Below are 140815 nucleotides of genomic sequence, written 5' to 3' on the forward strand. Positions count from 1 at the left end.
TAGCCAAAAATTGTTTGAAGCACATAAAAACTTCGGACTTCGCTTTAAGCGGAAATACCCATGCATGCCTGGAGTAATCATCAATGAAAGTCACAAAGTACAGGTAATTGCCCAAGGACAGAGTTTGCATGGGCCCACAAACATCACTATGCACAAGCTGCAACCTGCATGTGGCCCTAACTGAACCATCCTTTGGAAACTTAGAACGCTGCATTTTACCCAGAATACAGCCTTCACAAACATGTTTGACAGGTGCTTCAAGAGGCGGCAAAGAAGCAACCATATCAGATTTCTGCAAACGCAGCAAACTGGCAAAATTCAGATGACCAAAACGTGCATGCCAAAGTTTTGCATTTGAAATAGCCCTTGAATCTGCAACAGCATTTGCAAAATTTATTCCACACTTGTCATACAAAGTGAGCTTATACAGCCCACGGCACAAAAGCCCATATGCAACAATTTCATCACCAAAACTGAGATCATGAACTGTACATCTGTCATCCACAAATTTGACTACAAGTCCAAGTCTAGCAAGTGCGGATACAGACAAGAGATTCTTCTTGATCCCAGGTACATAAAGTGCATCAACAAGTGTGAAGGAACTGCCATTAGCAGCAGTGAGCACAATCTTTCCAACTCCCTGAACTGGATAAGAGGCGTTGTTGGCACAAAAGACTGAATTCCCATGAGGGACAGACTCGAGAGAGGTAAACAATTCACGATGTGAGGTAATGTGCTTTGTAGCACCACTGTCGAAATACCACACATGTGATTCTGCAGCAACTAACAAGCATGCATCATGGACAGCAGGATTGTAAGTGCACTCTGCACTAAAAGCCCATTCTGCATCAACATCAGCATCACAATCTCCTTTCACAGAAGACTCAACAATGGTTGCATTTGTAGTGGAACCAGCATTTGCAGTGGAACCACCCTCTTTCTTCTTAGCCTCTTTGGCCTTCAACTTAGGACACGACATGATCAAGTGATCATTGGCTTTGCAATAATGGCAACGCATCTTCTTTTTGCCCTTATCACCAGAATTGCCAGACGAAGTGCTGCCACCAGAAGCATTAGGAACAGAATTTTTGCCACTCGCAGCAGAACCATAAGAAGTGGCTGCATTATTGTTACCACCCTTTCTTTGAGAAGCAGAATCTGGTAAGGCATCAAGAACAGTCTGCACAAGGGAACTGTCCGAAATGACTTCACCTGCAGAAATGAGTTGCTCATTGATATCCTTGACACTAGCAAGGAAAGTGTCCATATCATCTTCCTCATGCATAATCTTCGACTCTAGTTCTTTACGCAGCAAAGCAATTTTAGCCTCATTGCGGCTTGCATAAAGACCTGCTAGAATATCCCAAGCCTGTTTTGCAGATTTTGCTGAACAGATGTGAGGAATAATGGTGCGCTTCACAGACAACGCAATCAATGCATGAGCCTGCGCATCCTTAACATCCCAACGAGGTTGTTCTGCCGTAGGCAAAACAACTCTAACAGCTGCAATCCTTGCAGCAAGAACTGCAACATCCTCAACATTGCCTACATCTTCAGAACCAGGACGTACATCAATGCCCTGCACAATGTTCCAGACACCTTTTGACACAAGAACATGTTGCATCATATAAGCCCACATAGGGTAGTTGTCCCCATCCAACCTGTCCTCAGCAGCAAACATCTTGAACACATCTGTGTTGTTGTTGTCAGCCATGGTAAATGCTGCACCTAATGTGAAAACTGCCCGAAAATAGAAGAAATGGAGCGGGAACAACTTGTGCTATATAGCACAAACCGTAGAAGACTATAAGGCACTTGTTATGCAGAAAACGGCACTGATAGAAAATCTGCACAAAATGACGAAATAGCCTGTACAGTACTGCCCGTAGTGGAAACGGTGGCTGAAATGAGCCCAAATCAAAATTCTGAGCAGGTCAAGCTCTTCGAGCTTACCCAAAATATTTGTCAACCTGTGAACGCTCGCCAAAGCTCACTGAAATCGGAGAAAGTGAGCAGGCGTGTGCTGGAGCAGCTGGCGACGAAGCCCGGGAGGACGTGACCTGCTCTGATACCAATTGTTGGAATTAGGGTTGCAGAGAAACACACACAGCTTGGAGAAGACGAAGGAAGCTCAAGGCACACAATAGAGAGTCTTTCACTTAGTGTGCAATGGAAAGATGGATAGCCCTAGAGTGATGGGCGTATATACAATGCACGGGGGAAAAAACCTCCTAAAGAGGGAAAAAATGCCCCGGCCGTCCTAGTCTGTTCACACACATCACTACCACATGTATATGGTAACATGTCTCTTGATTATAATCACATTCTTGGTTAATTTAAGACATCGTAGGCTTCTCGTGCTAAGGTCGACTTATGTATGAACAATGTAAAAGCTAAAATTTGACTTATCAAAATAGGAGCATGTGCGGCAACATCTTGCAGTTGAGGATGGCCACCAACAACCTCCTTCTTCAACACCACATGTTGAGGGTTCATTGGAGGTTCAGGCATGGCATTGGAGCTTTGCTCTCTCTTCCTTGGTGGGGCCATCTCTCACGCAGTACACAGAAAAGCTAAAAGGGAATAATATTAAAATCAATCAGAACCACATGGATGTTGGTCACAGAAAGGAGATACACTTATAAACCATTTGTAAATTACATAAGAATATAACTTTAGTGTGAGGTTTATGCATCCATTTATCTAGAAACACCTCCTACTGTCTACACAACCTTATGTAGGAAGGAAACCATGCTTCACACTCCATGTTCAAGTGATTGAAAAAAGAGTAGTCAGGGAGGAGTAATAACAATATGGAGGGTTATTGACATTAAAAAAATCACACAAAAACAATGGATTCTACTCCCTAATTATTAGTGCATGCGTCCATAGTACACCCACATACATGGATGTTTATCTAATCTTACATGTTCCTTTATATGCTTATTATTCACATGGTTTAGCTTAGGTATACACAAAACTCTAGCTTCACCCCATATTCTTGTAAGAACATAGACAATAAAGAGGTTTAACTCAATGGTTAGTTACCTTACAGTTAAGCACTCTCTTGCCAAAATAGTATGGGATGTGTGACCTCCCAAGAAGTTTTGAATTCTGGTAAATGATTGTCCCTTGCACATAGCCAAGGGTGCCAATGAAGCCTTTTGTAGCCTTGTCTTGTCAAGTACACAAAGGACTATGCCTTGGTCGCCACCTTGGGAGGGGGGGGGGGGGGGGGGGGGGGGGGGATAGTGCAGAGATGGCGTACTCTCACCATCGCACAAAATTTTGGATGCAGAGTTCTCTTGCTCTTCCTCTCTATCCCTTATGTACTTGCCCTCTTCCTCTTTTTATAGGCTTTTGTTGTGTTTTTCGATCCTTGCCTCACGTATCACTAATTTTGGCTACATGTCTCTCACGTCATTGGCTTTTATGTAGTCCAACCTCTACTTTTAGCTATGAGTTCACATCGGATTCTCTTTTTGGAGTCCTTTTTTCTTGGTTACCTAGGAGCCATAGAATATTCAATACCCACTTTCCTGAAAGTAAAGCCTCTAGAACCTTCTTCTTATTCTCTAAGATATAAAACATAGAATTAACATGATTTGCGCATAGAATGCGTGGTTTCAAAAGATATTTTCTTGAGCAAATCCCTAATTACTAATACATTTAAGAATGCTCCTAAATTTAGAATAAGGGCCTTGAGTGGAAGCAAAATCATTGATAAAACCTCACTCACATTACATTAATCAAGGGTGACTATTAAAGCCGTTGGGCAACCATCCATTAAGAGTTGAAAAATCTCAATTTTTTGAAGAGGGGCTTATCCAAAAGTTAAAAGAAAGCACCAATTGACTATATTGCCAGTTTAACAACCATGTTGCCGACTACATTGTTGATTGTTGTTTGGATTTGAGAAAGGAAGTTCGCAAGAAAAAATTCAGGCTTCTTGCATGCAGATCTATTTAGCCAATCACCAAACTCAAGCTTGCTTCTATACCATATACGTTGATTGACAACCACTTTCACTCCCTGCATAATTTTCTAAACTTTTTCTATAAGCGCGCGCGTGTGTGTGTGTGTGTGTATCAATAAAGGTTAATGTTAGCACTCTCTGTGGGTGTGGGTGTGGGTGTGGGTGTGGGTGTGTGTGCGCACGCATGTGTGTGGAGTGAGTGTGAACCCTTTGCCCTGCGCATTCTGCCCTATGGGAGGTGACCTGTGCGAACTATCTAGCGAGTAACCTGCAACCATGCAATTTGTTGTCTTTGATGTTTCGCGCATGGTCACGCAGGGCTGAAAAGGCGCAACAGCATGGCGCAGAAACCAGAGAAGGCTAGCGGCAGAGACCCTGCTTCTGCATGTGTGTGAGCCCTCCCTGCTGCTGCAGCCCCGTCATCCACGTTCTCTCTGTACCTGCTCTGCGCGCACAGTTTCACCACCTTCGCCCTAGGGTTTCGTAGTTGGACATCAACACGTCAGGGTTTTCATGCCCCAAAGATTTTCAGGGCAAGTTTATTGTTTTCAGTTGGCAGGTGATCAGAGGTTTGGTACTGCGTAAAGCTCAAAATTGTATGGGCAGTGGTCAGTTGATGTATTCGTGCTGTGGATTTGGATGCTTCACTCTGTGAAGAGTGTATAGAGCTTTGGTTCCTTAGTTGTTTGCAAAGTTTTTTTCAATAGTAGTTTGCATAGTTTTTTCGCCAATTGGTTTTGTTTGGAGAGGGTTTCTTTAATTTATGTTTGACTCACTCTGCGTCTTTAAGCGTCGGAAAGCAATGGAACCCACGCAGAGGCAGCTTCTGAGATCAAATCATGCTTGTCTAAGGACTTTGAGGAGGCTCAACAGGCATGGAATGGTCAGGCGCCTGCTCTTGAGGTGCGCATTCCGATACAAGACCTCATGGACCCAGTTGCGCAGTACGCTATGAATGCAGCTCCTATTTTTCTGAGGAAAATGCCTACTGCGCAAGATGTCGGGTAATGGGTAGATTTTCCCCTCAAGCGACAAGCTGTCCGTGGGGTCTACTTTGGGGGGCGTGGATTTTATGAAGTTCTGCTCATAGATATGGAAGCAAGAAATCTTTTTCTTGAGATGTCTCCCCTCTTTTTTAATACGCAGATGACACATGTTCTCCCGTGGGCAGTCACTACAGACTACCAAAGTCTTATTCATCACAAATGCCCAATGTGGGTGGAAATTGTTGATTTCCCCCGCATGTGGAGACATTTCCTACCGTTGTTGGTTGCGCAACTTGGAAAGGACATTTGTCCCCCAAAATTGGATGCAAATACCAATAGGTTTTGCATTCTCTGGGACACTAACAAGATTACCCCTAATGGTGTTATGGTTGACTCAGGAGATCCATGGGTGGGCAAGTACCCCTTTAAACTTAAATGGAGAAAATTTGTGAATTCATGTTTTCGATGTGGCAAATTAGGTCATATGAAATCCGAAAGTCCAGAGCCGGTCTTGCAACCCCCTCCCTCTGCTGTTCCTTCGTCCACCTCTATCCCTACTGGAAAACCCACAAGTGAAGTCAAGCAAAGTGGAGCCTCTACTGCTAAGGTGGCTTTGAATCTGGAAAAAGGGAAAGGCAAGGTGCAGCAATCCAATGATCCTGGGAATGGGATTGCTGCTAAAAGCAAAAATGTTGACCTGCTGATGTCAATACATGGGTGGTGCCAAAAAAAAGCATTGAAGATTCGCACACCAATTTCTTCTCGTAATTACGGTCCTTCTGTTAATGCCAACAAGAATGCATCATTTAAGCAACTTCCATGTAATAACAATCGCACGTTGATTGATGCATGGGACAAAGCGATGCACTCTTACAAAGATGTACTCCTTGGTGAGACTTCCACATCACCTGTGAACATTGTGGACACGTTTCCTGCTTTGACTCAGAGGTTGGGTCCTTGTACGAATGTAGTGGATGGAGACGTGTCTATGGGCACCTCCACTTGATTATTATGTTTGTTGCTTTTTGTACATATGTTTCCAATGCAAAGTCATATTAAATGCATCTCATACAATGTGCATGGGTTATGCAACCTTGAAAAATGGCGTATGACCTGGCACTATGTACATACATGTAGGGCAGACATAGTTGTATTGCAAGAGCATAATCAGCACGAGTTTGCTGGTCAATGTTCCTATTTTGCCAGATATTGGATTGCGTACGCTGGCTTGCAAGATTTCTCGGGTTTATTGATGTTGGTTCACCATGAGCTTCAACCTGTTTTGCTACACAATGATCCGCATGGCCGGTGGATGGTTGCACAGTGTTTGCTGAATGGTCGAGTTAATGAATTTGGAGGATCCTATGCATACACGGCCTCTGGGCAAAGAGCTGCTTTATGGCACAAAATCTCGTCTCACCCTTGGACCTCGAATGCATTTCTTTGTGGAGATTTCAATAATACCCTTGATTTGCTTGATAGCACCACGGGAAATTCGCATTTGTTGCTTGCGGAGAAACACAAATGGGATCTTCTTGTTGCCTCTACTCAAATGATTGATATATGGAGTTGTTTCCATCCTAATGCTTCTGGTTTTACCTTTCAGCATGTTGCTCATTCTTCTTATAGAGCACGATTGGATCGTTGGTATTTGCTTAATGGGCAACAATATGAAGAATTTGTATGTGACATGAGGATAGATTATGCTCTGCAGCTATCGGATCATTATCCTCTTTTGTTGTCTTTGTATTTTGGATAGTCTCTTTGTGGTCGGCCTCTTCACAGGAAACGTTTGTTGCATGTTAATAATGCCTATCTTACTCATGAAGTTTTTCGTCACATGATTGCTGATATTATTCCCCCGCTGCTCGCTCAAATGCACATTGATTTGGACGCTGCCTGGTTTCACTTTGTCATGAGAGTACAAAGTGTGATTTCTGACTATGGTATGCAGTACATGCAGTTTATTCGGGGGAATGTCGTTGATGCAGTTGGATGATTTCCGACCCTTGTCTGACTTTGAAATGCTGGAGTTATGTGAAGCTAAAGTTTGTATTCAGCAAAATGATAACAGGAAAATTGCTAAATGGTAGACGCATGCACGTCAAAAAACAGGCTTTTATGGATAAAGGTTGTGCTTCAAAGAAATTTTTTAACCATCTGCATCATTCAAGGGTCTCACATTCAATTAAGCGGGTTATGCTTCCCTCGGGTGCTTGGACTTCTTCGAAGCGGGAACTTGTTGAGGTTATGGTTTCACATTATCGTAAGGTGTTTGCTGCTCCATCTCAGCCTTCTTCAACAGTTTGTCGAGCGCGTGAGTTGTTGCTTTCTTATGTTTGTCCAATCATGTCTTCGCAGGAGGCACAATGCCTTGAGGATCCTTTCTCTGTTTCCGAATTGCATGGTGCCTTGCTTGCATTGGACCGGTGGAGATCTTCCGGTTGGGACGGACTTACTGTGGAATTTTTCCTCTCCTTTTGGGATGCTCTTAAACAACCCCTGCTTTTCATGTTAAATGTGGCACAAGAGAAACATGATCTACCAATTTCATGGAAAGAGGGCTTACTTAAATTGTTGCCCAAGCAAGCGCTTTGCAAGCAGTTCTCTCATTGGAGGCCCATAACTTTGATGCCGGTGGTTTACAAGATTTTTGCTAAAATGTTGGTCCACCGCATCAAGGACTATTTGTTTACAGGACTTCATCATGCTCAGTATGGTTTCATTCCTCATGTCAAATCATGGACAATTTGGCCAATGTTATGATTGGCATGGAGTATGCTAAGTATACGCAACAAGATGTGTTGGTCATGCAAGTTGATATTGAAAAGGCCTTTGACACTGTGCAATGGGACTTCATTGGGGCCACAATGAGATTTCTAGGATTTGGTCCTAAGTTGGCCAATGTGGTTTATTTCTTGTATGATTGTAGTACGTCTTCGGGGATCCTAGAAGGGGAATTGACAGAATCATGGCCGCTTGGTTGTTCGATTAGGCAAGGTTGCCCCATTAGTGCTTTGTTGTATGCAATTGCCTCTCATCCTTTGTTGATGTATCTTGATTACTTGACCTCTGCGCAGCGTCTTCATGGTTTGCAGCTACCATCGGGTCATACCTTTAGTGGGCAGGCTTATGCGGATGACTCATCATTTATGCCCCGCAATCAGCAAAGCGATGTTCAAGTGATTATGGAAGCTTTGGAATTGTTTGCAAGTGTGGCTGGTCTTAAAAGTCAATTTTCGTAAATCAAAGCTTTTGCCAGTTCGTTCTTGTGATTGGCATGCTCTGTTGTGGCCAGGAGAGATTGTTCTTCCGAATGTAATCACCAGGCATTTGGGTTATCCAATTGGATGGAATGTTACTCACATGCAGAAAGTGGATTGGGTTATGAATCGCTTGAATGGTAAATTGCATTACTGGAAGCTTTCTACTGGGCCACTGCATGTTCGCCTAGGGATTGTTCAGAGTATCCTCATGGCATACGTTCAGTTCTTTTTTCCATTTGGACTTGCCATTGTCTTGATTCTCTCATGTCGGCCATTTTGTCTCATTTGTGGCGAACACATGCTCATAAAAAAGGTCTACGTCTGATGTCAATGGCAAAACTTTGTACACCAAAGCGCTTTGGTGGTCTGAATATTTTGGACCTGCGTAGGCATGTCCTTGCTAGGAAGGCTATGCTTTTGCCTACGCTTACACAACAATCTCAGCCTTGGACTCTTATGTTTGCACACTTGCAGCATGTCATTACATCACCATTTGGTCGCTGGCAATCATCCATTTGGGAAGCAGTATTTGGTAAGATGGATGGTCATATTCCTGAATGCCCACTTTCTTCCACCTTGCTTTCTGCATGGAAACATGTTACGATTCATCTATCGTGGAATGCTTGGAAGGAAGGAAATTCACTTCGCGCAGAGAGCCTTCATTGGAGCCGGACCTTTTCTCTTACTTTGGTCGACCCTCGCCTCGCCAGGCGTATTTCCTCTCCTGCCGTGGCATTGAGTGGTTGAGGATGTGGTGGATGCAGCTGGTTTCACTTTCGAGTTTCCATTTGCTGCTCGCCGCTTTGGATTGGGCATGCACTATCACCAGTTTTGGAGGGAATTACCGCAAATGTTGATAGGTCTTTTGCCCATTTCACCTTTGGCTGATGGTAATCACATGTCTGACTGGAAGCTTGGGGAAATGCCTTTTCAAGATATTTCTGTCGGTCGAGCATATGCTCTTCTTCTGCCTCATCCATGGCTTGTTGATCATTGCAACGCTATTTGGCACATGCATAAATGAGATATTTGGTGGCCAAGGCTTATATCTGCATTATGGAAAAGCCATTTGCCGTTGAAGGAGCGTTTGTTTCTTTGGTGATGTTTACTTGGTGTGCTCCCTGTGGGTACCTTTCTTAGGATGCGTTGTATCTGCCCTTCATTATGTCTTCGTTGCCTATATGCCGAGGAGAATGTTTGTCACCTCTTGTGGGATTGCTGTGTTACTCGAGATTTCCTTCGTCGGGTATCTGCGTGTATGCGACTACGTTTTCCCATGACGGTCTTCCAGAAGCGGTTTTGGGTTTTTGGTATCTTCTCACCGGCGTTGCAGTGCTTTGCAGTCTTCTTCATGTGGGTCAAGTTTTGGGCGTACTGGAGCCTATGGTGACAACGTAATGGCAATATGTTCCATCGCATTCATATAGATCCCCTGCCTTTCTTCAAGCTTTCCCTTAGGCAGTCTTTGCGGTTCGCCTTGGAGGTTGGTGATATAACGGCAGAGGTACATCAGCTTTCTTATGAATGCTTTTAGCTATTTTGTACAGCCGAACACTTTTGTGTTCCTTTTCTTGTACATTTTTTTGGTGGGTTTTCCTCTCTTTGAGGTTTCCCACAGATAGATAAATCAAATTGATTTACAAAAAAAAAAGTGTGTATATCAATTATAAAAAGAAAAAAGAAGCATGCCATCATGGCTCACCTCCCACAACAACCAACAATCATTGAACAACTCACTAATCTGCAACAATGACTTGCATATGAGTGTATGACAAAATATAAACTAAAGGAGAGGGTATTTCACGCTACATGTGTTGAATTTGTACATGTTTCAAAGCAAAACAAAATTAGCGAAAAGACTTTTACTTTCAAAAAAGTTGATGGCACTAATGATGTTAGCATCGTTTTAACCCGAGTTAGTCAATTAGACGATTATTTTCATGACAAAGGCTTCGCTGAACATGAAATCATTAAAAGAGAATCAAATCACCTCACCAATAGCGTTGCACTATGGTGGATGATACCACCAAGCAGCATTGTAGACGTCCACACACTTGGCATGCATTTCAAAAGTTATTTCTACCTCAATTTTTACCCACATAATACAAAGCTAAAGCCAACGTCAATGGGATTTAATTTGTCAAGATAGAAATGAAGACATGCAAGCCTATATTGATTGTTTTTGGAACTATCTCTTTTAATTGTAAGCCATTGAACATGTTATCCATGAAAAATTAAAGTGTAAATACGTATCAAGGTTAGCACTTCAAATTGGAATTGAAGTGGACATGTTTGAGCCAAATTAATTGTCTAAAGCTACAATTTGAGGACTATTTCATGCATGATTTGCATCTTGGAATTCCACCTTCACGTCCTAAAGACCATAAAATTGACATTATCTCAAAGTAGTGAACCTCTTTGTAGAGCACCTTAACGAGTAAACCCTATTACACACAAAGAGATACAAAACCAAATCACATATTTACTAGACAGAGGACTTTTAAAATCTAGTAGTCCACGATATGGGGCTTTAGCACTTCTTGTCAAGAAAAAAAATGGAACCTTTTGTACGTGTATAGACTATAGGACATCGAACAAGATCACCATTAATAATAGGTTTCCTATTCCTATAGTAGATAATATGCTAAACAAATTGAAAGGGATAAACATTTTAGTAAATTTGATCTTAATTCTAAAGATCATTAAGTCAAAATGTTCAAAGAAGATGTTTATAAAACTGTATTTATGACACATATTGAACATTACAAGTTTTTTGTTATACTATTTGGACTTACCAATGCACCGGCCACTTTTACATGCATGCGATGAATGTGATTTTTATTGATCATCATTGTCTTTTTTAAAGATATTTTGGTGTTTAGTTAGTTTAAACAAGAGCATAAAGAACATTTAACAAGTGTATTTGACTTGCTTAAACAAAACCATTTGTGTTAGAATCTTGAAAAAAGTTCATTCTTTCAATTAGAAATTGAATATTTGGGATATATTATTTTAGGAAAGGAAATATATTAACCCAGAGAAAATCGAAGCGATCCAATCATGGTTTAGACCTAATATATATTTGGGATATATTAATTTAGGAAACAAAATTTATGTTGACCCAAAGAAAATTGAAGCGATCCAATCAGGTACGTTCTTTCATTGATCTTTGCAATTATTATAGAACCTTTATTCATAATTTTGCTAATAACTCTCATTATTTGACTCCTCTATTGAAAAAAAACACTCCTTATGCATGAACTAATTTACAAGAAATCTCATTCAATGCACTAAAGAATGCTTTAACTAATACATTTATTTTACAATTGCCTAATTTTGTTAGACTACTTTTTGTTGTCGTTATTGACGCTTGTGAAAATATATTGGTGCAATTCTTATGCAACATAACCATCCACTCGCATTTGAAAGCCGTATGAAGTGTGTAAAAGAAAAGAGAAAGTCAAAATTTACCAATTATAACGAGAAATGTGAGTATGCATGTTCCTCTAGACATGTGGGTGAATTGGTATTCATTTAGAGAGTTTGAAAGCCTCCTAGAACAAATTAAACAATGATTATTAGTTGCTTTTAGATATTCGTGGAGGTTGTCGCCTTCATCTTGTTAAATTTATTGATGTGATGGGCGACCCTTTTGTTGTTAATTAATTCATGGAAATGTCCTCCCAAGGTTTTTCAAGAATTGGGAGAGCATGTAAGAGACCCAAATTTTTACCTATTGCTGATTTAATCTTTTGGCAGATTAAACAAAATGAAACATACTGCTTAACGTCATTCTTCATGGTTGGCCAATAAAAATCACGACATAAACTTTGAAATGTAGCAACAAATTCTCTATGTCTAGCATAAGGTGGTTTGTTGCAACTCTTCAATGATCAAATGACAGAAAGGTTACGCTACACACAATTTGTGCTTGAAATAAAGAAATTTTTCTTGAATTGTGTCCTTCAAAATGTGTGAGCAAAAATTCCAAGAATATTCAACCATATGGTCTTGAAATCAACATCTTGTACATAAGTGTTAGGCAGAGATTCAATGAGGGTACTCGTAGCGGTTGATATATTATTAAGAAAGGTTCTTCCACTCAAAGCATTAGCTACAACATTTTCCTTACCAAGTTGGTATTGAATGCTAGGTTGAAAACTTTGAATGAAGGTAGCACACTTAATATGTCTATCATCTATTAAGGGTTGAGACAATAAATATTTGTTGATAAATTTTGATTATCGGATTAGTACCCTTAAATAATGCTTTTAAATTTTTAAAGCATGCACTACATCAATTGATTCTTTGTCATACGTACTTAATTTGATTCAGAAGGTTTAAAAAAATTTCCTTTGCTACTCCTAATACTACTAATTAAATAGATCCTTAGCGAGACTCCGCTCTAAACACAAAAGTAAAAGGAAGCATCAGTAGGATTACTATCTTTTTGGAAAATATTTCCCAAATACCATGTGTGACTATTGATGGGAGGACCGAGAGAATGGGTGCCAAAACCTTCAAGCTTTCCACACACACATACGCCCTTCATACCTCTCACCTCTCTCCCTTTCCAAGTAGATACACATAGGTAAACAAAAACAACACAATCTACACACATGCAAACATAGTCAATATGTTGAAAGTTTGTAAGAGAGAATGATGTAAACAAGATTACAACACATAACATAGCATAAGAGAAAGAGAAAGAGAATCTTGCAAATGAATGGCTTAAAGTGATATCCCCCAAACTCCAATAAACCTCTTTTGGAGTTGGGTATTTAATTTCTTGATTGAACTAAATATTAGAGGCCCCCTCTTTACACTTGAGTTCATGGGTGGTTTCTATCACTTATTTTATGAACCTTCATAAGGTAGGTTCTCATTGGGCTTTGCATAACTGAGCCACATACGCTTATTGGAAAAATAACTACAACACTTATGCTAAAGTGAATGGCCGAGAAACGTCATTGGCCTTATTTCCGACTCCTTCTTCTCAGTTTCTAGAGTTCCAACCTACACAATATCAACTCACTTATCAGTGGAAATAAGTATAACAAAGTAAATAACCATTACATACTCAACTATCCCAATTATAATACTAATCACATACAACCAAAGGGTGCCCAATATAGTAACATCTCTCCCACCAAGGATAACGAGTATCCTCGGTTGCTCAATAGAGAATAAATTGGACCTTGAGTGATGGAGAGTGTGGAGAAGATGTGAAAAGTTTTTTTTTAAATATATAAATAGGCATCCATTTGGCATTTTCTTTAGGATGTCCCTTAAAAGTCAAAAGATATATGTGTCTCATGATCAGCTATTTGTGCAAGAATTAGCTGTTCTTCTACAAGTGAAGGTAGATCTTCATAAATATGGTGTGTAGGTAGGGGTTCTTGAAGGTCGTAAGGCAATGTGAATGTGCTAGTGTGATGGCAACTCTAAATGAAATGAAACATAATTAATGACATCTAAAATCTTAAAAGGACCATAAAAACATGAAACAAGCTTTACAAAAACATTAGTGTTAATACTTTTAATCCTTTGTTTTTTTAATTCGAAGCATGACATAATCAACTTTCTTAAACTCATGTGCCTAGTGATGTTTATTAGCGTGCTTAGTGTAAAGTTTGTGTGAATGCTTGATAGTAGCAGAATGAACACTTGTATAAATATGATGAAAATTTACAATGAAAGTATTAATAGCAGACACAACATTAGAAAGACACGAAGCAGAGTGAGTGGTATTGTTATAAGAAAATTACAAACTATGTAGGTAATCATCCCATTTCTTTGGTCGAGAAGAAACATAAGCTTTAAGTAAACCAATGATGTTATGATTAGCTACTTTTGTTTGACCATTATCCTTAGGATGAAATACATAAGTAAAATCAAGCATAATACTACGATTCTCAACAACTATAGTCCAAAAAGCACTACAAAATTTGGAAACTCGATTAGATATTATCACTTTATGTAATCCATGATGCAAAAAAAACAGCTTTAAGAAAGAGACGTGCAGTTTGATGTGCTATGAGATTTTTCTTATAAAGTATGAAAGATGCTTGTTTAGAGAAACAATCAATGATAGTCCAAATCACATCATGCTTGTGAATAGTGAATGGAAATCACTAATTCCACTAGAGCATAGTGAGACCCAGCTTTAAGAGTCTCTTGGAAAGTCTAACCATTGAGAATTATTCCCATGTTTGAAGGAGAGCTACATGTTCCAAGTTTTCCTTGTTTTAGAAAGCTCCTTTTACAATTACCTTTTGGTGTGACATTCAAAATCACATAATACCACTAAAGCTTAAGCTTATAGAGGGACTCGGCTCTTTGAAAGTCTAACAAATGAGAATTCTTTCCATGTTTGGAGGAGAGCTCACGTTCCAATTTTTCCTGTTACCATATACATGTGGTAGTGATGTGTGTGAACACACTAGGACCGCCGGGGCATTTTTTTCCTCTTTAGGAGGTTTTTTCCCCCGTGCCTTGAGCTTGAGCTTCCTTCGTCTTCTCCAAGCTGTGTGTGTTTCTCTGCAACCCTAATTCCAACAATTGGTATCAGAGCAGGTCACGTCCTCCCGGGCTTAGTCGCCAGCTGCTCCAGCACAGGCCTGCTCACTTTCTCCGATTTCAGTGAGCTTTGGCGAGCGTTCGCAGGTCGACAAATATTTTGGGAGAGCTCAAAGTGCTCGATATGCTCAGAATTTTGATTTGGGCTCATTTCGGCCTCCGTTTCCACTACGGGCAGTACTGCACAGGCTATTTCGTCACTTTGTGCAGATTTTCTGTCAGTGCCGTTTTCTGCATAACAGGTGCCTTATAGTCTTCTACGGTTTGTGCTATATAGCACAAGTTGTTTCCGCTCCATTTCTCCTATTTTCGGGCAGTTTTCATATCAGGTGCAGCATTTACCATGGCTGACAACAACAACACAGATGTGTTCAAGATGTTTGCTGCTGAGGACAGGTTGGATGGGGACAACTACCCTATGTGGGCTTATATGATGCAACATGTTCTTGTGTCAAAAGGTGTCTGGAACATTGTGCAGGGCATTGATGTACGTCCTGTTTCTGAAGATGTAGGCGATGTTCAGGATGTTGCAGGTCTTGCTGCAAGGATTGCAGCTGTTAGAGTTGTTTTGCCTACGGCAGAACAAGCTCGTTGGGATGTTAAGGATGCGCAGGCTCATGCATTGATTGCGTTTTCTGTGAAGCGCACCATTATTCCTCACATCCGTTCAGCAAAATCTGCAAAACAAGCTTCGGATATTCTAGCAGGTCTTTATGCAAGCCGCAATGAGGCTAAAATTGCTTTGCTGCGTAAAGAGCTAGAGTCGAAGATTATGCATGAGGAAGATGATATGGACACTTTCCTTGCTAGTGTCAAGGATATCAATGAGCAACTCATTTCTGCAGGTGAAGTCATTTCGAACAGTTCCCTTGTGCAGACTCTTCTTGATGCCTTACCAGATTCCTACCAGACTTTTGCTAGTACTTGGAGACTGATGACCCAAGGAAATCCTGAAGTTGTCAAGTTTGATGCATTATGCACATTGCTGTTGCAAGAGTCACTTTCTAGAAAAAACAGGACTAGGCAGCGTGCAGTTGAACAGGCTTTTATTGCTTCTCAAAGAAAGGGTGGTAACAGTAATGCAGCCACTTCTTATGGTTCTGCTGCGAGTGGCAAAAATTCTGTTCCTAATGCTTCTGCTGGCAGCACTTCGTCTGGCAATTCTGGTGATAAGGGCAAAAAGAAGATGCGTTGCCATTATTGTAAAGCCAATGATCACTTGATCAAGTCGTGTCCTAAGTTGAAGGCCAAAGAGGCTAAGAAGAAAGACGGTGGTTCCACTGCAAATGCTGGTTCCACTACAAATGCAGCCATTGTTGAGTCTTCTGTGAAAGGAGATTGTGATGCTGATGTTGATGCAGAATGGGCTTTTAGCGCAGAGTGCACTTACAATCCTGCTGTCCATGATGCATGTTTGTCAGTTGCTGCAGATTCACATGTGTGGTATTTCGACAGTGGTGCTACAAAGCACATTACCTCACATCGTGAATTGTTTACCTCTCTCGAGTCTGTCCCTCATGGGAATTCAGTCACTTGTGCCAACAACGCCTCTTATCCAGTTCAGGGAGTTGGAAAGATAGTGCTCACTGCTGCTAATGGCAGTTCCTTCACACTTGTTGATGCACTTTATGTACCTGGGATCAAGAAGAATCTCTTGTCTGTATCCGCACTTGCTAGACTTGGACTTGTAGTCAAATTTGTGGATGACAGATATACAGTTCATGATCTCAGTTTTGGTGATGAAATTGTTGCATCTGGGCTTTTGTGCTGTGGGCTGTATAAGCTCACTTTGTATGACAAGTGTGGAAAAAATTTTGCAAATGCTGTTGTAGATTCAAGGGCTATTTCAGATGCAAAACTTTGGCATGCACGTTTTGGTCATCTGAATTTTGCCAGTTTGGTGCGTTTGCAGAAATCTGATATGGTTGCTTCTTTGCCGCCTCTTGAAGCACCTGTCAAACATGTTTGTGAAGGCTGTATTCTGGGTAAAATGCAGCGTTCTAAGTTTCCAAAGGATGGTTCAGTTAGGGCCACATGCAGGTTGCAGCTTGTGCATAGTGATGTTTGTGGGCCCATGCAAACTCTGTCCTTGGGCAATTACCTGTACTTTGTGACTTTCATTGATGATTACTCCAGGCATGCATGGGTATTTCCGCTTAAAGCGAAGTCCGAAGTTTTTATGTGCTTCAAACAATTTTTGGCTATGGCTGAAAATGTCTCAAAATGTACTATGGGCACCCTCCGTTCCGATCGAGGGGGGGGAGTATATGTCTCATGAATTTAATGCATTTCTGGCTAGTCGTGGGATAAAACACCAATGTACAGTGCCTTATACACCTCAGCAAAATGGTGTTGCTGAGAGGAAAAACAGGTCACTAATGGAAATGGCACGATGTATGGTCAAAAGTCAAGCTTTGCCGCATTCTTTTTGGCTTGAGGCCATCATGTGTGCCACTTATGTACTTAACAGGTGTCCTATGAAAGCTTTGCAGTCTATTACTCCATATGAAGCATGGCATGATAGAAAGCCTTCTATTGAGCACATGCGTGTTTTTGGCTGTTTGGCATATGCTTTGGTGCCACAAGTGCAGCGCAGAAAATTGGATGATAAGGCTGTCAAATGTATTTTTGTTGGTTATAGTGCTGAAAGCAAAGGTTACAGGTTGTATCATCCGAAACAAAACGTATTCTGGTTTCACGGGATGTAGTGTTTGTGGAAGATTCTGTTCAACCCTTGCTGTCATGTACTAGAGACAGTAATGTAAGCTCACAGGACATTTATGACACTTTGTTGCCTCTTTTCAGTGGTGGAAATACGAATGTAAGTTCCAATGAGGCAAATGTATAGCCTATGGGGGTTTCTGAAAATGTTTTAGAACAGCCTATTACTGATGCAGATGTACATGATGTACTTGATGAGGAAAGGGCTGAAAATGAGCAGGCTAGAGGTATGCCAAAATGGCTGGTGCACACATTGCGTGACAATAAATTGGATGCACCTTTATCTAGTCCTACTCGTTCAGGCTCTCGCCATGCATCTTATGCATCAGATTGTTATGCTTTGGCTGTGTCTAGTTTACATGATGTTGAGGAGCCTCTGTCTTTTGATGAAGCACAGAATTCAGAAAATTGGATTGCTGCCATGAAATCAGAATATGATGCACTTATAGAGAATGACACATGGACTTTATGTGATTTTCCTCCTGGCAAAAAGGCCATTGGTACGAAGTGGGTTTACAAGTTGAAACGCAAGCCGGATGGTGAGATCGATCGCCATAAGGCTCGACTTGTTGCAAAGGGTTATGCACAACAAAAAGGCATAGATTATGAAGAGACTTTTGCTCCCACTTGTCGTATGACTACTGTGCATTTTCTATGTGCATTGGCAGCTCATTTTGGTTGGGATGTACATCAATCAGACATTGTTACTGCTTTCTTGAATGGTGACATATTTGAGGAAGTTTATGTAACGCAGCCTCGCGGTTTTGTCATAAAAGGACAAGAGGACAAAGTGTGCAAATGTAAGAAGGCTTTGTATGGGTTAAAGCAATCTCCTTGTGCTTGGTATGAGAAAGCTGACACTCATTTGGTGAAACGAGGCTTTCGTAACAGTCCAACAGAAAGCACATTGTATGTAAAGCATGAGGATGATGTATTTCTCATTGTGGTTCTTTATGTTGATGATTTGCTCATCACTGGACCAAATGAGAGACATATTGCTGAATTTAAGGCTGATTTGAATGCTACTTTCAAGATGAAAGATTTGGGGCTGTTGCATCATTACTTGGGTATACAGTTTAAGCAGTGTGATGGTGGTATTGCCTTGTGTCAGAAAAGTTACATAGAGACATTGCTATGTAAGTTTGGACTTGAGGATTGCAAACCTGTTGCCACTCCCATGGAAACAGGTTTGAAGTTGAGTCTACATGATGCTGGTGATCCTGCTGATGTCACTCTTTACCAAACTGCTGTTGGCTGCCTCATTTATGTATGCAACACGAGGCCAGATATTCAGTTTGCAGTCTCGCAGGTCAGCAGATTTATGCATAGCCCAGGGTCTAAGCATTGGCAGGCTGTCAAGAGGATTTTCCGCTACCTTAGTGGCACTTTACATCTTGGCTTGTTTTATCCCAAGGGGGGATCATTGCCGCCAGACTTACATGCTTTTTCGGACTCAGATTGGGCTGGTTGTTTTGACACGCGAGTGTCCACAAGTGGTTTTTGTTTCATGCTTGGCAGTTCATGTATATCATGGTTGAGCAAGAAGCAACCTACTGTGGCCACTTCGAGTTGTGAGGCTGAGTACAGGGCAGTCTTCACAGCTACGATTGAGTGTGTATGGCTCAGACGCCTTATGGCTGACTTGGGTGTTGGACAGGACACTGCCAACACTATCTACACTGACAGTCAGAGCGCATTGGCAGTTGCGAGGAACCCAGTTTTTCATGCTCGCACAAAGCACATTGAGGTGCATTACCACTATGTCAGGGAGAGGCTCTCAGCAGGAGAGATCAGCTTGGCTTATGTGCCAACAAAGGACAACCTTGCAGATCTTTTCACAAAGGGATTGTCTTGTGAGAAGCTTGAAGCTTTCCACAAAGCTTTGGGCTTACTCCCCTTTGTGGACTGATCCTGTCCTCTGGGCATGGCACTTCCCTTTACTCATGTGCCAGCTCTTGTTCACCGCATCACTCCAGGGGGGATTTGTTACCATATACATGTGGTAGTGATGTGTGTGAACACACTAGGACCGTCGGGGCATTTTTTCCCTCTTTAGGAGGTTTTTTCCCCCGTGCATTGTATATACGCCCATCACTCTAGGGCTATCCATCTTTCCATTGCACACTAAGTAAAACACTCTCTATTGTGTGCCTTGAGCTTCCTTCGTCTTCTCCAAGCTGTGTGTGTTTCTCGGCAACCCTAATTCCAACATTTCCTTGTTTGAGAAAGCTCCTTTTATAATTGCCTTTTGGTGTGACAACATTCAAAATCGCATAATCTTTAAGAAGGAGAAGTATGCCACTTGGAATCACTTCATTGGATGGGTGAAATTGAAATAGGATTTTTATTGACCATCAAGATTTCATCATTGTCTTTTTTTATGATATTATGGTATTTGGTAAATCTGGACAAGAATATTTAATACGTGTGTGTGTGTGTGTGTGTGTGTGTGTGTGTGTGTGTGTGAGAGAGAGAGAGAGAGAGAGAGAGAGAGAGAGAGAGAGAGAGAGAGAGAGAGAGAGAGAGAGGACTGTCATCAAGAATGTTACCATATACATGGGCAGTGATGTGTGTGAACACACTAGGACCGTTGGGGCATTTTTCCCTCTTTAGGAGGTTTTTTCCCCCGTGGATTGTATATACGCCCATCACTCTAGGGCTATCTATCTTTCCATTGCACACTAAGTAATACACTCTCTATTGTGTGCCTTTAGCTTCCTTCGTCTTCTCCAAGCTATGTGCGTTTCTCTGCAACCCTAATTCCAACAATTGGTATCAGAGCAGGTTGCGTCCTCCCGGGCTTAGTCGCCAGCTGCTCCAGTATACGCCTGCTCACTTTCTCCGATTTCAGTGAGCTTTGGCGACCGCTCGCAGGTCGACAAATATTTCAAGATAGCTCGTAGAGCATGGTCTGCTCAGATTTTTGATTTGGGCTCATTTCGGCCTCCGTTTCCACTACATGCAGTACTGCACACGCTATTTCGTCATTTTGTGCAAAATTTATGTCAGTGTTGTTTTTTGCATAATAGGTGCCTTATAGTCTTCTACGGTTTATGCTATATAGCACGTGTTGTTCCCGCTCCGTTTCTCCTATTTTCGGGCAGTTTTCACATCAGGTGGTGCAGCATTTACCATGGCTGACAACAACAACACAAATGTGTTCAAGATGTCTGCTTGCTGAGGACAGGTTGGATGGGGACAACTACCCTATGTGGGCTTATATGATGCAACATGTTCTTGTGTCAAAGGGCGTCTGGAACATTGTGCAGGGCATTGATGTACGTCTTGGTTCTAAGGATGTAGGCAATGTTGAGGATGTTGCAGGTCTTACTGCAAGGATTGCTGCTGTTAGAGTTGTTTTGCCTACGATAGAACAAGCTCGTTGGGATGTAAAGGATACGCAGACTCATGCATTGATTGTGTTGTTTGTGAAGCGCACCATTGTTTCTCACATCCATTCAGCAAAATCTGCAAAACATGCTTGGGATATTCTAGCAGGTCTTTATGCAAGCTGCAATGAGGCTAAAATTGCTTTGCTACGTAAAGAGCTGGAGTCGAAGATTATGCATGAGGAAGATGATATGGACACTTTCCTTGCTAGTGTCAAGGATATCAATGAGCAACTTATTTCTGCAGGTGAAGTCATTTCAGATAGTTCCCTTGTGCAGACTGTTCTTGATGCCTTACCAGATTCCTACCAGACTTTTGCTAGTACTTGGAGACCTATGACCCAAGGAAATCCTGAAGTTGTCAAGTTTGATGCATTATGCACATTGCTGTTGGCAAGAGTCACTTTCTAGAAAAAACAGGACTAGGCAGCGTGCAGTTGAAAATGCTTTTATTGCTTCTCAAAGAAAGGGTGGTAACAGTAATGCAGCCACTTCTTATGGTTCTACTGCGAGTGGAAAAAATTATGTTCCTAATGCTTCTGGTGGCAGAAATTCGTCTGGAAATTCTAGTGATAAGGGCAAAAAGAAGATGCGTTGCCATTATTGTAAAGCTAATGATCACTTGATCAAATCGTGTCCTAAGTTGAAGGCCAAAGAGGCTAAGAAGAAAGAGGGCGGTTCCACTACAAATGCAGCCATTGTTGAGTCTTCTGTGAAAGGAGACTGTAATGCTGATGTTGATGCAGAATGGGCTTTTAGCGCAGAGTGCACTTACAATCCTGCTGTCCATGATGCATGCTTGTCAGTTGCTGCAGATTCACATGTGTGGTATTTCGACAGTGGTGCTACAAAGCACATTACCTCACATCGTGAATTGTTTACCTCTCTCGAGTCTGTGCCCCATTGGAATTCAGTCACTTGTGCCAATAATGCCTCTTATCCAGTTCAGGGAGTTGGAAAGATTGTGTTTACTACTGCTAATGGCAGTTCTTTCACACTTGTTGATGCACTTTATGTACTTGGGATCAAGAAGAATCTCTTGTCTGTATCTGCACTTGCTAGACTTGGACTTGTAGTCAAATTTGTGGATGACAGATATACAGTTCATGATCTCAGTTTTGGTGATGAAATTGTTGCATCTGGCCTTTTGTGCCCCGTGGGCTGTATAAGCTCACTTTGTATGACAAGTGTGGACAAAATTTTGCAAATGCTGTTTGCAGATTCAAGGGCTATTTGAGATGCAAAACTTTGGCATGCACGTTTTGGTCCTCTAAATTTTGCCAGTTTGCTGCGTTTGCAAAAATGTGATATGGTTGCTTCTTTGCCGCCTCTTGAAACACCTGTCAAACATGTTTGTGAAGGCCGTAGTTTGGGCAAGATGCAGCGTTCTAAGTTTCCAAAGGATCGTTCAGTTCAGGCCACATGCAGGTTGCAACTTGCGCATAGTGATGTTTGTGGGCCCATGCAAACTCCGTCCTTGGGAAATTACCTGTAATTCGTGACTTTCATTGATGATTACTCCAGGCATGCATGGGTATTTCCGCTTAAAGCGAAGTCCGAAGTTTTTATGTGCTTCAAACAATTTATGGCTATGGCTGAAAATGTCTCGAAATGTACTATGGGCACCCTCCGTTCCGATTGAGGGGGGGAGTATATGTCTCATGAATTCAATGTATTTCTTGCTAGTCGTGGGATAAAACACCAATGTACAATGCCTTATACACCTCAACAAAATGGTGTTGCTGAGAGGAAAAACAGGTCACTTACGAAAATGGCACGATGTATGGTTAAAAGTCAAGCTTTGCCGCATTATTTTTGGCTTGAGGCCATCATGTGTGCCACTTATGTACTTAACAGGTGTCTTACGAAAGCTTTGCAATCTATTACTCCGTATGAAGCATGGCATGATAGAAAGCCTTCTATTGAGCACATGCGTGTTTTTGGTTGTTTGGCATATGCTTTGGTGCCACAAGTGCAGCGCAAAAAATTGGATGATAAGGCTGTGAAATGTATTTTTGTTGGTTATAGTGCTGAAAGCAAAGGTTACAGGTTGTATCATCCGCAAACAAAACGTATCTGGTTTCACGAGATGTAGTGTTTGTTGAAGATTCTGTTCAGCCCTTGCTGTCATGTACTAGAGACAGTAATGTAAGCTCACAGGACATTTATGACACTTTGTTGCCTCTTTTCAGTGGTGGAAATACGAATGTAAGTTCCAATGAGGCACATGTACAGCCGATGGGGGTTTTTGAAAATGTTACAGATCAACCTATTACTGATGCAGATGTACATGATGTACTTGATGAGGAAAGGGCTGAAAATGAGCAGGCTAGAGGTATGCCAAAATGGCTAGTGCACACATTGCGTGACAGTAAATTGGATGCACCTTTGTCTAGTCGTACACGTTCAGGCTCTCGCCATGCATCTTATGCATCAGATTGTTATGCTTTGGCTGTGTCTAGTTTACATGATGTTGAGGAGCGTCTGTCTTTTGATGAAGCACAGAATTTAGAAAATTGGATGGCTTCCATGCAATCAGAATATGATGCACTTATAGGAAATGACACATGGACTTTATGTGATTTGCCTCCTCGCAAAAAGGCCATCGGTACGAAGTGGGTTTACAAGTTGAAACGCAAGCCGGATGGTGAGATCGATCGCCGTAAGGCTCAACTTGTTGCAAAGGGTTATGCACAACAAAAAGGCATAGATTATGAAGAGACTTTTTCTCCCACTTGTCGTATGACTACTGTGCGTTTTCTATGTGCATTGGCAGCTCATTTTGGTTGGGATGTACATCAATCAGACATTGTTACTGCTTTCTTGAATGGTGACATATTTGAGGAAGTTTATGTAATGCAGCCTCGTGATTTTGTCATAAAAGGACAAGAGGACAAAGTGTGCAAATGTAAGAAGGCTTTGTATGGGTTGAAGAAATCTCCTCGTGCTTGGTATGAGAAAGATGACACTCATTTGGTTAAACGAGGCTTTCGTAACAGTCCAACAGAAAGCACATTGTATGTAAAGCGTGAGGGTGATGTACTTCTCATTGTGATTCTTTATGTGGATGATTTGCTGATCACTCGACCAAATGAGAGACATATTGTTGAATTTAAGGCTGATTTGAATGCTACTTTCAAGATGAAATATTTGGGGTTGTTGCATCATTACTTGGGTATACAGTTTAAGCAATGTGATGGTGGTATTGCCTTGTGTCAGAAAAGTTACATAGAGACATTGCTATGTAAGTTTGGATTTGAGGATTGCAGACCTATTGCCACTCCCATGGAAACAGGTTTGAAGTTGAGTCTACATGATGCCGACGATTCTGCTGATGTCACTCTTTACCAAACTGCTGTTGGCTGCCTCATTTATGTATGCAACACGAGGCTAGATATTCAGTTTGCAGTCTCACAGTCAACAGATTCATGCATAGCCCGGGGTCTAAGCATTGGCAGGCTGTCAAGAGAATTTTCCGCTAACTTAGTGGCAGTTTACACCTTGGCTTGTTTTATCCCAAGGGGGAATCATTGCCGCCAGACTTACATGCTTTTTCGAACTCAGATTGGGCTGGTTGTTTTGACACGCGAGTGTCCACAAGTGGTTTTTGTTTCATGCTTGGCAGTTCATGTATATCATGGTTGAGCAAGAAGCAACCTACTGTGGCCACTTCGAGTTGTGAGGCTGAGTACAGGGTAGTCTTCCACAGCTATGGTTGGGTGTGTATGGCTCAGACGCCTTATGTGGCTGATTTGGGTGTTGGACAGGACACTGCCAACACTATCTACACTGACGGTCAAAGCGCATTGGCAGTTGCGAGGAACCCAGTTTTTCATGCTCGCACAAAGCACATTGAGGTGCATTACCACTATGTCAGGGAGAGGCTCTCAGCAGGAGAGATCAGCTTGGCTTATGTGCTAACACAGGACAATCTTGCAGATCTTTTCACAAAGGCATTGTCTCGTGAGAAGCTTGAAGCTTTCCGCAAAGCTTTGGGCTTACTCCCCTTTGTGGATTGATCATGCTGAGGGCATGGCACTTCCCTTTACTCATGTGCCAGCTCTCGTTCACCGCATCACTCCAGGGGGGATTTGTTACCATATACATGTGATAGTGATGTGTGTGAATACACTAGGACCGCCGGGGCATTTTTTCCCTCTTTAGGAGGTTTTTCTCCCCGTGCATTGTATATACGCCCATCACTCTAGGGCTATCTATCTTTCCATTGCACACTTAGTAATACACTCTCTATTGTGTGCCTTGAGCTTCCTTCGTCTTCTCCAAGCTGTGTGCGTTGCTCTGCAACCCTAATTCCAACAAAGAACCTCGCCTAAGACCTCTTGAAGTTGCACCTTGTGACCTTGCTGCTGCCATCCGACTCTGACAATTGTGCTCTCATGTTGCTTTTGCCTACCAGATGTAGTTATCCAACCTTGACAACTTCTCTCTCATGTTCCTATTGTCTGCTGGTTGTGTTGTTCATTCAAATTGCTATCTTGTATCGATGGTGCAGGTTGCAGACCATTCACGTTGCTAACAAAGGCAGTGTGCAGGCTGCCCTTTTGCCATGATTATCACATATTGCAGTCTGCGTGCTGGTATACCCTCAACCAATGACGGTGCCAATCCTTGTCATCAACAAATATGTCATCTTCCTTCAGCTGCGTATTTTTTCTTCCACGTGCCCTCAACCTAAGAAAAGAAGTTGAAGAAGTGCCTGCCAAAGCCAATTCTGTTCTTGCCCTTTGATAGCCTAGTCCAAAAGATAACTCATTAAAGGACCCAAATCTCCCCCTCAAAGGCATCAATGAGGGGATACTTTCTGGACACGATCACCCACAACAACATGATAGATGGGATCGTTAAATCTGAAGGAAGTCCATAAGGCTCTTCCCATACTATGTAGGTGCAGAAGAAGGGAAGCAACTAGACTAAAACAACTTACTAAACGGGATTTTTTTCTTTTGGTGAAATTCTAATTTTTCAAAATAAAATAAAATGGAGAAAGCAAGTTGTAGATCAAGATGAAGCCTTGAGGAGCGAGTGGATGGTTGCCTCAATGCATGTGATATTTAGGCATTTGGAGGGTAAGCCACAACATGGTGTCCATATAAATGCAAATCTCACAAGTCCAAGAAATTAAAGGTAACTCCACATTTGCAACTTTTTCAATAAGAAAGCCCCTTCAACAATGAAGAACAAGCATAAGTCCCTCTCCAACACCGGAGGGGCTAAAAGCGACGGGAGAAGGACACAATCTCTACGTTATTATTAGAGATGTGGAGAATGGCACCAACTCCACACCATACATACACCACACATATGTATGGTCTTTTTTATTTCCAATGGACACAAGCATCTCAATGCATGAAATGCATCTCCCTCCATCTTTCAAAACTAAAATGTGAAGATTTTCTCCTCCACACATTCGTTAATGCCAAGTTTCATTTGTATTGTGAGTTCATAAAGCTTTCAACAAAAGCTTTGTGGAGAGATGCTACAAAACCTTGTGAAGAAGCATTGAGCAATGATATGAAGTGAAAGGTAGAACACTATTTCGCTTTTTTTACTTTTTGGCTTTCTAAAAGAAGCCTTAAAGGAGTGTTGAGTTAGGCATACTTTCAATGTTTTCAGTGATGATTGAAACTTACCTTGAATGTTATTTCGATTTTTAAAATATTAATGGATCTTTTTATTTCACCTTTCATTTCACATCGTGACATGTCTTAACTTTTTATTGCATTCTATTGTTTTAGAAGCTAAAGTGAAGCTTCACCTTGCATATTTCTAGTAATTTTATACATACATATATATACACACACACACACATACATATATATTAGTGAGTTCTTTTTATTTCACCTTTCATTTTCTAGCCTCACATGGCTTGACTTTCTTTCATTCTATAGATTAATTCCATTTGATGTTTAAGAAAGTCTCTTTTATTAAGCAGTCGTCAGTCGAGTTGCCTCTTAGCAAAGAAGCAAATAAAAAATACTAGCAACAATTTTGAAATTTGTAGAATTTTTGAACTATTTTCTCACATATTTCACCAATTTTTCTTCCCTTTACCATGGTTTACAATCGACTAGTCTCGAGTTTCAATTGCCTCAAGACTAAGTTGAGGCAGTCCTTTCCTAAACATTGATTTGTGTTAAACTCAACCCAATGATTTTATCACTTTTTTATTATTTTGGAAAGCTACCGTGACCCTTTCACTTGTTTTAATTTACACCATTTCCAAAGTGAAGCAATCACTATAGCGGACTGGCTCTCGAACTAAAACCCGCATTAAAACCTTCATCGCGGGGCTTAGCAGAGTACGGAATATGGGGAAAACGGTGAAGAGTGCGAAGAAGTTTGCTAAGAAGCATCTCAAATCCGCCATTGCCCACAGGCGCAAGCTCAAACCCATCAAAAAATCCTTCAAGCGGAAGCTCGCGTCATTCTCTTCAGGTGATCGACTTCCTTGTCTACTCCTTTTGCTCAATTTCACGATTGCTTCTGGCTTGTTGTAGTAATCATTTTTGTTTCACCAGCATCAGTACGCAGAATGCATACATCAAGTTTGGATGCTTGTGTTCGTCATAGCTCATGTTTTCCAGTGTCCTTCTTCTGTACCTATTGATAGTCACGCTTTGGTTGAGTGAATGGACTTTGCTATTAACCTTGCTATTTGTAACATGTGAAGCTGGAAGGCAAGAAGTTGGGAAAAGTGAGGCACCTGTGGAGAAGCTTGCAACAAAGTAATTGTCTCTATCTGATACCCACGAATATTTTGTGCATGTGTAGCATGTATATACATTGTTTTTGACTCTAAAACATCACATGACATAAGAACAAGTAACCTTCCTGTGCAGGAAAATCAAAGATATGAATGCTGATGAGTTTTTGGATGGAAAGTTCATGAGTAGTGATGATAATGCTTCAATCTCATCTGATGATGATAATGATGATTTTGACGAAGGTGCCCTTGCAGAGGTACAAAATCATCAGTCATGTCCATTCTTAAGTTTGATACAAGTATTTAAAGTGTTTTTACAGGATCCAGATGGGGATTTCATTGACATTACACCTACCGATCTTCAAGAAGATGATTCAGAAGGTAAATATCTAGTAATGTACCATTTCAATGATTGACCATATTTAATGTTTTTATTGCTTTAAAGCAAGGGTTTTAAGTGTGGAATTATGCAGATGACGAAGAAGAAGAAGATTCCAGTTTGCGCTCTCAAAACAAATCGCTTTCGTCTGAAGTAGAAAAGCACAAGAGGCAATTGGAAAAACTTAAAGAGAAGGTTGAGCTCTTTCAATGTTTAGAACTGGCTTTGTATGCATGTATGTGCTACTACCTACCCTAGAGTGGTGTTTGCTTAAGTGACTATGCTGTACAGGGTGCTGGTGAACCTTGGATACGTTACTTAATTTTCAGAGAGATTGTTCTGCAATCCATTTATTGAAGTGAAGGTCCTTACATTACAGTCTAGTTTTGCAGGCCGTAATTTGAATAAGTTTATGGCGTTTTCATATGTTATTTTTTGTTCCTCGTTTTCCTTCTGCGTCCACACCTTATTCTTTGTGTAATTTTGCTTGTCAGTGGCTGATGTAGACCCTCTCTTCTCTTCAGTATGTTGTTAGGGCACTTTTTACTATCTTTTTAGGAGAGGTTTTTTTTCTCCTCGCCATTTTTCCAGTTTTACAGTCTTTCAGCCTTTGTGGTTTTAATGTATCAGCTATTGCAGTTTATCAAATTTTGATCTGTTAGGGCTAAGTGTGAAAATTTTCATTTTGATCCTATGGGCTTTCTCATTGTATTATGCTTTCATACTTTACCCTTGGGACAAGCTCATCTTTGGGCATCAACAAATATTTTCAGCATTCGAAGTACACATTCTTTGTCGTTGCTCGGAAACCCACTGTCCTCTCCTTTCAAAAAGGCAAGACTAGTGTTCGCAACTTCCATAAGCTGAGTGAGGGTAGCCACTCTGTTCTTTGTACAGTAATCGCGAAGCCCTTTAGGCAACCCACAACAGTACTTCTCTATCTGCTCTACTTCTCTATCTGCTCTGTCAATGGCACAAATCTGTAGGTCATTGAGAGTAACACTTTACAAAACCTCCTATTGTACTCCAGCAAGCTCTTGCACGAAGCCGAAGTAAGCTGGTGCCAATCTGTCATGACGTCGGCTTCAAATTCATTTGACAGCAGATGCAATTGTTTGCTTGAAGTAAACCCAAGTGGCGGGTGCCTGCCCTTGCATTAACAATGTCGTCCACCATGTAAGCGCATTGTCCTTTAAGAAAATGGCAGCTTTCCTGACTTTCGAGGCCTCTGTAAAATTCCCTCCTGCATAAGCTGTATCAAATTGCTGGAGGAAAGTGAGAGCCTTTGTCTTATCCTCAAAGCCACTGAAAGTATTGAACTTTACAGCTGCACCACCTTCTTTGTAAGCTTTCGGCTTCTCCAGTACCCCCAAGTTGTCATAAGGAATAGTCTGCAACATGGGCACTGTAGTAGGCATGATCGGCACATCCTGGCCATTCACATTTTGTGTCAGAGGTGCGATATCTGGCTGTTGTCCAGAAAAACAAGCCATGCCAAAATGACCCTGTGGCACCTCAAACTGCCCTGGTTGCTCAGAAAACCTTGCTGCATGCCGATACTACCATACATGGGGTTTGGCCATGGGGTTTGGCATGATGCCTTGCATACCCCCAAACACTGTTCCTGGCATGTACAGCTGACTTCCAGGCGCATAACGAGCCATACTTTGGAACATTGATCAACCCCCGAATTACCCAGATCTACCGTGGGTGGTGGGAAAACTGGGTGCATAGCTTGGTATCCAGTTCCCTGTCCATTCAAGACAGCATGCTGGCTCTGAAAGGTGGCGGGCTGAATTGGCATAACCTATAGAATAGGCGTTCTAGCCACCTGTTCAAGCACAGGAGAACCTATTTTAGAGCCCCTGACTCCGTAACATGCGAGTGTTCCCTTTCCTGCTCAGTCGCATTAAGTACTTGGGCTTGAGCCTCAACAAGCTCCGTACGCGGTGTAGGTTGCCTATTTTGCTGTTGCACTGGTGGCGCTTGCAAGAACTCTATAAACCTTGGATTCTGCACTAGCTGCGGAAAAGACATTCACTGTGGCAACTAATTGAGTCTTGAACGCATCATCCTCAAGTTGCCCAGTCATAAAGCCCTGTATTACTGGAGGGACATTCACATTAACAGTAGGTACAGACTGATGTGGCCGTGAGCTCTCGCCAATCTTGAAAATCATAGGGATTTCCTGTTTGTCCTTCGAAGAGGAACCCTCTTCCATAATGCCCTTCCCTTTGTCGGCCATAGTGTAATCCCGCATTCCTGTACTCTGTGTCTTTACCCAAAACAACCGAGGCTCACTCTTTGAGGAAAAAGTGATTGATTTTCCGGCAACGAAACCTTGAAACCGGCCCGTAGGGCGGTAGGCGTTGGCTTTCACCCGAAGTTCTTTACTTTAGACACACACAGAGAGAACGTGCAAAGGAAACCTGTGACGGGAATTAACACTTGAATACACACATGGCTCGGAAACTAGAATGCCCCGAGCATACACCGACAACTTGGAGGCCCCAAAATTGGCGCCCCTTTCGGTCTTTGAGAGGGTAAATTACAAAGTAGAGTCTTGGGAATCCTTTACCTGTATCCCTCTAGATACTACATGGTTTGGCCAAATTTTGGCAGCATAACAGCTCCAAAACTTGCGCGAAACCAATTCCCCTGCTAGAACTCACTTCTATTGGCGTATACCCTCTGATTCCAGCCCAAAAAAAGTAAATTCAGCTCTCTGTATTTACTGGTTTTTGCTCTGTTTTCAGCCCCAAACAGTCCCCTAGCTGTCCTCTGCCAGTGGGGCACGATTCCCAAAGGTTCTGGCGTTTGTATGGCTGAAAAACAATCAATTTTCTGCGCATACACAACGCTGAATTTGCTCCTGTACGGTGAGGTTATGACCCTCACCAGTGCCTGCTTTGGAGTAGCAATGTCACGATTGTGACTATGTTAATAACAATACATCTACTCCTAGTTGCAGATACGCGAAGTGCCATGCCAAGGAGGACCCCTGCGCTTGGATGGTCACACCCTTTCGCCCAAAGGATGTGTCTCTTCGCCAAAAGCCACACTCCTTTGACGACTGGTCACACCCCTTCGGTCTACGGGTGCAACTCTTCGCCCAATGGTTGCAGCTCTTCGCCGAAAGGATGTGTCTTTACGTCCAAAGTCGTGTCTCTTCACAAAGAGACGTGTCTTTTCATTTATGTCTCTTCGTCTCCTATATAAGGAGCCCTTGTATCACACATTCAATCAATCAAACACAGAGTCTTATAAGTCTCGTTTCGAGTACAATTCAAGTTTCTTAGTCTTAATCATGAGTTTAAGTACTTAATTAAGGATTAGTACCTAGAATCCTTACAGTGGTATCAGAGCAAATTTTTTTCCCGGGCCTTTGGACTTGGCGTCTACCTAGCCTCGCCGTTGTCGACCCTACCCGCAACCCTCACCTAGTGTGTTGTATGGAAGCAGAGGAAAGATGGCATAATAGCTACCAGCTTATTGTGAGGTATTCCTAAACTCTACCATTTACATACTTAATACAGATTCATGTACGGAGGGATGGCATACCCAATGTGCGTGCGAAAATTTCCTGATGGAAGCCTCGTGATACACCTCTTCATTAGCACCCCTTCATCAAGCTGTGCCTTTTGGTAGCCATCCGTACCTCCTCAAAGTGCCTCTTTGCCGGTTGCTTATTACGTGCCCCTTCAATTTGAAGGATTCGCGCCCCTTCCCAAGGATCGCACCCCTTCACGCGAACAGTTATCAAATCCATCCGGCAACACCCCTTCACTTGGGCGGTACCCCTTGGCGCCAAAGACTCCCAGATGGCTGTGCCTTCCTTCGCTGGCTGAGAATGCCTTTCCCAAGGGCTACCATGCAGAATCGCTGGGCTGAAATCATTCACACGCTGCTGGGCTGCCCCTTCGCTGGCTGCTTTGCTTTTGCGTTGAAATTCCCAAAACGCTGAATCGCTGGCTTAAGCGCTGCCTGTTGAAATCTTTTACGCTGGCCAATATTCTACGCTGGTAGTACCCTTATAAGATTGAGAATTTAACTTATTAAAATACCCCAAAATTTCAGCCCCAAAGTGGCTGGCCAACATTGACTGACATGCCCTAAAATTTTAAAGCCCATGTGAACACACTTAATCACTTAAAAGGCCCAAAATTATTAGGTGCTCCTCTTCGTGCTCACAGTTGCATGGATGCCGACGCCAACGAGTTCCGCGTGCCAATGCCATACTTGAGCTACCTTGACGTACTCCCAGAAGAGCCTTTTCCGAGAACTTGTTCTCGAACCCGAAATTATCATTATTTCCGACTCACTGGCACCAAAACCAATTCCAGAGGTTGTCCCAGAACCACGTGTTCCAGTTCCTTTTGAGGCGTAACCATGCCGAATTCTCAGGACGGAGGTGGTCAATCTGATGATGCCCTTACTTTTATCAAGAAGCAGATGGCCACACTTTCCATAAGCCTCGCATCACTTCACACTCGCGTGGATGAGATGCACACGGAAAACACTTCTCGAAGTCGACCTGTTGTTTCTCAAATTACAAATGCAACATCTTCAACACCTACCGAAGCTTTAGTGGACGAACCAAATGAACCAGATCCAACTGAAGAGGTAGACAATCGCGAACTTCAATTACTTTATAAATTTTTTAATGCTGCACAGAAGAAGAAGCTTGATGTTAAACTGTCGGAACCATACACTGGTCGCCACGACAAGCGCGTGCTGGACCAATGGCTGTTCAAAATGGAGATTTACTTATTGAACACAGACTTGGTTGAGAGTAAAAAAGTTACACTTGCTAGTTCTTTGCTCAAGGACACATCATTTCTTTGGTGGCAACGACGGGTTGCTGATGGTAAACACACACCTTCTTGGGATAAATTCCGGCGTGCTATTTGCAAGGCGTTCGAACTTGCCAATGCGGATTTTTATGCCCGGTCCCCTCTTCGCCGCCTAAGCCAGACAGGTTCCTTGGCCGCGTACATCACAGAGTTCCTAACTCTGGAGATAGAGACACTTAGTCCCTCCGATAAACTTCATAGTTTTATTGACGGACTTGAACCCAATCTGAAGGATGATGTGCACAAATACAACCCTACCACGTTGGATGCTGCAATTGCCTATGTGCAGCGTCTTGGCGATAATCGACGCCCTACACGGAATTTTCTTCCTGGTAACAGATCTTCAAATAGCGCTCACTTTTCACAGCGCGATCGCAGAGACAACTATAGCCAAAGTCAACAACATCAATCTCAATTCAGACAGCAACACAGCCTTATTCAACTTCAAGGTTCTATTCTCAAGATCGACATCTGAAAGCAGATCTTCTTCACATGTTCCTCCACTTGATCGTGGTAAAGGAAGTGATTTTTCTCAAGATCGGCATTCCAATACTCAGCAAGGCTCTTCGTCAAATGCATTTTCTACTTCAAAGAAGGAAGGATTATGTGCAATTTGCAGTGGTGATCATAGATGGTATCAATGTCCAAAGCGACCAAATCCGTCTAACTTGAAAAGAAATTCCAACGCGGAAACATCATCGAATTCTGAACAACCAGATTCTGTTGAGGATAAAGGAAAATCTGTGGTCAATACGATTCGTGTCTCAGAGGATACGAGTATTCTTATGAAGAATGCTTAGTGCAATTCTTCAGTTTTGGAGCCTCTCTCAAAGCAAGTTTTGAGCCTTCTTGGACTACTCAATGGTCGCTCCATCAATATTTTGGTGGACAGCGGATGCTCGAATAATTTCCTCAACACTCAGATAGTTCAACAGCTTGGCTTACCAACTCAGAAGACATCTCACTTATATGATGTGGAATTAGCAGATGGATCAATTTTGACTTGTGATCAGACAGTTCGACAGTTACAGTTTGAGATTCAAACTTATGTAGATCAATTGAATTTCGAAGTCATGCCTTTATCTTATTACGACATGATTCTTTGTCAACATTGGTTATTCCAATATGATCCAGCAATTAGCTTTCGAGGACATACTATCAATTTGTTCAAAGATGGACGTGAATTGACTTTACACGGGCTTTCTCATGCGGAAAGAGTGATTCAAGTCTCAGGTGTACAAGTCAAACAGCAAGATACAGTGGATTATGAAGAGAATATGATTTCCGATGCAGATCCAGATATTATTATTGATGAATTTTTGAATTCATTAACTTCTCTTGAATCAATCGATGAAGACAAAGATAAAGATATAGTTGCAGATTCCGAGTCTGAAGACGATTATGCTTTCTTTGATTCTTTACTGGATGATGATATACCAATTACAAGTCATGAAGTTACAGTACCTGAAGATGATTTTGAAGAATTTTGGGATTCGTTATTGGAAGATTTTGAACCAAAAGGCTTACATCACACGCAGGATTTTGAAGATCAACCTTTTGTTGGAGTTAACCTAATTAAGCCAGATTGCTCTAAAATGTCTTTGAACAATGCAATGATATGAGACTTAGCAATCAAAGCAAAAAGGTTTCGCAAGAGGCAAAAGTTCAAGACAAAGGTTTCCGATAACTCAATGATTGAAGATTTTTGAAGATTCAATGCTTTTCCAGAGTTCTATCAACATCAAAAGTCATTTCTTTGACACGGGCTCTCATTTTAAATGTGAGGGAATGTCACGGTTGTGACTATGTTAACAACAATACATCTACTCCTAGTTGCAGATACGTGAATTGCCATGCCAAGGAGGACCCCTGCGCTTGGATGGTAACACCCCTTCGCCCAATGGACGTCTCTTTGCCAAAGGCCACACTCCTTCGACGAGTGGTCACACCCCTTCGCTCTACGGGTGCGACTCTTCGCCCAATGGTTGCAGCTCTTCGCCGAAAGGATGTGTCTTTACGTCTAAAGTCGTGTCTCTTCACCAAGAGACGTGTCTTTTTATTTATGTCTCTTTGTCTCCTTTATAAGGAGCCCTTGTATCACACATTCACTCAATCAAACATAGAGTCTTATAAGTCTTGTTTCGAGTACAATTCAAGTTTCTTAGTCTTAATCATGAGTTTAAGTACTTAATTAAGGATTAGTACCTAGAATCCTTGCAAGCATCTAGCTACCTTTGTTCCTGCTCAAGGAGGCTCTTGCCTTAGCACAAAAGCATGAACCCACACAGCTGTACATCAGTCAAATGAAGAGCCCTCTTGTGGGGCATCACATAATTGCACGTAGGGGAGAGAAAGAGCAGTGTGTAGCGTGCAGGGCATCACTCCTAGCACCACACTGTACATGGGAGGGAAAGAAAGCACTCCATAGCTTTTAACCTGTAACAAAATGCACAAGGAAGCCTCCCTTCTCTTAAATTTCAGTGCCACTTCTTCTGCATGGAGCAAGTTCATGAAATTCTGCCACTTGGCGCATTTACAAGCATTTTCCCGTTTCAGGTTTGCCGCTTAAAAATCTCTCGACTAGTTGCTCAGTTGACTTTGGGGTAGAGTTGTAAAATGTTCCCCTAGTCATACCGGAGGTAATGACGCGAACACATTTCACGGTCCAAAATAGCAGCTCTCTAAATTTTAGGAAATGATTCCGTTGGGCTCCCAGTGGTCATTTGACCATCTATCCTCATTGGGACCGCATCCAAAAGTGCAATGTGGCCCAACTGTCGAATACTTTCTGTTGATAGTCCCACCTTGACTTTATGCCTTTATTGAGTTCACTTCCTAGTATCCACCAACTTGCTAAGTGCGACGGGGGGACCTATATGATCTTGCTCTGAGCCTAGACGTCCTGTTACTACGAATTCCAGTGCCGACCACTTCCCGTCTGCGGGTGAAACTACCGTTCACATTGGCCATACAATTGATGAGTGCGCGGCGGTGTATGCAAGTGATAGAGCACGCGAAGATGTGCAGGCCTTGAGGCTTGAAGCGGAGGCACTGTGCTGCAGAAGGGAAGCGCTAGCAGAACGAAGAGGGAGAGAGAGAGAGCTCACGTTTTTTGAGAAAACTCAATAAGTGGGGGAAAACTCAATAAGTGAGTTTTGGGTTTTCCCACTTTTATTATAAGCGACCTTTAAAAAATGTGTCGAGGTTCAATATGAACCTGGACAAAGTATAAAAATGTACAAAAAGGGGTTATTTAGGCCTTTAACCCAACAACCTCCCACTTAAAGGCATAAACGACGCCTTTAAGTTAACCAACTCCCACCAGTTGTATGCAATGCTCATGTTGAGCCTTAGCAAGACTCTTGGTGAGAACATCCTGCAGGGTTATCCTGTGTGTGAATTTTAGTCAAGGTGACTAGACCATCCTCCAATACCTGTCGTATGAAGTGGTATCGCACATCAATGTGCTTTGTCCGTGCATGAAACATGGCATTCTTGGCCAAATAGACAGCACTTTGGCTATCACATCCCAAGACAAGAGTACTAGCAGGCATACCAAGCTCTTTAACAAGTCTGCCCAACCATATGGCCTCTTTAGAAGCCTCAATGGTTGAAATATATTCATCCTCAGTAGTACTCAATGCCACAATTTTCTGCAGTCGTGAACACCAAGAGACAGCACCACCAGCAATAGCAAACACATAGCCACTAGTGGACTTCCTGGTATCCAAGTCACCTGCCATATTTGCATCACAATAGCCCTGCAACTTCAGGTCACTTTTGCCATAGCATATACACCTAGATTCTGTACCTGACAAGTATCTCAGAATGCATTTCACAGCTTCCCAATGTGCTTTGCCGGGATTGGACATGTATCTGCTAACAACTCCCACCGCATGGGCAATGTCAGGACGAGTGGCAACCATAGCATACATAAGAGAACCACAAGCTGATGCATAAGGGATTCCCTTCATAGCATTCACTGCCACGTCATCCTTTGGGCAATCGGCTTTGCTAAGTTTTGTGTGTGGAGGTAAAGGTACTCCAAGTGACTTAGCTTCAGCCATGTTAAACCTGTCAAGTACTTTAGCAATGTACTTTTCTTGAGATGAGAAGAGCAATTTCAGCTTTCTATCTCTCTCGATTCTCATGCCCAAGATGTGCTCAGCATCACCTAAATCCTTCATTGCAAAAGTTGAATTCAGCTGACGTTTAAGAGCATCAATGGTAGACTTATGCTTCCCAGCAATCAACATATCATCTACATATAGCACAAGGATTATAGGACTTCCATCATTATCCTTCTTTGTATACAAACAATGGTCTGAATGGCTGCGTTTAAAGCTTTGAGACAGCATAAAAGTATCAAACTTTTTGTACCACTGACGTGATGACTGCCTCAAACCATACAGTGCCCTTCTTAGTTTGCATACAAGTTCCTTTCTATCAGGAACTACAAAACCCTCAGGTTGCTTCATGTAGATATCTTCATCAATGTCACCATGAAGTAAAGCTGTTTTTACATCCATTTGATTCAATTCTAAGTCAAGCACTTAAGTCAAGCACTGTAGCGAGAGGAAAAAGGACACGCAATGTCGTAAGCTTTACAACAGGAGAAAAGATCTCTTGAAAGTCAATCCCCTCTTTCTGTGCATACCCTTTGGCAACTAACCTTGCTTTATACTTGGGCTTTCCATCAACACATTTGACCTTGTAAACCCATTTGTTAGGAAGAGCCTTTCTTCCTTTAGGCAATGGCACAAGATCCCAAGTATTGTTTGCATGCAAAGATTTGATTTCCTCTTGCATCGCAAGCTCCCACTTACTGCTTAACTCACATGATTTTGCCTCTTTATATGTAAGAGGCTCACCCTCATCTGTCAACATAAATTGATGCAAAGAGGGGTCAAAGCGCTGTATCAACCTTCTGACACGAGTAGACCTGCGTACCCAATGATCTACATTCTCAGGCACAGGTTCTACATTAGGAGGCAACTCATTTTCAGCATGCTCATGCTGCTGAAAATCATTTTCAACCATGACAGGTGGCTGTCCATCCTCATTTGGAGCATCTAAATCATGTCCTACCTCTTCTGGCTCAAGGTTAACCGGCTGATTATCAATTTCAGCTTGAGGTAATGTATCATGAGGCTCTTTTTCAACATCAATAGGTGGCAAGAGAGGCTGAAATTTGATCGATTTCTTGTCAATTTTATAAGATGTAGCATTTTTCAGCAATTTAGCCTCATTGAACACTACATCTCGGCTGCGTACAACCCTCTTAAACTGAGGCAACCATATCCTGTAGCCCATTTCACCCTCTTCCCCATAACCTAGGAAGAGTCCTTGGATGGACTTGGCATCTAGCTTTGTCCTCAAGTCATTACGAACATGGACAAAAGCCTCGCAGCCAAACACTCTCAAATGATCATAAGAGGCAGGTTTGCCAGACCAAACCTCCTCTGGAATGTCATTTTTCAACGTACTGTTAGGAGAGCGATTGCATACATGAACTGCAGTTTTCAAAGCCTCTCCCCAAAACCCATGAGGGAGATTAGCCGTGGACAACATGCAACACACTCTCTCACATAAAGTACGGTTATACCTCTCAGCCACACCATTAGAAGATGGATTATAAGGGGCTGTCAACTCCCTTTTAATCCCATATTCTTCGCAATAACGTTGAAATTCAGCAGACGTGTACTCCCCCCCATTGTCAGATCTCAGACATTTAAGTTTACTACCCTTTTGCGTGGTCACAAAAGCATGAAACCTCTTAAATGCATTAAATGTCTCACTCTTATTCTTTAACAAATATGCCCAGCCTTTCCTAGTGCAATCATCAATGAATGTAACAAAGTATGATGCACCACCAAAAGACTTAACAGGCATTGAACATACATCGGAGTGAATTAAATCAAGAGCCTTAGCTTTGTACGAGACACTAAAATAATAAGAAGACTTCTTTTGTTTACCATACAAACAGTCATTACAAAAATCTAACTTGGTGCCCTTTACATCAACCCTCTTCAAAGAGGAGAGCACATCAAGTCCCTTCTGGCTCATATGGCTAAGTCTTTTGTGCCACAACTCCAAATGAGAAGCAACTTCGGCCACTGCAAGAAACTTGCTAAGCAAAGCTTTGCCATGTAAATAGTACAATGTACCACTCTTGCATCCCTTGACAATGAGCATTGATCCCTTAAGCAACTTCCATGAACCCCCAGCAAAAATGGTTGTATAACCCTGTGCATCCATTTGGCCAACAGACAATAGACTTTTCTTGATGCCTAGTACATACCTTACATCTTTAAGCATAAACTCTTGCCAAGCGCACAGTGCCCATTCCTTCAATGTCACAAGCATGGTTATCCATAGTTACCCGGAACGAGAACGGGGAACGGGAACGGTAGGGTGCGGAACGGGACGGGAACGGGAGGGAGGAGAGGGGCCGGAACGGGAACGGGGCCGGAACGGTAGACCAAAGAAACTATATATATTATATGTATTATAGGCTCATATGTTAGTGAAAAACTATAAGCTAAGCTTTTGAATTCGACCATCCTAATTAGAGCCATATTTACACATGTTTTACGATGACGGAGCTTGAGACAAGGATGGAGTTTGACTCTTGAGAGAGAGAGAGAGAGAGAGAGAGAGAGAGAGAGAGAGAGAGAGAGAGAGAGAGGAATGGAGCTTGAGACACGAGAGGGAGGGATGGAGCTTGAGAAAGAGAGGTAGAAGCCACATTTGTTCTTTGAGGGTGTTGTGCTTTCCGCCAAAAAGGAACAGGAAGAAGCCAGAGCTCCATGTCCAAGCTTAAAGCTTTAGCAAGGAGAGTAGCTCAGTAGAGATGCTGAGAGCTTGAGGAGGAGGTGAGACGAGCCTCTAGAGTCCAAACAGCCCCAAATCAACCCTCTAAATAGCCCCCAAACAGCCCCAAATCAGCCCTCCAAATAGCCCCAAATCTGACCCCAAATAGCCCCCAAATAGCTCCAAACATGCCCCCAAATAGCTAGTGAAAAAAGTTGACTTTTTGGTTTGACCGTTCCGGATTCCCGTTCCGTCGTTCCGGGTGCCGTTCCGCCCCGTTCCCCCCCGTTACGGGTCGCCGTTCCGGTTACACCCCGTTCCGGAACGATGTTCCGTTCACGACTCCGTTTCGAGAGCCAGACCCGTTTGGAACGTCGTTTCGGAACATTTAGGGTCCGTTCTGTCCGTTCCATGTTACTATGTGGTTATCCCCAAGGTAAACCTTGCTATACTTGCCTGCATGATAAGAAGCAAAACACTCCATAGATGGAGTCACATGAAATGAGGCACCCGAGTCTACTATCCAAGACTGTGTAAGGCCATCATTTGCACTTAGCAATGCATCAATGACATCTCTATGTGAGATAAGCATGTCTTCTGCATTTGCTACAACAAAATCTGAGGGGCATGAAGCTGCAACCAAGATCTCCTCACTGTCGGATAACTCTGTGATAACCACACTAGAGGATACATTGACAGTCTCCGAATCCTTGGAGGAGGTACTTGCTGATTTTTCCCCTTTCTTATCCTCTGTCTTCTTCTTCTCCTGTGATTCCTTCTTTCTTTCCTGCTCTTTCTTGAAATACCTGCAATCTGGCTTCTTATGGCCGTTTCTGCCACACTGGTAACAAGTCATATCCTTATCCCTAGACTTGCTTTTGCTCCTGTTTTGAGTCTTGGTACCTGTATTTTGCTTCTGACTTCTGCCTCTCGCATTGTAAGCAGAACTGCCACCTTCCCCACCACTAGACTTGCGTCTAATTTCCTCATTTAAGATGGAGCCTCGCACTCCATCATATGTGAGGTTGGGACTATTACTCAAAGAAACCACAAGCGTTTCCCAAGAGTCTAGCAAAGTCATCAACAAAAATATGGCTTTCAACTTGTCATCAAAAGGTTGAAGCCCAGTATCCTGTAGCTGACTCATAACACTGGTGAAAGCACTTAAGTGCTCAGAAGCCGACTTGGCTTCGTCAAGCATCATGTTTACCAGTTTGCGCATCAAATGCACTTGATTCACAGGGGTGGCATTCTCATAAGTGGCCTTCAACTTATGCCAAATTGCATGTGCAGTGTCCAAGCCCTTTATGTCCACCAGAATGTCATCGGTCACACAACCATTTTGATATAGGCCTTTGCCCTCTTGTTGAGCTTGGCCCAATCCTCATCCGGCATATCCTCAGGCTTTACAGCCAAAAGGGCGTCCTCACAATCCTTGAGGAACAAAATCCCCTGCATCCTGTCCTGCCATAGGTCGAAACCTGTACCGTCAAATTGCTTGATTTCCATCAAGCTCTTGGCATCAGACGACGAGGAAGTAGAGGCCATTTGCACGGATAAAAATGCAGCAGAAAGTGTCTACACAAAATCTGAAAATTTTCAGTGATCACAATGTACCGCACATTGCATACAATGTGCTGAAAATTTCAGCAATTAACAAGTATCCCCAATGCGTACTTGCATAAACCGACAAAAGGCGTACATAAACCTCAATTTGTGTACATAAAAACAGTCCAATTCTGAATTTTCTGCAAATTTACTGTTTTCCCGCATCAATTTGCATCAAATGGACCTATTTTGAGTCGGAAAAGCAAGGGGCATTCACGGGAATTGATTTAGATTACCTGCGTTTTGCTGTTTTGACTTGTAATTTTCTGGTTTTTACCTGTTTTGACCTAATTTCAGCCTGTTTTAGGTTGTTTTGGAAACCCTAATCACCCTAGGTGACACCGGAAGCAAGGGGCTTCGCGATGAAAGCAGAAATTTGACACGAGAGAAGCCTTTCGCCTGCTGTCCAGCCACCTGTGCAAAGCTTCTGAAACCCTAATCTGGCTTTGATACCAGTTGATGAGCGCGCGGCGATGTGTGCAAGTGATAGAGCACGCGAAGATGTGCAGGCCTTGAGGCTTGAAGCGGAGGCACTGTGCTGCAGAAGGGAAGCGCTAGCAGAATGAAGAGGGCGAGAGAGAGAGCTCACGTTTTTGGGGAAAACTCAATAAGTGAGTTTTGGGTTTTCCCACTTTTATTATAAGTGACCTTTAAAAAATGTGTCCAGGTTCATATTGAACCTGGACAAAGTATAAAAATGTAAAAAAAGGGGTTATTTAGGCCTTAAACCCAACAACAATGTCCGACCGTTTGCTACTTCAAAAAGAGGGTCTCAAAAATAAAACAAAACCCATTGGAAAGAAACCAACAACTAAAGTTAGCAGTTGCCACGTCCTCATGACATAGTTAACAGCTGCCACGTCCTCGTGACAACGACCCTCTCTTCTATTCCTTGCAATTAATGGTTTCGAGCCATGGGTACAGTGCTTGAGTGCTTTTTCTAAAGGGGTAAAGAGGAGTAGCAACTAGGGCTTGAAGTGCCAAAGTACACTAAAAAGTCTACACCTAAAAGTTGTTAGAATGGCTGACAATAGTAAAGAGAGTGAAATTAATGTTGATAACTTTGATTTGCTAATGAGCAGGCTACTAATGATGTCCCTATGCTTGTTAACTATCTTGTTTCTAGGCTTCAACAAGCCATGGGCAATCCATCCCTCCAAAGTGAAGTGCAACGGCAGCTTCATGCTCATGGGATTCTCCAACCTCCCACCATGACGAGAGAGCACCTAGGAAGCCTCCTTGTGAGACTTTCAAAAGAGACCTCTCCAATTCGAGAAGAAGAAGAGGATCCATACGAAGGGCTTATAAATGTGCTTCTTGAAGTCGCATCTCCTTCTCAAAGGAGAATTCAAGAGCCTCCACCGAACGAACGAGAAAGAAGCGAGTCTCTTGCCACCTCGGCGGAGATGGCTCTACGAAGATGGCGGGCTAAATGCTCTCCATCACCTCCAAAACGGAGAAGACCATCACACACTTCTCCACACCATACTTCAAAGAGGGATGACAAAAAGCAAGAGAAGAAAAAGAAGAGAAAGAGGACACCCTCTTCTCCATCTTCTTCATCCTCTTCCTCTTATGAAAGTGATGGTGATAAAGAAGATCAAGGCAAGAAAAAGGCGAGAAAGAGGTCACCCTCTTCTCCATCTTCCTCAAATTCTTCATCTTCTGAAGAAAGTGATGGTGCAACTTTGAACCATCAAAAAGCTTTGAACCATCAAAAAGAAGAGGCTATAGGAAATCCTATGCCGTGTGGAAGAGGTCGTCCAAGCTCAACAAGTTCAAAGAGGGAGGAAAGAGCACGTCTTTCCTTACCTACAATGGCACCTTTGGTGCTACGGACAAAGTCTTGGCCTTTATACAACAATTTGATGCGGTGTTTGGAGATGAGGGCTTCACGGAGTCCTCTAAGCTACGCCATGTAGCTATGCACTTTCAAAAGTCTGCCAGACAATGGTGGTCTAGCCTACGGGCCAACGGTGAAGCTCCACGAACATGGAAAGCTTTAAGAGCTTCCATTAAGAAGCAGTTTTTGGCCACCGATGCCAAAGACAAAGTACTCACCGAATGGCGAAGCTTGAAGCTCTCTCCCTATGAATCAATTCACAAATATGTAGACAAGTTTTGGGACCTACAACTCAAGCCATTGTCTTCAAAAAGTTGGGTTTTGGAGAGTAAAAGCAACAATTTTGTGCGGGCTTAACTAAAGAAATGGCGGAGTATGTCGACTCCAAAAGGCCATGCACCATATCGGCGGTTATACACCATACTATGGTGGCTTCTCGAATCAATTTCCAAACAGGGGCTAAAAGAAATTCTAAGCCTACGGAAAACAAGGATTCCAATGAGCCTAAGGGGAAGGACAATGTCCAAAAGTCTCCTAAGGGCAATTCCAACAAGGCTAAGGAGAAGGGAGTTTACAAAGGCAAAAACAAACTCTCTCCTGAAGAGCTTGAGCGTTATTGCAAGGATAACCGCTGTTTCAAGTGCGGCGAGCAAGGACATGCGTACCGCGCTTGTCCCCAAAAGAACACCCGCCATGAGCCTCCTAGAGTTACCTTGGTTGAAATCCAAGAGGAAGAAACTCACCACAAAGGATCTCCTCTATGCCATGCTTGGGGAAAGGTAAGAGAACATGATGCTTTTGTTCTCTTTGTCCTTGGTTCTACTCACAATTTCATATCCACAAAGTTGGCCACCAAGCTAGGCATGCAAGCTTACGAGATGGGAGATGTCCTACGTGCAGATGGTGCTTTCAAGGGGCAAGAAGCTTCAGTCACTCCCTTAATCGGGAAATTGAGGCTCCATGTCAAAAGCTATGTGGACAAAGAGGACTTCTTTATCTCTTCTCTCAAGCATGAGGATGTAATCCTAGGGGCACCATGGTTTGATCGCATGGCTGCCAATGTTAAATTCCCTGAAAGGGAAATCTACTTTAGGTTCAGGGAAAAAGATATGTACATAGTGTCATAGATGCTAAGGAAATGGGTAACACCATATCCATTGTACATACACAAGCTTTCAATAAGTCAATAAAGATCTCTATTTCCGTGTACATGATTTTTGTTAAAGATTCTCAAAATGAACCTAATGTTTTAGCAAAAGAAAATATACACACACACAAGGAATTAGAGTTATCCAACTTTCTCAAGGGGTTTCAAGATGTCTTTATTGACGACATCCCTTGTGAGCTACCTCCTAAATGAGGCAATAATGACCATGCAATTGAACTTCTTCTGGGAAGTTCACCGCCTAATAAACCTCCTTATAGAGTTTCTCAAGCTCAACAAGAGGAGATTATGTGGCAAGTGCATGAGTTAGTTGAGAAGGGCATGGTTAGGCCTAGCTCATCTCCATTTTGCTCACCCGTGTTACTAGTGTAAATGAAAGACGGCACATATTGAATATGTGTCGACTATAGAGCACTAAATAGGATCACTATCAAGAATAGGTTTCCCGTTCCACGGGTAGAAGACCTATTTGATAAGCTACAAGGATCAACCTACTTCAGTAGGATTGACCTAAAAAGTGGCTACCATCAAATAAGGATAGTTGATCAAGACACTGTAAAGATCGCATTTCGCACTACGTTTGGTCTTTACGAATATATTGTCATGCCTTTTGGCTTTACCAGTGCACCAACCACATTCAACCGCTTGATGGAGAAGCTATTCAGGCCTCACCGAACCTTTACTGGAGTGTTCTTTGATGATATCATCATCTACTCTAATTCTTTAGACGAACACAAGCAACACCTCCAGGTAATATTTCAAGTTCTAAGAGAGAATAAACTTTATGTTAATCGAAAGAAAAGTGAATTTTTCTTGCAAGAGATTCAATATGTAGGTCATATTCTCTCTCAAGATGGCATCCAAATAGGTCCATCGAAGTTAGAGGTAATAAAAGGATGGCCTAAACCAAGGAATCTTCATGAACTAAGAAGCTTTATAGGTATGTGTGCATACTATAAACGCTTCATAGAAAAGTTCTCACAAATTGCAGGACCATTACATGACCTAACAAAGAAAAACGTTAGGTATACATGGTCTGCCAAGGAGAACAATGCGTTCGAAAAGCTTAAAGAAACGCTCATCTCTCAGCCTGTGCTTACACTACCGGATTCTCAAAGCCATTTGAGGTCCAATGTGACGCTTGTGGTGATTGCCTTGGAGCTGTTTTGCTCCAAGAAGGGCACGCCATAGCTTATGAAAGTCGAAGGCTCGACCCTGTTGAGCAATCTCTAGGCATATATGAAAAGGAACTCCTTGCAGTTCTACATGCCTTAGATTCATGGAAGCACTATTTATTGGGGACTCCTTTCATTCTGCGAATGGATCACCAAAGTCTTAAGTACTTCATGACGCAGATAAAGCTCTCCGACAAACAAATGAGGTGGGCAAATTTCCTTTCACAATTTCATTTTCATATTGCTCACATTGCTGGCAAGCATAATCAAGTAGTTGATACACTCTTAAGACGGTGGAGAGTGAATTTGGGTTTCCATAGCAACTCACAATGATCTGCCTTCCATGATAGATGAGTATGCTATTGATCCCGATTTTAGAGATGTGATTTCAGTCCTTGCATTAGGGAAGAAAGAGGAACCATTTACCTTACAAGATGGTTATCTTCTCTATGGCAATAGACTATGTGTTACTAGCTCACTACGTGAGAAAGTAATGTATGAATCTCATGCTCCTCCTTATGCGGGGTGTAACCGGCCTGTTAACTTCAAAAAGGGCTGTAGACTTTACTTCAAACCTTGATTTAGCTTTCACCCATTATTAGTCGTCTATTCCATCTGTGCTATTATGACACAAGAGAGGGGAATGGGATACAGATGCTAGATGCAATACAGATGCTAGAATGCATCTGTATGCGAGTCAGAGACCAGATTGGCCCCTAAATAGGCGCCCCTTTCGGTATTTCTTTATTCTTTAAAAGAGGGAATAAAAGCTGTGGTTCCCTACAAGCTGCCCCGCACAATCTGGGCTGAATTTCTTCTGTTCTGCCCCGATTTCGGCAGCATAACTGTACTAGGACCCTTCACAGGCAGTATCCCCACGCATTAGATGACTTTCCCGATGCATACGAACACTTTGCAAAACCTGGCGAGAATCTGCAGCACGCTGAATTCTCTGTTTTCTGCCCTGAAAATGCGCCAGATCACCTGTACAACGGTCCCCTTGCATCCCCGAACTTCCTGGGGTAATTAGGGTCCGTTTAGGGCCAAAACCCTAAACCTGCAAAAATACACAGCAGGCTGTAATTCCCTGTTTTGGGCTCCGTTTCGCGTGCCGGTTGCATCTGTAGCAAGACCTCGAGCTCCCGCACCTGTAGGGCTACTCGCCCTTTGAATCGGACAAGATTTCGGGCGTGAAACCTCTCCGAATTCACCTATACCTGCGGGGGATTAGCCGCTAGCTAATCCAGTACGTGTGCAAGAGGCTCTTGCCTCGGCAATCGCGCATGAACCCACACAACTGTACATTGGTCAATCTGATGGGCATAACCATAAAGAATAGGGGAGAGAGAGAGTAGTGAGAGGTGTGCAGGTCATGACATCCTGCACCTCACTGTACATAGAGGGTAAGCCAACACTCCATTGAAGCTCTCCCACCTGTGTGACAGCACTAAAAAACGAGCTCACAACTGAAAATCACGTTTTTGCCTTCTCTTTAAGTAGTAAACTGGCCTGAGAGTGCCAAGTGTCACTCATTTGTGCATTTTCCCGCTTTAGACTCTCGGGTCTAAAAATATCTCACCTGCAGCCTCTGTTGACTTGGCCACAGAGTAACAAAATGATCCCCATGTCAAACTGCATGTAATGACGCGAAGACATTTTGCCGTCCAAAAATAGCAGTCCCTAAAATTTAGGAGTTTCTGCCATTACATTCTTCTAGGTCATCTGACCCTCTTTGTACACTGCAGCCACGCCCAGTACTGAAATGTAGCCTATGTAGCAAAGGATTCCGCTTTGGCTGGCCAATGACCCCACTTTGGCTAACCATAGTCCTTGTCCAACCTTAGTGCTCTTTAGTCCTCAGGCCTGGACTCTCTCTGAACAGTTCCACACTGGCTATGCAATGCAGGGCAATTAGATTTCTAGAGGGGTGTTTCCAAAAGGTAAAACAAATGAAATTCCCCGAAGAAAGAGAAAATAAACAAAAATGGAATTGCCACTGGTTGGTTACATACCCCCCTCTTGAAATCTCAAACGTCCTCGTTTGCACCTATGTCGTACATGCTTACAATCAACACTCGGGTGTATTCAACCCCTGTCGACACATGCACGACACATACATGCTCATTGTCAACCTTGGTGTATTCAACACCTCGTCGACACATGTATTGCCTGCGTGTGAACCCTGTCCCAATGACATAGTGGAAGCGTCACACTGTGCCATTGCTTTGAGTCCATAACTTTCCAATGACAAAATGGAAGCGTCACATTTTGTCACTGTATTTTAGTACACGTTGGATCCAGTAACCTTTCAAGCATACCCAAACCGACAGTTTAAGAATGCAGTTACACATGTACTCTTCAATAGAAATAATTGTTGTACCCTTGACAAACTGACAAGAAATACTCACTTCTATAGCACTAAACAAACTTTTGGACATTCCATAAGAGCAATTGCCAAATTGACAATCTGTACAGCTCTAACATTCATGTAAGATGCACTTCATTTGAGCTCACTGTAAGTAACATGTACATCATTTCTTTCAGAAGCCATTGTCACACTGACAATCCATGTAGCTCTGAATCTCAAGGGGTCAAGGTAGGTTGCAAACCAAGTTCTAAGTTCCCATACTTTTAATGACTCTGTAAGTTCACTTTTTTCCATCCACTTGACATCCAGAGGTGAATAGCTTTTGAACTTTACCAAACAACACCTTGCAACCTTGCCTTTTCTTTTCTTTCTTTATGTGCCAAAATCTGTTCCGGGACCAAGATCTCGTCAAGTTCCTCGACTTCCGGCTGATCTTTAGCTTGCATATCTTCTGGCATATCACCCACATAGGGTCTGAGAAGACTCACGTGAAACGCATTGTGAATCTTCCAAATCTCAGGCAATTTCAGCCTTTATGCAATATAACTGATTTGCATACTGAGCATCGAAAACAATCTTTCTGTGCTCTTCATCTTGATCTTTGGAGATTAACCTGTGATCTACCCTTATGTTGTCACTTTTATTGGGCTGAGAATTCTCTTTTTGACCCAATTTTGGCAGCATAACTGTAGTAGAAACCTTCACAACCAAAAATCCACTTATCCAAGTGATTATCCACGCATAATAGAGCACTTTTGCAAACCTATCCTGGAAATTCAGCACGCTGAATTCTCTGTTTTTAGCTCCTAAAATGCTCGAGATCACTTGTATTACTGTCCTCTAGCTTCCCCAAAGCTCTTGGGACAAAAAAGCATCAAATAGGATCAAAACCCTAAATCTGTAGAAAAATACAGCAAGCTGTATTTTCTTCCTTCGAGCTCTGTTTTGCATGCCAATCGCACCAATTCGTAGCCTTTGATCTTCTGCATCAGTAGGACTACTTGCCCTTTGATTTACATGAGATTTGAAATCTTGTTAAATCATCCTGTACCTGTTTTGAATTAGCCTTTAGCTAATTTGGTACTTGTATGAAATCATTCCAAGTGGAAAGAGTCTGTCCTTGTAACAACAGTGTATTCCACCACTGACTTGCATTTTTTTTTCCAGAAAAGTGGCAGCTTTTCTGACTTTAAATGCTCCTTCCAACAAATGCTTTGTCAAACTGTTCGAGAAAAGAGAAAACCTTTGTCCTCTCATCAAAGCCATTGAATGTGTCAATGGACTCACTGATCATCTTCTTTGTATGGCTTTAGCTTATCCATTGACTCCAAATTGTCAAAAGAGACAGTTTGCATAATGGGTACACCTATGGGAGCCATCTGTACTCCTTGGCCAGTAACATGTTGACTAGGTGTCATATTCATTGATGGGATTGAAAAACCAGCCATACCCAAGTTGCCTTGTGACACCCCAAACTGACCTTGTGTGCCCTGAAATCTTGGGTGCAAACCAATGTTTGCATACATGGGGTTGGGCACCATGCCTTGCATACCCCTAAACATTGTTCCTGGCGTGCCAAAATTGCCTTGAACTTGATGTGCTATTGATGAAGATTGTATGAACTCCATAAATCTTGGATTCTCCATCAATTGCTTGAACATGGTCACAGCAGTAACAACCTGCAAAGCTTTCTCTGCTTGGCCTGAACTCTCGCCAATTTCATGTAGAGTTGGAATAGGCTGCCTATCCTCTGAAGAGGAACCCTCTTCCTTGTTGCCATCCATCCTGTATCCAAAGAAAGACTCGTAGCCTTTCTCACGTGTATCCAAAGAAAGACTCTCGTAGCCTTTCTCACCTGTAAATCCACTCGATCTACTTACAAACTCTCTGTGTTTTCAAGGTCATCCCAAACTCTCTCTGTGTGTCTTTAACCCAAACTCACCAAGGCTCACTTTTTGAGGAAAAAGTGATTTAATCCCGTCGATGGAACCATGAAACCGGCCTGTTAACTTCAAAAAGGGCGGTAGACTTTACTTCAAACCTTGATTTAGCTTTCACCCATTATTAGTCGTCTGCTATAATGACACAAGAGAGGGGAATGGGATACATATGCTAGATGCAATACAGATGCTAGAATGCATCTGTATGCGAGTCAGACACCAGATTGGCCCCTAAATAGGCGCCCCTTTCGGTATTTCTTTATTCTTTAAAAGAGGGAATAAAAGCTGTGGTTCCCTACAAGCCGCCCCGCACAATCTGCGTTGAATTTCTTCTGTTTTGGCCCGATTTCGGAAGCATAATTGTACTAGGACCCTTCACAGTCAGTATCCCCACGCATTAGATGACTTTCCCGATGCATACGGACACTTTGCAAAACCTGGCGAGAATTTGCAGCACGTTGAATTCTCTGTTTTCTGCCCTGAAAATGTGCCAGATCACTTGTACAACAATCCCCTTGCGTCCCCGAACTTCCTGGGGGTATTAGGGTCCGTTTAGGGCCAAAACCCTACACTTGCTAAAATATACAGCAGGCTGTAATTCCCTGTTTTGGGCTCCGTTTCGCGTGCCGGTCGCATCTGTAGCAAGACCTCGAGCTCTCGCACCTGTAGGGCTACTTGCCCTTTGAATCGGACAAGATTTCGGACGTGAAACTTCTCCGAATTCACCTATACCTGCGGGGGATTAGCCGCTAGCTAATCCAGTACGTGTGCAAGAGGCTCTTGCCTCGGCAATCGCGCATGAACCCACACAACTGTACATTGGTCAATCTGATGGGCATAACCATAAAGAATAGGGGAGAGAGAGAGCAGTGAGAGGTGTGCAGGTCATGACATCCTGCACCTCACTGTACATAGAGGGTAAGCCAACACTCCATTGAAGCTCTCCCACCTGTGTGACAGCACTAAAAAACGAGCTCACAGCTGAAAATCACGTTTTTGCCTTCTCTTTAAGTAGTAAACTGGCCTGAGAGTGCCAAGTGTCACTCATTTGTGCATTTTCTCGCTTTAGACCCTCGGGTCTAAAAATATCTCACCTGTAGCCTCTATTGACTTGGCCACAGAGTAACAAAATGATCCCCATGTCAAACTGCATGTAATGACGCGAAGACATTTTGCCGTCCAAAAATAGCAGTCCCTAAAATTTAGGAGTTTTTGCCATTACATTCTTCTAGGTCATCTGACGCTCTTTGTACACTGCAGCCACGCCCAGTACTGAAATGTAGCCTATGTAGCAAAGGATTCCGCTTTGGCTGGCCAATGACCCCACTTTGGCTAACCATAGTCCTTGTCCAACCTTAGTGCTCTTTAGCCCTCAGGCCTGGACTCTCTCTGAACAGTTCCACACTGGCTATGCAATGCAGGGCAGTTAGATTTCCAGAGGGGTGTTTCCAAAAGGTAAAACAAATGAAATTTCCCAAAGAAAGAGAAAATAAACAAAAATGGAATTGCCATTGGCTGGTGACACGGGGCATAGAGGGATTCAATCTACCCTAAAAGGGATTGAAACATATTTCTATTGGTCTACCATGAAAGCAAACATACAAGAGTATGTTTCTAAATGTGTAGTATGCCAAAAGACGAAGTTTGATAGAGGGAAGCAATCTCGATTGCTTCAACCTTTGCTAATCCCTAATTCACCGTGGGAGAGCATGTCTATGGATTTTATCTTTGGATTGCCTAAGTTTATCCATGGGAATACGGGAATATGGACGATAGTAGACATGTTCAGTAAACAAGCTCATTTTATACCTGTCAAAAAGACTATCAAAGCCCATCAAATGGCAACCCTCTTCAGTTCACAAATCTTCAAGTACCATGGCTCGCCAATGTCCATAGTGTCGGATAGAGGTCCTAGAATGACTAGTAATTTCTGGAAGGGTCTCTTTGAGAATTTAGGGACAAGGCTAAATTTCTCTTCGGCCTATCATCCACAAATGGATGGCCAAAGTGAATAGCTAACCTAACAATTCTTGAGATATTAAAAGCCTATGTAACGGAAGTAGATTAAAGGTCCCAATGGGAGAAGTACTTATCCTTAGTGGAGTATGCCTACAATAACACTGTACATACTTCCACGGGAAAAGCACCTTTTGAGGTAATTGAGGGAAGATAAAAAAGTCCCCTGCTACTTAAGGTACACGGGAAGATCTTCGCTACAGATGAGTATAGCCGAGACCTACAAGAATTTTTCCAAAAGATTAAAGATGCTATCTCTATCTCACAGCAAAGGCAAAAGGCTGCTGCTGACAAGCACAGAAGAGCCCAAGCCTTTAAAGAAAATGATTGGGTCTTACTCAAATTTCCCAAGGCTCGATTAAGGCACACGACTGGCAAGAATCCTACGGGACACCAAAAGTACTATGCTAAGTTAGCAAAAAGATACTATGGTCCCTTCCAGATTCTTAGGCAAATCAATGAGATGGCCTATCAACTCAAGTTGCCTAGCCATTGGCTCATACAGAATGCTTTCCATGTGAGCCTTCTAAAGCCTTACAAAGAAGAGCCACCACAAGAACCAACTATTGAAGACCCACCGGAGATCGAGGACCAAGAAGAGGTGTTGCAGCCAGAGTCCATTCTCCAACATGAAGACAAGGTACTAAGAGGCGGTAAGACTATCCGACGATACCTTATTAAGTTTAAGAATTATCCTTTTGAAGATGCTAGATGGATGCAAGGCATACAACTAAAGGATAACCTAAACCTTGCCAATGCTTACAATGCTTCCCTAGAGTAAGCAAATGTACAAATGTTTAAAATGAACAAAGTTTTTGTCTTATAAGACTCTCTTTTTCTTTGTTGTGCACAAATGTGAAGTAGTATGCATGCTTAGATCAAGTTTGCGGAGACGACGTCTCCCAAACACCAATTAGAGCTTGTCACTCTACTATGGAAGATTAATAGGACTAATGTGCAGACATGCTTGCGGCAGCTTAGGCTGTAAAGCGCCAAATGGACTAGTCATCCATTCTCGAACGATGTCGTAGGGTAACATAGGGATCCTCTACCCGCTAGAAAAAAGACTAATGAATATGCTTTATCCTCTCTACACCATAGTCGAGGACGACTATAATTTCAAGAGAGAGGTAATGTCATAATAACTAATATCTAATTTTGTGAAATGATTTTCTCATGTTAAACTGATCATTTAATATGGGGAAGTAGTGCCAGGGAAGAAAAAGCTAGAATATTGGTTAAGCTGGCAGACCGGCCACAGTAGGGATCCAAAGGAGGGAAACTAGGGATCCAAAGGGGGGGCCATCTGCAAAAGAGCAAGGTGCAACAATGGGCTTAAAAGACCCTAAGGTTCAGCCCATTAAGACTTCCAAAATGCTAAGGTTCCAAAATTCAAAGGTTGTGTCCAAAGGTCATCACTAGGGAAATTGGATGCTTTGTGTGTGTACCAAAAAAGTCTTCATGCATCCCTACATAAGAGGGGGCGAGCCCTAGAAGTAGGAGATGAGAGAGAAAAACACACACACACACACACACACACACTCACAAGCTCCTTTACACAGGAAAAGAGGGATACATGTCAGCTCCCTGGCCTAGATGCCCACAAGGTGTACTCAAATCCTATTGGATGGCCATGGAGGTGGACCAATGAGAATTAGGCTAGAGTAAATCTAGTTTAATCAATTTAAAAACACTTAATAAAAGTCTCTAAAAGACTATTGGACAGTCTCCCAAGGGGTCCAATGAGCATTCAATAGCCCAATGGCTTGCCCGATTCCTAATGGCCAGGAGACAAAGGGGTCCAATGAGAGCTTAGTAGTTAATTAATTACCTAAAGCTCTCACAAAAGGGGAAAGGGGGACACATTTCAGAAGGCTATCACTAATGCTGCTTAAATTTCATTGGCTAAGCCTGGCATGGACCAATGGGTTGTCAGAATGAGCAAATAGCAAGAGGGGTCGACCAAGAGAGAGAGGGGGCTGATTTTTCAAAGGCATTATTGCATACACACTCACACTAGTCCATGTGTGAAGCAAGAAGACTCTCTCTCTCCTTCTCAAGCTTTAATGTAAAGCTTATCACCTACTTCAAGCTTGTGAGAAGGGAGGCCCACACCAACAACTCTTGGCTTTGTGATGCAAATCCAACCAAGAGACAAGCTTCAATGCATGCTCATCTCCTCTACCATGCTAATTACTAAGCTAAGCTATGCTAATATGAGTGATTATGTGAGGAGATTTACATCTTTCTCGTAAGACTACTCCTCCTTCCTCTCAATCTACTCTCATACACCGCTAGCTCTCACCATCTTCGAAGGTGTGTGAGGTCTTGGGCCTGAGACCGTGAGGGAATTGATGTTGTGTTTGATAAGTGTTTTGCTTAGTGCTTGAAGCTTCCATCTTCATTGCACTAGCTAGTATTGGAGGAACACAAAGAATTGTATTGTAAAATGTCTCTCTTGATGGGAAACCATAATACAAAGCCTTTTGGAGGGGGGACCGGCACCATGTAAATCCGGTCCTCAACTGTTAATAGTTTAATTTCTCTCTCTTTTGAAGTATTGTTCATGCTATCTAACTAGGTGTTATACTTTTTGTTGCTCTCTCCACCCAAGCACTCTTGTTATTCTCATTAGGAATCTATTCTAATGAAATGCTCACTATGTTCATGCTATTTTCCGCTACACACAGTTACTAGGCCATTAAATGTTACACATAGCTTCACGCCCAGGGGCTCCAACACGCAATGGGAAAGTTCCCCTGTGAATTGGACGAGTTTTCACACGAGAAAAATCTCCAAATTTGCAATCTTTTGCGATGGAACTGTGCATACCTGTGGGGGATTAGCAATTAGCTAATCCGGTTCGTGTTCAGAAGGCTCTTGCCTTGGCAAACGGGCATAAACCCCTAGAACTGTACATATTCATCTGAGTAGCCCAACTAGTTGGGCATTACTGTATATGCCAAAGGGGAGAGAGAGATGCACGAGAGCAAGTGTCACAAACTGGTGACGTGGCTATCCATGTGTACACACAAACATTGGCATGGACAATCCCGGGGAATACAGTCTGGCCGAAATACGGACATGGTAGTGACGTGGCACCGAGTTGAGCCTTGAGAGAGTGAGTCTTGAGAGAGAGAGATCTTGAGAGTGTGAGAGGGAGAGAGCTTGAGCCTTGAGGATTAGCTTGTGGAGAGAAAGGGGGAGGGGGGTGCATTTTATGAGTCCTTGAGGCCTTGCACACTTCAAACAGAAGCCCAAACATTTACTTCAATTTTTTCAATTTTTGCCAAATTTGTTTGTAGCCGTTGGCCGTTCCAGGGGCATTCCGGAACGTTCCGGAACGGCCGTTCCGGTTTGCACTGGCCACCCGAAACGTCAGACGTTCCGGGACGTTTCGGAACGTTCGGGAAGGGAACTGCCCCCCGGAACGCCGGAATGGAGGCTAGGGGGCGTTCCCCGGTAACTCTGCCTCCCATTGATGAGTCTCTCATTAATGTTATGGTCATGTTGAAGGGTCAGCGTTTTGTTATATTGTTTGGCCCAGGCAGTATGCATGATTTGATTAGTGACTCTCTTGTCAAAAGAGCCCGCTTGGAGGTTAGCAAGACATCTCCTTTCGAGGTGTTAGGATTCTCTCTCGGTATGGACTCTCATCACGCAAGAGTGCCTTGATGTTTTGTTCACTGTTCAACAAGCGTCCTTCCACAGAAAATTTATAGTCTCTCCTCTTTCAGGATGTGATATGCTTTTAGGCATTCGATGGTTTCGTGAGCATAACCCTCTCATTGGTTGGGCGGAAAATACATTAACTTTCAATGCCAAAAGTGACTCTCCCATTGTCATTCGTGGAGAGCAAGTTGTTCATTCTTCATCTCTCATTTCTAATGTGCAGGCGAAGATTGAAAAGACTTCGGAGAAGGAGACTCTCTCAGCCTCTTCTTTTCCAAAGCACGACACATATGATTTGCATGATAATGATAAGCATGATGATTTGCACGATATAGATGTGATTACTCACAAGCATGATGATTTGCAGGATAAAGATGTGATTGTTCACAAGGATGATGGTTTAGTTGATACTTTGTAGAACGGATCTTGGCTCTCAAGTTGAGGTCCCAAGAACCTCCACAAGAAGTATTCTGTGTTTGAATGATTAGTCAGCACGCATTGGTCGAGCGTTTCATTCGTGATGCTTTCCTGCATTTTAGTTACCGTCCTTATGTGATCCCTTTTCATAGGCATGACATATCGTACGATGAACACGATTCACTCATGAATGAGCATGGATGTATGCGGGTTACTCATGAAAAGATGAAATGTTTGCACCTAAGGAATTCACATTCCATGTCTCTTCCTTGGCATGACACAATATCCGACAGAGCCAAGAAGGATCGAGCATCAAGCGTCGGCATTTCCATTGTGATTTGCTAGAGTTGATTGATTTAGATTTGAAAGTCAAGATTCGACCCCATTGTTTGCGTGTGTTTGATGAACGGTTTGACACTCTGTCTCTATGTTCATCTCCATTGCATGCACAGTCTTTTCGAAAGACTAGAATTTTTCTAGTCACTTTACATGGAATGGGTATGTTCATGTTTTTGTGTTGAAAGTGGTTTCAGGAATTTTCATCCTCGGAGATCCTTAAAGAAGGTAGCGGCATGACTATAGACAAAGTTGAAGCATTGAAGGAGCCACAGATGACTTTGTGTCGCTTTCGGCGCGGCCCAAAGAAGCAAGCGTTGCAAACCTTTATGAAGTTCAAGTATCCCATGACCCATGCATTAGAGTGGGCAGGCGAAGAGTCCTTTTTAGGATTCCAGATGCTGTCCCTTGGCCATTGACATTCTGAGTCACTGGTGCCATATGTGTCTGTTGGTCTGAAAAACCAGCCATGCTAAAATTTCCCTGTGGCACCCCAAACTGGCCCTGATTGCACTTAAACTCTTACTGTATGCCAATAATACCATACATGGGGTTTGGCATCATGCCTTGCATACACCCAAAGACTGTTCCGGCATATATTGCTGGTTTCTAGGCGCATAACCAGCCATGCTCTGAAACACTGATCGACCTCGAAATACCCAGGATGTACTGTGGGTGGTGGAAAAACTTGTTGGATAGCTTGGAAACTGTTCCCTGTCCATTTAATGTAACATTTGGACTTTGAAAGGTGGCTAGCTGAACTGGTTAAGCCTGTGCGTCCTAACCTTTCTTGGACATAAGGAATTTGTCTTGGAGTCCCAACCGACTCTTTGCAACATGCGAGTGCTCCCTGCCTTGTTGAGACGCACAAGGGACCTGGGCTTGAGCCTCAACGGGCTCTCCTGCATGTGAAAGTTGCCTTGTGTGCTGTGCCATTGGTGGCGCTTGCAGAAATTCCATAAACCTAGGATTCCGCACCAACCGAGAAAACTCATTCACAGTAGCAACCAACTGTGTCCAAAATGTATCCTCTTCTAGCTGCCCAATCATAAATCCTTGACCTTGTGGAGCATTCAAAGCAACAAAAGGTACAGACAGGGGTGGCCGTGAACTTTCGCCACGTTCGAACACTGGAGGAGAAATAGCCTTTCTATCCTGTAAAGAGGAACCCTCTTCCCCGGTGTCATTCGTTCTATCAACCATAGTGCAATTCGAAGTTGCTGCTCTTTGTCTTCGCCGCAAACCAACCAAGGCTCACTCTTTAAGGAAAAGTGATTTTGTCCGGAAACAAAACCATGAAACCGGCCCGTAGGGCGGTAGACTTTAGCTTTCACTTGATTCTTTACTTGATAAACTTTAGTCGACTTTACGACGTAGAGAAACTTCACGAATAAACCGGTGACTGGAATTAACACTCCAAACAAAGCATGGCCTGGGAGCTAGAGTGCTTCCAAGCAGACAACGACACCCTGTAGGCCCCAAAGATTGGCGCCCCTTTTGGTATTTCTTTATTCTTATAAAACTTGGGAGAAAATTGCAAGTTCCTACGAGCTATCCCGCTCTTACCGGGCTGAAGATGACCTACTCTAGCCCGATTTTGGCAACTTAACCGCAGTAGGAGGCTTCACAGGCAAAATCCCCATACAAAAGGTGACTTTCCCGGTGCATATGAGCACTTTCCCAAGCCTGGGGAGAATCTGCAGCATGCTGATTGCTCTGTTTCTGCCCCGAAACTGCACCAGATCACCTGTAGAGTGATCCCCTCCCTTCCTCGAAGCTCCTGGGGGTATTAGGGATCAATTAGGGTCAAAACCTTAAACCTACAAAAATACACAGCAGGCTATAATTTACTGTTTCGGGCTCTGTTTCGCGTGCCTGTCGCATCCGTAGCAAGCCCTCGTACTCCCATACTTGTAGAGCTACTTGCCTTTTGAATCGGACGAGATCTCTCCGAGTTCACCTGCACCTGCGGGGGATTAGCAATTAGCTATTCTAGTACCTGGACAAGAGGCTCTTGCCTCGGCATATGAGCATGAACCCACACAACTGTACATATAGATGGAAAGTCCTTGAGCTGGGCATTATGATTCTGTATTCAAAGGGGGGGAGAGGTGCACGAGAGCAGATTCATCATGCTACATAGAACAGGGAAGAAGGCAAGCTTTTCATCAAAATTGAGATCACCTGCACCCACTATTGACACACACTGTGGTCTCACAATGAAGCTCCAGCAGCCCAAATCGACCCCCTTCTCTCAAATTGGGCACCCCCAACTGAAATATCTTGCAGATGGGCTTGGCAAGTGTCCAGTTTGCCTCTTTTGAGTTAATTTTCTAGTACCCACCAACTTTAAAGAACCCGAGGGGCCTAAACCCCTGAAAATAAAGCAAAAGATCACACACACACCCCAACTTGCGTAGAGACCATGATGTTGCAGCTATATGGACCTTCCGCCAATTGCGTTGACGGTTGCTGACGTGGCAACGCTGTACGGATAGCCCTGTGGGTGCTAGCTTTTAAGACAGATGCTTTTAGACACGATGCTTTTCATTTGGATAACCAAGAACCTTTAAATATGTACTAAGGGCTCACTCTATGGGATTCTACCAGCGGGAGATGCAGAGCAGAGCCACAAGTGTTGTACCTCGTTGAAGCAATATAGAGAAATATCGAAAGGGGTGCCACAGTTTGGGGCTAGTGCACTTTGGGGGTGGTACTACGCCACTCCGTGTCTCATGTGAAGTCTCTTCCTTTTTGTTCAGTTGTTTGAAGTGCTAAACGTCTATCTCAGTCTGTTCTTTTTAGTTGGCACGTGGTGTCCGTCGCGTTACACAAACACATCCTAGGCGTCCCTAGATGCAATCTCATGCATAGATGCAATGCAAACATAGACTCCTTTACAAGAAAGCATGTGCTTTCCGAGAAAGCACTCAAGAAGCAACTTGCTTTTCAGAAAGCATATGCATTTCTTCAAAGCTTCTTAGAACCCATCTTCATTCATGTGCTTGCATCTTACGCGTAACTCTTACTCAGTTCCTCAGACCATGGAATATTCCTCAGACCATGGAATATTCCCTTACTGGGTGCAACTGGTGCTTTCGTCACCCATCCAGTGATGCATTAGGAATATATCCATTACCCGGTCTCTCCCACAGAAGAACTCCGCGATGCTTTATGTCACCCATCATATTACACATCAAAGATGTCTGTTCGTGATGGCTTTGTCAATGTTGTAGACCTACAGTTCCTAACTTGAGAGTTGGTGCACAATCTAGATAGTCCTAATTTCATTAAATAGAAATTACTTAGAAAAATAAGAAAATAGCCAATTTAGCAATAGGCACATATATTATTATGTTGATGATGTGGCAGCTTCATGAGCCTAGCCCTAATCACTTATCAGTAGATAAGTGACCCTTGCCAATTTAGCAGTAGGCACATTTATTAGCTTTTATGTCACCTATTATTATGTTGATGATGTGGCAGCTTCATGAGCCTAGCCGTAATCACTTATCAGTAGATAAGTGACCCTTGCCCCCTCATCCTTATCATCTAGTTGTACGAGCACAATCTTGAGTGAATGAGTTTTTGCGCTCTCTCTCTCTCTCTCTCTCTCTCTCTCTCTCTCTCTCTCTCTCTCTCTCTCTCTCTCCCCCCCCCCCGGCCCGCCCCTCAACCTCGCCTCCTCTCGTCATTCCTTCAGCCACCTGGATGTCCCATAAGCCTTGCTTTTCTGCAAGGTTCTTAGGCCATTTGACTAAAGAAGGCGAAGGATTGTTGAATTTCATCCCATTGATAATGAGAGTTGCATAATCTTAATGTTTAATTCGATTAAAATTTATTATGACACTTTTTTAGTATCTTGAACATGTTAATTTCTAGAACCTGCACTTTTGACTAAATGGCTTACGTGGTTTCTGCGGCAGGACCCAGAATTCTTCAAATTTTTAGAAGAGCATGACAAAGAATTACTTGAGTTTAGTGATGAAGAGGAGAAGGTATGTTCCTAATGCCTTCTTTTACTTGTTAAATAAAATTTTCTTTCTTTCTCTCTCTTTGGTAGGTTGGGTTACTGGATTTTTGTTTCAGGGTGCTGATGACACTAAGGAAGCACTGCCAAAAGATAGCAGCAAAGATCTGTCTCAAGTTGATGAATCCAGCTCCCGCCTTACTACTACTTTAGTCGACGCATGGTGCAGGGTTATTAAGGAGGAACATCACATGGGGACTGTTTTCAACCTTCTGAGGGCGTATCGAACTGCTTGCCATTATGGTGATGGAGAGGAGGAAGCATTTGCAAATAAGTATAGTATTGCCAGCAGTCATGTCTTCAATAAGGTTATGTTTTTCACTTTGTCGGAGATGGACCATGTGTTCAGAAAAATTCTTGGAATCGATGCAAAGGATGGGTTTGTTTTTGAGCCAGAGAAGATTTCCCGGTGGAAGAAAGTGGAACCCCTTGTCAAATCATATTTTGGTAACACACTACACATTTTGACTCAGATGACTGACAATCAAATGATTTCCTTTACACTAAAAAGGCTAAAGGCATCGACTTGTTTTCTTGGAGCATTACCCAGATTTGCCCGCAAGTATTTGAAGGTTGGTGCAATCTCTAAAGTAACTGGCAATTATGCTTTGACAGCTAACCTTACATGAATTGTGATTTTCAAAGGTTGCACTTCACTTCTGGGGAAGAGGAGAAGGCTCCGTTTCCTTGGTCTCCTTCTTGTTTGTTAGAGAAATGGCACTGCTTTTGGGGACAGACCAATTGGATGCATGCTTAAAAGGCATTTACAAAGAGTACGCAGCAAATTCCAAGTTTGTCACGGCATCTGCCTTTCCTCGTATTCGCTTTATGGTCAACTGTGTGGTGGAACTATATGGGGTCGACCTAGCTGCTGCATATCAGCAGGCATTTGTATTCATCAGACAATTGGCTATTATTTTAAGGAATGCGCTGACAATGAAAACAAAGGTATGTGGAGAGCCCTTCTTTTGGTGAGAGGTGAACACTGCATTATAAAAGTTTTTTTGGATTTCAATACTATCTTAGTTTCACATTATTTAGTATATTCTCGAAGCAAGCCTGAGACCAAAATCCAGAAAAGGCTTGCGCATTCTTGCTGATGGTGTATAAGTGTATGGTGGTGGCTCTTGAAAATGTATACCTTAGGTATTTGCTTGTGTTCTCTAATGGAACATGACTGAGGCGCTTAAGCGGATTAGGTTAAATGTATCGAGACTTGATTGATTCAAACCCTGTCTTTGCTTGAGGAGGATCTTTATAATACCCATGCGTTCTTCTGGATTTGTGAGATGGTTACTGAATAAAAATTCATGCCTGCCACAAGATTACAACTGTGTTTTACTCATGGCTGCAAAACTGCATGCAACTGTCAGAGTGCACAATTGAAGAGGAGGAGAAGAAGAAAAGGAAGAAGATCGCAATGAAACAATCCCAAGAGATCTTTAAGATCTATTTGATGAGTCTTGAACTCAAATCTATTATGAATATATGATGAGAGAGAGAGAGAGAGAGAGAGAGAGACGATGCTTTGCTGCCCGCCCTTCCCTTCCCTTTAGTCACTTGGCTTTTTCAACCTTGTTCGAGTGACTTTTGCTCCATAGGTTGCATCGATGCACTCTTCAGCGCAGTGTAGAGGAAACCGCTTGGAGGGGCTCCCTAGTCCTGCTTCATCCGGGGACCTGCAGTGAACCCTACAAGTATAGGACCCTACATCGAGTCACTTTTTCTGGTCTTCATGGAGGTGCAACAGTTGCTCAAGCCAATCTAGGCTGACGGATTGGTTTGCTTCCTTTTGGCCTTCCTATTTTTGTGTTGTTTGTTTCTGGTTTTTCACTTGCTTTTCCTTAACTTTGCTCTATGTGTGGGTGTGTGTGTCGTGTGTGTGCAGAGTTTAGTTTCTGCAAGCTTTGTTTTCTCCATGTTCTATAAATTGACTTTTCGGTGAATATGTGTGTGTGTGTGTTTGGTTTGTGGGTGTAAGTGAAGACTGTGCGTTTGAAGGACTATCCAGTTCTTCTTCCTCTTCTTCTGACAATTCTTCTAGCTCTTCCTCTTCTGACTCGAGTGAGGAGGACATAAAGGGCAAGAAGCGAAGCAAGAAACAAAGTTTTGGAAAGAACAAGAAAAAGGCAAAGAAGATCAGATTCCGACCAATTTTTGACAGTTCTACCGAGGCATCATTATCTGACAATACGGACTTCGACGATCACATGTTTTATGCAAAGAAGAAACACTTTTACAGAGCCAACGAGTATGATTTCCTTGAAGACGAGAACAAAAAGACAAAGGAATTTAAAGAGGGTGGACAATCAATGAAATTTGAATCTTTTTCTGGATTCCGAGATGCTCCGAAGGCTTTGGATTGCGTTCGGCAGTTTGATATAGCCTTCTCCGGAGGGCATTACTCAGAGCACTCCAAGATTAGGAGGGCAGCATCATTTTTGAAGAAAAATGCACCAACATGGTGGTCCAGTCTTCTTCTGAGGAAAGAAGCCCTGACCAAGTGGTTGAAGTTCAAACGGCTCTTTATTTCTTCTCGGTTGACCCATGAGTACGAACGAGATGTGAGAACCGCTTGGAACCATCTTCGGATGACTAAGGGTGACACTTTGGACGCATATTATGAAAGGTTTTGGGATTCTTTTCTACCGACCTCTTTGTTTAAGAAGGTCACTTTGAAAGAACAAATTGAGCAGTTTTGCTACGGACTTTCTACAGAGATCCGAGATTACTGCCTTGAACAAAAGTCTGAGTCTGGTGGGACATGCTAAGCGGGGATTCTCGATACATTCGGATAACTTGACCTACCCCACGATGAAGTTTGACTCAGAGGACCAGACAGACCTTGACAAACGATAATAGAAAGAAGAAGAACTTCCAAAAGAAGAAGGATGTAGACCTTGTTTGACTGCAGAACAGAGAAACGACTATCTCAAAGAGGGGAAGGGCACATCTCTGCAAGGTGCCCTAAAAAGGCACAACGAGGACAAACTGAGGAAAGGCCTGAGAGTTCTAGAGCAGTGGAAGAACGTAAGAGAAATCCGCGATCCATCATAGAAGCTTCGAGGATATGGCTGACCAGAACGCCACAGATCCGGACTTTACCGATGTTTTTACTCAGATACAGAATGGGGAGATAGTTCCAGGATATTCCATACGAGATGGGTACTTGATGAAGAAAACAATGTTGTGTGTCACATAGCCTTTGAGGAAAAAGGTCTTGACAGAGTGCCACTGTCCCTCGTTTACGGGTCACGGCAGCATCGATACCACCTTGAAGGGGTTAGAGCGTGGCCGAGACTCAAGAAGGATGTGGACGATTTTGTTTGCAGTTGTTTAGTATGTCAAAAGGTCAAGTTTGATAGGCATAAGGCACAAGGACTACTACAGCCTTTACCCATTCCACCTGCCCCTGGGAAAGTATTTCAATGGATTTCATCTTTGATCTCCCAAAGACAGTGGGCACGATGGCATTTGGATTGTCATTGACAGATTTAGCAAGCAAGCTCACTTTATTCCAGTGAAGAAAACAGTCAAGCCGGACCATTTAGCCAGATTGTTCATCGCACAGATTTTCGGCTACATGGCATGCTTGAGACAATAGTCTTCGACAGAGATCCCCGATTCACGAGCTTGTTTTGGAGGGTTATTTGGGAGAACATTGGCACACTGTTGCAGTTCTCGTCATCTTTTCACCCGTAGACAGATGGGCAATCTGAGATGGCAAATTTAATTGTTTTGGATTTGTTGAAGTCTTACAGTTTTTATCAGAAGACTCAATGGGAATTTTTTTGCCTTTGGTGGAATTTGCCTACAATAACACAGTTCACTTTTGGACGGTGAAAGCCCCATTTGAGATAATTGAAGGTGCTCAGAAGGTTCTTCCCTTTCTCAGCACTAAAGACGAGATTGTTTGAAGCCGACCAGTACACGAGGGACTTGGACACTGCTTTTGCCAAGGTCCCCGAGGCTTTAGAGAAGTCTCAAGTACGACATAAGAAGGAAGCAGATCAACATCGACGCGACTTGAAGTTAAAGGAAAACGATTGTCACAAACTCGTGACGTGGCTGCCGAGTACACACACACACACCCTCTCTTGGCATGGAACAATCCCATGCTGGCAGAAATGATGACGTGGCTGCACTGTGCGGATCCGGGAAATACGGAAACCTGTTGACGTAGCATTACCGTACAGTCTCTGCGATTCACGGCGTGTTTTGCGGGCAGGCAACCACGTGGCAGAGCGTACGAACGACAATCTTTTGGCTTGCTTTTTGGCTACACAAGGCAGTTGAGAAAGAGAGAGAGACCTTTTGCTTTATTTATTACAAGGCTTTTAGATTTACAGCTTTTGGGGCTCTGCTTTTGGCATCCCTTGTAATCTCTTTATAAGTGTGATCAGGCTTCCCACTTCTCAGAGTATCTGGACGCAGAGTCTTGAGAGTGAGAGCCTCTCACTCCCTTGTACTATGAGTTGCAGATTAATACAAAAAGAAATACCGAAAAGGGCGCTAGTCTTTGGGACCAATATCTCTAGGCACGGAACTCCGCCGGGCCGTGTCGAATCAATTGTGAACTGTGAACTGTTTTGAAGTGAATTTTCTTGTCGTGTCGCGGTAGAATCTTGACTTGGAGTGTCCAAGTCTGTTACAGTGGTATTAGAGCACGACCGATTTCTCGGATCCTTTTTACGCGGCACTTATGGATTCAAGCAGAGATCAATCGACTTCCTCTGCATCCGAAGATGCGGGAAGAGATCACAAAGAGGATTCACGGGAGGAGTATGGCCCACCTCGGCCTACTTAGGTGGAGCTTAAAGAGATGGAGCATCGACGATTGATTGACGATGCAACAAAGATGATGCTAAATTTTGTGAACGACCCGAAATTTGCAAAATTTATGAGCCAGACCTCCTTCGACGATGTGCATTCACAGTGGCGGCAAACCACAGAACCACCCCTCAAACCAGCACTCAAGAAACCTCCTACTCCAAGGATGTATACAGAGCAAGAATCAGAAGAGGTGGTTGATGCACATATTTCTCAGCTTTTTGACGCGCAGAACAAAGCAGAAAAGAACGACAAAAAGCAGAAGAAAGGAACTGACTTCCCGGGTTATTTGGGTCGTCAGTCTACATTTGCCTCAGCAAGAAAGTAGAAGAAGCTTGTGCGATTTGAAGGAGTACCCTGACAGTTCTTCTAGCTTCTCTGACTCCAGCGAAGAGGACAGAAAAGGGAAAAAAGCGAAGCAAAAAGCAAAGCTTCAGAAAGGGCAAGAAAAAGGCAAAGAAGTCTAAATCTTGCCCAGTTGTTGATAGTTCTACAGAGGATTTGTCTTCGGATAGTTCGGACTCTGACGTCAGCAGCTTTTATGCAAAAAAGAAGAATTTTTATAAAGCCAACCAGTATGACTTTCTGGAAGAGGAAGTCCGAGAGTTCAAAGAAGGTGGACAATCAATTAACTTTGATACGTTTTCTGTATACCGAGATGCTTCGAAGGCTTTGGCCTTCATTAAGCAGTTTGACATAGCTTTCTCTGGAGGGCGTTACTCAGAGCATTCCAAGATTTGGAGGGCTACCTCTTACTTAAGGGAAATGCTCGAACTTGGTGGTCCACGCTTCTATTGAACAAAACGGCGCTAGTTAAATGGCTGAAATTTAAAAAGGCTTTTTATTTCTTCTTGGCTGACTCGAGAGTACGAACGCAACATACGAACTGCTTGGAACCATCTTCGGATGACCGAGACGGATACAGTGGACGCATATTGCGAGAGATTTTGGAGCTCTTTTCTACCAGCCTCTTCATTTAAGAAGATCTCGTTCAAAGAACAGATTGAGCGGTTTACCTTGGGACTTCCTACAGAGATCCGAGATCACTGCTTAGAGCAAAAGTCAGATTCCATTCAGGAACTGATGAGTCATGCGAAACGGGGTTTTGCCATTCACTTAGGCAGTTTGACCTACCTACAGATGAAATCATGACGCAAAGGACCAAACAGACTTCGAACAATGAAAGTAGAAAGAGCAAGAGCAACCCAAAAAAGAAAGAAAAGGATGCACGACCCAAGCTCACTCTTCGGGAGAGAGCTCTCTACATCAAGGAGAGGAAGTGCTTTGGATGTGGGGAAACTGGGCATATCTCCGCCAAATGCCCCAAAAAGGCACCGAGTTAACAGAACGACAAGGACGATGAAAGGCCTGAGAGTTCGAGAGCAGCCGAGGAACGTGGAAGAAAAGGCAAGATGAAAACAGGATTGGTTTTAGATTGCGTGGGTACTGACCCCAGCGCGATGGACGAGAGTACAGAACTTTGCCGAGCATGGGGCAAAGTGAAAGACCAAGAAGCCCCGATCTTCTTTGATGGAGGAGCCTAGGCTAACTTCATGTCACTTGAATTGGCGGCGCGGCTCGAGATCACACCTGATCGGATGGGACCACTAGTAGAGGCAGTTCTAGCGGCACCCGACAGGGACGTAGCCATTACACCTGTCATTGGCAAACTTCGGTTGCATTGTCAGGGGTATTTGGGGCATGAGGACTTCTACATAATGCCCTTGGAAGGTTCTAATGTTCTCTTGGGGATTCCCTGGTACCATAAGAACAAGGCCGTGGTCGACTATCGGGCGAGAAAAGCGACTTTGACTATAGAGAAGGGCAAAACCATTGTACTTGATGTAAAACTTAAGGGCGAGTCTGTCCCTATTGTATCAGCTTCGGCCGTTTCAAAATTAATGAAATCTAGTCTGTTTGTTTACTCGATCTTTTTGAGAGAGATGAATGATGAGGATAGGACAAATATGTTTGAACTTGATAAAGAACGCTAAGATTATCCATACATGTCGATTGCTTTTCAGAGGGCCTGCCAGGCGAGTTACCTCCAGCTCGTCCTAAGGATTATACTATTGATATGATACCTAGAAGCACACCACCGAACCGGCTACCTTACCGTGTGAGGCGAGCCCAGAACGAAGAAATTATGAACCAAGTGAAAGACCTCTTGGAAAAGGGTCTTGTCAAGCCTAGTACTTCACCGTACTGCTCTCCAGTGTTGTTGGTTTTGAAGAAAGACGGATCTTGGGGAATGTGCATCGATTATAGAGCTCTCAACAAAATCACCGTCAAGAACAGATTTCAGATTCCTAGGATCGATGATATTCTTGACCGACTACAGGAATCCTCGTGTTTTAGTAGGATCGACTTGAAGAGCGGATATCATCAAATCCGAATTGTGCCGGGAGATGTCTAAAGACAGCTTTACGGACGACTTTTGGGTTATTTGAGTTTTTGATGATGCCTTTTGGCCTAACCAATGCTCCTGCGACATTTAACCGGATGATGGGCAGAATTTTTTGAGAGTACAGACTATTTGTTGGCACTTTCTTTGACGACATCATTGTTTTCTCCAAGGATGAGGCAGAACATAGAGAACATCTGCTACAGGTCTTTCAGGCATTACGAGATCACAAGTTGGTGATTAATGTGAAGAAAAGTGAATTTTTCCTACCCAAGATACACTTTTTGGGACACATTGTCTCAACAGCAGGAGTGCAGATGGACCCGGCCAAGATAGAGACTATCCGTGATTGGCTCGATTTGAAGAATGTCCATGAAGTTGGAAGCTTCTTGGGCTTGTGTTCGTACTACAGGTGGTTCATTAGAAAGTTTACAGAGGTTGCTTCCCCTTTGCATATTTTGACACAGAAAGGAGTCCCTTTCTCGTGGGGACCCACAAAGGTGATTGCCTTTTAGACTTTGAAAGAGAAATTGACTACAAGACAAGTTTTGACTTTCGGACTTGCGAAGTCATTTGAAGTATATTGTGATGCTTGTGGTCGTAGTCTGGGTGCGGTCTTAATGCAAGAAGGCCATGTCATTGCTTACGAGAGCCGATTGTTCTCAAGGCTGGAATTGACAACATAGATTTATGAGAAAGAGCCTTTGGCAGTTATCCATGCTCTTACTCAGTGGCGGTACTACCTACTCGGAGCGGATTTTACTGTCTTTACAGACCATCAGAGTTTACGCTACTTCTTGTCACAGAAGTAGCTATCGGAAAAGCAAATGCGGTGGGCGAACATCTTGTCACAGTTTCACTTCCAGATTGTCCATGTTCAGGGACAAAAGAATTTGGTGGTAGATGCTTTGTCCCGGAAGCTGGTTTTGGCTTTTTCGTGATACATCATAAGAGCTTCGAGGATATGGTCGATAAGTGTGCCACAGATACAGATTTTGCAGATATTTTCACTCGGATACGGAATGGGGAGATAATAGCAGGATATTCCATTCGGGATGGCTACTTGATGAGAAAAATCATGTTGTGCGTTACACAGCCATTGAGGGAGGTGATGAGCGAATGCCATTGTCCACCTTTTATGGGTCACCGCGGCATTGCTACCACCTTGAAAGGGGTAGCGAGATACTTCTTTTGGCGGAGACTCAAGAAGGATGTGGTCGAGTTTGTGCGCAGTTGCTTGGTATTTCAGAAGGTCAAGTTTGACAGGCACGCATAGAGATTGTTACAGCCTTTGCCCATACCCACTTGCCCTTGGGAAAGTATTACAATGGATTTCATTTTTGATCTCCTGAGAACACAGAGTGGTCACGATGGTATCTAAATTGTTATTGACAAATTTAGCAAGCAAGCTCATTTCATTCGAGTAAAGAAAACAGTCAAGCCGGAACACTTAGCGAGATTGTTTGTGGCCCAGATCTTCAAATTACATGGCATGCGCGAGACGATAGTCTCTGACAGGGACCCCAAATTCATGAGTTTGTTTTGGAAGGCTATTTGGGAGAACATTGGCACGCGGTTGCAGTTCTCGTCATCTTTCCACCCGCAGATTGACGGGCAATCAGAGATTGCTAATTCATTGGTACTAGATTTATTGAAGTCTTACATCTCGGATCAGAAGACTCAATGGAAAAAGTATTTACCTTTGGTGGAATTTGCCTACAACAACAGGATACACTCTTCGATGGGGAAGGCGCCATTTGAGATTATTGAAGGTGCTACGAAGGTTCCACCCTTCCTAAGCACGAAAGATAAGATTTTTGAAGCCGATGAGTACACGCATGACTTGGACACGGCTTTTGCCAACCGCGAGGCTTTGCAGAAATCTCAAGAAAGACAGAAAAAGGCAACAGATCGCCATCGTCGTGATTTTGAAATTGAAGGAGAACGATTGGGTGCTCTTACATTTTGAGAAGGCACGTCTGAGAAAGAAAAAGGGAAAGGTGAGGCTTTTTCCAAAGCTTAGTATGCGATACTACGGACCTTTCCAAATCTCCGTAAAGATAAATGATGTCTTCTTTCTTTCGACTGAAGCTGCTCGATACTTGGAGAATTCACAATGCTTTTCATGTGAGTCTCTTGAAGCCTTTTAAAGGCGATGTGCCTGAAGATGGGGAGCCTTATGAGCAACCCGAAGTGGAAGAAAACAAGGAGTTCCTTGTTCCCGAACAGATATTGGCACATAAAGGCAAGAAGATTAAGGGTAAAGTGATAAGGTGGTTCTTGGTTAAATTCAAGAACTATCTTGCATTGGATGCGAAGTGGATGGAGGAGGAGGACCTAGCAGTTATTCCTCAGATTGTGAATCTTTACCTTGAAGCATTTGGATTAGCATAGTCTATTCTAGATGGAACCCCGAACTCATCTTGTGCGGAATATGGTGCAGTGGGTATGCACAAGAGGGGAGTTGCTCCGCTCCTTTGTCAACAGATTGCCTCGATTTTTGATATTAAAGTCACTGATGTCTTTTTGAGCTGACAGTATTCTGCTGTATGACTTTATGAATTGGAATTCCCGATAATATGATACTGGTTTGTTCTTGACTTGTTTAAGTGCAGGAAGTGATAGACGAAATGACTGTAACATTTTGGTCTGAATGATCTCGATAGACATGGTTGCAATAGGGATTAGTCAATTGGGCATCTATGAGGTCCTGAGTGGACCTACATGCGATTGCTAATTGCGTTGTCGATAAATCATGGTCTAAGATCCGAATCAATGTCGAATGTGATTTGTCATGTGATGTCCTGTGATGTGACTGTCGATTGGTACATGTGCTAGATGTGTGTTCCTAGTGCGTCAGTACTAACAGTCAGTGTCTACTAAGACAGTTTATGGCCTCTGTGTGTTTTGCAGGCGTAATCGAGGGCGATTACAATGCTTTCAAGAGGGGGGTATGTCACAAACTGGTGACGTGGTTTCCCAATACACACACACACATACCCTTTCTTGGCATGGAATAGTCCCATTCTGACAGAAATGATGACGTGGCTGCATTGTACGGATCCGGAAAATACGGAAACCTGCTGACGTGGCACTGCCGTACAGTCTCCGCGATTCAGGGCGCTTTTGCGGGCAGGGAGCCACGTGGCAAAGCGTACGGACTACAGTCTTTTGGCCTGCTTTTTGGCCCAAGGCAGTTGAGAAAGAGAGAGAGAGAGAGAGAGAGCTTTTGCTTTATTCATTGCAAGGCTTTTAAATTTACAGCTTTTGGGGCTCTACTTTTGGCATCCCTTGCAATCTCTTTATAAGTCTGGTTAGGCTTCCCACTTTTCAGAGCATCTGGATGCAGAGTCTGAGAGTGAGAGCCTCCCACTCCCTTGCACTTTGAGTTGCAGATCAATACAAAAAAGAAATACCGAAAGGGGCACTAGTCTTTGGGGCCAATATCTCTAGGCACGAAACTCCGCCGGGCCGTGTCGAATCAATCGTGAATTGTGAACTGTTTTGAAGTGAATAATGAATTCTTGTCATGTCGCGGTAGAATCTTGACTTGGAGTGTCCAAGTCTGTTACAATTGGGTGCTCTTACGTTTTGAAAAGGCACGCCTAAGAAAACGAAAGGAAAATGAGCGGCTTTTCCCAAAGCTTAGCATGAGGTATTATGGCCTTTCCAGATTAAAGAAAAGATAAATGACGTCTCTCGACTCAAGCTGCCAGATACTTGGAAGATTCACAATGCATTCCATGCGAGTCTCTTGAAACCTTGTTGATGGGGAGCCATATGAGCAACCCGAAGTGGAAGAGAGCGAGGAGATACTCGTTCCGGAACATATTTTGGTACACAAGGAAAGAAAAGTGAAAGGTAAAGTTATTCGGCGGTTCTTACTTAAATTCAAGAACTATGCGACATTAGATGTGAAGTGGATAGAGGAGGAGGACCTAGTAGATACTCCTGAGATTTTGGCATTCGGTTTAGCTGCGTCTACTCCGAGAGATCCCACAGATAAGCAGGGTTGACTCTGGTGCAGAGGGATTGCACAAGAGGGGAGTCACTCCGCTCCTTTGTCACAGATTAACTGGATTGAATAGAGTCACTGATATCCCTTTGGGTTTCAGGGATACTGCTGTGCTGACAGTATTCTTTTGTATGACTTTATGAAATGGAATTCCCGAAAATTTAACATGAATGATTTGTACTCTCTCATTTGACTTGTTTGAGTGCAGGAATTGAAAGACGAAATGACTGCAACATTTCGGTCTTAAAAATCTCTATAGACACGATCGCAATAAGGATTAGTTAATATGACATCAGTGAGGTCCGGGATGGATCTAGATGCGGTTACTAAATACGTTGCTGGCAGTCATGGTTTGAGATTCGGAATGAATGTTTCTGTGATTGATTTGTCATGTGATGTCGTGTGATGTCATGTGCAGTGATGTGACTGTTGTCTTTGTACAAGTGCTAGATGTGTCCTTATAAGTTGTTCCAACTTATGGACACTAGTCGAGGCAGGGGCCTAGGAACATAAAGCAAATAAAAACAGCGCGTTGCCCAATTGTACGGATGCCGCAAATCGTGCTGGTTGCTGACATGGCAGAGCGTACGGATTTCTGTGATTTGTGTTGACAGCGTTGACATAGCACAATTGTACGGATTTCCATAAACAACATTGGTTGCTTTTGACTTACTGCTTTTGGGCTCTTTGCTTTTGAGTATATGGCTTTTGGGGCCCTGCTTTTAGCATATCCCTTTGTAAGAATAAAAGGGCCCAAGGGCCTCACTTCTCAAGGCATCTGGACGTAGATTCTAAGAGCTAAGGACGTGTGGGAGTTGTACTTTGCCCAAAGATTAATACAAAAATTAGTACTGAAAGGAGCGTCAGTGTTTGGGGCCAATCTCTCTTGGCATGGAACTATGCCGGGCCATGCCGACTCATTAATTGTGAAGTGTTTTAAGTGAATCTCTATTGTGTTGCTACAGAACCTAGACTTGGGGTGTCCAAGTTTGTTACAGATCATAGAGACTAGAGGCCTCTCTATACATCTCCATCCATCAGTCCTACCAGATCTACCTTGGTGGTCCATTGAGGGCCCCCAAATCTGAACCCCATAGAGCATGGCTGAAGCCACTAGAGTGTCAAAAAGCCACAGCTTTGTTCGAGGTTCTTGAAACTGAACTTGCGAACACATCTTCTTCAAACCTCTCAAGGTTGCATAAGCTCTCGTCAATCTAGTCTCTATTGCTCTCCTCAATGAAAATGCTGGTCCGTTGAAGACTACCCCAAGATAGGTGTATGTATCTGTATACTCCACCGTCTCTTGGCCATATATAAAAGTAGGTGCTGACCTCCTGACCCACTATGGTGTAGTGTTTAACACCATAACCTTGGTTTCCCCAGGTTAACAGACAATCCACTATTGTGGGCAAATGTGTACAGAGCATCTAAATGACGTTGCATCCCCTCCGGGGAGTCAGAAATCAGCACAATATCTTCAGCATATAACAATAGTGGGATTCATGTCCCTGCTAATTGTGCTCTTCTATCACCATCCCTCTCAATGTAGTCAGCAACATCATCCACATACATGCCAAATAGTGTAGGAGATAGCGGGTATCCTTGTTTCACCCCAATAGTGGAGTGAACCAAATCAGAAATCCCCTCTGGAGTGCGTACATGCCCCACTATTGACTTGTATAGAGCCATGATCCCCCAAATCAACTCTTTTGGAACCCCCATCTCTTGCAGTCTGCGCATAATCTAGCTCTGGGCACTGTATCGAAGACTTTGCGGAAGTCCACAAAGCAACAATAGAGCCATCTCCCGCGTGATCTCCCCTCCTCAATAATGGCTCTGAGTGTCAGAACATGATCAAGAGTAGAGAAACCTCTCCTGAAACCCGCCTGTCTTGCTGCATGTACACCCTCTCTTTCTGTCCATCTACTCAACTGCTGCTCAAGGATTGATGCGTACACCCGTGCCAATGTGTGTCCAATCATGATAGTACGGTAGTTCCCAGGCTCCATAGGGTCCCCTGACTTGAAGATAGGTACAATCGTGGACAAACTCCAAGTATTGGGTAGGCCCTCACACATGGCACGGTTGAACATCACTGCTAGAAGCTCTGCAAGCAAATCCTTGGCATGTATAAAATGCTCTGCTACCGGGCCATCGTGATCATATGCTCTCCTAGGCTTCATCCTGTCAGTGGCTTTCTTTACCATCCCGGCGGTAAAGAAAGCACATGTGTGTGGGCATGGCTCTGGTGGATTTGGAAGAGGTGGCTGCCCTGAGACAGTGTAGAGAGATGATGCATACTGATCCCATACCTCTCTAGAAGTGATGACTGGTGGGGGGGAGTGCTCATGGAAGAGTCTCCATGCGTCGCCTGAATCCTGGCTCAAAAACAACTGACATAAATCCTGCTCTAGCCGAGCTAGGAACACCCTCTTCTTTGTCGTACCAAACGCCGAGAAGTGATCCGTGATTGCCTGTGAGTATTGACTCCTAGAAGTAGCTCCATTTGAAGTCGGGCTATCGTCTCTCTGCACTCCTCATCATACCAGCTATTTTGGGGTGTGCTCCCAGAACGTCGGCGCTGTCGAGGCTCTGTCACAAAGTGATGACGTGGCAGACAGCAAAAACCCTAATTTCTGCCACAAACCCTAATTTTTGGAAATCGTGGAGTTCTTTATATATATATATATATATATATATATATTTTGGGGAAATTTTGAGCGACCCAAATCTCAGCTTTTTGCTATGATTTGGGAGAAAGAGAGAGAAAAAGAGAACTTGCTTTTTATTGACTCTCATTGAGAGAGAGAGAGAGAGAATCTGCTTTTGCTTTCAAGCTTTTGGGGCTCTGCTTTTGGGCATCCCTTGTAATCTTTAAATTAGTGGTGAGGGCCTCACTTCTCAGAGCATCTGGACGCAGAGTCTGAGCGTGAAACCCTAATCGCTCTCTTGTACTTTGATGATTGATTAATACAAAAAGAAATACCGAAAGGGACGTGAGTCTTTGGGCCAATATCTCTAGGCACGGAACTCCGCCGGGCCAATGCAAATCTATTGTGATCTGTGAATTGTTTTGAAGTGGTTATTTGGTGCTGTCGCGATTGATTCTTGACTTGGAGTGTCCAAGTCTGTTACAGTGGTATCAGAGCACGGCCGATTTCTCTTCTATGGGAAATTCGATCCCCAATTTTTTTTCCGCGGCACCTATGGCTTCACGCAAGGATCAGTCGACTCCCTCTGCATCTGGAGATGCGGGCTGGGATCACAACGAAGATTCAAACAGAGTATGGCCCGCCTCGGCCTACTCAAGCGGAGCAAAGAGAGATGAAGCGTCGTCAATTGATCGGCGATCCAACAAAGAAGATGCTCAGTTTTGCGAAGGATCCGAAATTTGCAAAATATATGAGCGAGACTTCTTTTCAGGAAGTGCATGCACAGTGGCAGAAAACCACTACACCACCCCCGAAATCTGCTTTCAAGAAACCTTCTGATCCCAAACAATATTCAGAGAAGGAGCTAGAAGAGGTGGTTGATGCACGGATTGCTCAGCTTTTTGACGCGCAATAGAAAGCCAAAAAGCACGGCAAAAAGCAGAAGCAAAGCACTGACTTCCCGGGATATTTGTGTCGTCAATTGACTTTTGACAAGGCAAAGAAACAGAAGAAGCGTGTTCAATTTGAAGGAGTACCCAGTTCTTCTTCTTCTTCTTCTGACAGTTCTTCTAGCTCTTCAGATTCGAGCGAAGAAGACAGAAAAGGTAAAAAGCGAAGCAAGAAACAAAGCTTCGGAAAGGGCAAGAAAAAGGCAAAGGAGGCTAAATCTCGCCCAGAGACTGACAGTTCTACTGAGGACTCGTCTACAGAGAGCTCAGATTCTGATGATGGAAACTTCTATGCGAACAAGAAGAATTTTGACAAAGCCAACTAGTATGACTTTCTCGAAGATAAAAGCAAGAAAGTCCGAGAGTTTAAGGAAGGTGGCCACTTGATCAAGTTTGATACTTTCTCAAGATAATCAGATGCTTCGAAGGCTTTGTCTTTTATGCAGTAGTTTGACATCGCTTTCGCGGGAGGACGCTATTCAGAGCACTTTAAGATCCGGAGAGCTACCTCTTACTTTAAGGGGAATGCTCGTACTTGGTGGTCCACTCTACTACGCCAGTTAAATGGTTGAAATTTAAGAAGCTTTTTATTTCTTCTTGGTTGACACAAGAATATGAACGAGATGTACGAGCTGCTTGGAACCATCTTCGGATGACCGAGAAAGATACAATCAATGCTTACTGTGAAAGATTCTGGAGCTCTTTTCTACCCGCCTCTTCATTCAAGAAGATCTCGTTTAGAGAACAGATTGAGCGGTTTACCTTGGGTCTACCTGCAGAGATCCGAGATCACTGCTTGGAACAGAAGTCAGCTTCTATTCAGGAGTTGATGAGTCATGCGAAGCGGGGCTTTGCCATTCACTCTGGCAGTCTGACCTACCCCACAGATGAGGCCATGACACAACGAGCCGAATAGACTTCTGGGAATGAAAGTAGAAAGAAAAAGAGCAACCCAGAGAAAAAGGATGCATGACCCAAGCTTACTCCTGAAGAGCGAGCTCGCTTTATTAGAGAGGAGAAGTGCTTTGGATGCGGGGAACATGGACATATCTCCGCGAAGTGCCCTAAAAAGGCATAGAAAGAACAGAATGATAAAGACGACTACAGGCCTGAGAGTTCGAGAGCAGCTGAGGAACGTGGCAGAAAAGACAGATAGAAAAGCAGAAGTGGTACCACATGGCGTGGGACCTGCACCGAATCTAATGAATGAAAGTACAAACTTTGCCGCTTTTGGGGCAAAGTGAAGGATCAGGAAGCTCTTTTGAAGAAGCCAAGGCAACTTCTTTTCACTTGGAATTGGCGGCTCGATTTGGAATTACGCCTGACAGACTGACGCCACAGGCGGAGGTAGTTCGACTGGCACCCGGATGGGATGTTGCCATTACACCGAGCATTGGCAAACTTCGTTTGCAATGATAGGGGTGTTCAGGGCACGCGAGTGACGTTCTACTCGGAATCCCTTGGTACCACCAGAACTACGCCGTGGTTGACTACCGGGCCGAGAAAGCGACTTTGACAAATGAAGGGCTCAGAGATTGTACTTGATGAACTTCAGTTTCTTTACTCATTCTTTGGGAGAGAACTAAACGATGGATAAAGGTTGAATATGTTTTGACCTGATCAGAAGAACGCCAAGATGTTTCTCCACACTCATGCCGATTGTTTTTCAGAGGGCCTAAAGATCATACCATTGACCTGATACCTGGAAGCACGCCACCGAACCGGCCACCTTACCGTGTGAGCTGAGTACAGAATGAAAAGATTATGAACCCAGTGAAAGACCTCTTGGAAAAGGGTCTTGTCCAGCATAGTACTTCACTGTATTGCTCTCCACTATTGTTGGATTTGAAGAAAGACGGATCTTGGAGAATGTGTATCGATTATAGCGCTCTCAACGAAATCACCATCAAGAACAGATTTCCGATTCCTAGGATCGATGATAGACTCGACAGGTTACAGGGATCCTCGTGCTTTAGCAGGATCGACTTGAAGAGTGGATATCATCAGATCCGAATCGCGCTGGGAGACGTCTACAAGACAGCTTTTCGGACGACTTTTGGGTTATTTGAGTTTTTGGTGATGCCTTTTAGCTTAACCAATGCTCCTGCGACATTTAACCGGATTATGGACAGGATTTTTCGAGAGTACAGGCTATTTGTTGGCACTTTCTTTGACGACATCATTGTTTTCTCCAAGAATGAGGAAGAACACAGAGATCATCTGCTTTAAGTCTTTCAGGCATTACGAGATCACACGTTAGTGATTAATGCAAAGAAAAGTGAATTTTTCCTACCTGAGATGAACTTTTTGGGACACATTGTGTCAGCAGCAGTAGGAGTGCAAATGGACCCGGCCAAGATAGAGACTATCCGTGATTGGCCCGATTTGAGGAATGTCCATGAAGTTAGAAGCTTCTTGGGAATGTGTTTGTACTACAGGCGGTTCATACAAAAGTTTGCAGAGGTTGCTTCCCCTTTGCATATCTTGACACAGAAAGGAGTCCTTTTCTCGTGGGGATCCACAGAAGTGACTGCCTTTCAGACATTGAAAGAGAAATTGACTACGGGATCAGTTTTGACTTTGTCGGACTTGCAAAAGTCATTTGAAGTATATTGTGATGCTTGTGGTCGTAGTCTGGGTGTGGTGTTGATGCAAGAAGGCCATGTCATTGCTTACGAGAGCCGATTGTTCTCTAGGCCGGAGATGACAACACAGATATATGTGAAAGAGCTTTTGGCAGTGATCCATGCTCTTACTCAATGGCGGCACTACCTACTCGGAGCGGATTTTACAGACCACCAGAGTTTGCACTACTTGTCACAGAAGCAGCTTTCGGAAAAGCAGATGCGGTAGGCGAACATCTTGTCACAGTTTCACTTCCAGATTGTCCATGAGCTGGGACAGAAGAATGTGGTGGCAGATGCTTTGTCTCGGAAGCCGTTGGATCTGGCTATTTCCGCGATACATCATAGGAGCTTCGAGGATATGGTCGATCAGTATGCCACATATACAGATTTTGTAGATATTTTCACACGGATATGGGATGGGGAGACAATAGCTGGATACTCCCTTCGGGAAGGCTACTTGATGAAAAAGACTATGTTGTGTGTTACACAACCGTTGAGGGAAAAGGTTATGACTGAATGCCACTGTCCACCTTTTACGAGTCACCGCGGCATTGCTACCACCATGAAGGAGGTAGTGAGATACTTCTTTGGGCCGAGACTCGTGGAAGAGTTTGTGCGCAGTTGCTTAGTATGCCAGAAGGTCAATTTTGACAGGCATACGACACAGGGATTGTTAAAGCCTTTACTCATACCCACTCGCCCTTGGGAAAGTATTGAAATGGATTTCATTTATGATTTGATCTCCCGAGAACACAAAATGATCGCGATGATTTTCCGATTACATGGCACGTCTGAGACGATTGTCTCCGACAGAGACCCCAGATTTATGAGTTTGTTTTGGAAGGCAATTTGGGAGAACATTGGTACGCAGTTGCAGTTCTCGTCATCGTTCCACTTGCAGACTGACGAGCAATCTGAGATTGCCAATTCAGTGATTTTAGATTTATTAAAGTCTTGTATCTCGGATCAGAAGACTCAATGGAAAAAGAACTTACCTTTGGTGGAATTTGCCTAGAATAACACGATACACTCTTCGACGGGGAAGACGCCATGTGAGATTGTTGAAAGTGCTGCGAAGGTTCCATCCTTCCTGAGCACGAAAGATTAGATATTTGAAGCGGATGAATATTCGCGAGAGTTGGATACGGCTTTTGCCAAGGTTCGCGAGACTTTGCAGGAGTCTCAAGAACAAGAGAAAAAGGCAGCGGATCGCCATCGTCGCGACTTGAAATTGAAGGAGGATGATTGGGTGCTCTTATGTTTTGAGAAGGCACGCCTATGAAAGAAAAAGGGAAAGGAGAGGCTTTTTCCAAGGCTTAGTATGCGATACTACGGACCTTTCCAGATTACTGAAAAGATAAATGATGTCTGCCAGATACTTGGAGGATTCACAATGCATTGCATGTTAGTCTCTTGAAACGTGTTAAGGGTGATGTGCCTGATGATGGGGAGCCTGATGAGCAACCCGAAGTGGAAGAAAACGAGGAGATCCTTGTTCCTGAACAGATTTTGGCACTTACGGATACGAAGAAAGGTAAAGTTCGAAGGCGGTTCTTGGTTAAGTTCAAGAACTTTCCTGCATTTGATGCGAAGTGGATGGAGGAGGAGGACCTAGCAGATACTCCTCGGATTGTGAAACTTTACCTCGATGTTTTGGTTTAGCATAGTCTACTCCAAACGGAACCCAGAAATTCAGCTTGGCTGAAGATCTGGTGCAGTGGAATGCACAAGAGGGGAGTTACTCCGCTCCTTTGTCAACAGATGCCTTGATTTTGATACTAAAGTCACTGATGTCTCTTTGAGCTTCAGGGATACTGAGAGCTGACAATATTCTGCTGGATGACTTTATGAAATGGAATTCCTGATAATGATATTGATTTGTTCTTGACTTCTTTTGAATGCAGGAATTGATAGACGAAATGATTGCAGCATTTTGGTCTGATTGATCTCGAATAGACATGGTTGCAATAGGGGTTAGTCAATCGGACATTGATGAGGTCTCGATTGGACCTAGATGTGATTGCTAGCTACATTGCCAATAAAATCATGGTCTAAGATCAGAATGAATGTTGAATGTCTGGGGATGTCCTGTGATGTCGTGTGATGTGACTGTCGATTTGGTACATATGCTAGATGTGTGTCCCTAGTACGTAGGTACTAACAGTCAGTGTCTGCTAAGACGGTTTATAGCTTTTGTCGGTTTTGCAGGCGTAATCGCGGTCGATTACAATGCTTTTAAGAGGGGGGTATGTCACAAAGTGATGACGTGGCGGACAACTCAAACCCTAATTTCTAGAAATCGTGGAGGCCTTTTAAAAAAAAATAAAAAAAAATTTAAAAAATAAATAAATATATATATATGGAAATTTTGAGCGACGCAAATCTCAGCTTTTTGCTATGATCTGGGAGAAAGAGAGAAAAAGAGAACTTGCTTTTACTGACTCTCATTGAGAGAGAGAGAGAGAATCTGCTTTTGCTTTCAAGCTTTTGGGCATCCCTTGTAATCTTTAAATTAGTGGTGAGGGCCTCACTTCTTAGAGCATCTGAACGCAGAGTGTGAGCGTGAAACCCTAATCGCTCTCTTTGATGATTGATTAATACAAAAAGAAATACCGAAAGGGGCGCGAGTCTTTGGGGCTAATATCTCTAGGCACGGAACTCTGCCGGGCCAGTGAAAATCTATTGTGATCTGTGAATTGTTTTGAAGTGGTTATTTGGTGCTGTCGCGATTGATTCTTGACTTGGAGTGTCCAAGTCTGTTTACAGGCTCAGTATGGGGGTATGCCTGTGTTGTTGCATCTTGTAGTGTCTCTGTCAATATATAAGTGAGCTCCCCTAAAGGTCTCCCCGGATCCTCTGTGCATAAGCGTCTGTAGATACCATCTATGTAGACAGAATAGTCTCTTAAGTAAAAGTATATCGGGTATGCGTAGGTGTCTGTGCCAGTCGAGCTGTGTTGAATTGGAATGAGATGGTAAACGTGAGGAGAGCATGATCTATTGCTACCCCAATAAGTGTGGGCCCGACTGTAAAGTCCCGAATAGAGGGTATGAAACTGGGTTGAGCCAAAACATAATCCACTGTGATTGCCCCATGTCTAGGAAAGCAAGTGAACCCACTTGACGCTGGAAATCTGTGGAGGCCATTTCAAGATGGCAAGTCCATGTGTAATCCCCAAATATGTCGGATATCCCCCATATCGAGTGTGCTCTTCATCCTGCAAACACCTGGCCAATCCCATATCACTGACAACCAATCCTCCCAACCTTTCCTTTGAGGTATCGTAGAAAGCTGTTTGAGATTGCCCCATCCTTGCATTGAAGTCTCCCAAAAGAACCTAGAGAACTCCCATATGTCCTGATCTAATATCATGTAGGGTGACTTCCCCTTGGGGGATGCATAATGAGATGTGCTGGCGTCAAAATAGCATATTGCAATGTAGAGTGGCCTCCCTGTCTTTGCTCTCACTCTGACCCACATATATCTGGCCTGCTCATCTGTCACAAAAACGGAAACGTGCACTTAATACTTTCAAATTGACCAAGCTATTTTTTTCACATGAGATTACACACATAAAGATAAAGAAATAATGACATAGAAGACGGACACAACACTAGGGACCAGAAGGTGGGCTGGTCCCCCCCTTAAAGGAGATTTCTTATTATTTTTGAACAGTAACAAGCATATAAATCCGAAACAGCATAAACTGCTCTTATCCCGATTCCCGGGTACTATTCTATTGCATAAAGGTGCATAAACTCATGAGCTTGTTGGCTGGAATTTCATACTTGTAGCCGTGAATCGCTAATTCTGATTCGTACTCAGATTTTCCCAAGCTGGAAATGTCTATGCTGTTGTTTGCTCGTGTAGGAAATACTCACACGAGTTCCTCCTGGCTGAATTTTACTCCCGAATGCAATTGGAGTGCTGAAATTCGTATGGCCAGCCAGTGTTGCGCTTGTCTGAGTGCGTCTTTTCCCCGAAGGGCACACACAAGCTCTGCGGGTGGCACTTACACTGTTCCTGTGCGTTTCAAGGCTTCTACACGCTCTTCTTGGACCCGGAGTAGCAAATCGCTAGAGAGAGAGAGAGAGAGAGAGAGAGAGAGAGAGAGAGAGAGAGAGAGAGAGAGAGAGAGAGAGAGAGAGAGAGAGAGAGAGAGAGGGCTGAATTGAGCTTTGACAGAGAGAGAGAGCTCTCTGTCTGAAGACTCCTACAGAATGTCCCCAAGAGGAAGCGCTAGCTTCTTTTGTAGTCTGGCGGTAAAATTTGCGAGATGGCGCTGCATGAGAGTGATCGAAAACTTCCTACGCTGGTCTGCAGTTTTTTTTAACGCTACCAACTGAATTTTTTTAAATATTTAATGGTTTTGGCCGCGTTCAAACTGGCGAGTCACTTATTTAAAAAGGTTTTTAACCTTCCACTTAAAAACATGCATGAAAACCCAGTTTTTTGACCGAATTGGATCATAAATAAGTCCGCCATCTTCTTGCCTCTGTCGACTCGGCCTGCCTGCTCCTGCCAGGGCGTATTTACATTATGTCCGACCAGTCACTTGCGTGGGCGGCCACAATGCAAATATTTAATTATAAATTTTCCGAACCCACTAGGGATGCCATCTTATTCATACGCTTGTTTTGATATGTTCTGCATTGTGTTCGGCTATTGCTCTACTTATCATATTATCCGGACACGGATAAATTCCCAAGTTACACTGGAAAAATTTACCTGTACTATTTTTAAATAATTAATTGGTACCAAATGTATAAGTTCATAAATTCATCCGGTGTGCACAAGTCATTTTCATTTATCTACAGCCTTAGCTAAAATATTACATCCCTCTCGCTTCTAAACGGTTGTCCTCAATCGTAGGGCTTCATGATATTGATGCACGATGTCTGAAAAATCTTGTAATTGTGATTTTGCCATCCATTGAGCATTTAGAGGGGAGTAATTCTTTAACTTTACTAGATACTTAGTACTTACGATGAGTCCTGCAAGACTTCAATTGACGCTCCTGATGATGAATGGTTTGTTCAGGAAGAAGAATTTCTTCAGTTTCATTTACTTCAGGGGGATCTTCTGTAACTGGTTCGGCAAGACGTTCACCAACGAAAGGTCGGAGAAGACTCATGTGAAAAGCAATATGAATTTTTCAATTCTTTGGAAGATCCAATCTAAATGCTACGTCATTTATTTGTTCTGTAATCTTACACGGGCCGTAATATCTGTTGGTAAGTTTTACAACTTCCCCTTTCTGATTGGCTTGTTTCTTAAGTTTGGCTTTATCAAACTTGAGAAGAACAAATTGCCCTTCAACAAGATTCTGATCACGACGATGTTTATCTGCTGCTTTCTTATGTTTCTCTTGAGATCGAAGGATAGCACGCTTCACCCGAGTGTAAGCAGTTTCTAGATCTCGAACAAATTCATCAGTTGCAAATATCTTATCTCGGTTAGAAGGATTGGAGAGATGTGGTTTGCGATAAATAACCTCGAAAGGAGCTTTTCCTGTAGAGGAATGTAGAGTGTTATTATAGGCAAATTCTGCGAGAGGTAGATACTTCTCCCACTCTCGTTGGTTATATCTAAGACATAGCATTTTAGAATGTCTAGGACTGTGGAATTAGCGATTTCGCTTTGTCCATCCGTCTAAGGATGATAAGTTGAGGAGAAGTTCAGCTTAGTTCCTAAATTCACAAAAATTACTGGTCATTCGTGAGTCGCGATCAGTGACCTTAAAAATCTGGGCCATATGATTAGCTTTGATGGTCTTCCTTCCTGGAATGAAATGTGCTTGCTTATTGAATCTATCGATAATAGTCCATATTGCATCATTTCCATTCGAGGTTCGTGGTAAATCCATGGCAATACTTTCCCAGGGTACTTGAGGTACCGGTAGGGATTGAAGTGAGCCAGGAGTCTTATGGTGATCATACTTAGCCTTATGGCATGGTACACATTCTCTGACGTATGTATCTATCTCAGCTCGTAGTGTTGGCAAATAAAAATATTGTCCTAAGGCTTGTGTGGTTGACATTATGCCTCTATGGCCTGCGTCAGGAGAAGCATGAGCTTCATCCATCACGTTTTCTCTAAGTGGATGTGCCACACAAAGTGCCTGATACAAATATCCATCTTTGATAGTGTAGGAAAAAATATCAGTACCATTTTGTAGTTGCTACGAGATTTCACTGAAGTCTAAGCCGTCAGGGTACATCTCCGGTAGAGACTCCAACTCTTGATGATGTACACTCGTGATGGTCTTGGGGCCGACGAGAAAGAGCATCTGTAACTATGTTTTTACTCCCAGAAGTATGGAGAATTTGGCAGTGAAACATTGAAAGAAAATTAGCCCAGCGCATCTGTTTCTCAGACAACTTGCGTTGAGAGAGAAAATATCGAAGACTTTGATGATCCGTCTGGATTGTAAAGTCTGCTCCGAGAAGATAGTGTTTCCAAACCGAGAGAGCATGTATGACTGCCATAAGTTCTTTCTCATTGATGGAAGCATGGAGGTCCGCATCACAAAGTTGTCTACTTTCATAAGCTATTGCGTGGCCTTCTTGATGAGAACTGAGCCAATGCAATCTCCTGAAGCATCACGATGTACTTCAAATGGTTTCCGGAGATCGGGTACGATAAGGATGGGTCCATGGGTGAGAAGGTACTTGAGTTTTTCAAAAGCTTCCTTCTGTTTAGTCCCCCATACAAAAGACATCTTTTTCTTTGTGAAATCATGGAAAGGTGCAGCTACATACGCGAAATGGCGTATAAAGCGTCTGTAGTAGGAACAGAGGCCAAGGAAACTTCGAACATCATGAACCGAAGCAGGCTGTGGCCAATCTAAAATAGCTTGAACCTTTGCTGGTCCATGCGTACTTGATCATGGGAAACAATGTGTCCCAGATAGTGAATCTCTCTCAATAAAAATTCACTCTTCTTAGCATTGACTTGAAGTTTATGCTGCTACAACTCTTCAAACACAATCTGTAGGTGTCGCTTATGCTCTTCCTCCGTGTGTGAGAAAACTAATATGTCATCAAAGAAAATTCTTGTGAACTGTTGATGAGGATGAAAAATTCTATCCATCATTCGATTGAATGTTGCTGGAGCATTAGTAAGGCCGAAAGACATTACTAAAAACTCGTACAATGCAAAGGTTGTACGGAAGGCAGTCTTATGTATGTCTTCAGTAGCAATACGAATCTGGTGGTAGCTGCTCTTAAGATCTGTGGCTGAAAATTCGTGCCCCTTGTGATATCATCAATTCGAGGAATCGGGAATCTATTCTTAATCGTAATCTTATTTAGAGAACGATAACCAATGCACATGCGAAATGTGTCATCTTTCTTCTGCACAAACAAAACCGGTGAACAATAGGGAGAAGTGCTAGGTCGAACAAGACCCTTCTCGAGGAGTTCATTTACTTGTCTAAGGATTCCTTCTTGTTGCAAGAGACTAACCCGATAGGGTGGCTGGTTTGGAGGGGAGCTGCGCGGAATTAGATCAATACGATGATCTTCTGGTGTCAGGCGGTAATTCATCTGGAAGGGTGTAAGTGAAACAATCTTCATACTGATTAAGAAAAGTTAGCCGATCTATGTAACAAACTTTCCTCCACTTGCTTTCCTCCACTTCGGGTTGCTCATCTGGCTCCCCATCATCGGGCACATTGCCTTTAAAAGGCTTGAAGAGACTCATATGAAAAGCATTGTGAATCTTCCAAGTATCGGGCAACTTCAATCTAAAGGAGACATCATTTATCTTTTTTGGAAAGGACCATAGTATCTCATGCTAAGCTTTGGAAAAAGCCGCTCCTTTCCGTTTTTCTTTCTTAGGCGTGCCTTCTCAAAATGTAAGAGCACCCAATCGTCTTCCTTTAATTTCAAATCGCGACAATGTCGATCTGCTGCCTTCTTGTGTCGTTCCTGAGATTTCGCTAAAGCCTCCCGTACCTTGGCAAAAGCAGTGTCCAAGTCCCTCGTGTAGTGGTCAGCTTCAAAGAAATCTTATTTCTCGTGCCAAGGAAGGGTGGAATCTTTATAGCACCTTCAACAATCTCAAATGGCGCCTTTCCCTTCGAAGAGTGGATCGTGTTATTGTAGGCAAATTCCATCAAGGGAATTTTTTCCCATTGAGTCTTCTGATTAGAAATGTAAGACTTCAATAAATCCAGTACGACTGAATTTGCAATCTCAGTTTGCCCACCTGTTTGCGGGTGGAAAGATGACGAGAACTGCAACCGTGTGCCAATGTTCTCTCAAATAGCCTTCCAAAACAAACTTGTGAATCGAGGATCTTTGTCAGAGACTATTGTCTCAGGCATGCCATGTAATTTGAAAATCTGTGAAATGAATAGTCTCACTAAATGATCTGGCTTGATTGTTTTCTTCACTGGAACGAAGTGAGCTTGCTTGCTAAATGTGTCCAAATGCCATTATGCCCACTGTGTCTTCAGGAGATCAAAAATGAAATCCATTGCAATACTTTCTGAGGGGCGGGTGGAAATGGGTAAAGGCTGTAACAATCCCTGTGCTTTATGCTGCATGTCAAACTTGACCTTCTGGCATACCAAGTGTCACCAGCGTGTGACTACTATCTATCCTTTTTGTTGATTTCTTTCTTATTATTTATTTACTTTCACTTTTTGGAAACACCCCTCGGGAAATCTAACTGTCCTGCATTGCATAGCTAGTGTAAAACTGTCTAGAGGGAGTCCAGGTCTGAGGGCAAGAGAGCACTAAGGTTGGACAAGGACTATGGTTAGCCAAAGTGGGGTCATTGACTAGCCAAAGTGGAATCCTTTGCTACAGAGGCTACATTTGAGTTCTGGGTGTGGCTGCAGTGTACAAAGGGTGTCAGATGACCTAGAAAGATACAATGGCAGTATCTCCTAAAATTTAGGGTACTGCTATTTTGGGACCGGAAAATGTGTTTGCGTCATTACCTCCGGAATGACAAGGAGAACATTTTCTTACTCTGCCGTGAAGTCAAGTGGGCAACCGGTTGGGAGATTTTTAGGCGGCAACCCCAAAACGGAAAAATGCTTGTAAATGCGCCAAGTGGCACATTCTGGTGCACTTTCCTCATGCAGGAGAAGGTGGCGCTGAATTTTAAGCTGGGAGAGGCTCATTTTCAGATTTTGTCACAGGTTAAGAGCTATGGAGTGCTTGCTTTCCCTCCTATGTACAGTGCGGTGCCAGGAGTGATGCCCTGCACGCTACGCACTGCCCTCTCTCTCCCCTATGGCAGTATGTTATGCCCCTCTAGTGGGCTTTTCAATTGACCAATGTACAGTTTTGTGGGTTCATGCGCGATTGCCGAGGCAAGAGCCTCTTGCACAGGTACTGGATTAGCTAGCGGCTAATCCCCCGCAGGTACAGGTGAATTCGGAGAGGTTTCACGCCAGAAATCTCGTCCGATTCAAAGGGCAAGTAGCCCTACAGGTGCTGGAGCTCGAGGACTTGCTACGGATGCAACCAGCACACGAAACGGAGCCCGAAACAGTAAATTACAGCCTGCTGTGTATTTTTGCAGGTTTAGGGTTTTGGCCCTAAACGGTCCCTAATACCCCCAGGAGGTTCGGGGACGCGAGGGGACCGCTGTACATGTGATCTGGCGTATTTTCGGGCCTGAAACTAGAGAATTCAGCGTGCTGCAGATTCTCTCCAGGTTTTGCAAAGTGCCCGTATGCGTCAGGAAAGTCATCCAATGCGTGGGAATACTGACTGTGAAGGGTCCTAGTACAGTTATGTTGCCGAAATCGGGCCGGAACAGTTGAAATTCAGCCAAGCTTGTGCGGGGCAGCTTGTAGGGAACCACAACGTTTATTCCCTCTTTTAAGCAATAAAGAAATACCGAAAGGGGCGCCTAAGTTAGGGGCCAATCTGGTGTTGGTCTTCTCATACAGGTGCATTCTAGCAGCCTGTATCCCTTTCCCCCGTGTTGTGTCTTGAAAGTACAGGTAGAATAGACGACTAATAATGGGTGAAAGCTAAATCAAGGTTTGAAGTAAAGTCTACTGCCCTTTTGGATTGAACAGGCCGGTTTCACCAAGCAACTGTGTACAAAGTTGTCCACATCCTTCTTGAGTCTCGGCCAAAAGAAGTAACACTCCACACCTTTCAAGGTGGTGTCAATGCCGCGGTGACCCGTAAAAGGTGGACAATGGCATTCAATTAGAACCTTTTCGCTCAACGGCTGTGTAACACACAACATCGTTTTCTTCATTAAATAGCCATCCCGTATGGAACATTCTGTACTCGAGTGAATACATCCGAAAAATCTGGATCTGTGGCGTACTGATCAACCATGTCCTCGAAGCTTCTATGATGAATCGCGGAAATAGCCAAGACTAACGGCTCCTGGGACAAAGCATGTGCCACCAAGTTCTTCTGTCCCTGAACATGGACAATCTGGAAGTGAAATTGTGACAAGATGTTAGCCCACCGCATCTGCTTTTCCAAAATCTCCTTCTGTGACAAGAAGTAGCGTAAACTCGGATGATCAGTGAAGACCGTAAAATCGGCTCCGAGTCGGTAATGTCGCCACTGAGCAAGAGCATGGATAACTGCCAAAAGCTCTTTCTCATAATTCTGTGCTGTCAATTCCGGCCTTGAAAACAATTGGTTCTCATAGGCAATGACATGGCCTTCTTGCATTAAGACCGCACCGAGACTACGACCACAATACAATTCGAATGACTTTTGCAAATTCGCCAAAGTCAATACTAGTCCCGTAGTCAATTTCTCTTTCAATGTGTGCAAGGCAGTCACCTCTGTGGGTCCCCACGAGAAAGGGACTCCTTTCTGTGTTAGAATGTGCAAAGGGGAAGCGACCTCTGTAAACTTTCGAACGAACCGCCGGTAGTAAGAACATAAGCAAGAACATAAGCCCAAGAAGCCTCTAACTTCATGAACATTCTTCAAATCGGGCCAATCACGTAAAGTGTTAATGTTGGCCGGGTCCATTTGTACCCCTGCTGCTGAGACGATGTGTCCCAAAAAGTGTATCTCCGGCAAGCAAAAACTCGCTCTTTTTCACATTTATAAGCAATTTATGTTTCCTCAGTGTTGGGAAAACCCACAAATGATAGGTATTCTCTGAATATCCAAAAAGTCGTCGTGAAATGCTGTCTTGTAGACGTCTCTAGGAGCAATACAGATTTGATGATAATCACTCTTTATATCAATTTGGCAAGTAGAATTCTGAAGTTTGTCGAGTATATCATCGATCCTCATAATGTGGAAATCTGTTCTGGTTCATTGTTTATCTTCGCCTCGGCTAAGTCTGTAAGGTGGTTGGTTCGGTGGTGTACTACCACGAATTAATCATGTGATCTTCACGACGTAAAGGAGGTAACTCGCTTTTTGTACGCCTTCAGAGAAATAGGCAACCCCTAATGCAAAAAATCTTGTCGTTCCTTTTCGAGGTGAAAACATATTCGACCTTCAATCATCATTCAGTCCTCTCAAGAAAATCGAATAAAGAAACTGAATTTTATCAAGTAGAATCTCTCTGTCCTTGATTTGTCAAAGTCGCTTTCTCAGCTCGATAGTCAACCACGGCGTTGTTCTTGTGGTATCAAGGGATTTGGAGGAGGACGTAACAACCTTCCTAAGGGCGTTACGTAGAAGTCCTCGTGCCCTAAATGCCCCTGACATTGCAAACGAAGTTTACCAATGATCGGTGTAATGGAAATATCCCGTCCGTTTGCCGCTAGAATTGCCTCTGCTTGTCGGGCGAAATTCCAAATCGAGCCGCCAATTCAAGTGAAGAGAAGTTAGCCTTGGCTCCTCCATCAGAGAAAAATGAGGGCTTCCTGATCTTTCACCTTGCCCCAAGCTTGACAAAGTTCTGTACTTTCGTCAATCATGCTTGGGTCAGTACCCATGCAATCTGGAACCAGTCCTGCTTTCATCTTTCCTTTTCTTTCGCACTCGGCTGCTGCTCTAGAACTCTCTGGCCTATTTTCAGTGTGTCCTTTTTGTGCCTTCTTGGGGCACTTTGCGGAGATGTGCCCTAGTTCCCCGCAACCAAAACACTTCCCCTTTTTGAGATAGATAGTCCTTTCTTTAAGCGTCAGTCGAGGTCGTGTATCGTTCTTTTCTTTGTCCTGGGAACTCTTTCTCTTTCTGCTTTCATTGTTGGAGGTTTGTCTGGTCCTCTGAGTCAAGATCTCATCAGTGGGGTAAGTCAAATTCTTGGAATGTATCGAGAAACCCCGTTTCGCATGACTCATCAATTCTTGAATAGAATTTGACTTATGTTCAAGGTAGTAGTCTCGGATCTCTGTAGGGAGTTCGTAGCAAAACCGCTCAATCTGTTCCTTAAAGGTGATCTTCTTTAATGAAGAGGTTGGTAGAAAAGAGTTCCTCGCAATCAGCCAAGAAGAAATGAAGAGCATTTTGAATTTCAACCACTTGACTGGAGCTTCCTTCCTCAGAAGAAGAGTGGACCACCATGTTCGAGCATTTTCTTTAAGAAAAGATGCAGCCCTCCTAATCTTGGAATGCTCTGAGTAATGCCCTCAAGAGAAGGCTATGTCAAACTGCTGGATGAAGGCCAAAGCTCTCGGAGCATCTTGGAATCCAGAAAAGGATTCAAATTTTATCGATTGTCCACCTTCTTTAAATTATTTTGTTTTCTTGCTCTTGTCGTCGGGGAAGTCATATTGGTTGGCTCTGTAGAAGTGCTTCTTTTCAAGAGTTCTTGTCTATCTCTTTCTGCGAGTACAGGCTCCGCTTTTCTGCACTTTTCTGTCCTTTCGGCTTTCCTCCCTATCTGAGAGGAGAAGCAATGGCCACATGCCATCTCGAGTAAATTGGGTGATTCTTCAGGTGTCTCGCCAATCTCGGGTCCCTAGAGTACTTAATCAATCTATTCACACATATGCCAATCTGCAGTTGACGTTTATATTCCGTTCTTGCAAACTTGTCCGAAATTTTTTTGCCCAAATCTTCCTTCTTTTCTTTAGTTCCCGCAGCGGATCTGCAACTTTTCTTTGCCTTCCCAGTGAGAGGTGTCATCTCTGTCAGATTCTTCACGAGAACCCATGTGTAATCTGGGATTCTTTATGGCTTTATGCCTTCTAAGATAGAGCGATGAAGACGGGAGCGCGCCCGATGCGCGATGTATGGAGGGTGGGAGTGGCTAATAAGTCCGGGGTCGACGCAGATTCTTTCACAAAAGTCTGCGTGTGCTGCAAAAAGGATCGGATCCTCCATAGAACAAGAATCTTTCTGTGCTCTGATACCGCTGTAACAAACTTGGATACCCCAAGTCAAGATTCTACCGTGACACAATAGAGATTCACTTCAAAAATACTTCACCACTTCAAATCACAGTTCAAAAGAGAGTCGACACGGCCCGACGTAGTTCCGTGCCAAGAGGTATGGGCCCCAAAGATTGGCGCCCCTTTCGGTATTTCTTTAATCTCTGAGCAAAGTACAACTCCCACATGGTCCTTCGCTCTCAGAGTGCGCGTCCAGATGCTCTGAAGAGTGAGGCCCTTAGGGCTCTTTTATTCTTACAAGGGATGCCAAAAGCAAAGCCCCAAAATCAGTCAAACACAAGAGCAAAAGTTTTAAAAGCAACTGATCCTAAAAAACGGGCAAAAAGCAGCTAGCGCAAATTACGGATTTCCGTACAGTACTGCCACGTCAGCTGTCAGCGCAAAATCAGGGGTTTACGTGTAGTCAGCCACATCATCACTTTGTCGTGTGTGTGTCCGGGTTGCACTGCCACGTCATCAGTTTGTGACATTTTCAACACTCACCTCTCTATCTTTGACAAAAATCAAGTAAACAGAAAGACACTTTTTTATTTCTCTTTTAATAGTGATGTGACTGACCATAGGAATAGGCCAATCACTAGTACTTGCATCTACATCCTATTGCTGCCCTTTAAAGGAAAAGGACATTTTCTTGCTTACATAGTCTGGTATGGGATGGATTTTGTAATGCCAGGGCATTCCCAAGATGACATCACATCCTTAAATAGGGGCAACTAGGAAAGACTCTCGATCAGAGTACTTTCCGATCTTCACATTCAACTGACCTTGGATAGGAGTGGAGTTTGTAGTCAAGCCTTCAAAGGCTGATCGTGAACTGATTGGAGTTCCCAATCTCTCAAGAGTGAGACCAAGAGATTTTGAGGTATCCAAAGAGATGAAGTTGTCGGTGGAGCTTGGATTAAATAGGATCAATACCCTTTGTCCATTCAAACTACCTGTCACGTGACACATTCAACCCTATGTGTGTGTGACCAAGCTACAACACGACCAGGGTTCAGTTCAGTCAAGTCAGTCTAGAATAGGAAGTGATCTGGCACTTTTGTGAGTCTGTTCGCAGACCGTGCATGACCAGTCACATAGAGTAGATGCATATCCTTTGGTTGCACACAACATGATCATCAACATTCCCATAAGAATCCATCAGAATCCATCAAGGGAATTTTCCAGTGCATTAAACCTATTTTCCCTATTTTTGACATTTTTCACTTATTTATTAAGTGACTTTTGTTGGGAACTAGGTAGGGCAATTTTGCTAAGATAATATAAAAGCAAACCAGAGTTAGCACTTTCTGGCAGAAGGGGCAGCAGGAGCATTGCTCAACAAGCACCTTCTCAAGCAAGACTTCCCTCATAGCCTGGCGTTTTCAGCCCCAACAGTTCAGCGTTTTGCAGGCTTGAAGACTTGGTGGTTTCAGCCAGCAGCATAGCTTTTTGCACCAGCATTTCAGCCAGCAGCATAGCGTTTTGCATCAGCGAATTCAGCCCTGCAATAGGCGCTTCCAGGAGCAATTCTGCCAGCGTTTTACAGCAGCACTTCTAGCATTTTTCAGCAGGAGATTCAGCCAGCAAGTCGTTGATTTCAGCATTTAGACTTAGCGTTTTTCAGCCCTGCAATAGGCGATTCTGCATCAACAATTTACAGCCTCCGCCAGCGTTTTTGAACCAGCAGCTTCAGCGTTTGAATCAGCAACTTCAGTGATAAAGAAGGCAGCATATCAGCGTTTTATAGGCAGCAGGGCAGCGTTTTGCACATGCAAGTCTAGCGTTTTTGTAGCAGCATGAACCAGCATTTCCAATCAGCCGCATAAGCCATAGCAGCAGATGGAAGTCGTCATCGTCACCGTCATCTTCGAAGCATTCAATTTTCAGCCATAGTCTCGTCCTCGTCGTCACCACCGTCGGCCTCGACATAGCCCCATTAGATTTGCATCAACATCTTGTACCAGATTGTGCAATCAATAGTAGACCACTCTCGCCATCGAGAGTGGGGCCCTTGGAGGAGGGTTTGACAACATCTTCGGTGTCGTATTCTCTTCTCTATCTATCTCTGAGTCTTAACACCTTCACGCACGGTGTCTATTCACTTTGTTTGTGATCACTTGCACTCTCTCATTAAAGCACGGAAGGCTCTCCCTTCCCTAAGAACAAGGAACCTTGAGCACAGTTCGGAGCACTCATCTTGAGCAAAGTTCAACATTCACTTCCGCTGCACCTTACATTGGTATCAGAGCTTTGACAGTGTTCTGTGTCACTCAAGGAAAGAACCACAAGAATCACAAGCATTATTTTTGCTTGTTGCGGTCGCACGTAACCCAAGTCCTCTTGGGCGTGTCGATTCCTAATCGTGTTTTTCAAGAGTGATAGGAATCCCAAGAAAGAAGGGCTTGTTCAGTCTCCCCTTGTGCCTCTTTTTACTCATTGAGAGCGGACCGTGCACTTAGCGGCCGGCCAATCGACGTGAGGTGGGAAAAAGCAACCTTGGTGTAAGCGCAAGGCCGTCAAGGGGTGCGCCCGCGGAAAAGAGCAGACCTTGGGTGGAGAGAAGATCCTTCTTTAACACAGATTGCAAGCTAAAGAAGACCTCAAGAATCCAAGAACTTCAAGACCCCCAAGAACCCAAGACCCGCAAGAACCCAAGTTCCTCGTGAACTTAAGAACCCAACTTCCAAGACTTCAGTGGATGGTCATCACTCGAAGCGGAATGGATACTTCGCTTGGAGGCGATGAGCATGAGAGAGGCGAAGAAGAATTTTCCCCAGCAGGAGGTTTTTCCAACCCTCCCCCTTTTCCATCTACGCCAAGGATTGCACTAACTCCTATGGAGGAGTTGAAGCAGTTGTTTATGGACAGAAAGTTAGAACGCGAAGAAAGAAAAGCAGAAAGAGAAGCAGAAAGAAAGGCCTACGAAGAACGAAGGGCAGTTATCGATCGTGAATACGAAGATAGAGAGGCAGCCATAGAGCGTGAAGCACGATTGGAAGCCAAAGAAAGACAAACAGAATTTGATTGCGAGAACAAAGCAAGAAAAGACAAGAGCGACCAACACATGAAAGAGTTCTTGCGACTCTTGTCAATTGTGCAGGCGCCGTTTGAACAGAATTAGGAGAAGGAGAGTCTCTCCGTCTCTTCTTTTCCAAAGCATGACACACAAGATTTGCATGATGATTTGAATGGCAATGATTTGCATGATGATTTGAATGATAATGATAAGCATGATGATTTGGATGACAATGACAAGCATGATGATTTGCATGATGATCAAGATGTGATTTCTCACGAGCATGATGAGTTGCATGATCAAGATGTGATTTCTCACAAGCATGATGATTTGCATGAAGATGATGTGATTATTCACAAGGATGATGTGTTGATGCTTTTTCTAGCGAAGCTAACCTCGTTGTAGATTCAATCGATCACGAAGAATCGATCTTGGCTTTCGAGTCGAGGTCCACAATACCCCCCAAGGCAGATTCAATCAAACACGACGAACCGATCTTGGCTCTCAAGCCTAGGTCCAAAGAACCCCCACAGGAAGTACTATGTGTTCGAATGATTAGTTAACACGCATTGTTCGAGTGTTTCATTCATGATCGTTTCTTGTATTTTAGTCAGCGTCTTTATGTGATCCCTTTTCATAGGCATGCCATATTGTATGTTGAGCACAATTCACTCATGAATGAGCACGATGTATGCGGATTTCTCATGAAAAGCTGAAAAGTATGCATTCAAGGGAGTCACATTCCATGTCTCTTCCTTGGCTTGACACATTTTCCGAAAGAGCACAAGAAAGATTGAGCATCAAGCATCGGCATTTCCATTGTGTTTTGCCACAGTTGATTGATTTAGATCAGAAACACAAGATTCGATCTCATTGTTTGCGTGTGTATGGTGAACGGGTTGGTACTCCGTCTATTTGTTCATCTACATTGCATGCAGAGTCTTTAGAGAAGATGAGATTTTCTCCACTCACTTTACATGGATTGGGTATGTTCATGTTTTTGGGTTGGAAGTGGTTTCAAGAATTTTCAGACGTGGAGATTCTTGAAGAAGAAAGAAGCATGACTCTAGACGAAGTTGAAGCATCGAAAGAGCCATAGAAGACTTTGTGTTGCTTTCGGCGCGGCCCAAAGAAGCAAGCGTTGTAGACCTTTATGAAGTTCAAGTATCGCGCGACCAACGCATCAGAGTGGGCCGGCGAAGAGTCCTTCCCAGGATTCTAGACCCTGTTGGCGATCTCCCTCGACGCCATACAGTTCGCTATCAGTACCTCACTTTGAAAAGGAGGGGATGTCACGTGACACATCCAACCCTATGTGTCCGTGGACAAGCTACAACATGACCAGGGTTCAGTTCAGTCAAGTCAATCTAGAATAGGAAGTGATCTGGCACTTTTGTGAGTCTGTTCACAGACCTTGCATGACCAGTCACAAAGAGTAGATGCATATCCTGCAGTTGCACACAGCATGATCATCAGCATTCCCATCAGAATCCATCAGGGGAATATTCCAGTGCATTAAACCTATTTTCCCTATTTTTGACATTTTTCACTTATTTATTAAGTGACTTTTGTTGGGAACTAGGTAGGGCAATTTTGCTAAGATAATATAAAAGCAAACGAGAGTTAGCACTTTCTGGCAGAAGAGGCAGCAGGAGCTTTGCTCAATAGGCACCTTCTCAAGCAAAACTTCCCTCATAGCCTGGCGTTTTCAGCCCCAACAGTTCAGTGTTTTTCAGCCTTGGAGACTTGGTGGTTCAGCCAGCAGCATAGCGTTTTGCATCAACGAATTCAGCCCTGCAATAGGCGCTTCGAGGAGCGATTTTGCCAGCGTTTTTCAGCACGACTTCTAGCATTTTTCAGCAAGAGATTCAGCCAGCAAGTCGGCGATTTTAGCATTTAGACTTAGCGTTTTTCAGCCCTGCCATGGGCGATTCTGCATCAGCAATTTACAGCCTCAGCTAGCGTTTTTGAACCAGCAACTTCAGCGATAAAGAAGGCAGCATATCAGCGTTTTACAGGCAGCAGGGCAGCGTTTTTGTAGCAGCATGAACGAGCATTTCCAATCAGCTGCATAAGCCATAGCAGCAGATAGAAGTCGCCATCGTCACTGTCATGTTCGAAGCATTCAGTTTTCAGCCATAGTCTCGTCCTCATCGTCACCACCGTCGGCCTCGACATAGCCCCATTAGATTTGCATCAGCATCTTGTACCAGATTGTGCAATCAATAGTAGACCACTCTCGCCATCGAGAGTGGGGCCCTTGGAGGAGGGTTTGACAACATCTCCGGTGTCGTATTCTCTTCTCTATCTATCTCTGAGTCTCAACACCTTCACGCATGGTGTCTATTCACTTTGTTTGTGATCACTTGCACTCTCTCATTAAAGCACAGAAGGCTCTCCCTTCCCTAAGAACAAGGAACCTTGACTACAGTTCGGAGCACTCATCTTGAGCAAAGTTCAACATTCACTTCCGCTGCACCTTACACTACCCCACCCTTTGAGTAGCTGTCTTGTTCCCTTCTCCTTCTTGGTGTTGGCTTGGACGTCGGGTACTGAATCTGATGCAGGGGGAGGTGAATCTTTCTTAAGTTGTGTGTAATCTGATTTTCTGTGGCCTTTGTCGCCACAATAGAAACATTTTCCCTCTTCCATGTACGCCTTCAACTGAGAGGGAGTGAGGAATTTACTTCCCCCCCCCCCCCCCCCCCCCCCCCCCACCTCTGGCTTCTTTTCTTGGCCTTTGGGCTGATTTGAAGGCCGCTTTCGAGTGGAGTTTTTTGCTTCAGTAGAGAGAGTCTTTTGTTTTGCATGAAAGGTACTAAACTCCTGTTTACGAGGAGTTTCTTTCGAATGCAAGTTACCAGCTACCAAGGTGGACTGCATCATAATTTGAAGAGTGTTTCTGGGATAGAGTTTCACACCTTTCTGAAGTCCTGGTTGAAGTGCCTCTTCAAACTTGCGCATCTTCTCTGCATCAGAAATTTTCGTAAAGGGAGTAACTTTAAGGAGGACTTCCCAAAATTTGTCGACGTAGTCAGACACAACTTCATGCTCTCTTTGGGAGAGCCAATCCCATTCTTTCATCACATCATCAAAAAAGTCGGGAGGAAGGAACCGAACATAAAACTCCTTTCTAAACTCCTCCCAGTCTTTGGGTTTGCCTCTCTCCAGAATTGTGGTAAGCCACCAATTGCTAGCTGTATCTTTCAAATACGTGCTAACATGGCGAAGTTTTGAGCGTTTTGAAAAATTACCTTCGGCAAAGGCCACTTCGAATTGTCGAATAAAAGCAAGAGCCTTCGTATCGATCCTCTTTCCATTATAACATTCGAACTTAACAACCTTATCTCCAGCTTTGAACGTCTTCTTCTTTTTGTGGTGTTGGGACCGCTTCTCGATGATAGCTTTGGAATCCTTGTCCACCGGAATTTTGTGTCGACTCTTCTTATGTTCCTTGTCTTGCTTTCCTGTGTGTGTAAGTTGATTGACAACCTCGTCTGGGGGCAGCTCAAGTTCCTCATAAGGATTGATATTGTCCAGGTTCTTCATGAAAGAGTAGTTTGTCGAGTAAGTCGCGGAAGGGATTTCTTCTTCTTCATGCTGTCGGGAGGTTTACTGTAGGGTCCCTCTAGGGCCCCAATTTTAGATATTCCCTGAGTCAGTACCGGGGGAGTCTGAGGTGGCTCTTCCACCATCTTTGCTTTTTCTTTTTCAAGGGTCTTAAGCACTTTCTGCACTTCTGGCCGAGCAAGAGCAGCTTGCAATTTTGCCATCTGTTGCTTGAGCTACTCAAGCTCCTCTATTTGTCCTACCATGACTGGTATTTCTGCCAAGGACCGTCTCTCCTTAAGAAAGGAAACGAGAGAACCTCGTTGTGATACCACTGTCACAAAAACTGAAGCGTACACTTAATAGTTTAAAATTGACCAAGCTATTTTTTTTCACATGAGATTACACACGTAAAGATAAAGAATAATGATATAGAAGACGGACACAGCACTAGGGACCAGAAGATGGGCTGGTGCCCCCCTTGAAGGAGATTTTTTATGATTTTTGAACATTTACAAGCATATGAATTTGAAACAAAACAACATAAAGTGCTCGTATCCTGGGTACTATTCTATTGCATAAGGGTGCATAAACTCATGAGCCTGTTGGCTGGAATTTCATACCTGTAGCTGTGAATCGCTAATTTTGATTCATACTAAGATTTTCCCAAGCTGGAAATTCCTATGCTGTTGTCTGCTCGCATAGGAAATACTCACACGAGTTCTTCCTGGCTGAATTCTTTTCCCGAACGTAATCGGAGTGTTGAAATTCGTGTGGCTAGCTCGTGTTGCGCTTGTTTGAGTGCGTCTTTCCCCGAAGGACGCACACAAGCTCTGCGGATGGCACTTACACCGTTCCTGCGCGTTTCAAGGCTTCTACACACTCTTCTTGGAATTGGAGTAGCAAATCGTTTGTGGGGGGGGGGGGGGGGAAAGAGAGAGAGAGAGAGAGAGAGAGAGAGAGAGAGAGAGAGAGAGAGAGAGAGAGAGAGAGAGAGAGAGAGAGAGAGAGAGAGAAGTGAAATGAAATGAAATGTTATATTAACGTCTTCAAAAGGCCAAAGTAACCTATGAGACCAGAAAGTTACAATGTGGTGGATCTGATACAAAGGTCAGAGTAACAAAATAACAACAGAACAAAACAAAAATACTATGGAATCCTAAGTTGCTCGAAGTGACTTAAAAAAGAAAGTAAGCAGCTGGCTGGGATAGCTAAATATCTAAATCACAGGAGATCCAACATCGGTCGCGTTGGCGGATCTCATCAATCTCATCCATGGTTAGTAGTCTGACCGAGCGTCGTGCATGCCTGGCCAAAGTGATCCGAATCTTCTGATGCAGCCTGCGTCGATGGTGTGTAGTCCTCCGCAGTTGTGGGTGTCTGGATCTACCCAGCTCAATCGCTCGGTCGATCAGTGTGCCTCTAGTGGGAGACGAATGTGAGCTGTGCTGTGGCAGTAGCTCCTCCGACTGTCCAGTGTCTGCTCTAAAGAAATATGTGATCCGTCTCTGAGACTGGCTAGCCTTTCCTCTCATCAGACTATCTCTGTGTCTGCGCAGCTTGAGCAGGAACAAACCCAAGTATCTCTGATCCTCGCACCCCATGACTCTAGAGAGTGGTTCAAAACCCTCTCTAAACAAGTAATGAAAGCGGCCTCGTATCTCGTAGTAGACGGGGCAACGACGTGCAGTGCAACTCTGCTCAGGCTCCATGTCACACAAGGGGCATGTCTTGGCCTCTATTGGTACTCTGCTGTATCTCCCAGTCTCAATCCGCAGCTGGTGGGAAGATGTGCATATCTGGCCAATAGCACATCCTATCCCATGAGACAGGTGGGTATCCATGTATCTGGGTCTCGTCACAAAACCGTCCTCTGTAAGCTGGAGAAGATGCTCTTTGTAGAAAGCCATCTTTGTGCCCAGCTCCTGTGCTGGTTGTATCCATGTCCTCCTGGTGTCTAGTTGATTCGAGTCCCGGCGGATGAGCCTGGTGATCTTGAACTGTGTAAGAGTGAGAGATGGTGCATCTAGTGAGTACTTGAAGGGTGGCAACCTGTCTATGCTGAACCCATGCGCCTGAAACCATGATATCATCTCCCCATACCAGCATGATGTATCTCCTTGCATGGCTAACTGTCGAGAGGACTCAAGTGCAAGGCGGGAATATCTGTCTCTGGAAAGTTCCCACATGCATTGTATAAAGGAGATCGATCTGGTGAGCGCCTTAACCACTAGTGGGGGGGCAGCTAGCTCTGCTTGGATAATGGCACGTGGTACTGAAGCCTTGGCTCTAATGAGATCAGAGTCGCGAGATCATAGAGACCAGAGGTTTCTCCATGTCCCCCCCACCCATCAATGCGACCCGACCTCCCGTGATGATCCAATGAAGGTCCCCATATCTCAGCTCCATAGAGCAATGCAGAGGCCACCAAAGTGTCAAAGAGCCAGAGCTTCGTCCGAGGCTCCTGAAACTAAACCTGTGAACATATCCTCTCCAATCTACCCAATGCTGCATATGCTCTAGTCAATCTGGTCTCTGCTGCTCTCCTCAATGAAAATGCTGGTTTGCTAAAAACCACTCCAAGGTAAGTGTAAGCATCCGTATACTCCACGGTCTCCTGGCCGTACAACTGAATTGTTTTAATCGTTAATGGTTTTGGCCGGTTCAAACTGGCCGGTCACTTATTTTAAAAGGTTTTTAACCTTTCACTTAAAAACACACATGAAAACCCGGTTTTTTGACTGAACTGGATCATAAATAACTGCGCCATCTTCTTGCCTCTACTGACTTGGCTTGCTCGCTCCTGCCAAGACGTATTTACACTGTGTCCGGCTGGTCACTTGCGTGGGCGGCCACAGTGCAAATATTTCATTATAATATTTTTTTGAACCCACTAGGAACACCATTTTATTCATACGCTTGTTCTTATCAGTTTTGCAATGTGTCCGGCTATTGCTCTACTTATCATACTATTGAGACACGAATAAATTCCCAGGGTACATTGGAAAAATTTACCCGTACTATTTTTAAATAATTAATTGGTACCAAATGTATAAGTCCATAAATTCATTCTGTGTGCACAAAAATCATTTTCATTTATCTGTCCCTTAGCTAAAAATATTGCATTTAGCCTTAGATCTTAGGCTCAAAAAATTACGTGCGTCAATGCGAGCATAGGAATGAGATGAGATTGGGTCCTTAGAACAGTGATCCTAAGGCCTTAGTGTAAGCTAATTAAATTAAGGTTAATTATTTGTGCCCGGACCAAATGGCTGGACGAGTGTGAAGAGGTGATGCAAGAGTAGTGCCGGCACGGCATTGTGCCCAGAAGCATTTGATGTTTTCATAGGTACCATTCATGTGTTCAGTTGTGAGTGAATTGCACATTTTTAATAATGGCCTAGTGAACTTTTAAAGTCGAAAGTTGAATGGTTTTTAAGTTATAAAGTAAGTGTGCCACTTGGCACACTTACCCATGCAAAGTCTCTCTCTCTCTCTCTCTCTCTCTCTCTCTCTCTCTCCCCCCCCCCCCCCCCTCCCCGATGCCCCCTCTTCATGCAGTCTATTTAAGAGCAGCCCCTTCCCCCTTTGGGAGGTTGGCAGTGAACCTACCCCCCCATTGTGAGCGTGCTCTACTCATTAGAGCTCTCCAGCTCAAGGATCAGCTCTTCATCCCTCCGAACAATACGAATGAGGGGTTGTAGCTCCTCCTTGAATAGGATTGCCACACCTCCTGACCCCCGTCCTCTATGCGTTGAATTTACTTCTTGCCTACAAGTAGTCTCTTAATGGTATCCCGTCACTCTAGGTAATGCGCCGTCAAGAGTTCCGATGCGTTTCCGAGTAAAAAATAATGCCTCTTCCCTGAAAGCTATCCTCAAATGCGCCTACATCTAGCTTCATTGATCCGTTACAATTCCATGTTGCCATTTTAAGGCTGGTCCCATAGGTCTCGTACTGTCATGCGGTGCGCTTTTCCAACACCACTACTCTCCCTCCCTTGTAGAAAGCAATTTTCTCTTTCTCCCTCGCCACCTTGATCTTTGGCATCAACTCTTGCATGTATGCTACCTGTGTTAGAGTGAGGTCATCACCCAAAAATATCCCAATTTGCTTCAGTGTTGGTCTCTTCTTCAGGAATTCCTTCCTAGCTTCCAATGTAGGGAAAAGTATAATGAGTGCTCTTTCCTTGGGCCTTCCTTTTTCATCACTTCTCTTCTTGCCAACTCTCCAAGCACTTGTGTGTGTGGGTGTAGAAATACCCATGCGCTTCAAGAGCTGTTGCACTTCTTCTACTTTTTCCGTGTCTTTGAGACCTGTAACACACACATGAAGGCCTCTAGTATCTCTCCTTTGCTCTTCCTCAATTGTCGTATTGATGATTGATGTTGGTGTTGTGGCTTCAAGCATCTCATCTTTTCCTTTCTTTGCGTCCTCGATCCACTTTTCAGCTTTATCAACCTTCTCTTGTGTCTTGAATAGGTGCACCGTCCACGAAGAGGTTGTTTGTGCCTTTTTCTCTTCCTCTTCTCGTAGAGTTTTCACCTGCTCCTTAATGCTTTCGAGCTCCTTGATCTTTGAGGGTTGATTTTCTGCCTCCTTTGTGGGGGTATTTTTGCAAGCTGTTAAGTGCTTCGACATTGTATCCTTTTCATTCATGCGTTCTTCCATTTTTGATTTCCAGGATTCAAACATAGCGAGTGCATCCTCTAATCTTTTTTGCACCACACATTCCATTATATTCACTTCTACCCTCACAATCGTTTGCATTTTGGCCTTCAATGATGTGTACATGTCGTCACGCTTACTAAGCATCTCTTTGTCCAATTCTTTCCTCATATTTGCATACATAGCCTTTTGGTAAGTTTCCGCATTTGCATACATCTCTTTTTCAATGTTACCCCTCAAGAGGCTCTGCTCCGCCTTAATCATCACCTGTACCTTCTCATACATTAAGTCATCTTTGACAGTTTCTATGCTCTCACAGAACCTGGCGATATGTGCTCTCTCAAAACCTCCGCCTAAATGTCGCTTTCAATTTAGGCAGGGTTTCATAAATGCTGTCGACTGGTTGGTCCACATCCCCAAGCACCCGAACAATTCCTTGCGATGGGATCGCCTGGGCCTGTGAAGAGAGACAGATTGATGACCTGCTGCTGTGTGCTGTCTTAGACAGCGTGCAAAACCCCCACTGCATTGCTGTAAGGCTGCCTTGCCCAACTCTCTACGCACTGCCTTGAACTATTGAATGAAACTTGCGTTGCTGCCGCCTGGAGAGAGAGAGAGAGAGAGAGAGAGAGAGAGAGAGAGAGAGAGAAGAAGAAGAAGAAGAAGAGTATTTTAACGTCGTAGGAAACTATCCCAAGAGACCTTAAAGATCTATCCGATGGGGAGAGTTGAACTCAAGACCTGTTATTCAAGTTACAATGTGGTGGGTGGGGGAGAGAGAGAGAGAGAGAGAGAGAGAGAGAGTGTTTGTGTCTTTTCAGGAGTCGTACAAGCATGTCTACAGCTGGCAGTTCATCAATTGCCTGGAACTGTGGGTGCAAGTACTTTGTACATATGCCGACAAAAAGGATCTTCAGCCTCTTGTTTATCCCTTGACTCAAATAATAAGTGGCGTAGCTCATTTGGTGCCAACAACAAGATTTTTTCCTTTGAGAATGCATTGCATACAACTGCTAAACAGGCTTGCAGCGGCAACGGGTATGTACATCCCAGTGTCGGCTCTGCTTTTGGATATGCTGGAGTTCAAAGAATTGAGTAAAACACCAACTGGAGTAGGGAAATCAGTCGACTTTGGTTGCGTTTTGAAGGTAATATATATTGAGAAATAAATGGGCAGCGTTGTATGGGTGACTGTCCACTTAAACTCTCTCTCTCTCTCTCTGAAGGGTTTAAAATGGTGCGTTGTAGATTTCTAAGCCGAATTTAAAGACACGGGCATTCCAGGATGAGTGCATTGCAGCTACAATTGAGCAGTTATCAGAGCATTTGCGGCAGTGGAGCTACTCAGTTGCTTTTCCTGAACTAGCTGTAGTTCCACTGTTGGGGCTTAGACGCTTTGCGAAGGCAACAAAAGTTGACCGCTTCAAACGTCAAGTGAAGCAACTTGTTGATCAAGTATTTTAACATCTTCATATATTGGCTAAGAGCATGAGTTGAATTGGAAGTATGACAAAGCTAGTGGGTGTTGTTGTATTGACTTGGAAACTTTTGTGTGTTTTGCAGATAGAACAGAATATAGAGTACGTTGGAAGGAAGCGAGATGGTGTTAACTTCTCCCCGAAGGACTCTCAGCTAGTGGCATCTTTCTTACAGGTGAGCTTACAATCATTGTTCTGCTAGTTGCTTGTGTTTGTTTGAGTAGTAATCATCCCTAGATTTGTGCAGGAAGAGAAGCTTGCAGGTTGTAGCCCTTTATCAAAATTTTCTGCTAGTTTGAGGCAGAGTGCTGAACAACGACGATCGAATCTGCACGCTTCTAGGTATTGGCACTGATTCCATAATGCATTAAGCGCATGAGAGTTTACAACTTCTGGATAACATTGCTGTTTCTGGCAGTGTCCTGGTAAAAGAAGGCTTTCAAAGAGATCGTCATGAGAAGGATAGCAGTTCTGATGACGAGCAGGATGAGGAGATTGAAGGAGCCACTGCGTTTAGCTCTGATTGGCTTCCCCCAAAGAAAGCACCAAGGTGAGAAGACTTCCCTTGAAAGACACATTTGAGTGTCGTGCCAGCATAGAGGTGGTTTTCATGTCTGTATCACGTGCTAGAGAGCTTTCGTTTGGGAAGTGTTCGATAAACTTCAAAGAAAATATTCGCTGGGTTCATGTTTGTGAGGCTATTGGTGACTTGGTGCTTATCAATGTACACAATTTTACTGTTGCAGCCTCTAGTTTGAAGTTTTTTCGCCTTAACATAACCGTGCGCTTACATTCTCATTTGGGACGATTGGAATGGATGTCATGGTTCTGCTGATGGTGTATGTTGTTCAAACTTGTAGGTTGGTTGCTGAAGGCGAAGCCAAGACAACCAGCTCAAAAGCACCGGCTGCTGAAGATATTGGGGAGGATTCGGATGCCGAAGATGTTGTTGAGGATTTAGATCTCTCAGATGATGATGATGTCGTTGATGATGAAGTGGAACCTTCAAGTGATGAAGAGAAAATCACACAACCTAAGGTGAAGAGAGGCAAGCAAAAGGTGCCAAACCAAAATGGAAAGAAAGCCAATGCAAGTTTGCCCAAGAAAAAATTGGTCAAGAGGAAGAGAGGAACAGTAGGGCAAAGGGGTGACCGAAAGCAAAGGTTTTCAAAAAAGTAGGCTTACGTTGCATGCCCGGCCTGTGATTGAACATAGCCTGTCACAATAGAGGTTCTTTGGACAGCACCGACAAATTTTGTGTGGATACATCTCATTCACTTTGTACACCGGGGAAGCTTGCGTCGAACCCCATGACGGGGCGTGATTTTTTGTTCTCAAAGTTCTTTCTTCTTGTTGCCTTGGAGGGTTGGGAGGAACTTTTTTCTGTTCTTGAGGCCGTTTACCGACCATCGTGGGGTATTTTTCAGGTCCAGTTCTGGGTTCTTTTAGCAATGGACGAGCTAAGAAAACCACCGATTGAAGTTTGCCCCTTTTTCCTAACCAGACCATTTGGTCATAACTAACCAATATATTGACAACGGCTATGATGTAAATTAGTTGAGGTGACTGCTGAGGCAAAAATTATTCGAGTGGCTTGGTCCTGATTAACATCAAACTATGCAGACATGTCATGTTAAGCCCTTATTGGTTGTCAAGGAGATGGTGCATGGCAATCCGATTGGTGCCGTGCTGTTGCTTCTCTCTCTCTCTCTCTCTCTCTCTCTCTCTCTCTCAATCAACGTAGGGCTTGTTGGTAATGGCTTGAGAAGCATAAGCAAGGCCTGTCAGAAGCGGAGAAGGCGTGTCATGTAGCTTGCATGAGGGCAAGGTCAACAGAGCGACACAGGGCAAGGCCTAGTAAAGGAGCAGAGAGAGGAACGAAGTGGGCGAGGAGGTGCGAAGCAGGTGGCTGGCAGCCCATGCGAAAGTTCGAACAATTGATTTTTTTAATTCGAGATTGACGTGTATTCGCATGCATGATCGGCTCCTGTGCTAGCTGGCTAGTGCAACACACAAATCTTTCACACGGGCTGCAGGAGTTCTAAACCTAACCGTCCTTACCGTTTTGCTTCAACTAGGGCAGTGATATAGGGAATCTGCGCATTAGGGCCAAAAACGACTAAAAAAGGTCCGTGTAAGAAATTTATTGACTTGCTAATTAGCAAAGCTGTGACGGTCAAACGATTGCAAATTTGGTCGTTTTGGGTATTTAAAGCATATCTATGCGATTTAAAGAGTATCAAGTACATATCTTTAAATATCAAAAATTCTTTTGCGGTTCACCTCAAATTTTGTTCTCATTCTATTGACTTGGGGACGGCAAATTGTTGTTTCTTGACGATTCAATCCCTCCTTTTTCTCTCTTACTCTCTCATGACCTTCTTGAGTTTCCTAATCATTTTCACGATTTTCTCTCCTCTTCTAATGCTAACAACTCTGCTACTATCATTATCTCCATTATACCTTCTATTGTGTGCTCTTCATTACATGCAATGAGTGATACATCTTCCATTAGTGGTAATCGCAAGTTTCACTTAAACATTAAGCTCAACCAAGAATATGCAACTGTGTGGAGTGTCTATCAAAGATCAGTTACAAATACAAATGAAGCTCAACAGCTTTGCAACGCGGGGAAGAAGCACATTGACCTATGGATAGGAGGGAGTTTGTATTCATTGAATCCGAGAACTGAAAAGTTTTCATGTTTTTACACACCCTATGATTTGATGAGATTTGTTAGAGACGGGGTTGATGGCTTACTAGGATATAGTTCTACGTTATCTAAGTTACACATTATCCATGCACATTACATTCATTATTTTCAAACTTCTTTGTCTTCGAATGCAACAAAAATTTTAGAACTTGAAAACCAAATAGCCTCTATGAGACGAGTGACTCATTAATTGCAGATCTTAAAAGAAATCCCAGTAAGATTAAGAGCACGAGGAAAACGTGGTAAACTTGATGGAAGGATCTATACATAGGAAAAAAAGGTTGAAAATTGATAGAAAACATATGGATAACCTCTTAGGATTTGATATATCTAATGCTTAGGAAAGCGAGAGATGTTTAAGTAATTAACAAGAGTGACATTTTGAAACTTTTAAAACTTCTTGAAAATTGAATTCAATATAAATTGGTATTTAAAATTTTACTGAAAGATATGGACTTATTGGTTCTACCTTTCCGAATGTAAAAAGTTTATGACATAATGGAAGTAAGTAGAAGGGGGTAAAGAGCAATCTCTAAAACCTGGTTTTAGGTCTTTTAAGTATTACAAGATTAAAGTTTTTGAGTTACCTAAGCATCATATTATGTTGGAAAAATGAGGACTTTGTTAAATGAAGAAACACTTAACATTTTGGAGAATACTATCATATAGAGGGAATGATGTTATACAAACAACAAAAGAAAAAATCCTCCTTTGAGTATAATGTTGTTAATAACATTTGGATGAATATTAAAAGGTCCAATTTGCTACGGTGAGATACTATGAAATGTGAGAAATGGATTGTGAAGAAAAAATTGTATTTCTTATAAAATTGGATGATGCTCAAATTCAGAAATGTCAAAAAATGAAAAGAGCTATCTATATTTATACTGAATAGAGCATTGGACTAGAGCCAAGGTAAGCTAGATTTTTCATATCGCAAAATCATAAATGTAGCTATGGTGCATTGGAGTAGCTCAAATATCAGTAGAGAACCATGATATGTTAAAATGTCTCTTTTTGCATACGGATATCTCTTCTGTTATACAGAGCCGAAATGCAAGTGAACATCTCCATATAGATGGCATGGGTGACTTTATTGTAGAATGACACTTGAGTGCCGATCTTAAGCCATTGAAGTGCATATTTGATGTATGTGGAAGTGTCGATACCAAGTATCCATGTCTGTATTGCATGGCAAGCACTGGAACAAGAGGATGGCTTGCAAAACATAAGGTTGGGAAACCACAATCGAGTAATAATGTGAATGTCGTTAACTACCCATCGTCTCTTATGATTTGGAATCCAATTCTAGCAATAGATTTAAAGAATTTACATATTTGTTCACCCCAACAGAGATTAGAATCTTGGACAAATTACTTCGACTGTATCTTGATTATGCATACTCTATTAAGCCGAGTACACTTGCAAACAAGTGCATAGAAAAATGTGAAGCTTTTCCCTTTCGAATGGGTTTCCATGGTAGTCAAGTACATCTAAAAAAAGATCCTACTCTTTCTAAAGGGACGGGTGATGTTTTGTACGATGTTTCAATGGGAGGAGCAAAAGCCAGAATATTTTTGAGCAACCATGAATATAAACAAGTTGATGCTATGTGGATTCGTTGGAAGGATCTCTATGTCATAACTACAAACGTCAAAAGTAGACAAGATGTAGCCAATAAACGCATGAAAGTGTGTAAGAAGTTTGATAATTTTTTGAAGATATTGAGACAAAAAGTTAGCTCAACTACTTATGCAAATGAGTTCAAGAAGGCAATAAAGCTTTTAATAAGTGCTATCACAGATACTTGGGGAGAAAAAGAAATCACATATAACTTGGTGAGTGTTCAATTACTTCATAAAGTGGGCAAAATAGTTTCTAAAGTTTCACGTTGCATCTCATGAGTTCGATTAACAATTTTTTTTGTTTTGTAGCATATTCTCTACTTGTGTGGACATATTTTGCAAAACAAGGATCCCTTGCAACATGGAATACACAAGGAATGAATTTTTTAAACTATCAAGCGATGACTTCATTTTTCAGATGTATGAGAAAGGGAGGGGTGCAAAGAAGTGTGCGCGTTTGTCGCACTTGTCAATGCAATGAACTTGCTGATACACTGTGTGCGAGCCACAAATGGCTCCAAGCACACAACAATCCTAAACTAATAAGCTCAAAGATGACGATGGTGTGTCACTCACTGTTCTATGCTCGCTGTCGTGGAGGATTCCTCGCCGCAAAGAAGAGGGAGACGCCGCTACGTCGCGCTCAATCGCCTCGCCGCCGTCGTGCCGCCGCAATGCTCGATCGCACACTCTCTCTCTCTCTCTCTCTCTCTCACGTATACACACACACACACACACAAGGAGATGAAGAAGAAGAAGATGGAGATGGAGCAAGAGCACTCTTCAATTGCACAAATGAGAGAATGAGTGAATTTTAGGTTTAGTTGACTTCTATATGAGCTCACTCCATTCACACTTGGACGCCCATGCTTAGCCAACTAATCCCTTGAATGTTCCAGTTAGAGTGCGCCTCTCATCGGCGATCACTCTTAACCTTTTTCCTATTGGATCGACAAGCCCGGTACCTGACTCTACCAAATAAATAATACAACGTCTGTCGTAGGTGATAGGAATGTGCGTGATGGTTAACATGCCCTCCTTCCTGATGTGAATTCCGTCTTCGGAAGCTATTGAGTTGAAGCTCGTTCATCGAGGTGGAAGAGCATTTGAGATGAATGTCCTTAGCCTTCTTCAGTCACTACAAAATCAAACAACATTGGCACAGTAATTGCATTCTCATATACAATTAAAAAGCATATGCAGTTGTAGGTGGACAATTTGATTGGTAACAGAATTTTAAACCATTTGTCAGTAATAAACATTAAATTGCAATATAATCAAATGCATAAATAGTTGTAAAGGTAAAAAATTAAACAAGTTTGAGGTCGCTAATTCAACGATCGAAAGGCACTAAAGATCGACTATTAATACCATGGATAAGCTTCTTAATTTTCTCTAGCCAAATATTTCATGTTCGAGTGCTGACTAGAGGCTATACCTAGAAGACCTTATAGTTAAACTATAATAAAAGGAATTTCTTATGAAATCATCGCCTGACTGATTACCTTTTCTTTGACCCCCCAAAGTCTTTTCACATTGTTTCAATTATGATGTGTGTGCTTATTTTGTATGCCTTGGGTTTTTTGCTTTTCAAGGAAAAGTGTCCACACTGGGAACCTCTAGGGCTCTAGTACCATAGGCAATACATGTGAGTGGAGTACCAGATCAAGCTGAGGTTTCTCTTTCAGCTTAAGATTTTACATTGTGGCATTTTGATTTTTTTGTTTGTTCGTTTTCAGCATTTTAATTTTGTAACTTTGGGGGGTCATATAACACTATTACCCTCCTCAAGCTCATCACACTAGTAAACTCCCTTTATAATACTTAAGCTAAAGGTCGATAGGGACTAAGCCCACTAAAAATCTGTGGTACATTTCACACAATGCTGCCTAAATCGGATTAAGAACCTAACTAGCCATTGATTATTAGGAAGGCATTCCCCATGATATTAAGAGAAGATCTCTAACGTTTAGCTTGGTCAAACTAGCTTAGTCGGACTGCTTGATTTTTAAACCTACATAAGTGATTATGACACAAAATTACATTGAATTTAATGTTTGATACTAAGAAAATGCATTGAATATTATGCTACCAATCACAATTAAAGCAGGAAAATATAGATGCAAAAAGATAAGGGGCAATGCTAATGGACAAGAAACACCTGTTTGTGTTAATGGTCGTGCTTGATTTGAAGTGTGAACGAGAGAAAGATTCCATGAAGGTCCACATCCTAACAATAGCAACACGTTCCTGTACACACAAAGAAACACAAAGAATACCTCTAGGAAGCACACTGAGTGGGAAAAGGTACCAACACTTATTGAACATAATTAAAAAATATAAGGAACCCTAACCCAATTATTTGCACTCCCCGTAGAGAGTCAAGGGAATAGGATATTGTAGAGATTAGGGAAAAACCCTAAGGCTAAATCCCTACCTCATCGTCGAGAAAAACAAAGTCATCATCCGTGAGACCATATGTGCCATCTGTATAATCATGTAAATCTTCATCATCATCAGAGGGACCAATGTTTACTAAGAAGGTCACTAGACGCTATAGTCATCTTCGTCAAAAGGATACGCTTATGCAATGGGAGATACACTCTCTACTAAGTATGGATTAGTCATGGTCAAGAGACGTATCAGCCATTCTAACTCCTCGAAATTCCTCTCACATGCTAGCGTACCTACCAAATCCCATTCCACAGGCAAGCACCGGAAAGGCCATGTGAAACATTTGTGAAAAGTAACGAGGGTACCTCTCACCCAAGGCAGGAGTGGATGACTCTAGCGTACTAGCCATATCTGTACACGCAAATAGATGATGGTTAGAGTGCAAATATTACAAGGATCGTGTTCTTGTGCATAATGTGTTTTTATGATTTTGTGTTATGGCTCTTGCTCTTTTACTTTTTTATCTTGTTTTTCTGAGTATAAGGCTTTATATATACATTCCCTAGAATTGGAGATTAACAGGTTAGGGAAGAAGGTTGAGGGGAAGCAAGTGAATGATGGATGTCAGTAAACACTCCCCCCTTCCTTGGGTAGATTACACCTTTTGGAATGATGTCGTCACCCTTTGAAACCAGTTGTTCCAAGTTGTTATAGGTGAAGGCTTTAACCAATAGTTTTCGACCGCCCTATGCGTTTCATCTAGTTGCAAGGGTGGTAAGGTACTCTCCCATGATTTTATTTGCAACATTGTTGTAGGTGGTGAACTTACAACGGGAGGTGCAAACTCTTTCTTGCTTGTGTGGATATGTACAATGGTAGGTGCAGGTTGTGTTGAAGCTTCTATTTCTGTATAGGAACTACACGAAGAGTAAGAAGCTTCATTTGATTTTGCTGTTTCTGAGTTAGGTGGAACAAATCGTTCTTTCTTTGGTACCCAAACTAGCTCTGGAGCAGGTATGTAGCATTCCGTGGAGCCACACGATTGAGCTCACATGGGCCCGGTGACAAGTAAGAGCACAATTTACGTTTTGGCACCCAGATTTGATCATTTTCTTCATAGTAGCCTTGGGCTTCCAATAGTTTTTTAGGATCCAATGCAACGTTTCTTCACATTTCTTGGAGCGAATGGGACGTCTCTTACCAGACTCGTGTCTTTTAGCACTGACTATGGTTGCTAAAGAAGCTTTAGGGACCCACTTGTATGTTTTCTTTGTTATATTGGGATGGGTCTTGTGTGTCTCAAGCTTTATTTCAGCTACATCAATTGAAGCTCTAGAGAGTTGGGCTATGGGGACATATGGTTCAACCTCTTGGACATGCAATGTTTTGGGTTTTATTTCCTTAAGAGGCAATATCTCAGGGACTATGGATTGAGTGGCAGGGCTAAGAGTTGGTTTCTGTGTTGTGACACCCCCTGTCCCCCAACCAATAGTGCATTTGGTCGCTATCATCCACGTGCGTCCTAGGTTTATATTACTCTCCATAGTTCCAACATGCATGACCAAAAAGTCTTGAGCTACAACCCCATTGTCATAACTGATAGAAGTGTGCCAGATTCGAAAAACCGAAGTTTTTTTCTTGTTGACACCCTTGACTTGGATAATACTCTCAGATAGAGGTGGCTTCCCTAACTGACACCACACCCCATATGATAGCAGATTATATTTAGCACCCGTATCCAATAAGGCATTATATAGCACTTTTCCATAGGTGTTGTTTAGATCAATAGGGTATCGTAGAGGTGTGTCAGATTCCAACCAATCCTCATCGATTTCAACGTGGAATGCATGTGTGACTCCAAGGTTAGCCTCTCGTTTTCGTCTTATGCGTTGATGTCGCTCCTTAGCCTCAACTTGAGCTTGTATCTTCTTCAATTCTATTTGTGCCTTGGCTACCTTTTTTGTATGGATGGCATGTAGTTGCTCTTGGCTTAAAGGATCTTAGTATCTTTTAAATTTGCTCCCATTGAGGAATCCAATGGTTTCATTTCCATCAAGAGTCTCCACACGAATGGTTCCTTGTGGGCTGATCTCACATAATCATATGGTCCTTTTCCCGCGTATTTCAACCTTTTCTTTTCGTTACGCACTACATACATAAGGACTTTATCACCAACATTGATATCTTTGTTCTTTAGATGACGGTCAAACCATTTCTTCCTCCTATCTTTTTCCACAAGTGCATTTTGCACAGCTAATTGCCTCTCTTCATCTAGCCTTTCAAGGATATATAATCGCTCAACTAAGGGGTTACCATCCCAACCTTCTTGAGAAGCTACTCGAAGACTAGGAACGACAAACTCCCATGGCATAACCGCTTCTTGGCCATACACCATCTTGAATGGTGTGCAGTTAATGGCAACTTTGTACACAGTACGATAAGCCCATAGAGCTTATGTAAGCTTTAAATCCCAATCTGTGCGATGAGCTTCCACCGTTTTGTTCAAGATAGAGATTAAGGTCTTGTTGGTGCTCTCAGCTTGATCATTTGCTTGTGGATAATAAGGTGTGGACTTATGGTGAGCTATCATAAAGTTGGTAGTGAGTTATTTTATTACTCCATTTATAAAATGAGTACCATTGTCACTCACAATCTTAAAGGGACAACCAAATATTGTAATAATGTTCTCAAAGAGAAACTTGGCAGTTGACGTCGCATTGACCTTATGTGTCTCCTTGACTTCCGTCCACTTTGTCACATAGTCAGTGGCAACAATAATATATCGAGATTGAGTGCTACAAGCTGCCGGACTAATTGGACCTACAAAGTCCAAACCCCATTTTTCAAATGATTAGGTCACTTTAACAGGATGTAAGGGCATATTATCCTTTCGTTGTGTGATCTTGTAACGTTGACATTCATCACATCCTTTTGCAAAAAGTGATGCATCCTTGAATAAGGTAAGCCACCAATAGTCTGATTGCAACACCTTTCTAGCTATTAGTTCCCTTGAGAAATGTCCTCCGGCTATACTCATGTGGGCTTCTTGCAGTATGTATAAATACTCATCCTCACGGGCATAACGTCTAAGAATATCATCCTTCCCTAGCCTGTAGAGAGTTCCTGCAATGAGAGAGTAAGGTTCACATTCTTTTAACAGTTTTTGAGCTATGTCTTTACGAAGCTCTTTGGTGGAAAACCATTAACTAGAAAGTTCACAATCTTCTCACTCCATTCAGGTATGGTTTCGACTAGGAATAGAGAAGTATCGGGCAACTCATCATCGACTCCAGTAGGGGCTTCACCATTGGGTATGCGAGACAAATGATCCGCCATGACATGTCTTTTACCAGGTCTCACCACAACGGTAAAATCAAACTCAAGGAGAATTAACAACCATCGTGTAATTCTTCCCGTGGAACAAGGTTTATTTACTAGATACAACAAGGCTTGATGATCAACATAGAACACAAACCTGTTGGCCAGAAGGTAGTAGCGAAATTTCTTCACTCCATAAATCATACATAAACCTTCTCGCTCTGTAGTGGTGTAGTTTCTCTCGGCATCATTCAACTGACGACTTGTAAAGCTAATGGGGTAGACTTAAGACATATTTAGGAATTTTGGGATTTATTCAAGTCCCATGTTTAAAATAAGTAAAGAAGAAGAAGCTATTTCATTGAGCAATTTTCACACTTGTATATAGAAATAGGCTATGAAGTGCTTGATTTTACCAAGATTCAAGTTTTTAAGTAATCTCTTTTGTAGCCAGAAAGTTAATCATTTCTATAGAACTATTATACATATTTGAGAGTTTTCATAATTCACATGACAATGTTTGAAGACAAGTTGTAAATGCTTGTGTTTTTATGTTTGAAATAGATTTGAACTCAAACTATATTGAATATATCTAACTATATATTTACCCAAAACCACCTATTCTTTAGTATGCACTTCTAAAAGGTTAACTTTTTCATATTGTAATAGACTTCCTTGTATTTTATCGATCATTTCTCCAATCTTGGGGTCGATAACAAAGTGCAAACTTTGCTTCAAAGCGTCTCCAACCTGGCCAAAGGAAAAACTCCCCATTAAGAGGGCATATCTTGAATTCATTTCCTCCTCTAGATTTAGTGGAGCCTTGAACTTATCAAGAGGGAACATTTTGAAGTTATTTCCTCCTCTAGATTTAATGGAGGCTCAAACATAGAGAAAGAAAAACATTTGGTGGGTATATGTAGAGGGTCTATATTGACTTTACATCCACCCTAACTAGACATGAAAAATCCATCTTGGCAATGTAGATAGTGGGAGTGTTTCACCTTCTAGAATAGATGGAGGTTGAGTTTCTATCGCATCCAAAGGGAAACAACTCATTTAGAGAGTGCATCTCGAAGTGTTTCACAGTCTAGATTCGGTGAAGGCTCAAACCCCATCCTTACAAGAAACAATCAAACTTGGCATTGTATCTAGATTGGGTGAAGGTTCAAACCATATCCTCACAAGAAACAATCTAACCTGGTATTGTATCTAGGGTGAAGGGCCAATACTGAGCTAGCTAAGAGAGAGGAGCCCATATGTTGGCTATGATTATCCAATTTGAGTTTTTATGGGCGTATATGACAAGTCTTGTGCTAGACCACTTGAAATGAAAGTAGTAGCGCCAATGATGTAGCGTGAAAGAGATGTGCAGGAAAATCGTCTTGTGTGTGTTTAAAAGAGGTACCTTTAAGAAGCCATATCCTCCGAGATAACAAGGACAAAAGCGCCTGCAAGGTTTGATCCTATCTACTCGCCAATCAATGTCATACACGTAACCTATCATACTAACCACTATGCGCACGAGGAAGTTACAATACTAGTTCAAAATCAGCTTTTCTATTCATAGGGATGCAGCTTGGTATAAGGGCCCATCCACTTATTTCCCCCTTTACTCAAGAGGATGTTTTACCCTTTAGAAAGGATGCATATTGGAACATAAGTTTAAGCTCACCCCACCTAAAGAGAAAAAAACCCATTGATAAGGTGTATGTTGACGCAGTTTCACCCTCTAGATTGGGTGGAGGCTCGAACTTAAGTTCGAACCTCACCCCATTTGAACGGGAGAAATCCCATTTATAGGATGCACCAAGAGGGTGTTTCACCCTCTAGGTTGGGTAGAGGATCAAACTTAAGTTCAGACCTCACCCATCCAAACAAGAGAAAACCCATTTATAGGGTGCGTCAAGAGGGTGTTTCACCCTCTAGGTTGGGTGAAGGCTTGAACGTAAGTTCGAGCCTTCACTTGATTTAGCGGAGAGACAACACATTGATAGGGTTTATCAAGAAGGTGCCTAGCCCTATAGATTGGGTGGATGCTCGAACTTAAGTTCGAGCCTCTATCCTGTTTAGAGGAGAGAGAGCCCATATAGAGGGCATTCCCACTTAGGATAAAAGGTTCACCCGAACATGGGTGCACATGACATGGCATAATCTAATTGGCTAAAAGGTGCATCGGGTCTGGAGGAAGTGTGGCACTGAGCAAAAGTGGCAAGAGAGCATGAAACCTTCTTCAATAGATGTTGAAACTTCCACTGTCGCCTCAAGCAATGTAATCCTAATTCTTGCTTCTATTATCACACTAACCGCTACTCCTCAACCTTATAGTGGCCCCTTGACCACCATCTAGTATAGGGACTTTATCATACTGTCGGATCACTTTTGTTGGCCCAACCATGCTCAACCGTCCACATGTGATGATGATGTATAGTTGGTTGGGGTGGGTGTTTGGCTCCATGATGAAAAACGTGGCATAAATATCAACGCCGAAAATTGTGGCCTAGTCACGAAGCTCCACTTCAACAGAGCCCATCAATTGCAGCAGCGCCTCAAGCTCCACTTCAACGGAGCCCATCAACTACAGCAGCAACGCCTCAAGCTTTTATATCGTGTCCCTAGCCAACCAACTGCACATTTCCTAGCGCCACCGCCCAGTAGCTTCTTGACATCGTGGACCACTACAGGTCCTCGAGATTGGCACAGGACCTCGGGAAACCCAATTGCACCTCCTCCATAAGCACTCGAAGCCACACTGGTCGTGTCCCTGGACACAATCTTGCCTCAAACATACCAGCTCTCTGCACCGCATCCACCTCTACACATTCTCATCATCATGGTGATGATGCCGCAGCAAGTAGAAAAGAACCACACAAGAGTAGCATGATCCAAAGCAAGCTCAAGAAGGTATTGACGACATAGTTGCAATAGCTAGCTGCGGACGTCACAACTAACGACACCATATAAGGTTCTTTCTCATTCTCCATCAAGTTCAAATTTTGAAATTGACGAACTTGTTGCAGTAGTATTATTTTATTGATTTATTTATGTGTACCCCATATTAGTCTCGCTCTATATTTTCTGGGACTTCTTTCAGTCACACAATCTCAGCTCGAATTCAAGAGATGAAGAATATTTGCATCAAAGGATGCATGATGCACCTAATTTCCTGATTTATCTTTTTAACTAAGAGTAGTTTGCATAAAGAATTGCTTACTCCCACCTGTATCAGAAGAAGCCGCAATTTGCCTTCAAGGCTCGATCCAAAGTTCGATCCAAAGCCACATTTTGCTTCACATTTTTCTTCAACACTCGATCCAAAGTTTGACCCAACAAGTCAAAAAATTGCAGCTGGCATTGAAAGCATAGAGTTTTTTTTAAAAAGAATTGCTTACTCCGACCTGCTTCAAAAGAAAGCCGCATTTTGCCTTCAAGGCTTGATCCAAAGTTCGACCTAGCAAGCCAAAAACTTGGAGCTAGCATTAAACATTGAGCCATTGGAGGAGATTGGAGACTAAATTGAAGAGTGAACACCATCAAGTGAGGAGGTTGTAGCTCAATTTCAGGGATGTTCAGACTACACACGCCCCTGATTGCACTTTTCCACCTTCTTACTTTCACCAGTGCAGGAAGTTCCATGGAGCAATTCACATTGCAGAAGCCATGCAATGGAAGTTTAGCCACCAACTCGTACGTACATTAGATGTTGATTGGCTATAGCAGGTTGTCCCTTTCATGGGCAATTGGACCAGGCTAGAAGGAGGCTACAAGAACTTGGGCTCAAGTCGGCACACCATGCAAGTATTACCACCATGGCCATGCATAGTGTGAATTGCAAAAGTGTGATCACAGCGGCTCGTTGCTCCACATCAGCATCCCATGTGCAGTCTGAATGCTTCCTTAGGCTTCAACTCTTGGGGTTGGAGTGCAAGCTAGAGCTTGAGCCTTAGAGTGTCGAGGCCAAAATTAGCAAAGTTCAAAATTGACATATAGACGAGTGAGGTTGAAGATCAAGGTAAAATTTGGGCCTTTGAGTCATCTGTTGGTTTCATCACTCTTCATGCAAGAGCTGGCCACACCAAAAATGTTTCTAGCTCAAGAATGTCCTTGGGATCTAATGTCAACATGTGACATAGTGCTTCCCTTCTTCATGGACCACAATGATATAAAGTGGTTTAGCTATGTGTGACTAGGAACATCACAAAAATCTAAGTAGCCGTTAACAAAAACTTTCACAAATGTATTGTAAGAGCTTACTTTTTAGCTCTCTTTTCATTTGAAAATAAATATGGAAGTTTCTGTATGAACTGCATTGTCCTAGCACTATTTCTTGTGTTGTGGGTCTTCCAAATAAACCAAGAACCATCTCTTCTATAGTTTTGTTTTAAAAGCTTCCTTTTAGCCAAACCTCTTTTGACACCATTGTGTTGGAAGAGCTTTCTTTCTTACTTTCTTTCCATTTCAAAAATGTTTTAGGAATTCCTAGTAGAACTACTTTTTTGTAGCTCTATTTCTTGTGTCTTGGGTTTTCCAACTTAACAAACAAAAGGAGGGCCCGTTACTATCTATGCATGCATTCATCCTTAAGAAAAACTCTCCATTTTCCTTGAAGGTCTAGTTGGAGATAAGTTTGCATGAAATGTTTCTAAGCTTCCAAATTCTTCTCTAATTCTTTGGGCTTTATGGTGTCTGTGTGTGCAGGGGTGGAAAATCCCCTCTTCTCAAATGTGTGATTCTTCTCACAATCTTACAACGCAACCTAGCACTATGCCATCTCTCCTCTACAACTTGATACCAATGGTTGACAATAGTGCAACTTACCACCACAATGCTATCTCTCCTCTAGACCTTAATACCAATGGTTCACAATAGCGCAACCTAGCACAATGCAATAAACAATGAAGAGCTTGGCTCACAAAAATGGTCCCAAAACTGTGCATTTTTCCCAAAATTCATAAATATGTGTTTAGTCCAGTTTATGTTCTCATGGTTGAGCTAGAACACACCCGATAGTAAAGGTCGATGCATCAATATGCACATAAAAAATTACATTCCAATCGGGCACTCGTAGAATAGGAGCACTAGTCAAGGTCTTTTTCAATGACTCATAAGCATTGTCACACTCCGCAGTTCATTGGAACTCAATAAGAAGCTTGTACAAAGGACGAGCTATCTCGGCAAAGTTTAAAATAAACCGCCGGTGATAACCAACATGGCCCATGAACCTTTGAACTCCTTTATAGTTTGTAGGTGGTGGCAATTCAACAATGGCTTTAATTTTGCTCTCATCTACGGAAATCCCATTTTTGGACACTATATGCCATAAAACGACTCCTTGTTTAATCCAAAATTGACATTTGAAAGGGTTTAAGGAGATGCAATACAATCTACACTTCTCAAACACTTTTCGTAAGCATGATAGATGTTCTTTCCAAGAGGAATAAACACAAAGGTCATCTAAGAAAGCTTCACAAAACTCCCTCAAATATTCTCTAAAAGCAGTGTTTATTAATCTTTGAAAGGTAGCAGGGGCATTGGTTAAGCCAAAAGCCATAACACGAAATGCGAACACTCCAAATTCAGTTATAAAGGTTATTTTAGCTTGGTCCTCCAGTGCAATTGTGGTTTGATTGTAGCGAGAGTACCCATCTAAAAAGCTATAAGCTTCCTTCCCTGCAACTCTTTCAAGCACATGTTCTGAATATGGCAAGGGGTAATGGTCCCTCCTAGTGGCGGCATTGACCTTCTTGAGATCCACGCACACTCTGAGTTTCCCATTCTTTTTTGGCACAATCACTATTGGAGACACCCATGCTGAGTTCTCAATAGGGTATATGAATCCGCATTCCACAGGCTTTTCAATCTTTTCTTGAACGATTTTTGCATATTTAGGATTCATGGGGTAGGGTCGTTGCTAAACTAGTTTAGCCATGCTATTCATGGGGATTGTGTGTTGCACCACGAAAGGTGGAACACCTTTCGTATCATGATATGTCCAGGCACATATATCCCTGAATTCCTTGAGAGTTCTTTAAGTACACACTCCTCAGTCTCTGTCAAATCTTGGGCAATGAAAACAGGTTTGGACTCTTCTCCTGGGTCTGCTAACTCTATTTCCTTAACTATCGCTGGACCTTCATAGACTCCATTGGTCCCATCGATAGGTTTTCTTTGAGCCTTTGTATACACAACCTTATGTTCCTCTATGGTATAGGATTTGAAATATTCAGGTGCAGGGTGTAAGTTTGTGGGGTCCTGTTGTTCTATGGATTGTGATTTCACTTCCAATTCCTTTTGTTGTTGAGCTAACTCTCGATTTGGTCGTCTCCTTACGGTATGGCTCAAATTTGGCTTCTCTGTAGCCTCTAGTTGTGCGATGTCAATGGGTTGTGGACTACACCACATAACGATTTGAAGGTATTCACCCCAGTTATCTACCAACTTTCGATGAGCATCACATGCCCCTATGTAATTAAGCCATTTTGCGGTAGATTTCTTTTCATTTATTCTAGCACGCACATTTGCTCGATATCATCGCCTCTTATATCTCTTACTCTTCTTGTTTAATTTTCGTTTACGATTGATCTCTAGTGAAGAGTCACTAGATGTATTACTACTTGTGTCTTCTGCTCCCTTGGATAGATTGTCATCTAGGGTACCACTAGGCCCTGAATGGTTTGTCCCCACATTTGCACTAAGATTTAACTCAGATTCTTCGTCTGCAGAGTCAATTTCAATTGATGATTCTGACCCCAAATCGTGTGGACTATAGTCTTGTGAGGCGCTACTGGTTCCAATGCCAATCAAACTTTCATCTTGTAGGTCATAAGAAGCTATATGCATTGCTTCTAGCATATTTAAGGGTACAAGTGGTGGAATTTCATCCCCCTTAGGTGTTACCCAGGTCGTCCCTCTATTTCTCCAAGTGTCTATGGTTGCTGCTAGGTGGACCCACCCAATCCACATTGTCCGACTCAGTCATCCCAAGTAGTACATCCATATAAGGAGAATCTTCCCCAACATCAGTGTCCGCTTTACATGTGTAACAATACTGCAATGGGGCCGAGTGAACTGTGGTGTCAGATCTATGATCAATTATAAACTTGTTTCCTAGAAGATGTGTTCGATCAGTCACAAGATCCACTCGAATGACAGAATCTTGGAACTACAAGTAGACATGGTTTTTAGACCAATCATGCACCATTTTTGGTTCCCTCATGAAAGGGCGTCCTAAGATCATCTCCGATGCCACAATATACTTGGAGAAATCCATAACAATGAAGGTAATCCTTATTTTATGTCCAAAGACCTTGATCTTGAGATCTTCTAGCATCCCAATAGGTTTAACAATAGACCCATTGGCCATCTTCACTACTATGGTTGTGGTCGCAAGGTGAGGTCTTCCCATAGTTTCCCAGCAATTTTTAGTCACAATGCTAACCCCCGTGCCACCATCAAGGATTCCCTTCACAATTAATCCCTTAGTAGTGATTGGTATGGTCTCATTGGATTCATCACCCTCAAAGTATTGTCCCAACTTGTTAAAAGGTATTTCTATAACAAGGTTCTCATTTAGGTTGGGTTGTGGATGTAAGGGTTCCTCCTCTATTGGCATCTCCCCAGCTCCATCCATCTGTGCAAATTGTGGTAGCCCAAACTTCATTTCTCCATTGAGGAAGGCTCGGAGAGCTGAGACTAGCTCAGGGTCTTTATATAGTTTGGACATGATGGTGGTTCTGACCTCTGAAGACATGAAATCCATCAATTTGGAAATGTTTAACGACACCTTTTGGGCTTCAGTCCCTTGACGTGGGGAAGATAGTATCTCCATTTCTTTGATAGGATCAAGTAGTCCCTCTGTAAACATTCTTTCCATGAAGAAGTGAGTATGCCTAGTTTCCCATGATTTTAAGTCACCTTCTTCTTGGATGACACTAGGTATGGCTAAGGGTCTATGGACTTGGTGAGGTTGTTGTTGCATAGGGAACACGGTGTCTATAATCTGGATCTGCCTAGGTGCTGGTTCTAAATCCCTTTGGGTATCTTCTACCAAACTCAATTGCTTGACTCGCTCGATCTCCTCTGTAGGGTTTGGATAAGTTCCTATCTTTTTCTTGGATCCTGGCCATTGTGGCTCATGCAGATCTTCCTTGTTGGTTTCTATCTTAGTGGTTGTTTTGGTCTCCATGGTTTCACCTAAATCAGAATCCTCTTCAGCGTCGTTCATATATATGGGGTCGTCACCAGTCCCTATGGTCGTCTTTGAACTGCAGTCTGACTTCGCTCCTTTTTGCGATCTCTTCCTTCATGTTTTCTTCTTTTTCTAAGATTGGGAAATTGATGCCGTGTCTCTTTCCTCAAGGATATAGTTTTGTTTTTGGAGCATCGATCGTGTGAGTACGTTTATTGGTACCACATGTGTACTTTGTGATGGCTCCTCGGTAACGTCAATCAACTTTAATGGCGTGATCTTTGGTGCATTTGGATTATTTGGAAATTGGAAAATCAAATGATCTATGCCACATCGATTACACATGAGTATCGGCATTGTAGACGTGCTCGCTTGATTGATTTGCATTAATGTCGCGTTCTTTTGTAGCCTAATAGGACACTCGGCTACATGATGTGGACCTCCACACTCATAGCATTGAAGAGGTGGTCTCTGAGTAGTGTAATTGATATTTTGGCCTCTTGCAGCAAGAGCAGCTAGTTGATAGACAGGTTTGACTTGTCCTCAATAGTCCTCCATGTAGTATTGTGGACTTTCTTCAAGCACATCCATCCCATAGGCAATATTAGGATCTATATCTTCCTCACAGCCTTCCAAACAAGCAATAGATGACTCACAACCCACTTGATTCACAAAAGTGATTCTCACATGTGGTGGTTGCGGTCCTAGCACTGGAGGTGGTAAGGGTGTTGTTTGAACAACATTTTGGGCCCTAGGGACCATGTGTTGTGCTGTTTGTTCAAGAGGTGGGGCCAGCATCAATGCAGGCACTCGAGGTGTGTGCGTCCATGCCAAGGTTGTGGTCTATTGGCCATCGTGCGCTTAAATACTATGCAATCCTTAGCTTGATGACCATACGTCCCACATGCATTGCAGTTCCCATTGAATTTTACTCTAAAAGTAGGGCATTCACTGGTACTATGCGGTCCATAGCATATTGAGCACCATTGTTGCTCCCTTCTTGGATACATATGATTGTGTTGAGGAGCACGATTGTCTCTAAGACTCTCTTGAATAGCCTTGGTGAGATCTGCTAAAGTCATCTCAGATATATTTGTCTCCTTAGCAATAGGCTTTAGGGTCATTGGCTGATGTCCTGATGCTTGCGAGCTAATAGATTTATGCTCAACAGACACTCTTTCTCCTTGAATCTTTAAATTATCCTCCAATTGGGTCGCATTGGTGGTGACTGCTTCCCAAGTGGTGATACCTCTAATGACTAGGCCATTGTAGATATCCTCATGTCGTAATCCCCTAATGAATCTATCAAGCAATTGATTATCATTGAAGCGCTCATTTGGATTACAACGAGAATTCAAATGCTTCAAGCGACTAATAAAGTCTCTCACCGACTCTCCTTCCTCTCATTGGGCTTTCTGGAGCTGAGAGACTACACCCCAAAGCACTCCCTCTCGTATGTATTCTTTCAAGAACATTCTCCTAAGAGTAGGATAAATCGTTTTTTCTTCCATCCTTAGAGTTCTATACCAATCCCGAGCCTTTCCACTTAAGGTTAGGCTTAAAGCATTACTCTTATGCAGGTCATTGTGTTCTCCTAGAGAATCGCATATTTGTTCAAACACTTTGATATGCTTTCTCACATCCCCGCCTCCACTAAATTTTTGTGTGAGCTTGGCTATTTGTACTGCCTTACTTCTAGGCTCTCTATCAGGCGTGTTACAAATATTCTCAGCAATAGATCGACCAATAGCTTGAGCAAATGTTGCAAAGTCACCTAAGTGAGCAGGCACCGTGGGTGAAGGCGCTCCAGAGACTACATGTGGAGTAGGTATTAGCATTGGGCTTGGTGCATAGGAAGCCCTTGGGTTCCACGTTTGGTACCATGTTGTGCCATATGGCGGCCCAAAGTTCATATGTGTGGCCCTAGGCATAGCAGACGTCGTATGTGACATGCTAATGGTAGCCCGTATAGTCCCATGGAAATAAAAACTTGGGTGTTGTGGTTGTGGAGAATAGGTAGTTGAAACAATGGGAGGAGTAGGGGCTACATGAGTACGAGGACCGATGGGTGTATACAATTGGTACACACTTGTAGGTACTGTTGCAGGCATTGAGCTACCATGTAGCGGTGCTTTACTAACAAATGAGGTCCATGGCGTGTTTCTTGGCATGCCCATCATTGGGCTAGGCATGGTAGCCGTGGTGTCATCAAGGGAAAGATGAGCTAGACTTGGAAAGGTAAAGCTATCACTTGTGGGCTCAGATTGCACTGAGACCACTGGCAAAACAACATATGGGGGATCCATTGGACTTACCGAGGGAGTCTCCATTTGCGATAAGGTCGGTTTTTTAGCCTTTCCTGTATCCAAGAATTTCATGAGACCCGTTGAAGGCATATTGATCCCCTTGTTCTGTCTCTCTAACTCAAGGACCCTATGGATGACCTCACAAACTCTTTGTTGTTGATCCTCCACACTAGTAGCACCCATTGTGGATTGTAGGACATCTAACTAACCCACGTGATAGGCGTGACCTGTGTATAGGTCGGTTAGAGTTTTTGTTTATAGTTCGTACTCCCAGTTCTCATTTAAGAACGCTCCATCTAGGATTGAGGTGCTAGGGGTGTCCTTTGAGCTAGATGCAATGTTGCTTTCTAGGGGTTGGCCCTTAGCGGTTGCTAAGTCAGGAGCACTCGATTGCTCTCTTAGCAAGGATATTGACATAGGGGCTTTCGCTTTTAACTCTCTTCATTGCTCCGCCTTGCGTAAGCTCTTGACTTCCTTTTCCCTATCCGCAATGATATATCGCTCAACCTCTTGCACTTCGACAAGGCTTCTGCCTCGGGTAATATGAACTCGGAGGGGAATAATTCTGAAGATTCACGAGGTGCAGTGAATAAAGTATTCATGTGCACATTCTCTAAGGGCATAGGATCTACGTTGGTCATGAATGGAGAATTTACTTCCCTACCCCCTCATTTACATCATTAGCTCCATGTTCGGAGCGAGTGGCTCTACTAAAGGTTTCCTTCAAGCGGCTAAGCACGCTCGGCCCGGACCGCGGGCCCATGGCATGCATGTCTTGCCTTGAGCTATCGGGATTAGGCATTGGGAAACCCTCCATGACGTCATAGTCAGAGGAAGAGTCACTAACCGCTATGTTCGGGTCTTGGTTTGTACTACCTTGGGTCTCCACCAAGGGCCCAGAACCTAAGGTAGGTGGATATTGAGAACTCGCGTAAGTCAAAATTCTCTCTAGTTTCTTTGTCTTTAGCACACGACCAAAGTACAGATGCATGTGCCTTTGGCACCCTACAAGTGTCGGCGAATAACCTCGAAGGTTAACCGCTTACTTTTATAGGCGTCTGTTTTCACTTGTTTGTTCTTTTTTTTTTTGATGATCGGTTTTTTTTATTAAAGTGTGTGATAGCTCAAAATGAGCGTATCACTCGGAGGGTCGTGGTGTGCTTTACGGCACAACGTTCGGTCACCTGAAGGTCCGTTGGTCCTCAAAAAAGTTGTTTTTTGGCTACGTGTGAAACTAAAATACGTAATTTTAAAGGGCGACTGAGGACTGAGTCTAAGCGTGAGCTTGGGCTTGGGCTTGGATCTGGGCTTTGGGTCTGGAAGATATTCCCGATCCCGGTCCTACCTTTAAAAATATATATATATTTTTTAAATAATTTTTTTGGGGGATAAGATCACCGCGGCCTGCACGGAAGCACACACACACTCTACCTACCTACTTACAACTAATACACCTACTATTACACACTAACACACTTCATTAGCTCTAACATATCTACTTCCTACTTACTGTACTTTGTATTACACAGAACTAACAACCTTAATACTAAGACCTTATCAAAGAGAAAACATAATAACCTTTCAAAACTTCATTAACAAAGAAATACACAGTAGCAACACAAAATCCTTCTTCTCAACACACACACCTTTCTTCTCTACCTTTCCTACAATTGAAATTGCACCACAAAAGAAGCACAGAGTTCCATTCAAGCTTAGTGTATGGCATTCCCCGGCAACGGTGCCAAAAATGTGCGCATCTGTCGCACTTGTCAATGCAAGGAACTTGCTGATACACTGTGTGAGAGCCACAAATGGCTTCAAGCACATAATAAGCCTAAACTAGTGAGCTCAAAGATGGAGATGGTGTGTCACTCACCGCTCTACGCTTGCTGTCGTGGAGGATTTCTCGCCGCGAAGAAGAGGGAGACGCCACTACACCGCGCTCAACCGCCTCGCCGGCCGTTGTGCTGCCGCAATGCTCGATCGCACTCTCTCTCTCTCTCTCTCTCACGCATACACACACACACACACACACACACACACACACACAAGGAGATGAACAAGAAGAAGATGGAGATGGAGCAAGAGCACTCTTCAATTGCACAAATGAGAGAATGAGTGAATTTAGTTGACTTTTATATGAGCTCGCCCCATCCACACTTGGACGCCCATGCTTAGCCAACTAATCTCTTGAATGTTCCAGTTAGAGTGCACCTCTCATCGGCAATCACTCTTACCCTTTTCCTATTGGACCGACAAGCCCGGTACCTGACTCTACCAAATAAATAATACAGCATCCGTCGTAGGTGATAGGAATGTTCGTGAGGGTTAACAAGAAGCGATGCACTAAAAGAATTATTCAATTGGTTCTATAGGAGGCAATTACAAAGGATGAGATCAAACAACCAACAACCATGTTGCTCAACCACACAAAGATCTTAAGATGGAGACTCATGATTCACTTGAAAACTTTGTACCTCTTTCTATGAAGATCCAAATTTAAAAAACATATCTTTGTGCAGAATATGTTCGATTTTACATCAAATTTTGATTCTTTTAATATCACTTGGTATGTCACCTCTGTATCATAATCCCTGAGGATGTTGACATTTGTCTCCTCAGTTGCAGTTGCATAGCTAGATTAGCAGAGAAAGTTTTCCGCTCTTGATGCATTGAATACTACAACATACCCAAATATACTAAGTGCAGCAACTCTCTCAAGAAGCAGGACCTTGTTTGCATTGATTTGAAGGGGAGGGTACCCCATAAACCGTGACAAATCTTCAAGGAAAATATTGGCAATTGAGGATCTTCAGGATACTGCATGTGAAAGGTAAAAGGTGGCATTGTCCAATGTAGGCAAGTGATGAGACATTCCTTCTAGAAGTGGCCTCTGTTGCTTTCTCTCTAGAGCCTTTAGCTCTCCCAAGAAAATTATCCTTGTCAAGGAGTTCAATCCACAAAACAAGAAGCAATGTATGTTTAACAAAAACTTGAGAAAAAATGAAGATTGTGGTAGGGGAGATCAGAGTGAACTTCCCTTTTGCAACTCATCCTCGACAATGACTATTTCGTGAAGGAGGTTGCATGATTCAACGATCTCTCTTTTGTCAACATCCTTTTCTACCTCCTTCAACTTAAAATCTCTACCAAAAGACTGTATACCAAGCTCAAAAAGGTTCTTCTCAAAATCCTCATCTTTTTAGGAGTAGGTTTCTCCTCTTCCATTCTTTTCATGCATAGAGTAAGTGCATCAGGAACATGATGAAATTGGTTGTCTGCTCCACGATTATTTCAAATGCATGTACACTTCCATGTCACCACTATCCTTCATAATAGCAATCAATAGCTTTTCATTTGGGCTCTCTTCCAGAATCTCCTCTTCACCTTCAAGTATCAGACTCATCCTTCTACTCTGGCTCCGGGGAGGAAAGGATAGGAGGGAGATGGGAAGGTGATGGATGGAAAAAAAGGAGATTTGGAAGGTGGGGGACACTGTTGGGAGGAAGGGGATAGGGTAAATGAATGGCCGGGGTGAAGAGCTTCAGAGAATGTATGATAGGGTGGAGGAATGGGTATTGGGTGATCAACTAAAGCAAAAGGGTTCCGCCAAAATCACTCCCCAGGGTCCCACTGCACTTGCACCACAAGGTGACTCTTCCAAGCCCAAAGATGCCATTATCCAGTCTCAAGATATGTAGGGTCAGGATCAAGCACACATATCCTCCCCAAATGCCCACAACTCGAATCCATTGAAACAACACTCTACTACCTCTCGTGTCGCAATAGCAACCATGTGTAGGAAACCCTCTTGTTGAACCTCAAAGAACATGCAAATGCCTGAGTATGAGCAAGCGTGATATGGGATGAGGACCTCAAGACAAGTAAAGGTTCCCATCTAGCTGGGAGCCGCTGGGTTGAGAGGCATGTGCCACTCTGTTGCTATAGCCTCGATGATGTCCCGACATTGCTTTGTACCCCCCTCATGCCATGCATCTAGATTCTCTGACTCTCAGGTCTACTGCCAACCATGTGACCACACTGTATACTGATCAAATGGTTCCAAGCACTTGTCAATGCATGTGGGCGGATGCTGCTCAAGTCCCCCCCTCAGTTGCTTCCAAGACCGAAGTAAGCTCAATGTGAAACAGTCCTCCCATCTCTTGCTCAAGCCCACTCTGCACATCATTGTGAAAATCCAATGAGTGGAGGGGCTCCAAGGGCCACCCATCTGTGAAACTAGGCCTCTGATCTGGTGTAACAAAATCTCTTTCCAGGGCTCCTCCCCTAGAAGAAGACCTAGGACAATGAGCTTCCCAAGGAGATCTCTACTCTGCCATGCTAGATCGATGATACCCAATTCCCCATCAGAGCAAGGTAGATGATGACCTGTCGGGAGACTTTGGCCCAAGTTGAATGCTTGTCTCTCCCTATCTGCAGAAAATTCCTAATCATCCTCTCTAGTTGGCTAATGCAAGAACTCGAGAAAATCCAGCAAGATGTGATGTAGCACATGGTGGCGAAGAGCACCTAATTGGCCACAACAACCCTGCAAGCAAGAGAAGTCCGCATTGAGCTCCAATGCAGTAGCTTCCTCTTGATGGATAGGAGGAGGGGACAAGTCCAAGCCCCGACAGCCCAAGTAGAAAATAGGCATCCTGGAGGGATCCAACAAAAGCCCTCTCTAGGCATCCAGTCAGGTGTGGGAGCGTCACTAATCCAAAAAGGCATTGTCTTTCACCAATTGATCAATGATCCCAATGCACAACAAAAAACCTCTAGGGCCTACTCATACCTATGCAAATTGGTCTCACAACCCTCCAAAAACATGGCTGAATCATCAGCAAACTCAGCATCCAACAGCTCCTTTCCCCGAATGGGTAACTATAGGCAACACAAAGCAACCTCTTGTGAGGCCATGAATCTGCTCATTACCTCTGCTAGAAAAGAAACAGGAAGGGGGCAAGAGGAAAACCCTGCCATACTGAGCATGTAAGCATGAAGCATTTCCTCGACCTCCTACTAGCAACACCTCACTATAAACACACATGTACAGAGTAGACACCTCTTTTATCCATGCATATGAAAACCCCATCGTGTGCAAAGTGCCCTCTAGGAATCCCCAATCAATTGTATTATAGGACTTCTCAAAGTCGAGAAGGAGCACCACAAGATCCTCTCCTCGCAAGTGGACAAGGGCATTCGTCTCCCAAAAGGTGAAAATCTTGTCAAGGATACTATGCTTCTTGGCAAAGCTTGTCTGATTCTCATGTATGACGCTCTCAAGTAGTGATTGGATTCTCAAACTCAAAGCCTTTGCAAGAATTTTGTACCTGGTAAGTTGAGAATGGTGATGGGTTGCCATTTCCAAATCTCACATGGAGATCCCCCTCCTTGGGGATGAGGTATATCAAACCCCACTCATGCTATCAAGCATCACCCTAGTGCAAAAAATGTGTTGGTATGCACTACATAGGTCCTGTCCATCCACCTCCTAGTACTCCAAGAAAAAGTTGGGAGTCAAACCATCCTCTCCTGGGCAACTACCACGAGGGAGTGCTCTGAGAACCTCCTAAAGCTCATCTAGCAGGAGAGGGATCTCAAGCATCTGTCGCATCTCCTTAGTGATGAGGCAAGGCATTTGTGTCCACACCTACTCTCTGCATGCATCTCAACCCTCTGGCTGCGGCTTGGTTGAGAGCAACTCTTGTATTGGGATCTTGCAATTATGGCAAAAATGAGAGCGATTCGTTCATGGTTATGTTAATGTGTTAATTACTTGAGATTAGAGAGAGAGAGAGAGAGAGAGAGAGAGAGAGAGAGAGATGTTAAGTATGGAGCCTAATTTACCCCTTGTAATTTTCTGTGTTAAAAACACATATTTGTAAGGCCCCCATTATGAGGAGAAGCCATCGTGGGTGAAGAAAAATAACTCGCCGGAAACCAAAATTTTAACGCCCATCACTGGAATATTGCTTTTCGTCGGAATATTATGGTCGAACGGTGGCCGGAAAGTGGTCGGAAAACGATCGGTCGGTTGGCCAATTGGCTGGTAGCCGGTAGTCAATGGCCGGTGGCCGGTGGTCGGAAGTCAATGGCCAATGGCCGAATTCAAAAGCGGACTTGTCTTCTCAAGGGCGGCTACACATGGGCGGATTGGAGGGTCTGATTTAGACTTATCTACACAAGGGCGGCTACACATGGCTGCCTCTCATGAGAGAAGGTAGCCCTTTTGGCCTAAAAAAGGAGAGCATTTCTACACACATTTTATAGTGTGAAGTTGATGCAACAAGGTAAGTGTGAGGTGGTGAGAATAAAGCAAAGCGGGAGCTCCAAAAGGGTATAATCCTTTTGTAACCTACTTCTTGTTTTGAAGTACTAAAGCCATTGAGTGGCGGCTTTCCCGTGGACGTAGTTCACATTGGGTGAACCACGTATATTGTGTGTACTCTCTCTCTCTCTCTCTCTCTCTCTCTCTCTCTCTCTCTCTCTACTCTATAATCTCTTGTGTGTGTAAACTATCTCTCTCCATTAAGTGATCTACTCAATTATCTACTTAGCTACGTCATATTTCCTAACAACTGGTATGAGAGCAAGGTTTGCTCGTAGCTAAAGTATCTCAAGGAAAGGATTGCTTGAATTGAGTGGGAGTTATGGCGGAGGAAAAGAAGCTCAAGATTGAGAAGTTCAATGGCAAAAAACTACCAACATTGGAAGATGCAGATTGAAGACTATCTCTACCAGAAGGATCTCTATTTGCCACTAGGTGGTCTTGCGAAGAAGCCCGCAACAATGGCAGATGAAGCGTGGATTGTCCTTGATCAAAAGGCACTGGGAACAATCCGGTTAAGCTTAGTGTCAACGGTGGCCTTCAATGTTTCGGAGATGAAGACCACGGAGGACTTGATGAAGTCACTTGACGACTTCTACGAGAAACCATCGGCATCTAATGAGGTATTTCTTATGAAGCGCTTGTTCAAATTATCTAAAGATGGTAGAGAATGGTTCAATCTTGAAGAACACTTAAATGACTTTAACACAAACATAAGTCAATTTCGATTGGTGAAAATCAATTTCGATGATGAAGTGCGAGCTCTCCTTATACTATCATCTCTACCGGATAGTTGGGATAGCCTTGTGATGGCTGTAAGTAATTCTATTTCTGGCACAAATACTCATAATTTTGATGATGTTGTGGGTGTTCTCCTAAGCGAGGAAATATGAAGGAGAAGCACAGGAGAATCATCAAGTGTTGCACTATTAGTGGAAACAAGAGGAATGCCTAAGGAGAGGTTCAAAAACCAAAAGAGTCGTGATCGCTCAAGACGGAGCAAGTCACGCACAAATTCAGTTCTTGAATGTTGGAACTTCAGCAAGAAGAGCCACGTCAAGAAGGATGGTTGGTCGAAGAAGAAGAAGGAGTCTGAGTCTTAAGAAAACAAGCTAACATCGGAGGCCAATGTGGCAGGTAAAGTAGAGCAAGATGCTCTAATTCTCTCATTAGACAATGTGTCTAATTCTTGGATAGTAGATTCCCGGGCTTCATTCCATGCAAGCAACATTTTCTACACCAAACGTAATTTTGGGTATGTATACTTGGGAGATGATGAAGCTTGTGAGATTGTCGGCAAAGGTACAATTTCTGTCAAAACTGCTAACGGAAATGAATGGAAGCTTAAAGACGTTAGGCATGTTCCTTCTCTTCGGAAAAATTTGATCTCTACAGGACAATTGGTCGATGAGGTCACAACATTGCATTTGAAAACAAACGGTGGAAGATCTCAAAGGGATCTTGGTGGTTGCCAAGGCAGAAAAGGTCGGTACACTTTACTTGTGTACTATTAGCACGCAACCTTTACCTTGTGCAGCAACTATAGAAGTTGACAGTGCGGTGTGGCACTACTGGCTTGGGCATATGAGTGCCAAAGGAATGCAAATCCTTCAAACAAAGAAGCTTCTATCAGGCTTGAAAGAAGTGGACTTAGAGTTCTGTGAAGATTGTGTTTATGGTAAACAAAAGAGGGTAAAATTTCAAAAATCAGGAAATGAAAGAAAAAATAAAAAACTTGAGTTGGTTCATTCTGATATTTGGGGTCTTGCAAGTACACCATCACTTGTTGGCTCATTGTACTATGTAACATTCATAGACGATGCGATTAGAAAAACATGGGTTTATGTCATGAAGAATAAATCCGAGGTATTTTCCATATTTCAAAGGTGGAAAGCCTTTGTGGAGAATGAAACAAGTACCAAGGTTAAATGCCTCAGATCCGACAATGGAGGCGAATATTGCAGCCAAGCTTTTGTGCTAGCAATGATATTCGGAGGCAAAGGACAACCCCAAGAACACCTCAACAAAATGGGATTTCGGAAAGGATGAACATGACAATCATGGAGCGAGCATGAAGCATGCGGCTACATGTAGGTCTACCGCTTGAGCTTTGGGCGGAAGCTGTAAGTACGTCTGTGTACTTAATCAATCGATCACTCTCAACGGCATTGGATGGGGGAGTTCCAGAAGAGGCATGCACAGGTAAACCCGTGAATTATGCATTTCTCAAAGTGTTTGGATGTGAGGCTTTCATGCACATAGATAGAAGCCTAAGATTAAAGCTAGATGCAAAGTCCAAAAGGTGTTTCTTCATTGGCTATGGAGAAGGTGACTTTGGGTATCTCCTATGGAATCCTGAAGATGGTAAAATCTTAAGGAGTAGGGATGTAATTTTTATTGAATAAAATATGTACAAAGATTACTTGGAAAGAAAAAAAACAAAAGAAACAGGTGATGAATACATGGAGCTTGAGGATGGTAAAGACTCAAGGACTGCAAACGGTGACAATGTGCAACAACGTCAACCAAATGAGGAGCCTCAACCTATTCCTTGAAGATCTACAAGAGCAAGTAGACCTCCAGAAAGGTTTGTTCCTTCCTTCAACCATCTTTGGATCTCAGATTTTGGAGAGCCGACATCGTACGAAGAAGCTATGCAACACGAATCCAAAGAAGAATGGACGAAGAGCATGCAAGTGGAGATGGACTCACTACATCGCAACCAAACATGGGAGTTTGTTGAGTTGCCTAAAGGTAAGTGGGCACTTCAAAACAAATGGGTGTACAAGCTGAAGGAAGAAGAAGGTGAGAAGAAAAGATACAAGTCTAGGCTTGTTGTAAAAGGGTTTTCTCAAAAGAAAGGTATTGACTTCAATGAAATATTTTCTCCTATTGTAAAAATGAACTCAATTAAGCTTGTCTTAAGCCTTGCGGCTGCTCATGATTTAAATCTTGAGCAAATGGATGTAAATACAACATTCCCTCACGATGACTTAGAGGAGAAAATCTACATGCTTCAACCAAAGGGGTATGAAGTAAAAGTTAAGGAGAAAATGGTTTGCAGATTAAAGAAAAGCTTGTATGGTTTAAAGAAAGCATCAAGACAATGGTACTTGAAGTTCAATCGATGGATGTTAGATCATGGATTCAGAAGATGCAACTCAGATCATTGCGTCTACACGAGGAATTTGGGAGATGGAAAGTTCATCATCCTAATGTTGTATGTTGATGACATACTGATTGCAAGTGCTAACATGCAGGATATCAAATACCTAAAAGAGGAGCTATCTAAATCTTTTTCAATGAAAGATTTAGGTGCTGCAAAGAGGATACTTGGTATGAAGATATCAGGGGAAAGGACGAAGAAGACAATAAAGCTACCTCAAGAGGATTACATTAAGAAGGTAGTAGAAAGGTTAGCAATGCAAAATGTAAAAACGGTTTCTACACCTTTGGCTGGTCACTTAACACTAACCAAGGATATGTGTCCAAAGACATAAGAGAAGATAGCCTATATGTCTAAAGTTCCATATGCTGTAGCGGTAGGTTCTCTTATGTATGCTATGGTTTGGACAAGACCAGACATTGCACATGCAGTGGGAGTTGTAAGTAGGTTCATGGACAACCCAGGTAAAGAGCACATGTAAGCTGTGAAGTGGATACTTAGGTATCTAAAAGGGACAACAACAAATGCTTGGTATTTTGGAGGAACTGATATTTTTCTAGAAGGATATGCTGATGCAGATATGGCAGGTGACAAAGATACTCGAAGGAGCACTACTGGCTATGTCTTCACAGTTCGAGGCACATCAGTAAGTTGGGCTTCAAAGCTGCAGAAAGTGGTCTCACTTTCTACCATAGAAGCAGAGTATGTACCAATGACAGAGGCAAGCAAAGAAATTCTATGGCTTCACAGATTCGTAGAAGAGCTTGGATTCAAACAAGACAATTGTGTTTTGTACAGTGATAGCCAAAGCGCTATCCATCTTGCAAAGAACTCAGTCTTTCATTCAAGAACAAAGCACATTGAGGTGAGATATCACTTCATACGCACTCTTTTGGAAGAGGGACAACTAAAGCTAGGAAAGGTGCATACAAGTGAAAATCAAACAAACATGTTTACAAGGGTGGTCAACAAGGAGAAGTTGAGCTTTTGCTCATCTTCAATCAGCATTCAAAAATAAGAAGCCAAGATGAAAAGCAGTCACACAGGTGGTCAACAAGGAGAAGTTGAGCTTTTGCTCATCTTCAATCAGCATTCAAAAATAAGAAGCCAGTCACAGGTTTGGTTTGGAGATCAGTTTCCAAGTGGGAGATTGTTAAGTATGGAGCTTGATTTACCCCTTGTAATTTTCTGCGTTAAAAACGCACATTTGTAAGGCCCCCATTATGAAGAGAAGCGATCGTGTCTAAAGAAAAATAACTCGTTGGAAAATAAAATAACTCGCTGGAAACAAAAAATTTAACGCCCATCGCCGAAATATTCCTTTTCGTCGGAATATTATGGCCGGACGGCGGTTGGAAAACGATCGATCGGTTGGCCGGTAGTCGATAGTCAATGGCCGGTGGGTGGTCGGAAGTCAATGACCGGTGGCCGGTGGCCGAATTCAAAAGCGGACTTGTCTTCTCAAGGGCAGCCACACATGGGCGGATTGGAGGGTCCGATTTGGACTTATCTACACAAGGGCGGTTACACATGACTGCCTCTCATGAGAGAGGGCAGCCCTTTTGGCCTATAAAAGGAGGGCATTTCTACACACATTTTATAGTGTGAAGTTGATGCAACAAGGTGGGTGTGAGGTGGTGAGAGTGAAGCAAGGCGAGAGCTCCAAAAGGGTATAATCCTTTTGTAACCTACTTCTCGTTTTGAAGTACTAAAGCCATTGAGTGGCTGCTTTCCCGTGGACGTAGCCCATATTGGGTGAACCACGTATATTGTGTGTACTCTCTCTCTCTCTCTCTCTCTTCTCTATAATCTCTTGTGTGTGTAAATTGTCTCTCTCCATTAAATGATCTACTCAATTATGTACTTAGCTACGTCATATTTCCTAACGAGAGAGAGAGAGAGAGAGAGAGAGAGAGAGAGAGAGAGATTCAAGTGGAAAATCATAAGTAGATTGATATATGCAAATGAGTACAAAGTGGGCTAGAGTGATGGGGTAGTGATAGAATGTAAAGTCTGATATGAATTGAATTTAAAGTGTGTAGCATAAGCTTCTTTTATAGAATTGGGAGAGAGTCTTTTAATGATGTAAGAAGTGATGTCAAAGTGTAGACTTCCAATATAGAGAGAGTTATCACTCGTGATGGTGGGGTTGTGTCACACACACCAACAAGCCTCCCCGTGTATGCCAAAGTAGCACCAATTACAAAATGTGTCCTCCTCTAGAGATTGTCAACTAGGGAGAAGGAGTCAAAACATCTATCCTAGCAAATTTGATAGTAGGATTAGACCAAAGTGCCTCCCCTTGAGAGAATGTATGCCAGTCAAGGTGGTCGCCCAAATACAATTGGTGATTTGTACGCCCCCAATGTTGGACATGCCAAAATGAAGTCTAATTCGAATATTTCAAATGTTTTTGTCATTTTGTGTTGCCGATGTCAGCTAAAAAGTGTCGTTGATATTTGTTGTGTCGATGCTTCTCCTCCAAATGTGTTGTCAAAATCAAAATTTTTGTAGAAATACGTGCAAGTGAGGATGGTCTTACCTGCTGTCAGGCATTGTCTGATCCTTGTACAAGTTTGATCATCTTCATGCAGCCAAGTAATTGTGCTTTGTATCTGTGCAAACTGTGAATGCATAAGGTTTATGCAAATGCGAGGATATGTGTGTGCAAATGCATGGTGTAAGTCATTGGGATAATCTTGGAATTGGATTTTTTCATACATTACCTTTTGGCTTGGACTAGTGCAATCCCTTGTGTATAGGCCGAGAAAAAGTTTCCATGAAGCTCGTAGAAAACACCTCTTGGGAAGAGGGTGAGAGTACAAGGCCTTTTGAAGTGATGTGGGAATACTTTGCAGAGATTTGGGGCAAAAGGCCTAAGGTATTAAGCAAAGGCAGCGCAAGAACAAGGCCTTAAGCTAAAGCTCACGACCGCCTCTGGGACAGGCAAAACCGTGCGAATGGCCAGTTGAGCCTAAAGCCCTTGGGCTCTCATATCCATGGGAAGCCTGGCTTTGCTAAAACTGGTAATCGATAGCTAGTCAACAACGAAAACAAACAAGTAGAACATCGATCCGGTTAAGAAGAGGATGCATTGCACAAACCTGGAGCCTGAGCGTGTGGGCACCGGGCAACAATTGGCGCACATGTGTATAATGTGCAACTAGCAACAAACAAAGATATATCCAAGTCATCTCTTGAGAGCAAGAATTTGCAAATAGATGCTCATGATGCTAAGACAAAATAGTCAAAGCTTGTGCGAGATAGCAAAGGGCTGTGAGCGTTGCTTAGCTGGAACGTGGTCAACTATAAATAATGGCGGACTTGATAGCTCGTATGAACTTGCTTGAGCAACCTTTTTTTAGATCCATCGGGCTTTAGTGTGTGTGGGTGCCCTTTTCAGGGTTGACCCGCCTAAGATTAGGAGGTTCCCACCAAGTGGGTCTCACAAAAAGAAATGGTGGTGAGTGGAAATAGGGTGATGAGCATTAAATGATGCAAAGAACCACACACACACACACACACACAATTCTTCTCAGCAGCAAAAATTACAAAGAATAATGATGCACCAATAATGCAAATTGATCGACCAATTAATTGCTCGAGTGGAGTCCAATTAGAGAAAATAATTGAGGACGAAAATTATGCAAAAATACACTAAATGCAAAGACTATTTGAAAAATGAAGATTATGGAAGAAACCAAAACTAAATGCAACTTCCTACTCTTCTAATCACCAAGTTGAGAAAGTAGTGTCTCCCATACCCAAGCAAGGCCACACTCTTGCATGCCAAATTATTGCTCGACTTTGGTATCCACCCCGCCTATCACGCGTCCATGCAAGCTTTGCGACTTTAAGCCTTTAAAAACCTGCCCACTTTGGGCGCATAGTCCAACGGCCTAAAGCCCCCCCGCCCTACCGATCTCGTTCCCTGCCATTGATCCCTCGAGTGACACTCCGTGTCACTTATAAACGAGGATATTCTAGGGCACTTGGCACCAACTTCATGGATAATGTTGTCAATCTTTCTTGGTAACATATTACGGAAAAAATGCCCTTGACGGTCCTAAGTGTGTTCAAACACATCACTACTACATTTATATGGTAACAACACATGTATATGGTAACAACACAAGCATATGAATACAAGTAGTGATATGTCTATTTATACATTCTTGGCAATAACTATTCTTATTCACTTGAAAGAGATGCAAACATCTTGGATCACTCATGTGATGGCATTTGAAGTACCGTATGAGATGTGTGTGTTTGAAGTACCACGTGTTCCTAATGCTTTTGCTGACAGTAATTCGTTTGAGAATTCTAGTGATAAAGGCAAAAAGAAGATGTGTTGCCATTATTGTAAAGCTAATGATCACTTGATCAAGCAGTGTCCCAAGTTGAAAGCTGGTTCCACTACAAATGCACATATTGTTTTTTAATGTGAAAGGAGATTGTGATGCTGATGTTGATGTAAAATGGGCTTATGATCTTTCTGTCCATGATGCATGTTTGTCAATTGTTGTAGATACTGAAGTGTGGTACTTTGACAGTGATGCTACAAAGCATATTACCTCTCATCGTGACTTATTTACCTCTCTCGACGATGTCCCTCATGGGAGTCACTTGTGCCAACAATGCCTCTTATCCGGTCAAGGGAGTAGGAAAGATTGTGCTTATTGTTGCAAATGGTAGTTCTTTCACACTTGTTGATGCATTGTATATACCTGGGATCAAGAAAAATCTTATGTGCACTTGCTAGACTTGGACTTCTAATCAAATTTGCGGATGACACATGTACGGTAATTTCAGTTTTGGTGATGAAATTGTTGCATCTGACATTTTATGCCGTGGGCTGTATAAGCTCCCTTTGTATGAAAAGTGTTGGCAAAATTCTGCAAACACACTTGTGGATTCTATGGCTATTACAGATACAAAACTATATATATATATATATATATATATATAGATAGAGAGAGAGAGAGAGAGAGAGAGAGAGAGAGAGAGAGAGAGAGAGAATTGCAAAATAAAACTCTTGGTGGTATTTACTAGAAAATTTGTGTTGTTTAATTATTTTTCTTCACACACAATTCCACTTGTAAATATTTCTCAAAAAATCAGGATCTTCCCATAAAAAAAGAAGACAGCTTGAAAATCTAAGAAACTCAGAGCACTCTAGCCAGAATCGCTAGTTCTAACGAGACATCGGGCTGAAAAGAGCGTCTGAATTCCATGCTGAAAAGAGCGTTCAAATTCCATGCTGAGCCTTCAGAAAGCACAACTGTAACAGAACATCAAACATACTGCCCGAATGCACATTCCTCTGAAAAGAAATTGAGGTGTCAATAGGCTTTTGCTAGAGACTGGCTCTAAAGCATCCCACTCCTACAAATCGTTCCACAAAATTTATGCATTGGCATCATTAAGCTTGCACCCAAAATTGCCACATACCAAGCCTGTACAAGGGACGCTATGAGTTATGCCAACAGATCAACAACCAATTGTATGGACTGGGCAACATAGTCAATAAGTCTGAGGCTGCGACACTGACCTACGGACAAACCATTTATCATCTAGACAAGCCACAAACACCAACCAGGTACAAGGACCTGGCATTCCAAGGGGGGCTGTGTGTTCCAAGCGGACACTCGGTGTTCGGAAACTGTGATTAGCCCCTTTGAAATTCAAAAACACCGGTTGAGACCAAGAGGAAAAGGAGACCAAGAGGAAAAGGAATGATCCTGCCTGGATTCTGGGGAAAACAGTGTAAAATAAGTAAGACTAGCTCCAATTTTCATGATTTCCTCTTAGAAAATCTACAAGAGGGGTTCTGGATTTGTTAGGAATTATTATTTTCCAAACACTGCTGACACTAGAGTAGATGAATCCATCTAAACCCACAAAGAAACTTGGGCTAAAACGATTGCTACATATATACATCCATGAGGCATTCAGCTGGTTAACAGGCATTCATTGTACCATTCAATATATAAAATTTGTGCGCAGAGCGAACCTACTAATAAAGTACCCGACTATTCCAATCAGTTCGGAATAGTGGGTGAAAGTTAAGAGAAACCTTTGCCTCAAAACCCAATCTCACAGTGACATAGAAACTCTAGAATCTCCAAACTTTGAATGAGAGCCAACTCTCTTTCCAATACAAAAAATATGCCAATTTTCAAGGCTTTCTGAAACTTTTAAAACTTGTTTGATCTTTTCCATCAAAATCTCAAAATTCAAAGCAAGTCACTTGATAGTGTGGAATAGTGATGTAAGATATCAATCAGTTAAAACTTAAAACCTGACCATGAAATAGAGTCTCTCTCTCTGTGCATCTCATGATGGATAAATGTGCTGGCGATTTCCTTCCGAAGAGGTCGCAACGCTTTCTCTTAAGTAAGTATGCCCAACATGGCTCTTAACTTGCAAATACATGTGCATGGTCAGTTAACTAAACCACGTCCGCTTTAGTCTTGCTATGACACATATACTTTGAAACCTCAAATGACGAGTAACCAAACAAACATAGATGAGTAGCTACATGTAAATCCATGATGCAGATTCAAAGACAATCCACTCACAAAACAAGAAACCCATAAGTGCAAATAGCAAAACCACTTTCATAAAAAAGCTTCGGCCTGTTCTTTGATAAAACTGCCTTACCTTGAACAGGAGTCTTGAATGCTTAGATGACCAGTTATAACCAAGCTACACAAGGAGGTCCCGGCTGTCGTGACCACTCAACTAATCACTCTTCGACGTAATAAACGCAGAAAAGGTAGAATTCTCCATTGTGTACAGAGTGAGAGGCATCCTAAGCACCCTGCTCACGCCTCAAGTTGCGTCAAGCATGTCGTTTGCATATCGAGCACCTTTTTGAGGTGTTCACTCTCAAAAACAAGAACTCTTTAAGTGCCATTCTCCGTTATAAGTGCATGTAGCTCTTAATAAATGACTCAACAAATGCACAATAGGTTCCATATTAAATCAGGTGCAAAGCAGAATCCTAAGAGTGAAAAGTCCAATCGAGAAATCGTAACAGGTCTATGTA

The 140815-nt window shown here is 43.0% G+C and overlaps 2 protein-coding genes across 2 annotated transcripts; both read left to right on the plus strand.

Moving 5' to 3' along the window:
• The first annotated feature begins 7733 nt into the window (after nt 1-7733).
• On the plus strand, nt 7734-8207 carry LOC147443912 (secreted RxLR effector protein 78-like). Its single transcript, XM_086528049.1, has one exon. The coding sequence runs from the start codon at nt 7734-7736 to the stop codon at nt 8205-8207; it is 474 nt and encodes a 157-aa protein (XP_086384175.1).
• Nucleotides 8208-27169: 18962 nt separating this feature from the next.
• LOC147443913 (Noc2p family) lies at nt 27170-105424 on the plus strand. Its single transcript, XM_086526711.1, has 15 exons — nt 27170-27373; nt 27609-27663; nt 27778-27898; nt 27962-28022; nt 28115-28215; nt 60153-60224; nt 60316-60828; nt 60902-61204; nt 103067-103393; nt 103494-103700; nt 103809-103898; nt 103971-104065; nt 104142-104273; nt 104584-104886; nt 104967-105424. The coding sequence occupies exons 1-15, from the start codon at nt 27247-27249 to the stop codon at nt 105244-105246; spliced, it is 2787 nt and encodes a 928-aa protein (XP_086382837.1). The 5' UTR covers nt 27170-27246; the 3' UTR covers nt 105247-105424.
• Nucleotides 105425-140815: the final 35391 nt, after the last annotated feature.

This window comes from Adiantum capillus-veneris, chromosome 13, assembly GCF_014529385.1.
Source record: "Adiantum capillus-veneris isolate H3 chromosome 13, ASM1452938v2, whole genome shotgun sequence".
NCBI classification, from domain to species: Eukaryota; Viridiplantae; Streptophyta; class Polypodiopsida; order Polypodiales; family Pteridaceae; genus Adiantum; species Adiantum capillus-veneris.

Excerpts from the sequence above, each read along its gene's own strand:
- LOC147443912 (XM_086528049.1), top strand. The coding sequence starts at position 7,734 with ATGGAGTATGCTAAGTATACGCAACAAGATGTGTTGGTCATGCAAGTT.
- LOC147443913 (XM_086526711.1), top strand. The coding sequence starts at position 27,247 with ATGGGGAAAACGGTGAAGAGTGCGAAGAAGTTTGCTAAGAAGCATCTC. Across the intron at positions 103,701-103,808 it reads TGAAGCAACTTGTTGATCAA|ATAGAACAGAATATAGAGTA; the intron begins GTATTTTAACAT and ends TGTGTTTTGCAG. Across the intron at positions 104,066-104,141 it reads TCGAATCTGCACGCTTCTAG|TGTCCTGGTAAAAGAAGGCT; the intron begins GTATTGGCACTG and ends TGTTTCTGGCAG.